At 34.7% G+C, this 125,029-nt stretch overlaps 7 protein-coding genes across 61 annotated transcripts; 3 read left to right on the top strand and 4 right to left on the bottom strand.

The window, feature by feature from the left end:
• The first annotated feature begins 8,783 nt into the window (after positions 1–8,783).
• Positions 8,784–9,626, top strand: LOC108198151 (uncharacterized). The gene has a single exon (XM_017365920.1). It carries the CDS (start codon positions 8,784–8,786, stop codon positions 9,624–9,626), a length of 843 nt encoding a protein of 280 aa, XP_017221409.1.
• Positions 9,627–25,202: 15,576 nt separating this feature from the next.
• LOC108200036 (uncharacterized) lies at positions 25,203–32,072 on the bottom strand. 4 transcript variants are annotated; one of them, XM_017368096.2, is made up of 11 exons: positions 31,793–32,072; positions 31,381–31,589; positions 31,220–31,280; positions 30,754–30,802; positions 29,673–29,727; positions 29,516–29,603; positions 28,847–28,965; positions 27,966–28,091; positions 27,323–27,404; positions 25,777–25,931; positions 25,203–25,555 (listed from the first exon to the last, which is right to left on the bottom strand). In XM_017368096.2, the coding sequence occupies exons 1-11, from the start codon at positions 31,935–31,937 to the stop codon at positions 25,496–25,498; spliced, it is 1,149 nt and encodes a 382-aa protein (XP_017223585.1). In that variant the 5' UTR covers positions 31,938–32,072; the 3' UTR covers positions 25,203–25,495. The 4 variants fall into 4 exon arrangements, with proteins under 4 accessions (XP_017223585.1, XP_063939246.1, XP_017223584.1 ...); XM_064083176.1 differs by having other exon boundaries at positions 27,323–27,410; XM_017368095.2 differs by having other exon boundaries at positions 27,317–27,404; positions 31,793–32,071.
• Positions 32,073–33,142: 1,070 nt separating this feature from the next.
• On the top strand, positions 33,143–69,544 carry LOC108199907 (protein BREAST CANCER SUSCEPTIBILITY 2 homolog A-like). Of its 50 annotated transcripts, none has more exons than XM_064083255.1 (44): positions 33,143–34,338; positions 35,191–35,249; positions 35,336–35,527; positions 35,600–35,681; positions 35,760–36,330; positions 36,754–36,794; positions 37,265–37,360; positions 37,707–37,767; positions 37,889–37,932; positions 38,016–38,279; positions 38,386–38,451; positions 38,876–38,923; positions 39,120–39,293; positions 39,409–39,650; positions 40,688–40,854; positions 41,040–41,136; positions 41,257–41,398; positions 41,498–41,581; positions 41,923–42,090; positions 42,482–42,635; positions 43,164–43,610; positions 43,731–43,872; positions 43,972–44,055; positions 44,337–44,504; positions 44,690–44,792; positions 44,897–45,038; positions 45,138–45,353; positions 45,559–45,726; positions 45,912–46,011; positions 46,116–46,267; positions 46,395–46,521; positions 46,626–46,777; positions 47,331–47,475; positions 47,569–47,757; positions 47,878–48,019; positions 48,120–48,203; positions 48,550–48,716; positions 48,902–48,998; positions 49,119–49,260; positions 49,357–49,564; positions 56,133–56,203; positions 56,438–56,506; positions 56,636–56,720; positions 69,100–69,544. In XM_064083255.1, the coding sequence occupies exons 10-14, from the start codon at positions 38,152–38,154 to the stop codon at positions 39,458–39,460; spliced, it is 468 nt and encodes a 155-aa protein (XP_063939325.1). In that variant the 5' UTR covers positions 33,143–34,338; positions 35,191–35,249; positions 35,336–35,527; positions 35,600–35,681; positions 35,760–36,330; positions 36,754–36,794; positions 37,265–37,360; positions 37,707–37,767; positions 37,889–37,932; positions 38,016–38,151; the 3' UTR covers positions 39,461–39,650; positions 40,688–40,854; positions 41,040–41,136; positions 41,257–41,398; positions 41,498–41,581; positions 41,923–42,090; positions 42,482–42,635; positions 43,164–43,610; positions 43,731–43,872; positions 43,972–44,055; positions 44,337–44,504; positions 44,690–44,792; positions 44,897–45,038; positions 45,138–45,353; positions 45,559–45,726; positions 45,912–46,011; positions 46,116–46,267; positions 46,395–46,521; positions 46,626–46,777; positions 47,331–47,475; positions 47,569–47,757; positions 47,878–48,019; positions 48,120–48,203; positions 48,550–48,716; positions 48,902–48,998; positions 49,119–49,260; positions 49,357–49,564; positions 56,133–56,203; positions 56,438–56,506; positions 56,636–56,720; positions 69,100–69,544. The 50 variants fall into 50 exon arrangements, 48 of the variants coding, with proteins under 48 accessions (XP_063939325.1, XP_063939301.1, XP_063939328.1 ...); XM_064083231.1 differs by having other exon boundaries at positions 33,145–34,338; positions 36,754–36,914; XM_064083258.1 differs by lacking the exon at positions 37,707–37,767 and having other exon boundaries at positions 33,145–34,338; positions 35,760–35,829; positions 36,265–36,330.
• Positions 69,545–69,703: 159 nt separating this feature from the next.
• Positions 69,704–70,194, bottom strand: LOC108198152 (nuclear transcription factor Y subunit C-3). Its single transcript, XM_017365922.1, has 2 exons — positions 70,053–70,194; positions 69,704–69,966 (listed from the first exon to the last, which is right to left on the bottom strand). The coding sequence occupies exons 1-2, from the start codon at positions 70,192–70,194 to the stop codon at positions 69,704–69,706; spliced, it is 405 nt and encodes a 134-aa protein (XP_017221411.1).
• A 13,086-nt stretch (positions 70,195–83,280) lies between these two features.
• Positions 83,281–86,885, bottom strand: LOC108212686 (uncharacterized). Its single transcript, XM_017384408.2, has 4 exons — positions 84,340–86,885; positions 84,149–84,248; positions 83,888–84,050; positions 83,281–83,804 (listed from the first exon to the last, which is right to left on the bottom strand). Exons 1-4 carry the CDS (start codon positions 86,883–86,885, stop codon positions 83,281–83,283), a joined length of 3,333 nt encoding a protein of 1,110 aa, XP_017239897.2.
• Positions 86,886–88,239: 1,354 nt separating this feature from the next.
• On the top strand, positions 88,240–94,154 carry LOC108199049 (uncharacterized). The gene is made up of 7 exons (XM_064082396.1): positions 88,240–88,386; positions 88,569–89,458; positions 90,141–90,267; positions 90,349–90,672; positions 90,808–90,900; positions 91,795–92,259; positions 93,796–94,154. The coding sequence occupies exons 1-7, from the start codon at positions 88,357–88,359 to the stop codon at positions 93,967–93,969; spliced, it is 2,103 nt and encodes a 700-aa protein (XP_063938466.1). The 5' UTR covers positions 88,240–88,356; the 3' UTR covers positions 93,970–94,154.
• Positions 94,155–98,151: 3,997 nt separating this feature from the next.
• LOC108197627 (uncharacterized) lies at positions 98,152–101,660 on the bottom strand. Of its 3 annotated transcripts, none has more exons than XM_017365294.2 (10): positions 101,514–101,660; positions 101,007–101,117; positions 100,447–100,580; positions 100,160–100,362; positions 99,673–100,016; positions 99,545–99,581; positions 99,376–99,447; positions 99,126–99,276; positions 98,871–99,005; positions 98,152–98,773 (listed from the first exon to the last, which is right to left on the bottom strand). In XM_017365294.2, the coding sequence occupies exons 2-10, from the start codon at positions 101,107–101,109 to the stop codon at positions 98,345–98,347; spliced, it is 1,608 nt and encodes a 535-aa protein (XP_017220783.1). In that variant the 5' UTR covers positions 101,110–101,117; positions 101,514–101,660; the 3' UTR covers positions 98,152–98,344. The 3 variants fall into 3 exon arrangements, with proteins under 3 accessions (XP_017220783.1, XP_017220782.1, XP_017220784.1); XM_017365293.2 differs by lacking the exon at positions 101,514–101,660 and adding an exon at positions 101,315–101,506; XM_017365295.2 differs by lacking the exon at positions 101,514–101,660 and adding an exon at positions 101,256–101,296.
• Positions 101,661–125,029: the final 23,369 nt, after the last annotated feature.

Genomic DNA, 125,029 nt, shown 5'->3' on the forward strand with positions numbered 1-125,029 from the left:
CAACCGCCATTAAAGATGAGACCGTAGCGTTCTCCATGCCCTGCAACTCAGACGAAATATAAGGATTCTCCTTATCCTGCAACCAAGGTTGGTTTCTTATAGCAATTGTTTCTCCTGACCCCAGGTTCCACCTCACTCCATCTCTCACCACCCCTTTTGTCCCCCAGACACTTCTCCAAATAAAACTAGAGTTGTTACCCAACTCTGCATCCAGGAAGTGAACTTTCGAGAAGTAGCGAGCCTTATACACTCTGCTAACCAACGTCTTGGGTCGTGATATAAACCTCCATCCTTGCTTTCCCAATAACGCTAAGACCTCCCGTGTCGGAGATTTCATCGGTTTTCACCAGTGAAAACTTCTGAATCAATTAATTTCTCTTGATTTATTTTCGTTCTCTCAATAATACTGCCCATCGTACTTGTTCCAAGATCTTAGATCTATTATGATCTGGTGATAAATCAATTGGGATGAGTTAATGACGAGTTAAGCGACCACGATTCAATGTTAGCTGTATCATGTGTCTATATATATTTATATTCGGTAAGGTAAGGATAATGTGAATTGACCCCATGATAATGGTATGAGTTCGAAATCTTTCGTCTTAGTACTTTTAAATGTATTTGTCTTATATGTCCTTTGTTATTGGCTATATATTTCGTAATTCAATTTTGTGATCGTTTATAACTATATCTATAAGATTTTATATTGCAAATTGTGTTTTAGACTTGTTGTATCTTTGGTTTTAATTATTGTGTTCCTTTCGAGGGAGTGTCATAGTTGATGGTTTTTTGATCGTATATTGCGATGTTGTTTGTCGTTAATTAACGATTGTGTCATTTTAGATGACTTTGTTTCGTACCTGGCATAATCTTTCGTGCTTGATTCTCTCTTCCTTTCCGCGGATTTTTGTCTTTCATCTGAGTTTTCTTTTCAATCGTTAAAATTTTATGGACCAAATTTTCAGAGCCATCTCTGCATGACCTTTAGTTAGTCGGTAGACTTTTTTGAATAAAAGTTCTCCTCTCTTCTTAGTTCCGCTGATTTTGTTTTTCTTTCGAGTGTTTTTTTTCAGACATCATTTTTTTTAATCTAATTTCTTGTGGGATATTTCGACATGCCCTCTGATTAGATGAAAGTTTTTCATGAAAAGAACTTTGGCCCCAAGTGGGTTTCTTGGATCAAAAGTATTTTTGAGTCCTCTTCCATATCGGTATTGGTAAATGGGTCACCTTCTGGAGAGTTCAAGCCAACTCGTGGCTTAAGACAGGGAGATCTATTATCGTCTCTACTATTCAATATTGTGGGTGAAGGATTATCTCGAATACTTCAGATAGGTTCGGAGTAAAAAAAATTCATTGATGTTTCTTTTTCGAAGAATGAAGGAGTGATCACACATCTACAATTTGCGGACGATGTGATCCTTTTTCTTACAGATGATACTAGCTCGATTGTTGGGGCCAAGCCCTTCAGTATTCTTTATCTGCTAGGTTTGAAAAGGCAAAGGCAGGTTAAACGCGTGTGGTGCATAGTGGTATCTGCAGTGGTGTGGTCGATTTGGCTAGCAAGAAATGATTTTGTTTTTAATAAAGTGAAAATAAAGGAGCGTGATTTACAGAAATTAATTTCTATTCAAATCGCGAAATGGGGGGAGGCTTCTAAGATAATGACATATGGTATGGATCCATTGTGGAATATAAATCTGGTGGGTGCCATAAATGTCCATCACAACAAAGACATGGTTAGCTATTGGAAATTCAAGTATGAAGCATACAATACTTTATGTATGTTTGATGCTGCACGACATTGTTCGACAGAAGAGTGAATAAAAGGTGGCTATCAATGCATTTTCAGAGGGATTGGAATATTCATTCCCCTTATTAGTTCCTGACTATAACATTAAAGACCTCCTACTAAATGACGTATGTTTTAACTTTGTTCCCTTAATACTTAATGGTGAAGTAGATAAATTAGCAAAGGACGAAATTAATAGACATAATATCTGCTATCATTGGGCTGGTGTTGTGGAATAACAACTAAAGAATTTAAATTGTGTGGGGCCCATAGTTTCTCGGGCATGGAGGGTTTCTTTTCAAATTTGCAAGTTGTCGCTCTAAGTAAAATCTTTTAGGTCTGCTCTAGTATGGTACTGTCGATACTGCAAGTACTTCCTCTTTTCCAAGGGACGGCTGACTCATGGTTTTTCAATGTACTATTTTACATCATCAGTTCTACATCGGTGCAGTTTTTTTCCTTCTCCATGAGTCGTATCTCATGCACGCCCCTGTATTAAGCCTTCTACAACTCCCTATTTCTTCCCCTCTCTCCTTCTTCTCCATCTCTCTCTCTCCCTCTTTCTCTTTTGGTCTTTCTTCTTTTTTCAATTTCGCTTCTTTTCACTCTTTCTCTCATCTCTTTAAGGGGAATGGAGCACACGTGGGAGGTGCTAGAGCCCAGTTTCAAAAAGATCAATGTGCACTGTGTTGTTTCATGTGAACCCCTAACAAATGGTAACTTGAATGGCGTGGGGGTGGCTGTAAGGGATGAATGGGGCCCACTGATATGGGGAGGTTTCGGGCCAATGAACAGCCATAATGACCGGCATTCAGGCGGCCTGTGTTCAAGCTCAAATCTGAAAATGGGAGATGACTCACATAGAGACGGTGCACGGTGATGTGTATGAAACTATCAGGCTTCAGGAGCACATTTTAGTCCCGGAGAATCAGTTGGAGGTGTTCAGACTCTTTAACTCAATCCATGTCAATCACTTTGTTGATGGAAAGACTGAACACAGTATATTATATGTACCACCTCACATGAAATCTGTGGTTGCATACATGGATGAGTAAGGAATGAACAATCTCTCTGCTTTCTCTGAGGTTTCTGAACCTTTTGCTGAACTCCAGTTCAATCTGGATAGGGACATGGGTATGACTATTGCTTTTCCACTGTTGGAAATGAGGACTGACCTTGGCAATGGAGAGGTTGTTGATGCAGCCCATCCCCTCACTGGTAATCCGAAGAGGAAAAGGGAGGTCAAATATGGGGGTTTACTGATACGGAAGACCCTAACTTGGCCTTCTCTCCAGTGGCCTTGTGGGCTGATGTTGCTGTTAGGAAGTGGCCAGCTTCTGCCATCTCCCTAGAAATGGCTCCCTCTGGCAGTCTACCTAATATGCGCGGTAAGTCAAAGCTTTATGAGAAGTATGCCTTCTTTGAAAATGTCCCATTTTCTCGTAAAGCTCTAGACATCATCCAGTCTGGTGCTTTGGACGAGTTTGCTTCGACTCTTGCTGAGGAAGTGGTCAACCTGGAATCTCCAGTAGGCAACGACTTGTTCGCCAAAGATATTCTCCATCATGCGGTGTTGGGAACTCTCAACATAGTTTCCCCCTTCCTCCATCAAAACTCTGATATTCAGTCTCTTAGCCAGTTTACAAAGGAGAATGAATTCATGTTTGTGGATCAGGTACTCTCTTGCATGGGCTTCTTTAATGAAGATGGGTTTGTTGTTACCAAGAAAGCTCGCAGAGCAGCGAGCATTTGAAATCATCATCGGTTCCGGTCCTAATCTTTTGCTATGTTTCGATATGCTTCTTGTTAATTCCCTTGCATGGGAACCAGAGGTGTCAAAATATGGTTTTGGTTTGGTTTTGGTTCTTATAAAATGGATTTAGTTTGAAGAAATGAACCAAAACCATTTTTAAACCATATATTAATAAATGTGGTTATGGTTTTAGTTTGAATTATGGGTAACTAGTTTAGTAAGTAAAAATAAGTATTATATCATGAACAAAAATTAATACACTTAAAGTGACAATATAATGAATACTAAATATAACAATAGTGTGTGTGAGTGTGTGAGTTGATGTAGTGGTTCAAGCTCTTGGCTTCTCCAAGTAAGGTCATGAGTTCGAATCATGGGATGTGCATGTGTGGTAATTAGCAAAAAAAAAGAAAAAAAAGAAAAAGAACATAATAGTGGGTGTGAAGAGTTATATGAAATCTTAAAAGTGAGACCAAATGTGGTTGGATTCATATTTTGTGAGAAATGTGATACTAGAAACCAAACCAAATCCATCATTCTAAGGGGTTGTTTAACCTGTGCCCTCAGGGCACAGGTTAAGGTGTATTTAATACATGTCGGTGATTGTTGACAGCTCATACTAATAATGGGTTGTTTAAACTGTGCCCTCAGAGCACATGTTAAGGTGTATTTAATACACGCTAGTGGTTGTTAACAGCTCGAATGGATAACGCTTGCAGCTTTTCGCCTTTTTTCTATTTTTTCAACTTTTTTTTCTTTCTCACCTTTCAACACTTTCATTTTTACTTTTTTAACCACCACATTTAATTTTATTTATTTTTATAAAAATGCATGTTGAATAAAAGATTTATTTTAATATAATAATATACACCCAATCCTTATATTTTTTACAAACTAGAAGAATAGTATGTATGTGTATAAAAATTATAAATTATGATTTCATCCCACAAATAATAACGAGCCCCCCCCCCCCCCATCCACACTAATGTTCTAATTAGAATTAGTCTTCTAACTAAAATCAGTCAGTTTGATATTTAATAATAAATTTATTTTTTATTATTTTAATAATATTAAAAATATAATGATATAATTCTAATCATTTATATTTTCTAAATTCAATTTTTGGTTAGAAAATTAGTGTGCATGCAAGGGGGGCCTCATTATTATTTGTGGGACGAAATCAATTTATATTTTTATACACATACTTGTTACTTTTCTAGTTATAAAAAATGCAAGGATTGGGTATATATTATTATCTTAATATAAATCTTTTATTCAACATGCTTGTTATAAAAATAAATAAAATTAAATGTCGTGGTTAAAAAAATAAAAAATAGAAAAATAAACATGAAAGTGTTGAAAGGTGAGAAAGAAGAGAAAAATTAAAAAAACTGGAAAAAAGATGAAAGCAGTATGCGTTATTTATTAGTATGAGCTGTCAACAATCATCGACATGTATTAAATACACCTTAACATGTGCCCTCGGGGCAAATGTTAAACAACCCATTTTTTATAACTAGAAAAGTAACTAGTATGTGTATAAAAATATAAATTGATTTCGTCCCACAAATAATAACGAGGCCCCCTTGCATGCACACTAATTTTCTAACCAAAAATTGTATTTAGAAAATATAAATGATTAGAATTATATCATTATATTTTTAATATTATAAAAATAATAAAAAATAAATTTATTATTAGATATCAAACTGACTGATTTTAGTTAGAAGACTAATTCTAATTAGAAAATTAGTGTGGATGCAGGGGGGGCCTCGTTATTATTTGTGGAATGAAATCATAATTTATAATTTTTATACACATACATGCTATTCTTCTAGTTTGTAAAAAATATAAGGATTGGGTATACATTATTATATTAAAATCTTTTATTCAACATGCATTTTTATAAAAATAAATAAAATAAAATGTGGTGGTTAAAAAATAAATATTAAAAAAAAACATGAAAGTGTTGAAAGGTGAGAAAGAAAAAAAAGTTAAAAAAAATAGAAAAAAAAACGAAAAGCAGCAAGCGTTATCCATTCGAGCTGTCAACAACCACTAGCGTGTATTAAATACACCTTAACATGTGCCCTGAGGGCACAGGTTAAACAACCCATTATTCTAAATGTGATTTCAAATGAATCCAAATCCACAATTTTGGTTTGCTTTGGATTGGTTTAATGATTTTTCAACTATATTACCAACTCTAATGGGAATAATATTTTCTCGGGAGCTCTTAAAAATTTTCTCCTATCTATTAAGTTGTGGTTGTTTAGGGTTTAGCTGGGCTTAGGGTCTGTTTGAGATTGGTGTTGAACATTGCTGTTGTTGTGAGTAAAAGTGATGTTTACAAAAACTGAGACTGGTAAACTTGAGTTCAAATGTGCTGTTTGAGTAAAAGCTGAAAACAAACTGTTTGGTAAACTCTTTTATTAAACTGCTATTTAGAGTTATAATTAAAAATAAAATAATATTTTAGTCATTATTTCATAAACATATATTAAACAACAAATATAATACGAATTACAATGAAAAGAGTTTTATACGTCTGTAATGCATGCATGTTTTGGCGTTCTATTAATAATTGCAAAACTACAAAATACTGTTTTCTTTAAAATTTAATTGATTATTTTGTACGATGTATGAGGTTTAAAAAAATATGATATTAATATATATAATTTTAAGTAATGATATAAAAATCATATTTAGAATATAAAATCATATTGGAATAATCAATTAAATTTATGGTTTTCTATAAAAATTACGATATTCTATTTACAAAACTACATAATTTCTGTAAAATATTTCCAACAGTAACGCATCATTTATATTTTACACACAAATATAAAATAAAAATAATTCCTTATTATTAACATACAACATTTTTTTATGTGATTGAGGCTACTTCTATTTTATTTACAACACCAATACTAATTCTTATATTCATTTAGAAATTATATAAAAATCTATACCATTTACAAAATATACTACTTACGTTTATTTTATATATATAAATATATAATTTTCTTCTTCAGTTAATATATATTATTCAACAAATTTAATTTCTGCCTCTATATTATAATGAATTTTTTTAAACAAAATTTAATGAAACCAAAAATATATAACCCTAAAATTCATTTAAACAATATTTATTTCAAATGTTTTTATTTTAATATTTATTAAAAAAAATTCAGCAACCATCATGTGTAGCCAACAATAATTCAGAATATAATAAAACGTGTATTATATGTGTGTTTTGTTATTTTGTTTTAAGGGTAAACAACTACAGTATATTTTATAAAAAAATAGTTGCTTGTGTCAGGGTTTGATGCTGGGTTCTGTAAGAGCTGCGCGCAACAACGCTTTTATGAAAAAAAGGGTACACCAGCTTTCTGTAAAAGCTGCTTTTGGACAAAAAGTGTGGTTAGAAAAAGTGCTTTTAAATTTTACCAAACACATTTTTACAGCGATTTGAGAAAAAGCTGCTGTTGTGGTTTGGAACCACAACCCCAAACAGGCACTTGGAGCTTTTTTGTTGCTGGTCATAGTTATTCTTGCATGTAAGATCTTCCGAGAATATAATACTCCTATATCGTTTTGCTTGTCATAAAAAAGTCTTCATTCTCAGCAACACGATAATAACTAAAGTACAAAACTTCGTATTGCCGACTGACATATTTTAATATTACCTTCGAGGCTTCACCTAAAGAAAACTCTATAGATTCTTCGTATACATAAGAATGCATTTACTCAATCATTATATCTGAGTAATCAATTCAATGATCATGGAACAAGTGAATATATGTCACCGGTTCACGTGAAAATCAAAAGCTACATAATTACTTAAGCAAATAATTAGATATGTAAATAAATTTATTTATAAACAAACGACCCCACCACATAAAGAAGTATTTGTTTAGTCTATCATATTATTATTTTAAGATTTAATCTTTAAATTGAACATAGTACTTTTTTTTTGTCAGGAAACATAGTACTTTTGAAAAATAAATTTTGTACTTATTTTCATGACTTAATTTATGAAGATAAATATATTCTAAACAACTTATAATATTTTACAATATACTCTCACTGTCAAGAAAATATGTAAAGTAAGAGTCAAAAAGTAAAGGAAGTAAGGATAGTAGTGAGATCGGTTGATATTTAATGTATCAAGTAAATACAGTGAATGAAATTTCGTAAAGAATTGGATGTGACATTTTGATAAGGTACCACGCTACAGTGCGCGCCTCCGCTACAGGGCGTGGAGATCCCGAAATCAAATCTCATCATTACAAAGTACAAGACAAATAGGATAATAAGAATGCACAAATCCCAAAAGGACAAAAGAAAGGACAGTAGTTGCACCAGAGCAGACACCCATGCTGGGGAGTGTCTATAGACCCACACCCGCTACTATAGCAACAGTGGCGGTCAAGGGCCTATATAAGGAACTCCCCAGCCAAAATAGAAGGTAAGTGCAATTTCTCTCAAGAAACTCTCTCTCTCTCAAAAACACACCATACTTTAGAGTGAAAACTCTCTGATTTTCCTAACTTGTCAAGCATAATCCGATCACTGATTATCACGCCGGAGGCGCTTCATGGGACACACCCCCGTGCGGCGTTGTTTTGCAGGTTAGGCCTTGACCAAAGTTTCCCGGAACAGTGTATTGGAGCCTTAGATGAGAAAAGGAGTTATCATTTGGCGCGCCAGGAAGGGGAACTTCTCCCTAAGAGAAACCTAGTCGCACCCCTCAAAAGGCAGGCAAATTTATGCAAACTCGGTCAGGGCTAATAGTAAGTCAGACCGGCAATATGGCAAACTCATCCTAACATGCAAAACCCCAACGTTCAAAACCCTGACCCTACTAACCCTAACGCTCAAATAGTTGACGAGGACGGGAACTTACAGGATTTGACTCCATCCGGGAACTCCATCCCGGACGGAGGGCCAAACGCCAACACTCTACCTCCTCCAATCGCCCGAAGAGGACCCATTGACCTAACGCGGTTCACACAGCAACAAATTGACATTATGCTCAAAGTAGCATCTGCTTTCCCCCAACCCAGGGGAGAAGCCCACGGGAACCACGAACCCCAAGACGAAGAAGAGCGAAGTGAGGCCGACAGCCAACCACATCCACAAAAATCTACAGCATCCAACCTCGGGCCATCACAAAATACCAACCACAAGAACCACGGTGGGCAGCAGCATCGACCCGGAACATGGAAGTAAAACATGAAAATCCGGGATCTGAAGAAAGAACTCGAAGCCAAACAAGCAGAATACGAAAAGGCCCGGGCTCGCCTCGAAAGCCGCCGCACGGAGGCCCGCAATGACACAGGGAGCGTCAACCCCTCAAATGCGGACATGCACAATACGCTCATGGCCCTAAAAAAGCGTCTCGAGGACGGCACCAGCGGAGAAGTCGGGGAATCCCCTTTCACGAAAAGGCTAGAGGACGAGACAAAGCAAAGGCACATCAAGCATCTCAACCTGAACTCCTTCGACAGAATGGGGGATCCCGAGGAGCACCTTAGCTACTTTAATCAACTTGCCCTACACTACGAGTACCGCGACCTCACCAAATGTCGCTTCTTCGCCGCTACCCTGAGGGGAAGCGCGCAGCGATGGTTTAGCCGTGTTCCGGCCAGAAGCATAGACACATGGGTAAATTTTAAGATAGCTTTCCTAAACAAATTCCGGGCCAACCAGCCACAGGAGGTACACACCTCCTACTTACAAACGATCGGACAAAGAGAGGGGGAATCACTACAAAGCTACATCGACCGCTTCAAGGAAGCGGTCAACAAGATCATCTGCGTAAACAAAATCGAAGCCCTAGTCCATCTGAAAAGGGGTTTGGACCCGTATGAGTGTGAAAAATACGTTGTTAAACTAATGGAGGTGCAACCCACGACCCTGGCCAAGGCATATGACCTAGCATCCCAAGCAGTCACAGAGGCGGAGTCCCTCGCCGTGTTGAAACGGGCGCGGACCCCGCCCTCCAGCAATCAGAAACACTACCCTCGTGAGCGACACGCCCCGTACCAAAAGCCCGTGGAGCAGATACAGGTTTAAACCACGCATGGTCCCGCCACCAACAAAAATAACAACATGTCCGTAAAAGACCGGCTGGGCCCCGCAATGAGTCTTTGCCCCGAGAAGCGCCCCGAACCAAATTGGATTAAATTTAGCATGACGCGGTCGGCCCTAATAAGAGACATAAAAAACAAGCCCTTCTACCAAGCACCGCCAGCCATGTGGACCAACCTGGAAGATCGAAACAAGGAGCGCCACTGTGAATACCATGAAACCCATGGACATTCTACTGATAGCTGCCTCGCGCTCAAGCACTTCTTAGAACGACAAGCTAAGGCGGGGAACCTCAACCGATACCTGCCCCGTGACTTACCACCACCACCGCTTCAGGACCACCGAGACGGCCGCAACGTGGTCAATCCCGTGTTCGGGGGCACCATCACACCACCTCCCCCGGGGGGTCCGTCAGTATACGCGATCGCCCAGGAAGAAATACACAGCCCCATATACTTCACACACGCAGACTACGAAGGTATCAACCCTGATCATAACGAAGCCTTGGTCGTATCCCTAGTAATAGCGGAAAACGAAGTAAAAAGGATACTGGTAGACAACGGCTCCTCCGCGGACATCTGCTTCCAACATACTTGGGATCGTCTACGCCTAAACAATGCGGTCCCAAAGCCATGCCTCGAAGAGACACCTTTGTACGGCTTTGGACACAACGCTTTGCCAATAGCAGGGGTGGCCCATCAACCCGTCACCTTCGGTTCAGCCCCTCACCAGATCACTAAAACGATAAAGTTCTACATAATCAACGCAGTCTCCTCCAGGGCCATCCCCTCGACATCACACCTGAAAATGAAGTTCCCAACCCCTACAGGAATAGGAGAAATTAAAGGACCTCTACAGGAATGGTCGCGACGCAACCATGACTTTAGCTTCTTCTGCACGCTTTCGCAGCTCGGCAAAGGTACGCTCCGCGGCGTCCTCCTTGCCCTCCCAAAACAACCTTTGAGTTTCCAACTTCTTATCCACTTGACCTCTTCGGTCCGCAAGCACCTGCCAATCAGCCTTGAGAGTCTCCATTTATTGGGAAAGTTGTTTCTTTTGGTCCTCGACCGCATGGCAGTTTTCCACCAAGGTCTTCTTTTGACCTTCAAGCTCAGCAACTTGTTTCCGCAACGCTATATTGTCTTGGCGGAACAACTCCCCTCGGGTGCTTAAGGCCAAATCATAACCTCGGGCCTGAAACAACCATCAAACAATCTATTACAACCAACATACATAGAATAAACACTAAGTACAAAATAACGATACAACGCATGCATACCTTTCTATGGTGAAGCTCAGAGCGGCGTAACAACTTTTTCCATCCCAGCCCATCCAACTTCTCAAAATCATCTTCAGTTAGGCCGACCTGCCCGGGTGGCCCAGCTCCGAACAGATTGCCCCGTCCAACGCGGAGGGCATCTTCGGGTCCCAACTCATCCTCAGTCCCGGACGCATCTCCAGCACTAACACCCGTCATCAAATCCACATTTCCACGACGCTTCACGTGATGCCCAATCTGAGCACTCAGAGTCAACTTCCTCCCACTTCCAGCACTGCGGACCCGCTTCTTTCGCCGTGAAGGCTCAGGGGTCTGTCCCTCTGTTGGTGGATTCTCAAGCCTCAACACGGTCGTAGAAGCACCAGCATCGCCACCTTCAATCTCTTCACCACCACGGGACATTCCCGCGTCCACAGTCTCTCCACCAGCATGCACACTTACCTCAGTTTCACCTTCTCCATCCTCCCAATCAAGTTCAACCACAGCATTACGGTCGCCACCTCCGCCTTCCTCACTGTCGGCAATTTCATGAATCACAGGACTTCTCCCGGGCTCTTCCTCATCTCCTTCAGCATCACCAAATACATCTTGGTTTTCAACTTCCTCACTTAACACATTTTCACCCTGCTCATTTGCAGGCTCCTCTTCATTCCTCAATTGTAGAACCCGGCCCCGAGATGCAGTTCCAGACGATGACGCTCCAATGGCCGCAGCCACAGCTCGCTCTGGGATAACCCTAGCCGTTCTGGACGCGGCACGGCCCGCCCGGCTCTGTGACTGCGCGCGTCGCCTTGTCTGCGACCGCGGCCTTCACCATCACCTCGAGCCACCCCCTATATCTCGGCGGGTTCCTTTTTAGCAAATCAGTCAGAAATGTTACTTCCGCCTCCTCGGTCATGCCCTCCAGGGTCGGCAACTCCGTTAATCGCGGATCCAAGACTGTGACAAGTAGACAACACACGACAATATAACAAATTTAGAAATCCACACAAACAAAAGCACTTACTCCAAATTTAGCAAACAGAGAACTTACGCAAATATAGTTGCAGCCTCCCATTCTCGAAGAAATCACTTTTGGTCCAAGTATGCTTCAGGGCCTTGGTGATACCAACCAATATTTCCACGTCTACCGCGGACAGATGCTCTCACGGTGCATGGTAACTTTTCTCTACCTTCAGCACCATGGTTGGCATCCACGCCAGTTCTCCTCCCAAAACCACCATAAACTCGTACTGCCAGTCCGTCATGCTGTTCGGGAAATCGAAAGCAGTATAGTCACCAAGTGCTTTCCCAATCACGCTACTCTTGTTCGCAAAAGGCAACTCCACCAACGGCTTGCCGGTGCTCGTTTTAGTATTAAACAAATGGAAAAATGCCTTCAGAGTTGGTTGTTTCCCCAAAGCAGTACAGCTTGCTATAAACCAATTGATTGCATTGGGCGTTATCTGCGAGATTGAGCACTTAAAGTGCACACAGACGACATTCCACATAAAGCGGTGCATCAGAAACCTCAGTCCCGCTTTCAGTTGCTCTAAGGTGACGCAAATAGACCCGCCACCACCACGGTGATGCAACCTCTCCTCATCACGGGCGGGTCGCCAGCTATATTCCTCCCCAAACCTAAACAGCTTAGCCATGTAAGGTCCATACTCGGTCGCATTGAAAGTACTCTTCCTCCGGACATGTTCACAGTTTACCAACTCTTGCTCCACATTGGCATTATTGATCTCAACCGGACGAATTTTACCAGCCCGGTACAAGCTGCTCTGATCTTCAAAGAAGCGATAGTGCAAATCCTTGGGCGGAAGCGGGATCGTAAATCACGGATAATCCCGCCATCTCCCAGAAAGATTGATCAACGGCCTGGCCTCCCGAGTAACGGGATCATAATAATCTTCACCAGCCATAGCGGTAACTTCTTCTTCGGTCCCGGGATGAATAGGTTCTAGACGAATCTCCCTGCTCGCACAAGTCATCAATCACCTGCAATACAGCCACATAAACATATGATCAGCACACAACTAGTCTACGTCCCGTGACCCTAATTGATACACACAAAAACACAAACACATTGCGAGGAAAAACCCTTTGTCACCCGCGACCCCCACACAAACAAATTATCAAACACCTACAGTACAAACACGTGCGCCGCTGCAAATCACAAACCTTAAACTTTAACCTAACCCTAACAGTGCACAACCCAAGACAACAATCCCGAGGTCACTAAACCGCCCTCAAAACGCAGACGCCACTGCAAGAACAACACCACGCCGGCGGAATCATCACGCACACCACCACAAATCAACACAACAAGCAATATACACACTCACACAGTCGGAAAAGCAAGAACACAAGCCACAACAACATATCTGACCACACTCCGGCGAGATAACACGACTGAGCAACTCAGACACAACATTACACAAATAAGCGCACAAGAGACAGTAAGAAAGAAAGCAACAATGACTAGAAAGCAAAACATACGAAGCACACGAGACACAGAAAAAGCGAAAATGAAGAAATAAAGCAGGCAACAACCAAACGGCACTCCGGCCGCACTTACTTGTTGTCGGAATAATAACTAGACGGCAAACTCCTTCTTCACCGATCGAACTCTCGCAAGTCGCAGATGAAAAAGCAGAGCTCTCACGAAAAATAAGCTTAAGACAGATATACTTGGAACCAGTTTTAAGACATACATATATACTCCCACAATTACCAAGAGATGCATTAACTGCATGGCCACGTGCGCACCCACGATTGGCTCAAAAAACGCACCTATACACCCACCTCTCCTCAAAAGGCGCAACAACCGTATTTCATCCCTAAAAAAACCCCAGCTTTGAAACTAGTGTCTTTTCGCTTGCCCACATTAACAAATACATATACGCCACTCTACTTATCAAATCTTACCCACAAAATTCTCGCATTCAATTTTATTCTTCATTTATTACCCCAATTTATTATCAGTAATGAATTGGTCGCAGACAAAAAGAATAAATGCGAGAAAGCGAAAAGCCAGCGGGAAGCAACATAGTCAATATATATATATATTAAAAACTTTTATTACAAGCGGGTGCAGACTTAGTCCGCGACAAAAGAGCCTATCTAAAGCTGAGCCCTCAAATCCGCAATGCGGTCCCGAACATCAGCCAAACGCTCCCGGAGCTCTTCCCTCTCCTCCCGGGCTGCCTCCAGCCGCTCCGCCACCGTAGCCTCCGGCGCAGGTTCTGACCGATCGATGGGCACATACCAACGCCCGTTGATCTGCACCGCTGCCCGTCCGCGTCCCGGGACGAGGAGCCGCTCATACACTTCCTCAAGAAGGTCATCGTACGGATGACCATCCTCCAGCATATCGGCCAACCTCCTAGCGAAAGGATCAGTTGGCAAATCATTGAACATGGTCAATAGCTCCACCCTCCTCATCCACCGCATCTGTGTCCCATAACTGCCACTAGACACAGAACTCCCATTACTCACAGAAGCAGAAGAGTTGTCCGACATGATCACTCAACTTACAGAGAAGAAACGATTATAAAGCTCGAAATAGGAAGAAAAATGAAAGCACGAGAAAGTAAGAATGAAATACAAAAATGAGCCTCCTCAGGCTTTATATAGCCCAAGCTATAACCCCTGCAATAAAAGCAAGCAGCCGTTCCCGAGACGGTCAAGTTTCCTTTGCACGTTTCCTAGGCCAAACACCGTTCACACGCGCCTGGAAAACCAGCAGTCAACAGTCTCCTCAGTGAATGTCCGTGCTTCGCATTTAATGCACACAGACATGCACACAGCCGGAGTTCCCCACAAACTTCATAGTCAAACTTTAAATTATTCAAAATCCCACCATTTTATTCAAACATTTTCATTTTTCTTCAAAATATTTCTATCCCTCATTATTGGCCGCTTCCAATACTTGGGGGGTACATTTTCATTGTTACTTCAAAATATTTCTATCCCTCATTATTGGCCGCGTCCAATACTTGGGGGGGCACATTTTCATTTTACATCAAAATATTTCTATCCCTCATTATTGGCCGCGTCCAATACTTGGGGGGCACATTTTCATTTTACATCAAAATATTTCTATCCCTCAAGATTGGTCGCGTACAATACTTGGGGGGCACATTTTCATTTTACATCAAAATATTTCTATCCCTCGTTATTGGCCGCGTCCAATACTTGGGGGGCACATTTTTATTTTACATCAAAATATTTCTATCCCTCATTATTGGCCGCGTCCAATACTTGGGGGGCACATTTTCATTTTACTTCAAAATATTTCTATCCCTCATTATTGGCCGCGTCCAATACTTGGGGGGCACATTTTCATTTTACATCAAAATATTTCTATCCCTCATTATTGGCCGCGTCCAATACTTGGGGGGCACATTTTCATTTTACTTCAAAATATCTCTCTCCCTCATTATTGGCCGCGTCCAATATTTGGGGGGCACATTTTCATTTTACTTCAAAATTCTTTATCTCCTTCATTTTTGGGCCGCGACCAATAATATTATATTTTAATAGAATTCAACTACCAATTTAGATATTATATAAACCTCAGATCAAGGTTAAGAAATTCTATAATTGTCTATTGTACAAAATAAAGACGAAAATTATAGAAAAATAAAAGGATAAATTTAATTTGAGAAGGATGTCGGAGTGAACAAGTCAATTGAAACTTTAATACTTAAAAAATAATGCATTATAGAGGACAATCATCGAAGATAAAGTTCTCCTCTCAAATGATATCTTTATCTTAAATTGTAGTGAGTTAAAGTTATTTAGATGCAGGTAGATAAAGTTTGAGATGGATCTTAGCCGAACAAGTCGATTGAAATTTTAATACCGAAAAATGATGCATTTCATCTTTAAATTAGACTTTATCTTATTAGGAAAGTTGAATTGTTTGAAGTCATTGATTCCAGATTGATATAAACATACATCACATTATTAAAATTAACATAATGCTAATAATCAAATCCAAACCTAACGTTAGTAAATAGAAAAAATCTGAACATAACATTAGTGAGTAAAAGAAAAAAAATTATAGTTGAGTGGTAGGCTTCTAAAGACACAATAAGTTAGGTAACGAAAAAACTAATTTCGCGTCTAATAATATAAGTTATATTATTATTAAAAAATTCACCAGAAAAAACATCTAAAAGAAGCATGTTTTTTAGTGTATTGTGAATATAAATTTAATAAGAATATAAGATATTTAGGTAAACGAAGTAGAGCTTGATTCAATAATTAACAATACCCAAGAGGATTAAAAGGATATAGCCCATGAAATATAATATCCCCTAAAGCTGTAATTCGAGTCAGGCGGCTCGCGAGCTCGCCCGGCTCGAACTCGTTTAAGTGGGCTCGACTCGACTCGTTAAACAAGCCGAGTTCGGGCAAAGGTTTCAGCTCGTTTAATTAAACGAGCCGGCTCGACTTGACTCGTGAAATTAAACGAGCCGAGTTCGAGTAGAGGTTTGGGCTCGATTAAGTGTAAAATTATACGAGGTGGCTCACTCGACTCGTTAAAACCAGCTCGTTTAGCTAAACGAGCCAGCTCGTTTAGCTAAACGAGCCAGCTCGACTCGTGAAATTAACCGAGTCGAGTTCGGGCAAAGATTTAGGCTCGATTAGTTAATCGAGCCGGTTCGGCTCGACTCGATTAAACTTGGCTCGAATTAGGTTTGGCTCAAAACTCGCCTGATTCGGCTCGAATTACAGCCCTACAGTATCCCCGTAATTTAGTAGATCTTTTAACTTGTTTTTATCTATAAATTAGTGTTCATGTTAAAATATAGGATACAGGGTATTATATTCTACTCAAATATGCTCAAATATATGATCATATTATTTTTAGCCCGTCAAAATCTGAGTCCCGGGATAATTTTATTTGGATATAAACCAATCCCGGGTATTTTAGATCTGGATCTGAACCGAATATGATCCAATATCATATTTTTTATTCTTTAACCGGGTAGTTTATGATCCACCGAATGAGCCAGATATTATCCGCTAACATTAAATATCATTATCATTTCAATGATTCAAATAATTATCATTTAGTATAAGTAAATATAATCTTATAAATATAATAATTTTAAATTAAAACTTATGATTATACGTAGGTATAAATAATTTATTATATATATATGAAAATAATAATCAAAATCACAATGAATAAATCATATCTTATGAAGATTTAAACTTAAATAGGATATTAAAATTTTATAAAACGATGACTATTTATTTACAAATATAATAGATTAAAAATATAATATGATAAGAGTTCGAATCGAATACGAACCATGTATCATATTCGAGTATTCAGGTAGAATCATATTACGTAAAATTACATGAGACCTAATCTAAGTGAGTATATGAATGCTCATATTCATGATCATATATTATTTAAATTTAATTTTTTCACTAGATTTGTATCGTTTTAAAAACAAATAAAAACTATGTATCATATTTTTGAGCGGTTATAAGTTGAGACACCGAATAGTCTGCATTGACAACATACTTTAATAAACATATGTAAAAGTTGTTAGCAAATGAGAAAATGGAGGTGTTGCAATGAATTGATCAAAAAACATATACCCGGATCTCCACTCAACAACTTGTATTATTCATAGACACGGCATGCGGATGGTTAAACTTGTGGACCAAGAATCATCCGTCTCACATAACAAAGGCCAATACCACTTTCATTAGGGCCGACAATTTCAGACACGATCCGATGACCTGACACGAATTCGACCTGTAAAATACGAATTCGGGTCAGGGTATTTCGGGTTCGGGTCGATTTCGAATCGATCCAAAATTGACCCGAAAAAATCGGGTCATTTTCGGGTCGAGTTCGGGTAACCCGAAATCAACCCGCTATATGAAAGTCTTTCATATAGCAACGTGAGAAAAGACAGTGAAACTTTCTTTATATCCCTTTTATGATGTGCCAATGAATTCAAAGCTATCTTCGACTCTTCGTACTCCAAGACCATATAAAATTCAAATAAAATTTATTAGATCTATAAAATATTGTGTGTTAATGATATTAATATTTTAGATTATTAATAAATAAAATATATCATTTTAAGGTAATAATAAATGATATTTAATATTCTTACAAATTTCTGACAAACCTGTACAATTTTGACAAATATAGCTAATATAGGGTTGGTTATATTTATTGACAAGAAAAATATTAAATTGAAATATATAATTCTTATCCAATGTCAATAAAAATTTGAAGAATACTTTAAAAAATATATATTAAGTCAAAAATATTAATCACAAAATTTTATATAAATTAGTCAATAAAATATTTGTGACACATATTTTTCATACAAGGATATTACCTTACCTAATTAGAGATGCAAAATTGATCAGCAAAATATTACGTTTTAAAATTTTATATTTAAAATATACATAGTTTATATAGTAATAAAGGTGATGCTCAAAGTTGTAGTAATTATCGTGGTATTAAGCTGCTTAGTCATATGATGAAACTTTGGGAACGAGTTATTGAGTGCAGGATTCGAAGAATTGTTATCATTTCAGTGAATCAATTTGGATTTATGCCTGGGAGGTCAACCATTGAGGTGAATTATCTCGATGTCTTATGGAGAAATATCGAGAGCGTCGTAAGGATCTTCATATGGTATTTATAGATCTTGAAAAGGCTTATGATAGTGTACTACGGGTCGTTCTTTGGAGATGTTTAGCAGCGCGAGGAGTTCCGGCGGTGTATATTCAGACCATACAGGATATGTATTCAGCAGTGGGGACGTGTGTTAGGACACCTGTTGGGGATATCCAGTATTTTCCAGTTGAGGTGGGTCTTCATCAAGGTTCGGTATTAAGCCCTTTGCTTTTTTTAATTGTTTTGGATGGGATTACCCGTGACATTCAAGCTCCGGTTCCTTGGTGTATGCTTTTTGCTGATGATATTGTGTTAATCGCCGAGTCTCGAAGTGAGGTTAATGTGAAATTTGAACAATGGCGTATAGCATTGGAGGGTTATGGATTGCGTCTAAGCCGTTCTAAGACTGAGTATCTCTGGGCCAATTTTAGTGAGGAGATTCATGAGACAGATGTTGCTGTATGTATTGCGGAGGCCCGTGTACCACAAACTAATACCTTTAAATACTTGGGTTCTATCATTCAGAGTAATGGCGATATTTCTGCGGATGTTACACATCGTATTTCGACAGGATGGCTTCGTTGGCGGGCTTCTACAGGTGTGTTGTGTGATAAGAGTGTACTTTTGAAGTTGAAGGGTAAATTCTATCGTGTAGCAATCAGACTGTCATTATTATATGGTTCTGAGTGTTGGCCATTGAGAAAGGCTCAGGAACGTAGGATGGAGACAGCGGAAATGCGTATGTTGCATTGGATCTGTGGTAACACCATGACAGATCATATACCGAATGATACTTTTCGACGTCTTTTAGGTGTTGAGTCTATCTCTAAGAAAATAAGGGAGGGACGTTTACGTTGGTATGGACATGTTCGGCGTAAATGTAACTCAGCATCGGTTCGGAGTATTGAGATGTATTAGTAAATGACTGAATAGTAAAATGTGTGCATGTGCTGTAAAACTGTGTGTGAGCTGTACTGCTGCTTAGTATATAAGCAGTTGACTGTAACAAACTCTATTCACTTCTCTGTTATGTAAATATTCTGTTTTCTTCCTCCATCACTTTCTCTCTCTCTCTCTCCTCTTTCTCTCTCTACTGTAACTCCATAGCTGATATGTAGACTCCATAGCTAGAAGCTTCCTAAACACTAGTAGATCACAATCTATTAACTCGATACGGAGAGTAGAACACATATCGGTTCGGGGCAAGAGAAAGCGGGATCGGCCTCGTCGGACATGGGCTGATCAATTAAGTTTGGACATGGGAGCCTTAAATCTCACGGGTGATATGACATTAGATAAGAATGATTGGAGACGGCGTATTAGAGTAGTTGAGACTAGGTCTCGTGGCTCACAGAGATTATGAGGGTTATGGTGTTATGTTTTAAGGGATGAGTTCAGCTCAGTCATTACCAGATGCATTCGTGCCAATCAAAACTGTTTGGGTAAGTCCCATGTGAAGAAGGCCATGGGCTAAGGTATTATATTCTTATTATAGCACACACTGTTTTATTTGTTGTGCACTAAGCCGGGGGTCTTCACGGAAACAACCTCTCTACTTTAAGGGTAGGGGTATGGTTGCGTACATCTTATCCTCCTCAGACCCTGCTCTAAGCGGGATATACTGAGTATGTTTGGTTTGGTTTGGTTTATAGTATATATAGGAATTATAAACATACTTGTATATATGTCGTTCACATTTTACAGAATTTATATTCATGCTTGTTGAATCAGAATTTTATAGAGTCGGATTACTATTAATCAAAATTATCTTTGAATAAATTGGTATCTAGTTATAAACTTCCGGACAAGATATCTGATCTGTTGGCAATCTAATAAAATAGATTACACAGTATATATTGTATTTATTTTAAACAAAATACTTGTGATGTTAATTATATTACACATTTAATTAGATGTATATTAGTTAGACATCAATCAATATATCAATATCAATATACTTATATAAAGAAGAGGCGAGGGGCGTGTAGGTGGCGCCTCTCACATTGCTCCGTTTTATTTTTCTAATTTTTTGGAATTTTTGGATGAAAAATATCAAAAATTAGAACTACCTTTTTTAGTTTCGGGTATATTAGAAGCAAGTTTCAGAATCTAATTTTGTTTCAAATTATTTATGGAATACAGTAGCTTGAAAGTTTTAATCTGATTTTGTTTCAGAAGCGAGGGGCGTGTGGCGCCTCTCACATCGCTCCATTTGATTTTTCTAATTTTCTAAAATATTTGGATGAAAATATCAAAAATTAGAACTACCTTTTTTAGTTTCGGGTATATTAGAAGCAAGTTTCAGAATCTAATTTTGTTTCAAATTATTTATGGAATACAGTAGCTTGAAAGTTTTAATCTAATTTTGTTTCAGATTATTTAATTATGGAAAAAAGTAGCACACAAGTCTCTCTGCACCTATAAATATACTTATAGATTGTAGGGTTTTGGATCATCTAAACACAACCTCATCTCTTTCAATACCACAACCCAACCTCTCTATTAGAGCTGTAATTCGAGTCGGGCGGCTCGCGAGCTCGCCCAGCTCGAACTCGTTTAAATGGGCTCGGCTCGGCTCGACTCGTTAAACGAGCCGAGTTCGGGTAAAGGTTTCGGCTCGTTTAATTAAACGAGCCGGCTCGACTCGAATCGTGAAATTAAACGAGCCGAGTTCGGGTAGAGGTTTGGGCTCGATTAAGTGTAAAATTATACGAGCTGGCTCGCTCGGCTCGTTAAAACCGGCTCGTTTAGCTAAACGAGCCGGCTCGTTTAGCTAAACGAGCCGGCTCGACTCGACTCGTGAAATTAACCGAGTCGAGTTCGGGCAAAGATTTAGGCTCGATTAGTTAATCGAGCCGGCTCGGCTCGGCTCGATTAAAGTTGGCTCGAATTAGGCTCGGCTCGAAACTCGCCCAGCTCGGCTCGAATTACAGCCCTACTCTCTATGGTGATATTCTCTTGCTCGATTGGTGCCGTTCTTCTGCAACGATAAGTGAAGGCTGTTTATACAGTATTAAAAAAATAAAAGTTGTTGCAAGCAAATGTAGTTATAGACCGCTACGTGGGAGTCAACAAATCCAAACACGGGAAAAGAATATAGTCTTGACATGATATTGATGGATGATATCAATAAATTAACTATTAGTGATGTATGTTTGTTGGTTATTCTTTTATAATATTTGTTTTGTTCATCGGACATGTTTGTTGTTTGTTAATTTTTATATGATTTACTTTGTATACAGGAAAAAATTAATCATGCATAATCTGTTTGCTCCGTTCAAGCAACTAAGTGAAGGCTGTTTATACAGTATTAAAAAATAAAAGTTGTTACAAGCAAGGGTAGTTATTGACCACTATCTCACGGATTTAAGTTAAATGTTTTTGTGCACAATCAATCCAAAAAGAAATCGGAGGAAGGTGACAATGTAAGAACATGATTACTTTTAAAAAAACACACAAATAAAATTAAGATTCGTCGTGCTTTAAATTGTTGATTACGTGTATAAATTTATTTTCATTTTTTCACCATGAATTATAGTCCAATTTTGCAAAGTTATATATTAGTATTGGTATTACATCAAGATTTTTATAATATAATATTTATTTTTTCCAACAAATATTAATTTAGAAACATTAATATACATTTTATAGACAGCCACAAAATTATTTTATTATACAAATATTAATATTGAATCATTAATATAATTTTTATAAATCGCCGCAACGCGTGGCTTCTCAACTAGTTAATATTTAAAGGAGGAGACAATCAAATATTGATATTTATTGGAGGAGACCTGATAATTTCAAATTGAAATATTTGATATGAAATAGAAGAATATTCGAATTTATTGACTATATACGTCTGTGTTGAGTTATTGTTTGGGTCGTATTTGTAAATTGGATTTGTGACTTAATAACTCACACAAAGATTTTTGTTTTTCTATCAGTTTAGGTGGGTCCAACTAACAAAAGTCAATTGAAACAACCCATGGACGCAGGAGCAACTTAAACATGAATGTTAGCTTTTCGAAATTTATTCAATTTTCAAAATCACTTGTATATATCGTATTAGTAGTAAAAATACTTTGATATTAGATTTGTTTAGAGGAGAGGACATTAGATAGGACGTTCGATACATATTATTGAGAAGAGATATTATAAGAAAAAATTAAGAGCAAGAGATGAACAAACTTGTATTGAAGATTGCAGTATCAACAACATAAATTTTTTTACTACATCTATGTATTTAGTATTGTGTTCTAGGAACAAAGTTCCCTATGACCAGTTGACCACATTTTAATTTATTGTAAACTAACATTTTAGTCCTTCTTTGTTTTAAATCCAATGGTCAATGTTAATCTTATTTCATTACTTTTTAAAATATATTTAGAGTCTGCATATTAGATATACAGTAGTATATGCGTTGGTTGCATTTTGTTGGAGCAGTTAGAAGCAGCAAGCACAATCAAAGGCATCAATTAAGTTTTGTGTTTCATGTATATCTATTTGTTGTTTGCAATTGTCCTGTACATGTTTGTTATTTATCACCAGATATCATTCTTCTTTTTTTTCTCCATTTTGAAGTTATCAAACTCTATCGTGATGCGCCTCCATTGCTCTAGTTATCTATATTGCATAAAAATAACTCATAATCTGATACAACATATTATTAAAAAAGTGAAAATATTAAAAACTGATGAAAATAAAAATAATATATTCTGCAACTAACTTCTAAACATGGCTGGAGTTCATGATAATAAGCGCGTCGAAACTTCAATTTACACGCTAATTGTCCCGCAATACTGTGCTCTTTGAAGTGATAGGCTTGGTAGGTAACTATATTTTGAAGAGACATGGGAAATAATGCTGCAGAGTTATGGGAAATTGCTTGCTGATATGCGCTCCTAAAATAATATATAAGGGATTATATTGAATTAAAAAAATTAAAATTATCTTATTCCTTAATTAATATTAGCCATTCATTATTTTTCTAATCCAATGATAAATTTTTTGGTCTACAAGGACTAAAAAAAGTGATTCTACGTTGGGCCTAACTCTTGTGTTCTAATCGTGAATCTTATTTGTTTTATTAATATTACTAGTTTCAAATTTGTGTGAAGTACGGGCAATAGTATCATTCTAAATTTATTATTTTTAATTTAAATTTTAACATCATTTGATTATTATTTTAATATTGATGAGTTGAAATTTTATTAAATTATATTAACCGATTAATTATATTTTTCTTGAAAATTTAGTTTTTTAAAATTTTTTATATTATAAATCATTAGTATAAATAATAAATATTATTATTATCTTTCTATGAATGTTTTTCTAATATTAATTTGTGATAATGTATTTTTTGATTTATTTTAAATCATGTTTCGTATTTCATTTATATATAAAAAAAGTTTGTCTTAGAGGGTTATATTTGTTTCACATATATGTAGATTTAAGAATAAACACATTTTGTCAAAAAAAAAGAGAGACATTGATATTTATATATGTTTTAGGAAAGATATTCGAAATTTATAATTTTATTTTTTACGTCATTATATTCTTTCTAATATTGAAAATTATACGATAATATATTGAATTTTGATAAAATATTATCGACAAATTTAATATATATTCTTTTAAAGATTAAGTTTTCACAATATTTATTTATATATGATAAGTGAATAATCTGTTTATAAGTACTTTTTTAGTATTAGTATGTGTTATTGATTGTAGTTTTACTTTTCCTAACTAATTATAAATTATAAATTATAAATTTTTTAATTTTTTGTTTATATGAAAATAATATTATTTATCTTACATCAGTTACTCCCTTCGTCCCCTTGAGCGATATACATTGGATGACGGGAACGTGGCATGCACTTTAATTCTCATGTAAAGTGTTCTCAAACTTATTTATAAGTTTTTTTTTCTAAATAAAATTTTAACATCTAAATTTTTATTTTAAAAAAGAAAATCTTAAAAATAATTTAGAAAACTATACTTTATAAGATTTTTTTTATTGAAACGATACTTTATAAGAGTGTTGAAATGATGGTCTAGTAGTGAAACATATGTATAAAATTAAATGGGAGAAAAAAGTACATAAAGAGTACATGATAATTCCAAAATTTTAGACCAGAAAACATTGGAGTTAAGAAAATTTAAGCATCCACACACACTAAGAGGCTATGTTGACTTAGATGGATGGAAGGAAAAATGGAATGAAATTTGTATTATAAATTGTGAGTGATTATTGAAATTGTTTATAATTTTCATTTCTTCAATCATTTCATTCTAACTAAAAATCTAACCTAACATGTTTTCAAAAGAATGTTCATTTCATTTGTTATCTTTTCCTATCATCTTTTTCATGAAAAGTTTTACTCATTCATATTTAATCATTATTGACCCATGGTTTCTTCCAATTTCTCCATAAAACTTGTCGATATATTTTCATTCCGTTCTCCCCTATTCCATACAATCTAACTGAACACAACCTAATACTCGTGACAATTGCATATGCCTGATCACTGTTGGAATTTAATTAATTTCTACTAGTATTTATATGAATAATCTTTTGTGATGCCAATTTATTGTTAAACTGGTCGAAATTAAATGGTTAAAATAGTACTGCCAACAATTAATTATGCTATATTGCTACCCAACATCTATATTACAACCAAAAGGTTCGAGTTCACTAGAAGAAACTCAGGTTAGAATGTCAACTGACGAACATCATAACAGTAACTTCACATATTCTTGGTTAGTTCTGGGAAGTGCACAGCTATATTAGAAAATCGCCAAGGAGAAGGTTTTTTTTTTTTTTTTTTTTTTTTTTTTTTTTTTTTGGCGATGATCAGGCACTTCTTGATGATTCTCGAAAGTCCTTTTTGAGAAAGCATGCCTTATAAATGTTATATTGATTTAGTGCTTCCAACCCTTTGAGTGTCCGTTCTCCATGTACGGCTCAAGAAATCCAATAAACTGCAAAGAATTTAATAAGCATTATAGGTTGCAACAAAAACTCTTCATTTGTTCCATATATGGATCTTCATAAATCAAACTGTTATCCAAGAACTTGCAAATTTCGATTGCTTGCTGAAAGGGATTGTCAAGACACAGAGTACATAATGTTTACAATTTATCGTCTCCACAAGTCTACAGATCTACACAGTCTTTGAAATTATTTTTAATTTCATTTATACCTTGGTTCCATCTTCTGACCACCTTGCACCATAACCATCAGCAACCCGGATCTCGAATACAACGCCATGTGGCGGAACAATATGAAGATTTAACCAGCAACAGTTAGCTAGTAGCTTCCTAATGACATCAAGAGCAAGCAAATTCTTCGCTGAATCTGTTACAGTAGAAAACTCAGAAGAAGAAATGGTGAATGGTAACACTGTACCGGATTAAGTTGAGGAACTTAAAATCTTAAAATGGGTTAAGGAAGTCCAGGAGGAAGGTTACAGGACCTATATGGTTAAAGGATTACTATAAGGGCAAATCAGGGAAAAGACATTAGAAAAGGAGTATAGTTGTATGGCTGAGATAACTTTTAGGGGTCGTTTGGTTGGGTCCTTTCTGGTATCAGGTATGGGTTTGGTTCATTCCAACCCCATACCTGATGTTTGGTTGAAATTTTTTTAATCTGATACCCATACCTGAAACCCACCAGGAATGAGTTTCTCATACCCTAGGGGGGAGGTGGGTATGAGAAGGGGGTATGGGTATCAGTTTTAGTTTAATTATTTTTTAATATAAAGTATTATAAAACTTTACAAAAATATTTTAAATTAAAATTGGTAAATCTCACCTGAATAATAAATATTTTTATTTAACAATAATTAGTTTTATTTAATTATTTTATAAAAATATTTCAAATAACATAAATTCATTCCGGCACTGAACCAAACAAATGCTATCAGGAATGATACCTCAAACCCATACCAGCTCAAACCGATTCCTGATTCCAAACCGATACCGTCTCGCGAACCAAACGACCCCTTAGTTGTTTTATTATGTTTACTATATATATTGAGAGTAATTGTTGACAGGAGGTTATGAAATGAAATTGATAATTTAGCTTGCTTTACTTTTCTTTTCTCTCAAGTCATGCTGAGACTAAAAACCAGCTTCAGAATCTGGACACAAACATTAAGTTATCGGTGCCAATAAAAGAGAAGTCATTTGATAATGATAAGACAACACCAAGTAATATAAACTAGCTTTGTTCCAATTACCAAAAACAGTACTTGGTAAAGTTCCAACTCATTAACTCCCGACTACAATATAATTATCAAAGTGCCCATTGTTTATACATGTTCTGAAGTACCCGAGTTCCATGTATCCATGTAGATCTTTGGTGAGTGAAAATTTACAAAGATAAATGGTGCTTATAACTCAAGTCAATATCTTATTATATCTTTCCTATTTAAGTTTGCAAAAGGCATCACAGGTTATCAACATTGGGTTTAAATTAATGCAAGTCAAACAAGGTATGACAAGAACTATGCATTTTTATTTTCACATATAAATTGGCTAACTTTAAACAAATGGCCACATATTAACAGCCTTTCAAATTCCAATACTGGGTAATTTAAAATATATATATATATATATATATATATATATTATATCAAAGATGCATACAGAAATTGCGTATAGTGAAACATGTGTTGCTAAAAGAAACTTGTGGTAGAAATCAAATAGGAGTCTTAAAGAAAAAGAGCAAAAACTAACCATTACCACAAAAATTACCCCAAAATCTGAGACTGCTCCTGTGAACATGCTTAGCCAATGACCTGGCTCCAACAGTCAATGTAGAACTCTTAACCTCAAGCCAAGGAATAAAAACTTAATAACAACATAGATAAATATTGTAACAAATACTTCGAGAAAAAGAATGACGTAATGACAGGTACTTGTTTTAAAACTCTTAAAAAGTTAATTAACAAAGTATATGAACAGTGAAGAGACATAATAATCGACAAATATTACAAGATCAGCGTGCCACTTGATATATTTAAATATTTAAATAAAATGATGTTGTTTCATAAACCTGTTGTCATGAAGTTTCTCTTGGATTTAAACCATACTGCATTTTGTGGATGAGAGGATTTCCAAGCATAATGATTTTTACATTCACCAATTAAAAGTCAAATTAACAATAAGAACTCAGTAAAAGACATCAGGTGGTTGTTGCTGTAATGGCATCTTGTATTTTACTGCCATGTATCAAAGTGTACTGAACACACCCCATTTCACATGTATTTTTTTCAATTATAATTTCAGTAATGGTGGCGACATATGACATAAACGGAGGGTAGCATTAGACATTTTCAGTAGGCTCTTAGTGAATAGCCAAAAAGGAGGCATCACAAGTTCATACATTTGCATTATGAGGAGACAGGAATGATGACAATATTGATGATCGTGGTGGAGGTAGCGCCATTAGACTTGTTCCTTCGGTGTGAACTATACCCAGAAGTTGCTGCACACCTTTATAACTCAACCCCTGCATAGATTCAAGATTTTGCTTAATTAAATTATGTACGCTTGATTGCAATTATCCCGCTAATGGTGCACCATGGAATGAACATGTGAAGCAGAATAACAGTCAGCATGATCATCACTCATTCCAGTCCAATTAGCAATATTGTATTCACAAGTAACATGTCATAAGCACACAAAAACTCCAGAGAAACTATCATATCTAAGATAATGACAAGCAAACTAGATAAATTACAGTAGTATTCAACACTGCCCAAGTAACAATTATTGCTTATAAGTGAAGGTACTTGACGCGAGTGATGAGCTTTTCCGAAGAACATCATGTTTAACAATGAATATTAGTGGTGATCATTTGTTACATTTCTGAAATTTCTATGATGTTCGAAATAGTCACGAGGAAGAACAATATAGCAGTCGACAATACGTAAAACAGTTTGTGAAGCAGTTTCAGGAACAATATCAACTTTGCATCCGGTAACTTACAGTGTTCCAGAAATCTTATTTTTTACCAGACTGTGTTCTAGAAGCTTTATTTTGAAAGAAAAGAAACAAGCAGATTTTAATTCTCAACTTGTTCCTGAATGTTTTTATAGAAGGAACGAAATGGATTTCTATGGATATGGGAAGCAATTATTAAGTATTTGTTTCTAAGATTTTCTTCCCACTTTTGGAAAGTTATGGGAAAGAAAAAAAATAATCCATTCTCTATTATTCTTTTTTCTACCTTGATTCAGGAACACAGCATCAAGTATATCTCACCCTGATAATGGAAGCCATTGCATCAGAAAGCTGAAAGGTTGGTTTTGTAACGCGTATTGAGAGAACACCATTCAACCTTTCCATCTCTTCAGGGTAAAAATTTCGATAAATTTGCACTCCTGTAAAGTTTCAGCTCAATTATACCAAGTAAAAGTAAAAATATATTATGAGGAGCATAATTCAAAATGGAAAAAAAAAAAAACTTTCATAGTCATCAACATCAACTTATTGCCGGGTTATATTTGACAAAGCAAAAAGGAAGTATTACTGTATTAAGATGAAAAAAAGCTTAATAGAATCAAAAGGTAAGTGCTGGCAATTTCTAATCTTCAATACAAAATCAACAATAGATTTTCCCCCGCTCTTAAGTAGCAACAACTAACAAGAATGGCCAATCGAAGATACGGCTATAATCTCTTGCCATTAGATTAGGTTATGCAGAATATGATCACAGTGTAAGACTCTGATCACACTTAATTCAAGAGCCTTAAGACATAATTAAAAAATCCAATGCAGCTTCAAGCTCCAAATGATATATCTAAAGTTTATTTGTCATTGAAATGATTTATGTCATTGTCCCGCATCCACTCAACAAATTAGTTCATAATTGCTAGAATGACCAAAACAGAAAATACCAAAAAAGATTACTCTCCATATACAATCTGTTACCTTCTTTAATAGTCTTTACTCCAGGAAGTACTTTCTCAATACTTTCTGCCTCTAACATTTCAGAAAAGGAAGCATACTTTTGGACATCCTGCAGTAAAGTAAGTTATATCTTGCCCAACATCAGAGGAAGAAATTAAGTGCATGAGTCTACTATTACCTGAACCTGAAGCACCAAACATTTGTTAAAAAGAATTAATGCCCCCGGGCTTATTCTGATACACATGTAAGAAATATTAGAATACTGCACATAGACACAACAGATAATTGAGCAAAACCATGCTTTTTACCCACTTAGTAGAATCCAGACAAAGTCACTCCATATATTAAAGGGTTTATATCAAAGTGGTCATCATTCTTGTTAAATTACCTCACCTGGCTACCCGATCTCCACATGTACTCATTTTAATCACTCAAATCACTATATATCACTAGGTTGAATCTAGAAAATGCATTGACTAGATACTTAACCAAATTATATTCAAAGGATAAAGTGTACTCATATAATAACAATAAATCAAAACTATACATGCAGAGACACGTTTAACGACATATATGCACATATATAGTAGGGTTTTTTTTTAATCTTCTCTTAACACCAACAACCTTAATATGCTTTTGTACTTCATATTCAGAGCTCAAACCAAAAAACCCAAATTGCCTATGTCTATAAAAAAATATATTAAAAAAACAAATCCTCAATTCTGTTAATCTTTTTTTTTCAAAATTTAACAGTGTGTGTGTGTGTGTGTGTGTGTGTGTGTGTGTAGTACTTTAAATGAGTCCGCATGGAGATCGGGTAGCTAGCTGATATATATGACGAGAACGGTGGCCCCTTTGATATAAGACATATATTAAATGCCAACTAATCACAGAAAAAAAAATGAGTGGAGGTTTACTACAACATAATTCTGCAATTACTTGACCTATGAAATTGGGAATTTAGTAAAAGTATGGATCATAGATCATTGCTTCGGGAGTACGTCTTCAAATCAATAGGGTTGCAGTGGCCAATGGCCATCGACTCAGATATAGATATTGTATGAGAACTGCAGAAGTCAAAAACTTCTAGTAATTACATCACAGAGACATGCAATACATTCTGCCACTCCACAAGAACGAACCATTTTTAATTCGTTTATTAAAATTAACAAGCCAACTTGTTACGACTGCCGAGTGAGGTTCTGAATATATTCGATGTGACTCAGCCCTCTGCTAAAGCCTAAAGTTTAAGTAAATACCTTTTGTAGTCACCAACAGCGCACCTCCCTTCAACTGTTTTCAGTCCATCTGCAGAATAGTAGCATAACAAGATAAGATTTGGATGTTGGACCTCATTTAAAGATAAGACTTGTAAAGAGAAAGGCTAAGAGAAAAGACTTCTATTATGAGCAAATGTTAGTTTATATTATAAACAGTAAAAGATATTGCGATGGTGAGGTGGTGGTAAGTGGCACTAATACTGGTTTTCACGACTGCCTCTAGAAGTTTTAAGTAGATCTGAAAATCATAATTTTGTGAAATATTATGAAATAAGAGAAAACAGATTCTTGAGTTTAAAACTCCACCAACTCTAATATAAAATCAACTACTCATTTTAACGAGCAATCTTTGTGACTACCCGACAGCTTTCTTACATAGCAGGACAATGACTCGAGGACTATAAGTATTGTATGATTAAAATTCTAAAATCGACGCATGTAGCACCTTTGAGCTGGGAAAAGAAAGGCTCCTGGACATGTAAATCAAAATTCAACATCTTCAATACCTGCTATGAGAAAGAGTACATGAACGATGATACTAGATTGTACAGTCAATAGTCATAAAAAACAAAAATTCTAACATGATGAACGAATCATTTTACTCACTTGTACGAGATCAAATCCTTTCTCCTTGATCAATTTGCTCCATTCTTCTTCTTCTTGTTGTTTATGATATAGAGATTCTTCCGTGTCGATCAATGTCGTTTTCTCAGGACCACAAAAGGCTCCACAAGATATGGACTTGCACAAAGCTGATGCAAGGCTCTTGTATAAAGGATACGCCGGCACGCCTTGAGTAAAATCCGAGGCCGTATCTAATTACTCACACATTAGCTCCTTAACAAAAATACTAATTTTGCTTTACAAATGTAATTGCAATCTAGTATAGCAGTTGCGTTTAAAAAACATAAGCACTTGTATTAAGATGCTGTTTGTTGATTAGAATGATGAATTGAGATGCAAGCAAGTAGAGATAGTTAATACAAATGAATTGAGTGGATAAATGGAGATGAATTACCATGAGCGTGATCGATGAGATGATCTGGTTCAAGGAGATGGGAACAGAAACTTGGAGATAAAGCCAAGTCCACAGCACCGAGAGTTGCGTCCGTGAGTGTTAACTTCACCACTTGCTCTATTACCTCCTCTGCTTTTCCCTCCATCCCCTTCCGATCGGATTCAGTATGCTCCGTGTCTCGTCTGTGTTTTTCTCTGTGTTTGCCCCGGCTGAAATTCCGGAGAAAAGGCCCCCAATGTCAAGATTTAGAGTTGAAATGCCTCAAATGGCACAACTCCAACAAAAGGCCCTAGCCTGTCACTTGACGTCACTTCGTGTGACGTTGTTAAACAACCATCAAAACGCAAGTTCAACTTGCGTTGGACTAACTTTTGAATTTTTTTTCCCTTTTTAAAAAAAAAAATAATTTTAATGATTTATGTTAAAGTTGCGTTTTACACCCAAAACACAACTTAAAGTTGCGTTTTGAATTATAAAATTAACAACAATTAACATTTAGGGTTTAGGTTTGGGTTGCAGAATGATTAATTGGTACTGTAAATTAATTGGGCGACCTTACACCCTCAATCCTAAACCCTAATTAATGCGAGGCTGAAGGGCCGAAGGCCTGAAGCCGAGACGCCGATGGAATAAATAAATTTACAATCGTTAACATTTAGGGTTTAGGTTTGGGTTGCAGAATGATTAATTTGTACTGTAAATTAATTGGCCGAACGTTAGGGTTTAGGATTGAGGGTGTAGGGCCGGTAGGCCCTACTCCCTCGAGCCTAAACCCTAATTAATGCGAGGCTGAAAGGCCGAAAGCCCTGAAGCCAAGACGCCGGCGGAATAAATAAATTTACAATCGTTAACATTTAGGGTTTAGGTTTGGTTTGCAGAATGATTAATTCGTATTGTATATTAAATTAAAAAGATTAATCTTAAAAATATAGATTAATAGTTTTTAATATTTTAGGGTTCATATTTGGGTTTTCGAATGATTTATTTATGATTGAAATTAAACCAAATCAAAAAAAAAAATCACACTCTCAACGTGGGATGAACTCACGTTTTGAGTAAAACTAACGTGGCTTTAACTCACGTTTCAGAGATGAAACATTATCTTCATTCACGTTTTAAAGGCCCATCCCAATTAAACGCCAACCGAAATGACGTTTTGCTGAAAACATCAGTTGAAGTGCCGTTTTGAAGTGCCAGTCAGGACCATTATTTTGAATCGTGACTTTCAGGGCCATTTCACTAAAAATAGTCACTCCCAGGGCCGTCACCCGTAAAAAGAAAGCAAAAAAAAAAAAAACGGAATAAATCTAAGATCATTATTTAGCCGCAGGATTAAAATAGATCGAACGGCTAGAATTTGAAATTAGTGGTCTCTCGGTGCTATAAATAGAACCGGCTCGTTAAAGAAACGTTACTCTGTTCATAAAGAGAGAGAGTTAGGGGGAGAGAAAGAGTTGCGGAGAGTGTCAGAGTTAGAGAAAGAGTTTGAGGCATAGAGTTGGAGAGAGTCAGAGGGAGAGTTGGAGGAAGAGAGATGCAGAGTTGGAGAGAGAGGCAAAGTTAGAGAGAGAAAGAGGCTGAGGAAGAGAGAGAGTCCGAGAGAGATTGAATTAGAGAGAGAGAGAGAGAGAGAGAGTGATTTAGATGCACAGAGCTACAGAGAGATGCAATTATTATATCATTACTCAATTTCTTGATTTCTTGTTGTATGTTTGTGGTTTTGTTAATTGTTAATGAGTTTGGGATTTGAAGAAAACGGGGTTCAAAGATTTGTGTTTGTGTATGAATCATGTTGGATTTTCTTTAAGTTGTTGCATCTTTAACAGGCTCTGTTATATATAATTTTTTTTTGGGCTTGATGTTTTTGATCGATAGACTCGTAGTGGATAAAGATAATCTTTAGCGGGGTTTATGTATGGGTATTATTTGTCTCTGAGTGTGTTTTATATGGGTATTTGAATGTGTTTTGCTTTAATTTTAATCGAAACAGATAAATTGTAGAGGGCTTCTTTCATGTGTGTATTAGTGAGTATGGGGTTTCTGGTGTGTGAATATTATATGTTTGATATCTGTTTTCTTGCTTCCGGCCAAATCACAGGAGATTATTACTGGCTAAGCCTGTTCACATAATTTCTTGATTTTAGTCGGGTCAGGTTGGGTTGCCTTCATTAGGTAATTTTATGTGCGTGTGTGTGTTGAGTTCTCTCTTCTGGATTAGTTTGATTCGAATCGAGAATTGTGTTTGTAATTATGTTTTTGACCTTTGTTGATGATAAAGTACTTCTAATCTGAGTTTGATTTAGATTTTTTCTTGTAGAAAATAATATATACATTAATATATTGTTAGTAAATTTATTTCACGTGGTTGTTTGGGAATTTCAGAGTTAATACTTTGATTTCTGTATTGACAGTTGGTGGACAAGAATCCATATAAGGCAATTTATATTTTGAGGACTGTGATAAATGTTGGTGATCGAGTTGATAGATCTTTAAAAGACATGGCAATTGTGATGAAACAGTTGGACGGACCCGATGAGGCGATTCAGGTAATTAAGTCTTTCAGACATCCTTTGTTCTTCTGAATCATGACAATCTCTTGACAACGTACTCCTTAAATCTGGGATTTTCTTTTGTTTTTAAGGCAGTATCATCTTACTTTCCCTTGTGTTTGTGACTAACTATGCTACTGGAAATTACTGTTGGGATGTTCAATATAGATGGGAGCATTTTTCATGTCTTGCATTATGCTTAAGGATATTAATCTTGAGTATATACATGGCTGATTGAAGTTTGGATGACTGTTTACTGTAATATGTTCTGGCACTCAAGGCATAAAACATGATTTTATAAATACCATATGTGTCAAATTCCTTCTAAACAATTGGTTGTTCCAGGATATATTTCTCAGATGTAGATGTAGATTATACCAGGATAGCGGAGGTAATTGCTATTATATTCATGTAGTTGTCGATGTGTTGAAATATTAATAAAATTTAAACAGTCTTTGCGGGAAATTGTTTTGTTGTCTCAAGCAATCTAAATATGTAATTTTGAACTAGATAATTTCAAGATGCTTCTTGAAAATTTAACAATGATTTGGTATTGCTAATGCACTAGTTATGAATGTACAAGTCATGTAGAAGTATGTAACTTAGAATGAGGCTATGATGCATTCATCAGTAAATATATATTTGAAGAGTGCTTACTTAATTTTAAGCTGATTTCTGGCTGTTTGATTCATCTGTGACAGTGATGGATGGTTTTTAATACTATCCCTGGCCTTCTAGGTTCTTTTAATTTTTTTTGTACGTGAATTTTCGTAAAGTTTGCTTATTCATTTATTGCAACTTACTCTGCATAGTTGGGTTACAAATAACTATAAGTGGATTGTCTTGAAGCTTGCATATAATGAAAGATATCTGACCTTTTGTAATGTGATGGAAGAATTAAAATACAGGTATACACAGTTCTTTTATAATTTTTTTTATATAATAATTCCTTCTATTTTATAAAAGAAATTTGATTATTTTTGCCCTTGCTTAGATACGAGAGAGAAGTAAATCATGGACATCGATCAGCGACTAAAACAATCTTAGAAGGAGATCTACCACCATCTTCTGTACTGGTACTTTGCATATCGTCCGTCCAGACAAATACCGAGGCAATGACCGAAAATATCTCTAACTCACATGGAGTTGATAAAAGTACAGTTGCAAATGTGGAATTAACAGATAGGTGGTAAATGTTCTACACTTCATTTAATTTTTACTCACCTAACTATAAAGCTCAGAGTTATTTACTTCATAGGTCTGCAGTGAATGCGGTACTGGATGCACCATTGTCTAAGAAGCTGGCCTCTGGGATACTGTTTGTCAGACAAAAACATAAGGTGTTTCAGTTATTTTTTTTATCCATGTATTTTTGCAGTTTAGTATTAAATTCATTTTTTCTAAATTCCCATCATTAGTGCTTATGCTGTCTGAAGATCCTCTGGAACAGGACTATGTGGCTGGGCTAGCCCAGTTTCACATCTCGAGGTAGTCCCTAAATGTTCATTTTAAAATATAAGAATCGAGTTTATTCTTTATGGTTTCCCAAATCCTCCTTTCTTTATAATTAGGCGCCAAGCATAGTCAGCTTAGTTTTGCACATTAATGGAACTTACCGAAGTCATTGGGCTCCTATAAACATGATCAGAGTTATACTTGTAGCATTTTTTCTCAAAGTTCACACATTGAACAAAGTATGTATAATCAGGTAAGAGTTGATGTGCTTCGCTCGCATTTTACTGTATCAAGAGGGTTGGAGTAGTTCCCATCACATTTGTCGGAATATAAAGAATATAACTTGTTCTATATTGGGAAAGGTTTATTTTACTGCACAGTACTTTGGTCGAAGTCCCATTCGAGTAATAGTATATAAATTATCTGTTAAAAGGTAAGAGCTTTGCTATCTATTAATTGCACTTTAAGTGACAGGGAATACACTAAAAGATCTGAGAGGATGGAAGCTAATATGCAGCAGCTACATAACTAAAGGTGAGTTTTATTTAAATCATCTTGTGAACAGGGAATCAGCTAAGCTAGTTACTTTATTAACATATACAGACCAATTTGTATAGTAATCTTAATTAGTTTAAACTGAGTCATTTTTTCATAATTGAATTTTAGAACTGTTTGAATTTTTAATTTAGTTTTTATTAGAGTAAAAATATGTTGAGAATTTAGACTTAATTGGTCAGTTAACTTGTTGCTAGTATTATGTTGATTTTTCTTGTTCCTGTCATTCTTAACTTTCATGGTCATAAATTTGAACTTTGAAGCTATGTGACAGCCATCTGGGAGTGAGCTATTAGATTATTGCTGTAAATAGTAACTATGTTCTTGACATAAAACTGTTCCCAGAGACTCTACGTTGATATTTTTTATCTATGTGTTTACTTAACCTCTAGATTAATGCAGGCGCGGATGTTGCAGAAGGAGTTATGTCTGAGTTACAGAAGGTAGATACAGTTATACTTATAAACCACAGCCGTAAAAAAGTGGCAGAAATCTTGAGATTCTCTAAGCATCCGCTGAACCAGAAATTCTGATGAATGGGATGAGTTACCATGAAATTAGAGGTGTGATTTTATATGTTCGTTACATGGTAATGTAAATGTAAAACAGTTAATTGAATATGATTGGTACGATTAAGAAACAAGGCAGTCAAACACGTATCAATCTACTAAAGAAGCCTTTGAAAATCTGGTCTAAGTGGGAACTGGGAGGGATGTCACCCCAATTATGAGATTCGTTGTAGTTTGGTTAACCACTAAAATTGGTCAGGAGAAGTGTTGCCCACGAAAAGGCTTAATTACGTTTTGGAACCCGACTGAGCAACACTATTCTCGGTCTTCTAGGTTCCTTTTATTTTTTATGTGTGAATTTTCGTAAACTTTCTTATATATTTATTCCAACTTACTCTGTGTAGTTGGGTTACAAATCACTATAATTGGATTGTCTAGAAGCTTGCATGCAATGAGAAATATCTGACCATTTGAAAAGTGATGGAAGAACTGAAATACAGGTATACACAGTTCTTCTATAATTTCTTTTACATACTTCTTTTTATTTTATGATAGAAGTTTTGGAATATTTTCGCCTTTGCTTACGAGAGAGATGTAAATAATGCACATCAATCAGCAATAAAAACAATCTTAGAAGGAGATCCACCACCGTCTTTTGTACTGGTACTTTGCATATCGTCGTCCAGACAAATACCGAGGCAATGACAGAAAGTATTTATAACTCACATAGATTAGATAAAATTACAGTGGCCAACATGGAATTAACAGATTGGTTGTAAATGCCTTCTACATTTCATTTGATTTTCAATTACCTAACCATAAAGCTCAGAGTTACTTACTTCACAGGTATGCAGTGAATGCTGTACTGGCACCATTGTGTAAAAAGCTAGCCTTTAGGAAACTGTTGGTCAGACAAAAACTTAAGTTGTTTCAGTTATTTTTTTTATCCATAATTTCTTGTAGTTAAGTTTTAAATTCAGTTTTTCCGAACTGCCATCCTTACTGTTTATCTGGTCTGAGGATCTCAGGAGTAGGACTATCTGGCTGGACTGGCCCAGTTTCACCTGTTGAGGTAGTCCCCAAAAGTTCATTATATATAAGAAGAATCGAGTTTATTCTGTATGGTTTCCTAAATCCTCCTTTCTTTATAATTAGGTGCCGAGCACAGTCAACATGGTTTTGCGCATTAATGGAACTTGCAGAAGTCCCTGGGCTGCTGATCGTTTGGGTTTTTATAAGCATTATCTGGGTTATACTTGTAACTTTTTTTCTCAAAGTTCTAACGCATTAAATGAACTATGTAAAATCAGGTAAGAGTGGTTGTGCCTCCCTAGCGTTTGACTGTATAGAGAGTGGTGGAGTAGTTCCCTGCACATTTGTCGGAATAAAAAGAATATACCTTGTTCTATATTGGAAAAGGTTTATTTTACTGCACAGTACTTTGGTTGAAGTCCCAATCGAGTAATAGTATATCAAATATCTGCTAAAAGGTAAGAGCTTTGCTATCCATTATTTGCATGTTAAGTGACAGGGAATGCGCTGAAAGATCTGAGAGGATGGAAGCTAATAAGCAGCAGTTACATAACCAAAGGTGAATTTTATGTAATGTATCTTGTGAACAGGAAATCCTCTAAGCTAGTTAATTTATTAACATATACAGTCAAGTTTGTATAGTAATCTTAATTACTTTAAACTGAGACATTTTGGCATAATTGAATCTTAGAACCGTTTGAATCTTTAATTTAGTTTTATTAGAGTAAAAACATCTTGAGAATTAAAAATTGAAAGGTCAGTTGACTTGTAGCTGGTATTATGTTGATTTTTCTTGTTCCTGTTGGTTCCTGTCGTGCTTAAGTTTCTTGGTCATGAATTTGAAGCTATGTGACAATCATCTGGGAGTGAGCTTTATCTTATTGCTGTAAAATGTAACTGTGTTCTTGACATAAAATTGTTTTCAGAGACTTAATGTTGATATTTTTTAAATATGTATTTACATTACTTGTAGCTTAATGCAGGCGCGGATGTTGCAGGAGTTATGTCTTAGTTACAGAGGGCGGATGCAGGTATACTTGTAAAAAGTGACGAAAGTGAAAAAGCGCAAAAAATCTTAAGATTCTCTAAGCATCGACTGAACCAGAAAATCTGATGGCTGGATGAGTTCAAAGCAACTAAAATCTTTGTCTGTTTATCAAACTAGAGCTTCTTTGTAATGTTAATGTAGAAAAGTTAAATTTATATTTGGTATGATTTGGAAACAAGGAACTCAAACATGCATCAATCTACTAAAGAAGCTTTTAAAAATTCTGGTCTAAATGGGAGGGATGTCACCCCATTTACGAGATTGATTGTAGTCTGGTTAACCACTAAATTGGTCAGGAGAAGTGTTACCCGCGAAAAAGCTTGCTTCCGATTTCAAACTCGACTGAGCAACAGGTGATTACAAGTGCACCCTGCAGTATATATTACTACGTCAATTTATCCCATAGATTTTCTCTTTTCTGCCGTTTATTTCTTTTTTCAGATTCTTTTGAGTTTCACTAATTCTCAGGTGGATTTACTCTGTGACATGCATACGCTGTTTCAGGGATTGTAGCATTTAGTTATGGTTCAGGTACCACCAAAAGGCGGTAGTTATTTTCCTCGGCCATTGAACAGTATCAGTAAGTCCCATTTTCTTTTGACCTGCCTCTAGATCCTTTATCTAGTAGGTCACAACTGTCCTGGGCAGGCCTGTTTCAAACCGCGGAAACCTGTATTGTTGTACATTTTCGATGAAGTTCCTCTCTCCAGGTAACATTTCTCCCTATCAATGCACAACATTTAATTTTACAAAGGGACTATATTTGCTATCTCACATGTTCCATGGGATTCTTCAGCGAATTTGATATTGCTGGACTTGTCGTTTTAATGGCCAGGGGTGTAGGCAACTGCTAATAAAAAAAAGCAATGGGTTTTCGCGACCATTTACTCAGTGCATAAATCACATTCCAAAAGACCATCAAATGAATTGTTTGTAATTAGCTTGTGCACACCAACTAGTGGCCATGATTTATATCTAACAATCAGCTATAACTTTGTGGGATCAATTGTGACTTTGTGAGCTAACGATAGCACTCTACTTATACACATTATTTCCTTGCAAGCAATGGAGGCTGTTGTATTATATGTGTTTATAACGTAATATTTCTTATCATACATTTTGCAAATTAATTTAATGTTACAAGAAGTAGTAGGTACTATATGTCATCAGATGGATAAGAGAAACCCATTCCTCTAATTAAATAAGTAAACTCATATGGAGAATTATGTATAATCAATTATTTAACTGTATGCTAATTGCGTCCATAGTCCTACTTAAGCTATAAAGTGCTTAATATAGGGTTTAATTAATTACAAGATAAAGTTAAAAAGATTGGTATCACTTAATATGACGATATCAATATGACTCATTACCAAGTTTGAACCGCTTAGTATGACAATGTGACTCATTTTCTCAGGACTGATGGAGCTTTATTTTTCATCCAACTGTACATATAACATGATTGGTGCCACTTTATAGTTGATATGACAATATGACTCATTGACTGAGGAGTGATAAAGCATTCTGTCAAGTTATATGTACATTATACAACATGATTATTCAATGTCTATTATTCACCTCGTCGTCGTCTGTATGTTTTGAATTGTTTTAATATACGTATTCTATAAAATGAGATTTTACAAGCATATGGATCTATTTAAATAATAAGTTCTCATTTCTCATTTGTTCTGGTCGAGTGTATGTAATAGGAATTCCTTTAAAACTAATCATGTAAATGAATTTGCAGGTTGGTTTTTGTAATATCATTAGGAGAGGAAATGACCGAATGAATCATATCTGGGTGGCGGCAATCACAAAAATTTGGACTACTGCTTAGGTTATGAACATAGACATTACATTCGCCGAGAAGGTGCTGCGGTTGCTTATCCAAAGCAAGCTGAAGTTTCAAGATTGGTATGCATAGTGTTATCCTGTTACAGTATGTGTGCTTCTGGTTTTCTCTTCACTCATTTTAATACCCATTTGAATCTTGTTGTGGTTCTTAGAAACTGTTGAGAAACTCAAACAAAAGATTTTTATCTATTCTTTTGATTGGAAAAATAATTATTCTCTCAATGTTATTCTAATTGTTCTTCTAGATGCTAGCTATGGCATATAGCAAAAAGTTACAACTAATGGAGCTCCTCAGCTCGACTTTTTCTGTTTGCTGCATACCATTTTGTGGCATCTTGTGTAGTAAGTATACGTACTTTGAACGTCAACCATATCTATATTCTTTAAACTCTATATATATAACTCTCTCCTTCTCATGCGTCTAATACTAATATAAAACTTTCTCCAATTAATAATTTGCAGGATGAGGAACAAACAAGGCTTTACTTGTCCTGCATTTGGCTCACGAAATGCTTCACAGCGCAAAGAAACTTATCCTGCAACATGTATGGAGAAGATCTAGATCTGCTCAAATCTTTGGACAGAACGGTCATGTAATTGTGAGGTAATTTAAACTAGGGGGCTTTGATCTATTTGCATTTCTGGCACTATCAGTAACTTCACATATCTATCCTTTTATTTGTATTATATATTCATCCAGCAGGCAGTGTTATTATTGAAGTCCAGTACCAGGGGAATGTGATGCATATTTGGCAAAAGAAGCTACGAAGTTGTTAACCGTAAACAAGTTAGTTCTCATAGAAATTGTGTGCACCAGATCATCCCACGATCTCATTAAGATAAGTAGGGGTGGCAATATCAACCCCGACCCTACACGAATTCGACCCGCAAAGTATGAATTCGGGTTGGAGTTTTTTGGTTTTGGGTCGAATTCGCGTTGACCCATAATCAACCCGGAAAAATGGGTCAGTTTTGGGTTGAATTCGGGTTCCCCGATAATGACCCGAAGTTATGTATATTATAATACAAAAATATGAGTTATTTATAGAAGTACATATTAATAGGAGTTCTGGTCGAGTGTATGTAACAGGAGTTCCTTTAAAACTAATTACGTAACTGAATTTGCAGGCTGGTTTTTGTAATATCATTAGGAGAGGAAATGACCGAATGAATCATATCTGGGTGGCAGCAATCACGAAAAATTTGGACTACTCCTTAGGTTATGAACATAGACATTACATTCGCCAAGAAGTTTCTGCTGTTGCTCCTCAAAAGAGGGCTGAAGTTTCAATTTTGGTATGCATTGTGTTATCCTGTTACAGTATGTGTGCTTCTGGTTTTCTTTTCACTCACTCTAATACCGATTTGAATCTTGTTGTGGTTCTTGTAGACTGTTGAGAAACTCAAACAAAAGAATTTTATCTATTCTTTTGATTGGAAAAATAATTATCCTCTCAATGTTATTCTAATTGTACTTCTAGATGCTAGCTATTTGGCATATAGCAAAAAGTTACAATTAATGAGCTCGACAGCTCGACATTTTCTGCTTGCTGCATACAACTTTGTGGCATCTTGTGTAGAAAGTATACGTACTATGAACGTCAACCATATCTATATTCTTTAAACTGTTTATATATAGCTCTCTCCTCATGCATCTAATACTAATATAAAGCTTTCAACTATGCAGGCAGAGGAACGAACGAGGCAGAGGAACGAACGAGGCTTTACTTATCCTGCATTTGTCTCACGAAATGCTTCACAGCGCAAATAAACTTATCCTGCAACATGTATGGAGAAGATATAGATCTGCTCAAATCTTTGGACGTTCATGTAATTTTGAGGTAATTTAAACTAGGGGGCTTTGATCCATTTGCATTTCTGGCACTATCAGTAACTTCACATATCCATCCTTTTATTGTATTATATATTCAACCAGCGGGCAGTGTTATTATTGAAGTCCTTTACCAGAGGAATATGATGCATATTTGGCAAAAGAAGCTACGAAGGTGTTAACCGTAAACAAGTTAGTTCTCATAGAAATTGCTTGCACCAGATCATCCCATGATCTCGTTATGATAAGTAGGGGTGGCAATACTAAACCCGACCCAACACGAATTCAACCCGCAAAGTATGAATTCGGGTTGGAGTTTATCAGGTTTGGGTCGAATTCACGTTTACCCAAAAACAACCCGGAAAAACAGGTCATTTTCGGGTTGCATTCGGGTTACCCGATATTGACCCGAAATTATGTATATTATATTATAATATAAAAATCTTACTTACAAGAAGTACATATATTTAATAGGAGTTCTGGTCGAGTGAATGTAATAGGAGTTCCTTTAAAACTAATTACGTAACTGAATTTGCAGGTTGGTTTTTGTAATATCATTAGGAGAGGAAGTGACCGAATGAATATTATCTGTTTGGCAGCAATCACGAAAATATGGACAACTCCTTAGGTTATGAACATACATCACATTCCCCGAGATGGTGCTGCTGTTGCTTCTCAAAAGTGGGCTGAAGTTTCAAGAATTGTATGCATAGTGTTATCCTGTTACTGTATGTGTGCTTCTGGTTTTCTGTTCACTCACTTTAATACTGAGTTGAATTTTGCGTGGTTCTTGGAGACTGTTGAGAAACGCAAACAAAAGATTTTTATCTGTTCTTTTGATTGGAAAAATAATTATCCTCTCAATGTATTCTAATTGTACTTCTAGATGCTTGCTATTTGGAATATAGCAATATGCTACAACTAATGGAGCTCCCCAGCTCGACATTTTCTGCTTGTTGCATATAATTTTGTGGCATCTTTTGTTGTAAGTATACGTACTATGAAGGTCAACCATATCTATATTCTTTAAACTCTTTATATATAGCTCTCTCCTTGTCATGTGTCCACTACTAATATAAAGCTTTCTACAATTAATCATTTGCAGGATGAGGAACGAACAAGGCTTTACTTATCCTGCATTTGTCCCACGAAATGCTTCACAGCGCAAAGAAACTTATTCTGCATCATGTATGGAGAAGATCTAGATCTGCTCAAATCTTTGGACAGGACGGTCATGTAATTGTGAGGTAATTTAAACTAGGGGGCTTTGATCTATTTGCATTTCTGGCACTATCAGTAACTTCACATATCCATCCTTTTATTTGTATTATATATTCATCCAGCAGGCCGTGTTATTATTGAAGTCCAGTACCAGAGGAATGTGATGCATATTTGGCAAAAGAAGCTACGAAGATGTTAACCGTAAACAAGTTAGTTCTCATAGAAATTGTGTGCACCAGATCATCCCACGATCTCATTAAGATAAGTAGGGGTGGCAATATCAACCCCGACCCTACACGAATTCGACCCGCAAAGTATGAATTCGGGTTGGAGTTTTTTGGGTTTGGGTCGAATTCGCGTTGACCCAAAATCAACCCGGAAAAATGGGTCATTTTTGGGTTGAATTCGGGTTCCCCGATAATGACCCGAAGTTATGTATATTATAATACAAAATTATGACTTAAAACTAATTACGTAACTGAATTTGCAGGTTGGTTTTTGTAATATCATTAGGAGAGGAAATGACCGAATGAATCATATCTGGGTGGCAGCAATCACGAAAAATTTGGACTACTCCTTAGGTTATGAACATAGACATTACATTCGCCAAAAAGTTGCTGCTGTTGCTCCTCAAAAGAGGGCTGAAGTTTCAATTTTGGTATGCATAGTGTTATCCTGTTACAGTATGTGTGCTTCTGGTTTTCTTTTCACTCACTCTAATACCCATTTGAATTTTGTTGTGGTTCTTGTAGACTGTTGAGAAACCTAAACAAAAGATTTTTATCTGTTCTTTTGATTGGAAAAATAATTATCCTCTCAATGTTATTCTAATTGTACTTCCAGATGCTAGCTATTTGGCATATAGCAAAAAGTTACAAGTAATGGAGCTCGACAGCTCGACATTTTCTGCTTGCTGCATACAACTTTGTGGCATCTTGTGTAGAAAGTATACGTACTATGAACGTCAACCATATCTATATTCTTTAAACTGTTTATATATTGCTCTCTCCTCATGCGTCTAATACCAATATAAAGATTTCAACAATGCAGGATGAGGAACGAACGAGGCTTTACTTATCCTGCATTTGTCTCACGAAATGCTTCACAGCGCAAACAAACTTATCCTGCAACATGTATGGAGAAGATCTAGATCTGCTCAAATCTTTGGACAGAACTGTCATGTAATTTTGAGGTAATTTAAACTAGGGGGCTTTGATCTATTTGCATTTCTGGCACTATCAGTAACTTCACATATCCATCCTTTTATTAGTATTATATATTCATCCAGCAGGCAGTGTTATTATTGAAATCCTTTACCAGAGGAATATGATGCATATTTGGCAAAAGAAGCTACGAAGATGTTGACCGTAAACAAGTTCGTTCTCATAGAAATTGCTTGCACCAGATCATCCCATGATCTCGTTATGATAAGTAGGGGTGGCAATACTAAACCCGACCCAACACGAATTAGACCCGCAAAGTATGAATTCGGGTTGGAGTTTATCAGGTTTGGGTCGAATTCACATTGACCCAAAATCAACCCGGAAAAACGGGTCATTTTCGGGTTGAATTCGGGTTACCGAAATTATATATATTATATTATAATATAAAAATCTGACTTATTTATAGAAGTACATATATTTAATAGGAGTTCTGGTCGAGTGTATGTAACAGGAGTTCCTTTAAAACTAATTACGTAACTGAATTTGCAGGTTGGTTTTTGTATTATCATTAGGAGAGGAAATGACCGAATAAATCATATCTGGGTGGCAGCAATCACGAAAAATTTGGACTACTCCTTAGGTTATGAACATAGACATTACATTCTCCAAGAAGTTGATGTTGTTGCTCCTCAAAAGAGGGCTGAAGTTTCAATTTTGGTATGCATAGTGTTATCCTGTTACAGTATGTGTGCTTCTGGTTTTCTTTTCACTCACTCTAATACCGATTTGAATCTTGTTGTGGTTCTTGTAGACTGTTGAGAAACTCAAACAAAAGATTTTTATCTATTCTTTTGATTAGAAAAATAATTATCCTCTCAATGTTATTCTAATTGTACTTCTAGATGCTAGCTATTCGGCATATAGCAAAAAGTTACAAGTAATGGAGCTCGACAGCTCGACATTTTCTGCTAGCATACAACTTTGTGGCATCTTGTGTAGTAGGTATACGTACTATGAACGTCAACCATATCTATATTGTTTAAACTGTTTATATATAGCTCTCTCCTCATGCGTCTAATACTAATATAAAGCTTTCAACAATGCAGGATGAGGAACGAATGAGGCTTTACTTATCCTGCATTTGTCTCAAGAAATGATTCACAGCGCAAAGCGCCGCAAACAAACTTATCCTGCAACATGTATGGAGAAGATCTAGATCTGCTCAAATCTTTGGACAGAACTGTCATGTAATTTTGAGGTAATTTAAACTAGGGGGCTTTGATCTATTTGCATTTCTGGCACTACCAGTAACTTCACATATCCATCCTTTTATTGTATTATATATTCAACCAGCGGGCGGTGTTATTAATGAAGTCCTTTACCAGGGGTATATGATGCATATTTGGCAAAAGAAGCTACGAAGATGTTAACCGTAAAGTAAACAAGTTAGTTCTCATAGAAATTGCTTGCACCAGATCATCCCATGATCTCGTTATGATAAGTACATAGTAGGTATACATACTATGAACGTCAACCATATCTATATTCTTTAAACTGTTTATATATAGCTCTCTCCTCATGCGTCTAATACTAATATAAAGCTTCCAACAATGCAGGATGAGGAACGAATGAGGCTTTACTTATCTTGCATTTGTCTCACGAAATGATTCACAGTGCAAAGCGCCGCAAACAAACTTATCCTGCAACATGTATGGAGAAGATCTAGATCTGCTCAAATCTTTGGACAGAACTGTCATGTAAGTTTGAGGTAATTTAAACTAGGGGGCTTTGATCTATTTGCATTTCTGGCACTATCAGTAACTTCACATATCCATCCTTTTATTGTATTGTATTATATATTCAACCAGCGGGCGGTGTTATTATTGAAGTCCTTTACCAGAGGTATATGATGCATATTTGGCAAAAGAAGCTACGAAGATGTTAACCGTAAAGTAAACAAGTTAGTTCTCATAGAAATTGCTTGCACCAGATCATCCCATGATCTCGTTATGATAAGTATGGGTGGCAATACTAAACCCGACCCAACACGAATTCGACCCGCAAAGTATGAATTCGGGTTGGAGTTTATCAGGTTTGGGTCGAATTCACGTTGACCCAAAATCAACCCGGAAAAATGGGTCATTTTCGGGTTGAATTCGGGTTACCCGAAATTATGTATATTATATTATAATATAAAAATCTGACTTATTTATAGAAGTACATATATTTAATAGGAGTTCTGGTCGAGTGTATGTAACAGGAGTTCCTTTAAAACTAATTACGTAACTTAATTTGCTGGTTGGTTTTTGTAATATCATTAGGAGAGGAAATGACCGAATGAATCATATCTGGGTGGCAGCAATCACGAGAAATTTGGACTACTCCTTAGGTTATGAACATAGACATTACATTCGCTAAGAAGTTGACGCTGTTGCTCCTCAAAAGAGGGCTGAAGTTTCAATTTTGGTATGCATAGTGTTATCCTGTTACAGTATGTGTGCTTCTGGTTTTCTTTTCACTCACTCTAATACTGAGTTGAATCTTGCGTGGTTCTTGCAGATTGTTGAGAAACTCAAACAAAAGATTTTTATCTGTTCTTTTGATTGGAAAAATAATTATCCTCTCAATGTATTCTAATTGTACTTCTAGATGCTTGCTATTTGGAATATAGCAATATGCTACAACTAATGGAGCTCCCCAGCTCGACATTTTCTGCTTGTTGCATATAATTTTGTGGCATCTTTTGTAGTAAGTATACGTACTATGAACGTCAACCATTTATATATTCTTTAAACTCTTTATATTTAGCTCTCTCCTTGTCATGCGTCTACTACTAATATAAAGCTTTCTACAATTAATCATTTGCAGGATGAGGAACGAACAAGGCTTTACTTATCCTGCATTTGTCCCACGAAATGCTTCACAGCGCAAAGAAACTTATCCTGCAACATGTATGGAGAAGATCTAGATCTGCTCAAATCTTTGGACAGAACGGTCATGTAATTGTGAGGTGATTTAAACTAGGGGGCTTTGATCTATTTTGCATTTCTGGCACTATCAGTAACTTCACATATCCATCCTTCTATAAGTATTATATATTCATCCAGCAGGCAGTGTTATTATTGAAGTCCAGTACCAGAGGAATGTGATGCATATTTGGCAAAAGAAGCTACGAAGATGTTAACCGTAAACAAGTTAGTTCTCATAGAAATTGCTTGCACCAGATCATCCCATGATCTCGTTATGATAAGTAGGGGTGGCAATACTAAACCCGACCCAACACGAATTCGACCCACAAAGTATGAATTCGGGTTGGAGTTTATCAGGTTTGGGTCGAATTCACGTTGACCCAAAATCAGCCCGGAAAAACGGTTCATTTTCGGGTTGAATTCGGGTTACCCGATATTGACCCGAAATTATGTATACTATATTATAATATAAAAATCTTACTTATAAGAAGTACATATATTTAATAGGAGTTCTGGTCGAGTGTATGTAATAGGAGTTCCTTTAAAACTAATTACTTAACTGAATTTGCAGGTTGGTTTATGTAATATCATTAGGAGAGGAAGTGACCGAATGAATCTTATCTGTGTGGAAGCAATCACGAAAATATGGACTACTCCTTATGTTATGAACATAGACATTACATTCGCCGAGAAGGTGCCGCTGTTGCTTCTCAAAAGTGGGCCTAATTTTCAAGATTGGTATGCATAGTGTTATCCTGTTACAGTATGTGTGCTTCTGGTTTTCTTTTCACACACTCTAATACCGATTTGAATCTTGTTGTGGTTCTTGGAGACTGCTGAGAAACTCAAACAAAAGATTTTTATCTATTCTTTTGATTGGAATAATAATTAAACTCTCAATGTTATTTTAATTGTATTTCTAGATGCTACCTACGGCAAATAGCAAAAAGTTACATTTAATGGAGCTCCCCAGCTCGACTTTTTCTACTTGCTGCATTCAATTTTGTGGCCTCTTGTGTAGTAAGTATACGTACTATGAACGTCAACCATATATATATTCTTTAAACTCTTTATATATAGCTCTCTCCTTCACATGCGTGTAATACTAATATAAAGCTTTCTCCCATTAATCATTTGCAGGATGCGGAACAAACAAGGCTTTATTTATCCTGTATTTGGCTCACGAAATGCTTCACAGCGCAAAGGAACTTATCCTGCAGCATGTATGGAGAAGATCTAGATCTGCTCAAACCTTTGGACAGAACTGCCATGTAATTTTGAGGTAATTTAAACTAGGGGGCTTTGATCTATTTGCATTTCTGACACTATCAATAACGTCACATATCCATTCTTTTATTCGTATTCTATATTCGACCAGCGGGCAGTGTTATTATTGAAGTCCAGGACCAGAGGAATGTGATGCTTAATTGGCAAAAGAAGCTACGAAGATGTTAACCGTAAACAATTTAGTTCTCATAAAAATTGCTTGCACCAGATCATCCCATGATTTCTTTATGTTAGGCAAGTAGGGGTGGCAATATCAAGCCCGACCCAACATGAATTCAACCAGAGAAGTACGAATTCAGGTTAGAGTTTTTTGGGTTTGGGTTACCTGATATTGATCCGAAATTATTTATATTATAATATAAAAATGTTACTTATTTATAAAAAGTACATAACAGGAATTCTGGTCGAGTGTATGTAAGAGGAGTTCCTTTAAAACTAATTACGCAACTGAATTTGGAGGTTGTTTTTGTAATATCATTAGTAGAGGAAATGACCGAATGAATCATATCAAACCCAACCCAACACGAATTCGACACGCAAAGTATGAATTCGGGTTGCAGTTTTTGGGTTTGGGTCGAATTCGCGTTGACCCAAAATCAACCCAGGAAAACGGGTCATTTTCGGGTTGAATTCGGGTTGCCCGATATTGACCCGAAATTATGTATATTATAATATAATATAAAAATCTTACTTATTTATAAAAACATATTCTATTTTGATTTAATAAATATTAGTTTATTTGGATGAAAAGGACATTTATTTATCACTTAAAAAAATGTATTAATAAATTATTATGGGTCGGGTTGGGTCGGCTTATCCGTGAGTAGTGCTGGTCGAGTTCGGGTTGGATATTCTGACCCATTAAAATTTCGGGACGGGTTTGAGTTAGGTCAAATTTTTGTCCTGTGTTTGTTAACCCTACCCAAATACGACCCGATACTCGAAAGTGCCAGCCTTAATGGTTATGCAAGCTTATTATGCTCGCTAAGAAGTATTTGGAACAAGACATCGTGCATCACAGCGGCGATGACTTCGGTAAGGTATAATTATAATCTATTGTATTGGTACTTAGACGACAACTACTTATAATTATAGTAACAGGTGAAGTCGAGGCACAAGAGCTGTATTAATCGATGCCCATGATTAAAGTCTAGGTAAAATAGATGGGAAGGCAACATCGTCGTGGTCATAACAGCCATCAAGGGTTAACCTTCAGATCTAATATATATTGTAAAAAACATAAATTAATTGTGTATTTTTTTGACAAATTTATATATTACTTATTACTCCCTCCATCCCAATTTAAATGAGCCTTTTGCTCATTTCACACATATTAAGAAGTATTAAATGGTTGTTTCTTTTTCCTTCTTTGCCCATATTTATTGTGTTGACTTGTTACTAGTATTAGCTAGCGGTACATTGGAATAATAAATATGAAAGGGTAAAGATGGAAGATGATTGATAAATATGCATTGAAAAGGAGAAGCTCAACTATTTTGGGATAAAAATTTTTCTCAAAAGACTCATCTAATTTGGGATGGAGGGAGTATATGACTAATACGTTAAGAACTACGTGGATTTGATCCTCATATCGAAGGATACGTAGGCACCTTGAGTAAGTATTTGATACTAGTTGATGATACTAACTAAAGCTCAATCCAAAAGAATATATACTTTTTGTTATCTTATGAATTTTTACACTATACTTATAGTAGTCATATGATAGTACGAATGCTTGTTTGACAGATTAAAAGCATATCACAGAAAATGATAATAGCCTTTTGTATCGCAAGGGTAAGAAAGGTTGATTATTTGTATATGTTATACCCAAAAATCGCTCTGGGCTATTTGGCATGTGCTGGATTGACATGAAGGCTGAAGATGTGTTTCTGGGCGTGATCTGAGCCGAGCATGGTTGAAGTGAAAAAGGACGCCCTTCCATGATGGGCTTGCCCACTGATGAAGAAATGAACTGTATGCAGGCTTCAAAGGCGAGGGAGAACATTCTGTGCTTGGGGGACTCCCTTGAGTATTGATGGGATCTATTGTTGATAAATGAAGATCGTAATTCGCACTCTGATGAGCCACCCTTGTTAGGAGGTTGGAGATGAAGACCAGAGAGGACATTGCTCTGTATTCTAGAGGATCATCCTTGTTGGGGAGCTTGTAGGATCTTCTCGAAAATATCACTCGGAAGGCTCTAACTTTGTACTCTGGTGGGTTATCCTCATTTGGGACGCGCCTTTGCATTTGGGGTAAGCCATAGAGCGGCGGTTACGTCGAGTTGGGAGAATCCGAATCCGAGTGAGATTCGAAGAGCCCTGAGCCAACCAACATGCTTCGAGACCCATGGCTAGGCCTTATCGTATTGGGCCCCTGCCAGGAAAGTGGCAGAAGGGGAAACTGAATTCTAGTAGGTTTCTTAGACGACTAGAACTACATATGACTTGATCCCTGAGAGGCACGTAGGCACATTGTAGGCATTAACATTTCTTGAGAGCGAGACTTGTGGAGAAAACCTTAATTTTCTTTGTAATCACGAACCCTAGCCTACAATCTCAGCCTCCACTAATCACATTACCACCCCCGATTTCGACGAGAAGCCATTGCCACAGATCTTGATATAACAACCTCAATCTTTTTAACTCCTAGATTTCTCCATTTTGATATAACAACCTCAATCTTTTTAACTCCTAGATTTCTCCATTAACAGTATATAACATTTTTTTGTTTGTAAAAGTTTATATATTTTCTTATTTGGATGTTATGCAATTACGACCAAAAAAGTCTTCGTCTCTGGGCATGGGTTTGGCTTAGGATCCCCTCCAAATCATAAAAACATTAGATTTTTGGTTTTCCATAGTTATAACAATAAATTATACTTTGATGTAAAATTTTATTTTGTTGTGTTAGGCTATTGGAAGATTAAGGCATAATAAGATTATGGCCTTTTTCTAAGGCAAGCGGTTTTAAATCTCTCCAAAATTGTAAAAAAAAGGATTTTTGATCTGTTAGGTTGTTGGAAGATTAAAACATAAAACCTTACCGGTCTTTTCTAGCGCAATGGTGGACTTTATATTTTTTCCAACTTAAATTTTTTTTAAAGATATTTAGTATCTTTATCTTTTGGTAATAAAGAACTAATATATTAATATTGTTAGGTTTGATGGAGATAAGAGTATAAATAAACAATGAGTTAAATGGGAAGGAAACATCTACTAACCATTTTTTTTTTCATATCTTAATTTTCATCATATTATAATCATCATCAATGCATATCATTATATCATCGTCATCATCTTTGCATAATCATCTTTATCGTTTATCAAGCCACAATCAAGGGTTAACCATTAGATCTATTATATATCATAAGAAACATAAATTAATTGTAGAAATATCTTTTTTTGAGAAAATATATATTCTTATTTATAAGTAATCAGTCAAGAACTACTCTGACTAAAAAAATTCATTCAAGAATTACATGGATATGAATAGTAGGGTATGTAGGCACCTTCATTAAGTATCTGATACTAGTTAATGATACTAACTCAAGTTCAATCCAAAAGAATAATTGTATTTGTTATTTTATGAATATTTACACTATACTTAATATTTATACGATAGTTAGAATACTTTTTTACATAGTTTAAAAGGGTATGACGGAAAATGATAAAGGCCTATTCTATCGCAAGGGTTGCAATTTCGATTTCCAAATGGTAAGTTATATTCTTTGTATATTTATTTTTTGTTATAAAGGCCTATTCAATGGAAAGGGGGTTTAAATTCTCTTCCAAATCGTAGCAAGGTAGATTTTATGTATATTTTTATTGTTGTAACAAAATTTTTAAATATAGTATTATTTGTTGTGTTAGGCAAATAAAGCTTACGGTCTCTTTTCGTCGCAATAGTTGGGTTTTAGTTTTCCTAATATTAAGAAATGTAAATTCTCTATATCTTGATTTTTTTTTTTCTATATAATTTTGTTTGCATTTGTTCTGCAGTTGGAAAGATACCACTAAAAAATACGTCGGCCTTTTCAAGCACAATGGTTGGATTTCAGATTACTGTAAAACCTCAATAAATAAATATTTAATAAATTAATGATCTTGATCAACTAAAAATTTCTTCCGATCCCAACTTGGGTCGTTGTGATAAATTATTAATATTAATATCGCTAAATGCATAAGATAATTCTCCCTCAGTCCCCCTCAATTGTTTACATCAGGAGACGGGTGTTCGACACGCATTATAATGTTTTTATAAAATATAGTTTGATAAATTATTTTGAACTTTTTTCTTCTGAATAAATATTTACCAGCTAAATTTTCATGAAAAAAAGAGACAAATTTCAAAAAAAGGTTATGAAGTTATGTTTTGTACGCGCCTTAAAATGCGTGTCGGTAATGCAAAAAAAGTGTGAATAAATGAGAGGGACAGAGGGAGTAGTTTTTAGAAAAGTTCTTAAATGCCCGATAAAAATATAAAATAAAATTTCATTTAGCTGTGATATAAATATGTATTATTTAATTGCTTTTTAGACAACTTTGTTAAAATTGCCAACTACATAGCTGAGATTTTTTTAACAAAATCGAATATAATTTCATCTCAAAGAAATGAATAAATGTTAAAATATTTAATAAGTGTATACTTGTTATAATTTGAAATCATTAACTTTATTTCGGTGTATTACCCGATTATTAACTATATTTGGTAGATGAACTTATTAATTTTGGTACTTGTATGAATATATATTTAATTTGTAATGTTGGTCTAAATATTGCATTTTGCATAAATAACTGTCTCTTACATGAATTATTATGTTAATAATAAATTATAATTCACTAGATAAATTAATACAATATTCAATAATCAATGAACAATAACCTCACTACAATAAGAAACATTTTTTGTCACAATGATAATAATTTGTAGAGGGTTTATTGTATCCCTATATCGTGATAAAGGTTGGTTCTTTGTAAGTTATATAAATAAAACATTTATGAGTAATTTTTTGTTGATGTGTTAGGGTTAGACAAGTTACAAATGAAAATTTCCTCTACTTTTGGTAGGTGTTTGGCTTAAGATCCCCTTCATATCGTAAAAATGTTAACTTTTTCGTGCTCTTTCATTTTTATCAATTAATTATACTTGCATGTAAAATTCTATTTTGATGTGTTAGGTTGTTAGAAGTTCACGACATAAATAAGATTTGGGCCATTTTCCAAAGTTAAGTGGTTTTATATCTCCCCCAAATTGTAGAAAAGGTAGATTTTCTATACCTCTGTTCTTGTAACAAAGGTTTTATATACAAATTTTTAGATCTGTTCGGTCGTTGGAAGATTAAAACATTAAAGCTTATGAGTCTTTTCTAGCATAATGGTTGGACTTTAGATTTTCTCCATCTTCTAAGAAAGTTATTGATATGGATGAAATGCGAATGGTGACTGTCAAGAGGCTGCTCTCATGTATCGGAAGCATCAAACTTTAATGGCAGCTCTTGTGTAGCGGAACTAAGACGGTCCTTACCAGATGCCTGCGTCCTCTCAGGCTAGTAAACCAAAAACGTCCTTTTAGTTGTGAGTGATAGAGCCTTTTATATAGTGATTTCTAACTCTTTGAGATAGACTTGGTTTAGGTTTTGTAGATGGCCCATATGAGTTTGTGATTATCCAGAACTTTAAGAGATTAGTTCTGGATCCTTCTTGAGGTCTTTTGGTGGTTTTATACTACCTTGGATGGGTTGTCGTCAATGTCAGTCCTTAGGAATTGGTAATCTACAATAATGGATCATGAATGTTGACAATCCACCGGGCTCAATACAAGAGATCTTAACAAGCCCTTTATATTAATTACAAATTTAATTAATAATTCCTTGATAAGGCCTTATTTAATGGGCTTACTTCTTTTTTGGGCCATAAACTAACTATTAATTTTCGGAACTATTATTCTAGCCCATATCATTTGCCCCTTAACTTAGGGAAGTTTTTTTAGACACTTTCAGGAAGTCAAGAGTTTAAACTATACTTTACTAAATTCCATCTTCTTCATATGTATACCCTTGTGAAGCCCCCAGGCATTTTCTTTACTTTTTCTTGGCTTACACTTTATTTTTTGGAATTTTTCTTGAATTAATTCCAAATTTGTTGAATTTTTTGAGCCTTAAGAAATACTCAACTCTCAAAATTATTTTAAAAATTTTCTAATGTTATTACATTTTTTCTAGATTTATAATTTTCTTGAATTGAATCAAATTTCCAACTCATTTTCGACCAAGTTTGAGGTCGAAGTATAGCTTAAAGTTCTGTCTAGGTCGAAAGTGTTTCGACTTCGACCTGGATTTCTTCTCGACTTGGATTGAGGTCGAACAAAGTGAAGATGGAATGTCCAAGTCGAAATGACTTCGACCTCAACCTAGATGACTATTTCAACCTAGATTGAGGTCAAATAAACTTCAAAATCTCCGTCTAGGTCGAAACAACTATGACTTAACCCGGAGTGATTATTTTGATCTTGATTGAGATCGAGATTGTCCATCTTGATTATATATATATATATATATATATATATATATTCCTTTTTTGGTTTTGACCTGAATTGAGGTCGAATAAAACTCAAAAGTTGTGCTAGGACGAAATGATTTTGACTTCTATTTGGACTACTATTTCGACTTGAATTGAGGTCGATTGAGTCCACCTAGGATTTTTATTTTATTAATTAATTTTCACTCATAATATTTTAGTATCATATTTAAACCCATACCAACAATAACTCAAACTCAATCCAATAAAATACATGTTTTTGTTATGTTATAAATTATTACACTATACTTATATTAGTCTTACGATAGAATGAATACTTGTTTGACAGTTTAAAAGCGTATCATGGAAATTGGTAAAGGCCTTTTCTATCGCAAGGGTTGCAATTTCGATCTCCAAATGGTAAGAAAGTTAGAATCATTGTATATCTATATTTTGTTATAAAAGCTATATATATTTTCTAAAATAGATGTGCTATAGAGTTGGAAGATGTCATAGAACTCCATGGGCCTATCCAATGGAAAGGCCGAAAGGGGGCTTCTAATCTCTTCCAAGTCATATCAAGCAAGGAAGATTTTATATATATCATTATTGTTGTAACAAAAAATTTATATATAATATTGTTGGTTGTGTTAGACAATGGAAGCTCATGGTCTCTTTTTATCGTAAAGGATGGGTTCAGTTCTCTTCCAAATTTTAGGAAAGGTAAATACCCTATATCTTCATTTTTTTTCTTTTAAATTTTTTGTATAATTTTGTTTGCATGTGTTATGCAATTGTAAACATACCATTGATATTCCAGAGTAGTGGGGTAATTTTGTTTTGATGTCTTAGGCAATTGGACAGGTTATGATTGATACAACCATCGTTTTTGGGCAAGGGTTTGTTTGGCTTAAGTTCTCCTCCAAATCATAAAAAGGTTAGATTTTTCGAGTTTCTTCATTTTTATAGCAGTTAATTATACTTTTATGTAAGAATCTATTTTGATGTGTTAGGCTGTTGGAAGTTTATGATAAAATAATATTTTGGCCTTTTTCCGGTGGCAAGTGATTATATTCCCCCGCATTGTAAAAAGGCAGATTTTCTATACCTCTATTTTTGTAACAAAAGTTTTATATACAAGTTTTTCTAGATATTGTTTGCAACTTTGCAACTAAAATCAACTAAAATCATAACAAATGTAACTTTAAAATTTTAGTAATTGAATTCACCTTAAATTAATAATTGCAACCTTTAACGCAAAGAAAATTACTTCAACTATTTTCTAGAAAAAAATATAAAAAGAATTAGATTCGATTGCATGTGAATGTCACATGTATTCCCTGCAAAAGATTAAATTATATGAGAATGGAATTAGAGTGAATGAGTTTAATGAAAAGATAATTATGTGAGAATATTTAAAATAATAATACACAAGCTTAATTAAAACTAAACTTGTAATAAAAATTAGAATAGTTGTTGACTAAAAATAGGAACATTTGGCTTTTGCGTTTTGAACGAGACATAAAAGTTCAGCTGAGAAAAGAAAAAGAAAATAGCACCATTGTTATTAATGCAAAACGATGGCAGAACATAAAACTTCAGAAATACAGAGTATTTCCACATTTTGAGTAATCAAAGGTCTTCATCATCAACTTCCTGCATTGGCTCCGGCTCCGGCTTCGGCTTCATAGGCACAGATGACTCCTGGTGCTCATTCTGCTGAGGCTTTGGTGCCGAGGTAGAAAGCCCGCCTCCTGGCTTCTGCTGCAGGTTGTGAAAAAGCTCAGCATGGCGGGGTGTTTGAGGATTAAGTATTTTGGGCACATATATAGGAGGTCTGAGACTGTGAGTCACCAACACGGGCATGGCCGCGTAACCAAAGACAGGTGGAGCTGGTATCTTAGTCGAACCATCATCGCTTTGTTGATTCTGGTTTGAAATTTTTTGAGGGCGCTCCATTATAACCTGTCATGCATGTTACGGTTCATATAAAAGTTCAATACAAAATATATGCGTGCGCACACATCAATTCATTAAACAACCAACTGAACAAGTTAATTACAAACTCATCGTCAAGATGATGTCGAGTAAAAGAAAAAGAAAAGAAAAATAAAGCCAGGCCATTATGATTAACCAAAGCCCGAATATTACTTAATGAGGCTAGCAACGGGAGAACTATGTGTGGAACCTTGTTTTAAAATTATTACTGGTACTGTGAGCTTTCAGGTAGGTGCTGTGTCGCATGCTTGACATACATAGCTCAGGGAAGGTCATGTTTTATTTAAGAGAAGGGTTGTTCAAGTATCAAATTCATGTGTTGCATCGAGTTTTCCAAGGAATATATTATCTATAGGTTCAAAAATGCATTGCCTTCGTATTGGTATGATATTTCGACAATTTTGGACCAAATTCATATGTTTTTTTTTCCAGAATCTCTCAAAAAGTACTAAGAGCATCTCCAAAAATTTTCAACTCATTTTTGAAAATAATAAATTTATGGCTCTCACTAAGTAATATTCGAATAACATGACGATTCCGACACTACTCTTTATACTTGCACTTTATTTATATTTTATCTTTATTTGAGGGAAAATTGGGGATAGAATTGGAGGTAATTGAATATTATATTCATAAATAAGTTAAGAGCTTCTAGATGTTTTTTAGAAGTGAGGAGAGAGAAGTGACTCTTAAATTTTTAAAGAGCCTCTTGGAGCCTATACTAATTAATTTTGGTTATCTTCTTTATATTTAAAGTTAAGTGTCATATTTAAAGTGAAGTGTCTGTTTAAAAAGTTTATTAGACATGTTGTCATGAACTTATTAATTTATGCGCTCTTTTATATATGATAATTATTTTTTAAACTTTTGGATAAAAAACTTATCTTTTACACTCTCGATCTTGTAGCGAAAACACTAATAAATACCAACTAAAGCAGCATATTATTGTTATATATAAAATAGACTTCATAAAAAGGTTAGAAAAGATATTTTGTTCTTACATGCGAGTTTAAGAAGTATAGCCTATCCTTACAAGAATAACGAAGGAGTATAGCCTACAGTTCACCTATTTATTTGTGGTTTGGGGAATACAATGTAAGTGTTATAGTAGGAACCTTCAAATAATAACTTTAAAGAACATGTGATACACAATAAAAAAAGAATACATAATTGATTGAAAGAGAATGTGACAAGTGTAGGTCATAAAATGATACATAAAACATATCATATATCGACTTATAAATTTAAGTGAGATTATATTATTATCTGCAAGAAAGTAATATATAAGGTTGTACCTAATCACTATTTGCTTTGATACTAAGTGATGGGTATTGACCTATCATGTATTAGACATATTAGTATATTACGTACCAGGATTAAATACCAAATAGTTTGACTAAATATTAGTTTGACTAAATAGTAATACATCAATGCAATCATTTATTAAAGCAAATACTATCACCTATCAGACTCGAAGATCACATATAATTGTGAGTTACTCATCACATTCTTTAATTAAGATATAGGAGTAAACTCATTATTCATGTTAGTCCCCATACTTTGTGGTGGCGAGTAGATTTTAGTTATATTATCAAGAATCTTACTACAAATATATTAGTGATACATAAAAATACTTAACACATGTAGAAGGCTTGTCCCTCAAAAAAGGGATACACTACAACTCTATCAGTTAAAGTTTTTCAAAACTAAAGAACTCTGTCGACTTGATCCTTATAAAATGTAAGTAACCATGTAGTGAAATGATTACAAAATTTAAAGCTAGTTAGCTACATTGCTCTCTCAAGAAAAGTCTAGAATACCATAAAAAATTATACAAGTCACATATATGATATATTATTCATATCTCTATGCAAAACCCGTCACTATATACCAATGATGGTATCACATCTCTGAAGGAATTATATCCAATATTTGGCATCCTCTGTGACACTTGTAGTTAAATTAAGATTTTTCTGAAAAAGTGGTTTACAATGTTTCAACAAGCCTAATCCCACATATTGTTAATTGGGGACAAACATTTTTCTTGCTTCATAGTTAAAGATCCATCACAATAGGAATAAAATCGTGTTCATTTGGTCATCAGTACTTCCTTTGGTGAAGATCAATGTAGGGCTCTAGACGAAAGTGTCAACCATGATAAACAACATTGCCAACACAATGTATCATCCGTTCTGACGCAAAAGATATCTTGTTGGTCATATGTGTTAGGAGGTGTCCCACATCATTTCTGGGAGGCGTGGATAGTTAGAATATTAGTAGCCAGATAACTCCAATTGTATGAGACCTTTTGGGAGATGCCCCACATCAATTGTGGGAGGCATTGATAGCTAGAATATAAACATCAAATAACTCCAATAGTACGAGGCCTTTTGGGAGATGCCCAAAAACTATATGTGTGGTCTTCGCCCAGAGTAGACAATATCATACTATTGGGAGATGCCCAAAAACAATATGTGCGGTCTTCGTCCAAAGTGGACAATATCATACTATTGTGGAGTTATGTTTCGCTTAGCAGGCCCAACAGGTGGTATCATTCCATTATAATGGTAGCATGAGCTTGGGTAATTCAAAACATATATGGATAATAATCAATTATTATTATTATAAAAGGTATACCCAAAAATTAAGGAGAAAATTGTTCGATATCAACCCAATATGAAATCGATTTTGATTTAGCTAAGTGTGAGATGACTATATATATACATAGTCATATTATGTTTGTTATGTATGCTCAAGATGTAGACTTATGTATCGCTTGGAGGGCGGATGCTTGAGTATTTCAAGCTTGAGTATCATAGTTTGTTTGATTTTATTTTTGATAATGATTTTAATTAATAATACAAGTGGGGACGTGGGATTTCTGCGTTATATATATATATTTGTGTTTGTGCTTTGTATTAGAAGGTAAATCTTGTATTGTTTCCCTATCAAGTGATATCAGAGTCAGGATAAAATGGTCCATAACAATCTCAAGTGGGCTCCAGATCGGGCTTAGGAAGAGGTTGATGGGCTACCCCAGGATGGGCTTAAGGGGAGGAAAATGGCCCTTCCAGTATAGGTGTAGAGGGAGCAGTTATCTAGATAAACTTCTAGTATCGGCCTAGGGGCCAAATTTCACACCAGGTGGCAAAATTCGGTATGTGTCGAGCCCGATGTATGAAGGAGGAGTTTGTCAGGAGTTGTCTCACATCAGTTGTGGAAGGTGCAAATAACTAGAATATAAGCAGCCAGAAAACTCGAATAATAAAGGCCTTTTGAGAAAAGCCCAAAAACAAATCCGCGCGGGCTCGTCTCGAAGCGGATAATATCATACTATTGTGGAGGTATATCTCGCTTAGCAGGCCCAACAATATGAGGTAGGAAGATTATACGCCTAATACAAGAAGAAACTTGAAAAGTCATTTAAATTTATATCACATGTTTGTTAATATAGAGGAAATGGAGTCACGCTCAATTAGGAGTGAGACACGAAGCTTTGGAGTGAAGATGTTTTGGAAAATATAGGGCTTTTGAAGGAGCCAAAAAGAGAGTTCATGACAGAGCGTCTCTAGATTTACCAACACCTAGCTAATAGAGGAAGTTCACCCCTAATAAAGAACTCCTTCATGTGATTGATCACCATCGCCTCATAGAAGTCAATCTCGATATAGAGATACAGATGAATGTAAAAGGCACGTGTTCAAATCAAATCAAATCAGAAGATGATCTCAATATAGAGATATGAATGAATGTGAAAAGACACCTGTTTAAAATAGGTCAAGGTCACATGGTGGTCGAAGGGACATGGACGACTAGGGATAAACATCGGGGGTAGGTAGAATCACAAAGAAGATTATTACCATACTGATGATTATGACTAAGGTCGTAGGAATGATATAACTTTTCTATGTGACCAGTTGAAGAAGATTGGAAGAGCCATGATTGGCAAGGCTGCAGACCACTTTGGCAACATGATCCCGAAGATGATATTTTGCAGTGACAAATATGATCCATATGAGCATGACTCAATATGAAGAACATATGACTCAATATTAAGAACATATGAGATCAAATAGTGATGATGAAATCATGTGCATGAGAGGTCTACTTGAAGATTATATCAGTAGGATGAAATCTGAATCTTTTGTTTAATTCAGTTAACTCATGTGATCGGTCATATGCTAAGTTCTCCAAGCACATTGATTATAATCGAAGGAATGGATAAATCACTACTATTTACAAACGTGAGACGGCAATTAGATGAACCAACACCTATCTCTAATGGTAAATTATTATTCTGTGTTAATCACATATCAATTATCCCTCGAGAATTCAGAAACAAAATCATTAATAAAGTAATTTATATAAACATTCATTTTTATTTTTAAGAACATATTTTTCTTGACTTAAGAGAGTGTTTGAGTATATAAAAGAAAAAAAGAGATTTAATATCATAAAGGTCTAAACAATCTCAGATTAATTAATGTGAGATGTTGAAGGTTTCTACCAAAATTTTTAGATTTAATTAATTTATATTACTATATATATATAAGTAATATTTTCTTTTATATAGGTAACGATTTTAGTAAGGGTGTTATTTATTTTAATTTCTAGTGAAGATTTATAAAAGCGTTAAAACTAACAGCCCCAATTTCTAGTTCACATGACATGTCCAAAAACTTAGTAAAATCATACTCGACACATTACACACTAGTAGTAAAAATTATAAGATTCATATCATTATTATCATGCTAGAAATAACAAGAATTATAAGCAAATTGTTAATGGCAAGTTTAATCTAATAAATATCACCATGATATTACATTCAATAAAATCAATCATCCAATTAAATTCAATTAAATTTCATAAAATTAATTAGATTAATATTTCAAATTAAAAAAAATATCAATTTGATTGTTATAACACCAAATACGCATCATCAGCTTGTCAACTATAACAAGATATCAAAACACACTACTTTAAAATCAATTATTGTAATTCAATATCTTTACTGTCCACTATTATAGCCAATGTATTATTCAAATGATCTAAACAGCATATACACAAATTGATATGAGATAGAAAATCAAGTTAATATATTTAAATGATAATCAAAATATTGTGAGACATGTAATTTATCTATAAACGAAATTTAACAAATATGATATTTGATTGTCGCATGTTTCAATTCTCATTTCATTCTTGACCATAAATTTTGTACGCACATTATCTTGAACAATATAGACCAACTTACCTTTGATAGCAATAAGAGCCTTGGATTTTGATTTTGGATAGATATCTTAGTGAGATGAGCCTTGGATGTGCTTGCGAAAATGATATGCGAGTGGAAGGTCTCTTTAATTTCTTTCCTTTTATCTTTGAGCGATGATATCTGCCCGTAGAGAAAAGATATACGTTTCTTAAAGAAATAAATTCATGACCCACAAGATATATACCATCAAAATATCCCATTTATGTGGATTTAATATTCTTTTTAAAAATACGATCTTGTTTATAATACTTCTATTAACTTTATTACGTTTATTAATCTATGCAATATAAGGATAATTCAACGTCTCAACCACTATTATACATCAAAACCGTTATTAATAATACAATTAATCAGATGAGGATACTCAAGCCTAATAATACTCAAGCATCCGCTCTCAAGCGATACTTAAGTCTACATCTTAAGCATACATAACAAACATAATATTGCTTTGTTTATAGAGCCATCTCAAACTTAATCAAGTCAGACTTTAATTCTAAAATACTTAACTTCAATTAGAGTTCAATTCTGAAATTACTAACTTCAATCAAAATTCAATTCATATTGGGTTGATACACAACAATGCTCGCGTTATTTTATGACCAAGTCATGTCTTTTATAATAATTGTCTAAACATACAATTATCATCCATATATATATATCGTGGATCAGTCAAGCCCTTGCTGCCATTATAAAGAGTTGAAACCTATTAATCTTCCCCTTCAGTCCAATACAATTCCATAACGAATCAACGGTCACCATTGAGACACAGACGTCCATCCGCCTATGCCTCCCCTCAAACAAGAATCTAGCCTTCTTATTCTTACAAACTTTGAGTGTCGCTCTAAACTACTGTTCTCATTATAACGACATATTCATCAACAAAATCATGTGCATCAACCACGAGTGTCCTTCCATATAATGAGTCACTCTATCCTTGCTTTCTGAACCCCTCGATCTCCAGATGAACATCACTGGTATCATCCAAATAAATCACCTGGTTAATTAAGCCATTGAAACAATTGCAATGATTCATTCCATCTTCCTCTATTTCGAGTCCGAATTTTTTTCTTGAGAACCAACTTTTCAAGAGCATCATGATTGATCTATGGCGCAAGACACAACTATCATACCAGATGTAAGTTTATCTCTTCCCACTTTTGTAAGCTTCTCGCCAGCAAATCTTTCATAGTATACTCTGCCATACCAATTGAATTTCGAACTTTTTCTCAATCCTATCCATTACGAACCTCGGCTCTAGTATCACTTGTTAGGAATATAAATATAAAAGAGAAGATTCAACTTCTAATGCAAAGCACTCACACAAAAATATATAACATGGAAAACCCACATCCCAACATGTATTATTAATCGAAATCCTAATTAATAATACAATTAATACAAATAGGACACTCAAGCCTACAATACTCAGCCTATACCTAAGTCTACATATTTAACACACAAAGAAAATATGACTATGTATGTATAGCCATCTCAAACTTAGCCAAATCAGACTCAAATTCTGAAATACCCAACTTCAATTAGATTCTAATTCTGAAATTTCCCCCAACAGTCCTCTCCTTACTTTGTGAGTAATACATACTTTTTATAATAATTGTCTAAATATAGATTATTACTCATATATATATTGGATCACCCAAGCCCATGCTACCATTTGTAATGGAGCGACACCTAATAACTTCGATGTTTTTAGCAGTGTTGTAAAAAACGCTTCGATTTTGTAATTAGGGGCTGATTAAGTATTTTTGAAAATTAAGCGGACTGTTAAGAGGTCGTTAAGCAGATTAAGCGGTCAAAATGATGTTGACTTGCTAATTTTTTAATTTTAAAGTATTAATTTTTTTTATAATATAACTATAATTATATTAAGAAAATTAAAAATATATATTTTATTAAAAATTTATATTCTTACCACAACATAATATTATTTTAAAATATATTAATATTATAACTAAATATTTAATTATATTTTATTAATCCGCTTATTGATCCGTTTAAAATCCCGCTTAAGCACTAGAAGGTCCTTCCACCGCTTGGAACCGATTTGTGCTCTTCACAACACTAGTTTTTAGTATCCTCACAAAGTCTCTCACATCATCCTGTTATTTTTGTTTTATGTGACAAACTCTGAAGTATTTATTATGACATTATTCTGAATTTAGGGTGGTATGTTAACAAATATTTTTATTCATATTTGAGATTTTTGGAAATAATAGCATTTTAGTATTTTTAGTTTACTATATTCTACTATATGAATAACAGGATACTTAATTCAGACTTAAAATTAATTAGAATAAAAATATGTTTCTCCTTTTATATATGAAATTTACAGTTGCAAACGGACATATACCGTACCTACTCATTGACAACTATTTCTATGTCATTTTTATGCATTTTAACGTGTTTCGAAAAAAATTGAGTTCGGTATTAGTAGTTATTATTTTATGTTATTAAAATTGAAATATTAAAAGTTTAATTGGTATCTGTGCATAATTTAAAATTTTGATCGAACATCATATAATAATATATATATATATATTTTAATATCTACACTATTATCAATCATTTATTGTCTGGATCCTATCAACAACAATTTTTCATATTCATCAATTTAATTATCATATTATTAAACAATGGAAGGTGTCGAACAAGTAAAGAGCCTATCATTAGAATAACTTTTTTAAGATGCAAGTTGCTTCTTAGGGTGACAGTTGGAAAGATACATCAACAACCATTGCTTGCATCTATCACAATACTGAAGGTGCACTTACTCTAGTACAGGGCCTTTTACCTTTACACCACAAACATATTACTGTCTTATTTTTGTTTGAGTTAATCCATAATGAAGTAATATTGCCTTCTTAAAATATGCTTCCTAAAAACATGAAAAACAGAATTGCAACCTTAAAATATTGTTATGATATATATATATATATATATATATATATATATATATATATATATATATATATATAGGCTCATGATCAAATAGAACCACTTTTAAAATAAAAACGAGAAACCAATACAAGTTAGTGATATTATCAATACAATTTAGTGACATCCTCTTTATAATTTAGTGATATGTGTTGCAAAAATTAGTGAAAAACTCCATGAGTCAGCGAAAACTCCAGATCTGGGCTTAGATTTGTGCTTGATATCGATTCTAGGAGTAATAACGACGGTGGAGATAGCGGAGGAGGTGGACATAGAATGGCGGGAGCATAGAAGGGATGGGGCGAGGCAAAAACAAGGCGGCAGAGGAGGCGGGGCAGCAAAAGAGGCAGTTGAGATGGCAGAGGAGGTAGAGAACGGGATGAAGCTGTGGTTTCAGGCGGCGTAGCTTCGCCGGAGCCGTGAAAGACAGCTGGGGTTGCAATTAAAAGGCGGCAAAGGTGGTGAAAGAGGCGGAGGAAAGGAGGCGGCAACGATGAAGGTGAAGGAGGCAGTGGAGGAGGAGGCAACGGCGGAGGTGGAGGTGAAGATGGAGATGGCAGGGAAGATGGTGAAGAATGTGTATGTATTAGTGATATGTGCTTTAGAATTCAATGATATTTGAGATGGGTTTTTAGTTTTTAGGATAAGGAGGTTTCTATGGAGACTGAATTTTGTGGAGGATGGAGAGACTTAATCACAGCCATCCATTTCTTACACATCCAAGGGCTCATGTTATTTGTCGTGCACATTCATTTTCTCTCCCTATCAATGTCTTGCACTTCTAAATCGGTGAACAACAAACAGTACCTCTAAATCTTGCATAACATAAAAAAATAATTCTATAATATTGGTGTTCAATCACCGATCTAACAAATAAAAATAATAATTGCATACAAAACAAAGATTTAGTTGGACATTGCTATGATTAGCACTGAACTCATTGTCATTGTTCTGCAACGAATTGAATTTGTTGCAAGACAAAATAACACTTAGATATATCACAAATATGCGAGACAAATTATTAATATTACATTACTAGAAATGCTGGACAAGAATAATATAAATTATAAAAATAGTTTTGAATTAAAACTAAAACAAGAAATGCAGGACAAGAATATTAATCATACATTACTAGAAATGCAAGACAAGAATAGTGTAAATTATTAATATTACATTACTAAAAATGCAGGACAAAAAATATTTAATCATGTCCATTAATTGCCAGATTACTTTAACGGTAGATCTTATAGTCTCTTAGGACTCCAAAGTTTTTGGTCTCCATTGAAACCAACTCTCTCTCTCTCTCTCTCTATATATATATATATATAGGCAATTGCTCAAATAGAACCCACTAAAATAAAAACTAAAATGGAAACCAAGAGAAACTATACCTAAATGACCTCACCCACCCCCTATATGTTATCACCCACCCCCTATGCGTCATCACCTACCTAGGGCCCATCCTCACCCACACTCAATCCACCCTGGGCCCGCTAGGGCCTCACCAAGGCTCCTCACAGGCCCCTGATAGGCTCCAGACAGTCTTAAAGAGCCAAACCTTGACCCCACCATGGTCCCACTAAGCCCCGACCCGACCCTATTAGGCCTCACTTAGACCCCGTCTAGGCTCATCTCGGGGTCCATCCCCGGTCCCAAAACCCGCATCATTCTACTTAATCGCATTGGTTTCCATTTAGTTTCTATTCTAGTAGTTTCTATCGGAGTAGGACCATATATATGTGTGTGTGTGTGTGTGTGTCTATGTATATATATGGGTAGCACTCCATAGCATACCCTCTTTATGGAGTTACGTAGCACGTACACCATTATTAATATATACATAATATATCTATCTATTATATTTTTTATGGAATATAATTACAAATTTTGATTATTAAATTGAAAATGAAGGTATATAATTTTTTTATTCCAAAAATCATCTAAAATTATGCAATATCTCAACATGATTCTATAACAGAATAATAATCATCCAAAATTATTTCTTCAAATTTTAAGTGTTAAATTACTTGAAATAGATATATGTTATAGTATTCTATATGAGAATCACATTTTATATGTTTCTATAAATAGAATTTTTAATAAAATTAATGATTTACAACGGTGTACTATGTAACTCCATATAAGAAGAACTCATGTAATTTTGACGGAAAATTTCTGTCGAAATTAGCTAATTTCGACAGACCTATCGAAATTAGCGATGTTCGACGGAATCTTTGGCGTCAAAATTAAGGACGTCGAAATTAGTCAATCTATCGAAAATATGTATTTTCGACAGTTTATTTTCAAGAGTTTAGTTTCAACAGTATTCTGTCGAAATTAAACTTCTAGAATTTTTGACTTGAAAATTCAAATTTGGACAAAAATTCAAACTGGCTGCCCTTAATGAGTATTCTAGCAGTTCTTGGACAAAAATTTCCTAGTAGTGCTTGGATTGCTCATTATCAGATTTGATTAGTATTTTTTTGTTCCAATTTCAATTGAAGTACATTATCTCAGTTCTCATGTGCTAATTTTGTAGTCTTGAAGGTACTATTCACAATGTTTTCTTGGCAGGATGCTTATTCACAAATATGTTTGAGTCCGTTTCTTGAATTTGTGTTATGGTTTGTTGATGAAGAGCCACCTCAAAAATCATTCTGTTAGATTAGGTTACATGTGTGGAAAGACTTTGTTCACGTCCCATCTCAGAATATTATCATCCAGTAGAGAATTGTTAGCCCTTTTGGTTTTGTCTGGTATTTATTTTTGTTCAGTTAGAAGAATTGTTCTTGTATGCCTATGCATTTGATTTTGTATCTGACTCTGTGGCTAAGAGGCAAGATGCCCTTGGATCATTTTAGAACCTTTTTTTCTGGTGTAAGTGTGTAACAACAATATTGGTTATTTGTCGATGGCCATAACTACATGTTTAGGTTTGTGTGGGTGTATCTCCCTGATATCCAGTCAGAGAGTTTATATTGTTAAGCATGATGGATGTAGCCCACATACTGTTATTGCTCTGTGTTCTATTCTTCTTGATTCGTGTGAATAGTTTTGATCTCTGAAATCGTGCATGGTAATGTTTTTTTCTCAGCAAAGGCTTCTGTTCTCTGCAACCTCTCAGAAGAAGCACCATGTGAAGTGAGCAGAATTTACATTGCTTATGAAGCAAAATTCTGTACAATATACTTCCTGGATGGATTTCCATAAAGACACAATCTAAAAGCAGCACGCCTTTATGCCGTCCTTATTGCTGATTCTGGCCTTTGCAGATTTTCTGCGGTAAACACAAAGATATCTAAATATCTATTCCTTATTCCATTTTGGATATGCAATTTAACAGATTATAATAAACAAATGAAAAGGACATTGCAAATATTTATACTCCAAGTTACTCTGTTGCCATTGGATGTTAAAAGCTTGTCTATTCCATTATAGTCAAAACTGATTGTATCTTATTTCGCTATACTCTGGTATCATAGTTATTACAATGGACGTTTTGCATGAAATAATATGTGGTGCACCCTGGTTATGTACTCCATAGCTATAAATATACCAGTTCTTGTACTTGTTCCCCTATAAATATATAGCGTTATCTCCTTACAAGGAAGAACTTTTTGAAAACAATAGTCATACCACTTCAGATTACCTCAAGGGTAATTTTAGCTGAGTGTGCCATGAGAGAATAGAAGCCAGCATCAGGGAGCACATGAGACAGCACGAAGACAGTCATAAGTATTCTGCTGTGGCTGTGGTGCCCAAGGAACAAAGCCTGCCTCTTGGTTCTGTGGTGCAAACTGCTGACGCCAGTCCCTGAATGGCCTAACCGTTGTTTTAAGCTGAAGCAACTGCATATATACCTCTGACTGCTGATCACCAGCTTCCATTGTTGGCATGGAAGGATTGACTTCATAATGCTGATCACGGACATACTCATATGTCATTGAAGATAACCCCGTCTCTGGAATCAAAGCAATTGTGGGTTTTGACAAGAGTTTGGGTACAATCTGTCAAAAAATCAAAGACAGCTGTTTCTGCTCTTATCACTCGATCGGAGTATTCTCCTCTTATCCTCCTTCGTGTGATTCCAGCTGCGCAGAGTCATGTCCATAGCAAACATTCCAATAGCTTTGGTAAAGAGAACAGGCGTCTCTCCTGCTATCATTCTCACATCCTTGTCAGCTCTCATTATTTTCTTGATTCGAGCAAGCAGAAAAGGATTTTTCATATTATTGGTTGTCTGTTCGGCTTCCTTCTTTTGTCCATCCTAGAACAATTTAAGCTTCTGCTGCTGATTGTGGAAAAGTTCAACTTGGTGGGGTGAACGAGAACTAGATGTAACAGGAGGAACTCCGAGACTGTGATTAACCAATACAGGTATGGCTACATAACCAAAGACAGGTACAACTGTATCTGATTTGAATCATCATCGCTTTGTTAATTCTGGTTTGAAATTTGTTGAGGGCGCTCCGTTATAACCTGTCATGCATGTTATGGGTTCATATAAAATTTCAATTGAAGATACGCACACACGTCAGTTCGATAAACAACCAACTGAACAAGCTGATTACAAACTCATCGTCAAGATGTAGAGGAAAATAAAAAGTATAAAATAAAGGCAGGCCATTATGATTGACCATAGCCCCAATTTTACTTAACGAGACTCACAACGAGAAAAATATGTGTCAAAATTATTAATGATTTTTTGAGGTTTCAGGTTGCTGTTATGTCGCACTTTAAAAGCGCCGTTAAACCCCATGGAAAAAAGGGCCTAAATAACACAATTTTGGGGTTTAATGCCCTGAATAACCAATTTTGTAAAAATACTCTGAAATAACATATAGAGACGCTTGTAAAGTAGGGTTGTAATTTGAAAGAGGAACGCTAAACGCATCAGCGTTTACCACTTTTAAGGGCCAAGCCCAATGCCACATTCTTTTGTTTCTTTTTTAAAAATAATTTCTATAACTCCTAATAAATAATAATTGGAACGTAAATTAACCGTCGTTAATATTTTAGGGTTTATATTTGAGTTTTAGAATGATTAATTCGTACTGTATATTAAATTGGTCGACGGTTAGGGTTTAGGATTAAGGGTGTAGGGCCGGTAGGCCCTACTGCCTCGAGCCTAAACCCTAATTAATGCGAGGCTGCAGGGCCGAAGGCCCTAAAACCGAGAAACCGGCTGAATAAATTAATATACAATCGTTAACATTTAGGGTTTAGGTTTGGGTTGCAGAATGATTAATTCGTACTGTATATTAAATTGGCCGACGGTTAGAGTTTAGGATTGAGGGTGGGATTGAGGGTATATTAAATGAGCGTTTTTTATTTTAAATTAAAAATTTAAACGTTACACGCTAATTGCAGTTGCGTTTTCTATAACGCTACACGATGTTGCGTTTTGGTTAAAAAACCTAAAACGCTGCACCAAGTGCGTCACTAGTGGTCAGTGAGAGCCAATTATCAGGTATTTCGATATTTAAGGCATTAGCACCCCAAAATTGGTTATTTGGGGCCGAAACCCGAAATTCCGAGTTTTAAGTTTTTTCGCAAAAAACGGTTTAAAGTCAGAAATAAGTCAAAAATTGACTTAAAGCCTAAAATTAATTTAGAATATTTTTTCGGTGACTTGATTTTTTTTGACTTCGAATCGAAAAATTTCTGCTTGTGTAATAAGTAATAAACTAGTTGAGAAACCGCGCGTTGCAGCGGCCTATAAAAAGTATATTAATGATTCAAAATTAATATTCGTAAAATAAAATCAATTTACGGCGACTTATAAAAATTATATTAATGATTCAAAATTAATATCTGTAGAATAAAATAAATTTTATATTATAAACATCTCGATGCAATACCAATATTAATATTATAAATTGTTAAATTGGACTATAATTCATGAGTGAAAAAATGATAATAAATTTCTACATTTAATTAACGATTTAAAGCACGACGAATCTTAATTTTGATTGTGTTTTTTGTTTTTGCAAAGTAATCATGTTCGTGACTAACATTGTCATTAACTTTTCCAAGCACTACTTCTTAGACATGTACACCACTCCGTGCATATAAAAAGCATACGGCTTTTTAACAGAACTGATTGATGACATCTAGCCATATACATCGATCGCCCAATAAAACAGACAGTAAGCTTACAAACAACAACAAATACGTCTGATGAACAAAACAAATATTATAAAAGAATAACCAGCAAACATATATCAGTGTGGTATTGAGAGATAATGTAGGTTGTGTTTAGATGATCCAAAACCCTACCACCTGAGTATTTATAAGTGTAGAAAGACCTGTGTGTTACTATTTTCATAATTAAATAATATGAAACAGAATCAGATTAAAAAACTTGCAAGCAACTATATTCCATAAATAATTGGAAACAGAATCAGATTAATACTTGCAAGCTATTATATTCTATAAATAATCTGAAATAGAATCAGATTAATTTATGTCAAGATATATACCATATCAATTAATCTGAAACAAAAAAAGGTAGTTTTTATTTTTGATATCTTTCATCCAAAAATTCCTGAAAATCAGAAAAATAGAATGAAGTTATCTTATCTGAGGGGCGCCACCTACACGCCCCTCGTTTCTCCTTTATATAAGTATATTGATTTGGTTATAAGTCAGAAATAACATATTATTATTCTTTATTATAAAAATATTAATATATTTGGATTATTATTGGAGGGAAATAAGAAGGAGAGATGAGAGAGATGAAGAGCCCGTTAGTCTCAGCTTTAAACCAGGGCTTAAAGCTGTTTCCAACTTTAAGCTGCAAAAATGTCTGTTTGTGTAACAAGTCAAAAGCCGACTTAAAGTCAGAAATAATCTAGAAACTTACTTTTTTTTTTGAAGAAACTTACTTACTTAAAACCAGAAGTTAGTTTGAGGTATTTTTTTCAGTGAATTAATGTTTTTTTAAACTTTTTTTTGATAAAAAAACTCAAAAGATATAAATTACTTATAAATCACTTTTATTTTTATTGTTATATTTTAAATAACTCACAAGTCATTAATAAGTCAACACAAACAGATATTTTAAGTTCTCAGCTTGTCACATAAGTCACCTAAGTCATAAGCCACGTTTAGTCATAAGCCATAAGCTCAGCCAAATGAGTTAGAAAGGAAACTAGTTTTTTATTGATTAAAATGTTTAGGACATGCATAGTGGTGCCTCATAAATAAGGTACTTAATAGATGGTCTAGTATTTTAAGGTACCACTAGGACATTGTTGGAGTAGTCATTTGCTTCAAATGTCTTAAATTTTGATTTAGGACATCAATTTAAGGTACTGTTGGACTTGCTCTAACGGCCAGAAACTAATATGTTGGTTAAGGACTCCCTGACATAATGTCAGGGACCAGGAGCTTACTATAATAAGACAACATAGGTTGAATTTATTATACAAAATTTTGGTTATGTTTTTTTTTGGTTTGTTCATGTTTTTTTGCTCATCCCTAAATCATCCTTATCTTAAGAAAAATAAAATTAAAAAACTCTCCATTTATAACTACAAGTCCATAACATATGGAGGTCTCTTACTCTTATGATATCAAAACTTTTCAAACAATATTAAAAACCAAAATAATTATGATGTACTATAACCCAAAAACTTGATCATTATCCTTTTAAATATAATATAATTCATAATTCATAATTAGTTAAAAACTAAAAACAAAAAAGTAAAACTACTAACAATAAAATATATTTTCTCTTTGATTATCCACTCAACTTTATAAATATGCAAGAAAATATCTGCCTGCAAGACTAAAACATAATTATCTTTATGAGCTTTCAAGGAGGCATCATTACCCAAATATTTTCGTACACGGTTTCCATTTATAGTTAACATCCCGCTCTAAATGCAATGTCGTTGCCCTATATTTAACAATAAATTACATCATATATGAATCAAAGCATGTGCATTGAATACAAGTGCCAATGATCAATATGTACGAATTATGAATTCGAGCAATAACAATATTATAAAATCTTAGTTTTTATTTGTTATAATAGAGATTTTTTTTTTTATTTTGATATCGTTCAATACACACAAAGTATGAAAGTATTATTTAATAGTCGAGATGGACTATTTTCGGTCGTTTATATGGTTTGCCTAACATCACTTATACCGTGAACCTTTATTATATTTTATAATTAGTTAACAATCTAATCTTTTGTATCTCATTTGATACTATATTGTTCACAATATATAACATCAAACAACATGTGAATATTTGAATGATTCATAATCAAAAAGGTCGAAAATAAATAAGTATACTTTAAACATATAGTATACCCTAACAATCTCCCACTTATACTCAAGCTATTAATTGAGTATATCAGTGTTTATTACAAACAATCCAATATCATCTAAACACATACTATGTGACCAAATATCTGACTCATATTACTTCCATGTGCTCCCTGAAAGTTTTAGTTGGTAAGCTCTTCGTCAAAGGATCCGACCGTTTGTCCTTTGATGCTATATTAGTAACAACAATATCTCCTCGTTTGACAAACTATCGTATAAGGTGATACTTACGCTCGATATATTTTGTTACTTTATGAGCCCATGGTTTCTTGGTATTCGTTATAACATCAAATAACGATGTTGAATATAGTCAAATAAGACATTTTCATTCAAAAGATACTAACAGACCGATATCATCAAAAGGAACACATATCAGCTAACATGAAAATGCCTGATGTTAAACTATATAATAGATATCAGAGTATAAAAAAACTAATGTAAAACAAAAACGAAGGCACCCATTTCTTAATAAAAGAAGGGTACCACATCACTTCTAATAAAAGCGTGATGTAAAAGATTATAATATACATCTGTTTCACAAGTGTTTGGATGTTAAAGTATCATTTTATTATATATGTGATAAGTTTAAAATGATAGAGATGGCATACGAATGAGGAACTAAAATTATAGTGAAGGTATCTATTTAACAAAAATATATCAGACTGTTATATAACACGATGTGTAAACTGATTATAGACATCGGCTAAAAAGCGATGTGTAATGCACCTACTTTTCTCATCGCACGCGAAGACATCGCTTGGATTTTTAATAGACATCGCTTTTTAGCCGATGTTTATTGACAAATTTCTAGTAGTGCTTATCACAATAAATTGTGATTTGCCGTGAAAGATTAGGAACTACATCCACATCCAGCAGGAAGTTATGAAACCATACAACCTCCTGAGATGCATCCGAGGCTGCCACATGTTCGACTTCCATGGTTGAGTCTATGATACATTTATGCTTCACACTCCTCCATATCACGGCTCCACCTCCCAAAGTAAAAGACATCCCGGGTGGACTTCCTTTTATCCTTATCAGTTTGGAAATCTTAATCAGTATAGCCCACAGGCAACAAATATGACGCCTTTTATATTAACATATACTCCTTAGTCTTATTTGAGTATTGTTTTTACAGCACGTCACTGTTTCTTTTTGAGGTTCGAATGGTATCTACTAATCATGTCCACGACAAAGCAGATATCAAGTCTCGTACATAACTAGGGATGGACATTCGCCCCGCTCGATCTCGATCCGATCCCCGTCCCGTTCAGGTTGGGAATTCGGGGAATTTTTCGGGGACGGAGCGGGGATCGGGGTAAGTTTTATAAAAAGTTCGGGGATCGGGTCAGAGTCGGGTAGATAACCTTTATAATATAATTAAAATTAAAAAATAATTTTTATTTTTATTGATTGATTATAAAGTGATTATCGCTTTGCACCCCTTATGTTTAGGCGTTTTTTCAATTTGGTCTCAAACAATTTTTTTTGGCAGTATGCACCCTAAAGTTTGAAAAGCGCTTCACTTTGCACCCCCTTTGACCACTCTCCGTTTAATTGACCGTTAAAGTTAACAGATTTAAGGTTTTCACTTTGCACCCAATAATTTTAATTTTTTTCATGAGTATTTTGAATTTTTTTTTTCATGAATGTGCAGCCTAATTGAGCTCTAATTTTCCGTTGAGATCTTTCGAAATATACCTACACATATAAATTATAATATTTTTATAATTTATATAAAAATATTATCTATCAATTTGAGCTCTAATTTATGTTGAGATCTTTCGAAATATACACATATAAATATAATTTAATCAGATCGCCAAAATTATAAGAATGGCAAGAATGGAAAGCCTGATAGGGCTGGTTAGTAAAATTCAAAGAGCTTGCACTGTATTGGGTGATCACGGTGGAGAAGGAATGTCTCTCTGGGAAGCTCTTTCTTCTGTTGCTGTTGGTGGTGGCCTGGTCCATCTTTTGTAATGTCTGTAATATTGTGTTTATTAAAATTATCATGCAAATGTATAATTTATGCATGTTTGTTTTCGATTTTTTTACAGAGTTCTGGAAAATTCTATGTGTTGGAAAGCGGGGTTGGGAGGGATTTTCTGCCTCGGGGATCAGGTAGTTCACCTTTTCGGAATATTCATGATGAGGTGGTTTTATGTATTGAAATCATGATCAAATGACTTGGTTCGCTTAAATAGCTGTTAGAACATGATATGATCCTTGTAAGCCCTCCTCTGAACACCTTGAGATTTTAGGAGAATTGGTCATTTAACATGGTATCAGAGCTCAGGCTCCCGCCATCTTGAGGTTTTGAGAGCAAGGTATCAGAATTTCAGCCTTTAACTTCTTGGCCTGCTTTTGCAAATCTTGAATATATAAGGCATCATCCCCAACTATAGAGGCTTTATCCATCTGCATACATCATTTTCCACATTAATTTTCGGATGATTTGGACTAATAATATTCTAGCAGACGAAAATGATAAACAATTTTCTAAGTCATGAAAAAAATATTTCAAAATGCTCATGAAAAAAAATAAAATTGTGCCTGAAATCTGTTAACTTTAACGGTCAACTAACGGATAGTGGTCAAAGGGGTGCAAAGTGAAGCACTTTCAAACTTTAGGGTGCATATTGCCAAAAAAAATTGTTTGAGACCAAATCAAAAAAGCGCCTAAACATAAGGGGCGCAAAGTGTCAATCACTCTTGATTATAAATATATTGTAATATAATATATTTTATAATTTTAAGTTGTCGTTTATTTATATTATAAATCAATTTTAATATGATTTTATGTTGAAAATATAAGATAATATTATTTTATTATTATATTAGGAGTTAGTAGTTTGTTCTTTAATTAAAAAGTACATTATATATTATAAAGTTATTATGTTTTTATTAAAAAATAAAATTCTCCAAAACCCCGCGGGGATCCCTGTTCCCTGTTCGGGGCGGGGATCGGGGAGGAAAATAATCCTCGTTTAGGGTTCGGGCGGGGTCGGGGAGGGGTATTGAATTCGGGGATCGGGGATAGCACTCCCCGCCCCCAAGTGCCCCCGTGCCCATCACTATATATAACACTACGTACATTAAGCTTCCACACGCTGAAGAATAGGGAACTGCTTTCATGTTCTCTATATCCTTAATTGTCGTAGGACACTGCTTCTTTGATGGAGCAACTCCGTGTTTGAAAGGTAAGTAACCTCATTCTTGGATTCTTACATGTTAAAACGAGCTAATACCTCATCAATGTAGGTTTCTTGAGATAAAGTCAACATCCTGTTCTTGTGATTTCTTATTACTTTGATCCAAAAGATGTATCATGTTTCACCTAAGTCCTTAATTTCAAATTGTTTGAACAACCATGCCTTGACTCATAGCCGGCTAAAAGGGTGTGCAAGTGGAGCATCTGAACATGATCTCAAATTAAAAGGGCCCCCAAAATTTTTCAACCTATTATAGTGGATATATATTTTAGACCTCATAAACTCTTTTAAAAACCGAAATACACTCTTTTCAAAGCCCAAAACAAAATCCAAAACACATATCTTTTATATCTATCTAATCTAATAAAGACTTTGTAATATCAATTATGAAATAACAATTTTCCCATTCTTGCCCATAAAACCCTAACCCTCCCTAGGTTTATGGGCATAATTTTTAGTTATTGAACAGCGCATTAAAACATTACTAGCCGGCTTTGCCTTGATTGATGACATCATTTCAATAACATTACCGAGTAAAATGTCATCAACAAATAGCACTTGAAAAGTCACTACACTGCCTGCACTCTTCCTATACACGCACAATTCCCTTGGATTTTGACAAATCCATGTAAAATCCTAAGAATTGCAATTGCTTCTACATCAGCAATCATTCCAATCATCTCTGAAATCCTTCCTACTACATCATCTTTATTTGCAGCCATTCCACCTCTATTTACAACATCATCAAAGTTGTCCCTAGCCAAACTTAACAGAAAAGGAGAATTGGATTCTACTTCTACAATCCACTTAATTTGTACATATAATAGCATTTTAATACCGACTTGATCAACAATAACTATATATTTTAAGACAAATCACTCAAATTGCTCACAGAAGTGAGAAAAAATGGATTAATTTATTATTAAGAAAAAGAATGAAGTACAAAAACGAAAGTGAGCAGACAAGAATGATTTAAATTTAATGTTATAATATTATTTTGATCTTATAATAGAATATAAAGCTATAAGATTAATATAGTGTTAACGGGAGAAACTGGTTAACAACAGATGTGGGCACTTGCGTGATTGAAGGAAGAATGTCACGAAGAACACGGGACGGAAAGTGATGGATGGTGTAGCTGATCTTGTGTTTGATCCTCGAGAGAAAGTGTTCTCAATCGTTTCTCAGCAAGAATCAGGTTATGAGCCACAAGAGACCTATGTACCCTATTTATAAGGGTTCAAGCTACCACGAAGTTCTTTCGGGCCAAACTTCTTAGCGCGGGTTAAGTGTTAGTCCGGTCCATCAGGGCCCAAGTTCGTAGGACCGTTAAAACCGCCGTCAAGAGAGGCACATACTCGAATGGCCTAGGCCCATATGGCAAGAGACTGTCATGGAGCGGGTCGAAGAGTATATAATGATCCAATGAGTGGAGGTAGAGACCTCGAGATGTATACTCATGGGCCCCAACCTGGACCTGTCATGAGCCTTCATGTCTTCATCGTCCTCATATGGGGCAAGGGTACCCAATCATCATCTATGAGGCGAGGGAGCCCGATCATCCTCTATGGGGCGAGGGAGCCCGATCATCCTCTTGTGGGATGAGGGAACTCGAAGTAGAGGGCGTGGCCCTAGCGAGAGCCCAAAAGATTTGGTAAAATAAGGCGGGTGACCCCTCAGATGAGACCAACTTGTAGTGGAGATGATGAGCCCTGGGGACCTAGCTGTAGAATGACCTTTAAGGTGATGACCCCTAGGCTAGTAGTCTTCATCAATGATGACCCATAAGAATAATGAGGCCATAGATAGTGAGGCCCTAGGCTCACGGTTCATCTTTGTAGTGATCCCTAGTATGATGACCCCGAGGGACGATGACCCCCAGGGATAATGACCCCTAGGTGGTTCTCCATAAGTCTTCATGAATCTTCTAAGTAATGGAGGCTCACTAATGAGGTGGTATAACAGAATGATGAGTCCAGGATACTCAGTCCAGAATAATCATAAACCCGATGTGTTTGGACCAATCCTCGTACCGGGGTGGAGAGCAGATAATTTTCATAAATAGAGGTGGATGGGCCCACCTTGGTAATCCATATCTGAATATAAGACTGTCGACGCCTATGTCGATTTTGGGCATAACATATGGTATTCGATTTTTCTAATATTATATAATCTTATAAGCACAAGATGTATGTATATATATATATATATATATATATATATATATATATATATATATATATGAAACTTATGTAGTTTATTATGACAAAATATTACATTGTTTGTATATTTTAATAAATTAATATAGTTTATTATTTAAGAGCATATTCAATATTTTTAATAAATTAATATATAAATTGTATAAGAATATTATAATTTATAAAAAATGAATAATTTTTTTTTAGTTTTTAAAAGTATTTTATACGTTAATCTATGTTTTTAACGGTTTAAGATATAAACGAAATGAAAATGAAATTCACATTTTTGAATGAAATGGTTACAGGAGGTCGGGAAATGAATTATGACATGTATCGGATATCAATAAATCTAAGAATCTAAGAGCAATCTCCAACCATAACGAGCTCTTAGCTAAAAGTCTAGGTGGCTTACTAAATTTGAAAATTATAGCCAATGACCGCAAAAAATAGCACTACAATCATAGCAAGCCCTTATCTATATTTATAGCCATCCTTTTATGGTTGACTATATTTGTCAAACCACTACAAATCTGTAGTGAATTTCACGTCATCTCCCGCAATTTATTTTCCTCCTTCCCGCTGATTATATATTATTTATTACCATGTTAAACTGATATATTCTATTTATAACAATCTAAATATTAATAACATATTATTTTTAAATTATAGCCAACCAATATAGTCAATACTATTGAAGTACAATGTCTTACAGGTTCAGCAAATTTTACATGATCTTACAGATCCAATTTAGGCAACGATTATAACTAACACCATTGGAGATGTTCTAAGAATCATCAAAGGGTTAGATAAATTTTGCAAAATGAATATCAGAAAGTACAATGAGCAACTTTTTTTCTTTTATCTTTGTCCAATATCTCAAACACCTTTAATCGGTGTTGTAAGAAGTGATAATTAAATTTAATTGGTGGAACTGCCGTCTATTGATTAATCAGATAATCAGAGATTAAAATCGAAATGATTGATTATGATATTAATCTAATATATTAAAATAATAAAATATATTTTAATTAAAATGTGATATGATTAATTAGATTTAAAATTCGGCGATTTTTATAGTTATGGGCTTTACAGATAAACAGATGAACGAAGTTAATCTTTTTATAATTTCAAGAGTAAAATGTAATGTGTGTACGTAAAGTATGGCTCTTGTGCAAGGTATGTACCTAAAGTTTCGATTGAGCAATATGTGTACCTAAACTATACGTAATGGTGTAACGTGTGTGCTGCTGTGAAGTGTGGCTAACAGACGTTGAGTCTGTGTTCTTTCCCCTCCGTGAAGCACATACTTGCTCCCTCTTTCCTAGCTGCGGTCTTCATTTTTGCTTGGATGGAAATGTAATGTCCATCTGGATTCATGCATGGCTGTGCAGAAGAGTTTATAAATTAATATTAGAACAGATACTTATTTCTAAGATTATAAATCATATTTGTAAAAAACAATTATATTAATTAACGTAAACAATCACATATACAATGTAATATTACTTATTTGTAAAAAAACTAAAAATAGATTATTCAATTTATCATTGTTTTTATTATTTTTATATAATTATAATAACATTACTTTTATATAATTTATTATTTATTTATTATAATTTATAAGTAAAAAAACTAAAAATAGATTATTCAATATATCATTGTTTTTATTATTTTTATATAATTATAATAACATTACTTTTATATAATTTATTATTTATTTATTATAATAATATAAATTTATATGGAAAATACAATTTTTATATTTTCCGGAGGCTCATTTTTATTTTGAACAGGCATCCCACAGTGATTAGCAGGCCTGTCGAAAAAGATCTTAAAATTAAAAACATTCCTATTTCCTATTAGTCCACCGTACCAAGAATTTAAAAGAACTACAAGTTCACAGTGTTCAGATCTCTTGCATTCTAGGCAAATTTACTTGATCAAGAGCTTTCATTAACAAAACTTACACATCATGAGTTTTCCCTTCAAAATAACCATCATCAACATTCTGATCACACTATCTTCTTCCGCTCATGGCCAAATGAATACGCGGCCTTTTGGAAAAATATATGCATTTGGAGACTCCCTCTGCGACATAAAAGCTACATCACAGAAGTGCAAGGTAGTGTTTGATGAGGCCTTGATATGGGTTGGTGAAGTTGGAGCTAATGACTATGCATGTATTGTGTTTGAGAGTGCAAGTATGTGCTTTATGGAGAGAGAAAATGGAGGGAAGAGAACAACAGACTTAACGTCTGTTAGCCACACTTCACGGCAGCACACACATTGCACCATTAGGTATAGTTTAGGTACACATTTTGCTTAATCGAAACTTTAGGTGCACCCCTTGCACAAGAGGCATACTTTAAGTACACATTGCATTTAACTCTAATATCAAACAAATTCTTCTTAACCTTTTTTACGATTCTAGAAATCTAGAAACGAAATGATTAACTACACCGGTCCGGAATTTAGAGAAAGGGTGATGTGTCATCGACCCCTCGCTGTGATCAAACTTCTGCATTATCCTAAATATATATACAAATAACTCTCTAGCTTATTGTTTATGCACTTATGAAACAAATACAACACATGCAAAATATTTTTTTGATATTATTCATGTCGAAGTTGTATAGTTGGCAATACAGCAAGTAAGGCATTTATCATCAGTTTAACGACAATGAGATTATTATCTTCTTCTTATAAAATCACATAGATGTGCATAGAATCAGGGGTCAGAGCCACAGTTTCAAATTGTGGGGTTCAAGATAAGAAATCTCACACAACTTTTATATCATATCACTACTAGAAAATATGATTAAATGTGACCGGATAAAAGTGACCGTCACTAAATATTACCGAGCGCGGTCATTTGTAAGTCAACTTACTAAACCGTAATACCAAAATCATATTTGACTGAACGTGGTCGCAAATGTCTTGACATATACGACCAAATATAGTCACTTTGCAAAGTAACTGAAATCTGTCACATTTACATACTACAGTTGAGACTAATCATGGTCACACTTAAAAAATGACCAAACATGGTCGCATTATCCTATTCGCACTCAGCGGGAAATTTCCCGCCATATGTAATTTCAAATATTAGAAAATAAGAACTGCCAGAACCAGTCACATTTACTAACGCGACTGAAGTAAGTCGTACTAGTATCCTCATCCTTGGGCAGGAAATATTGAAAACATTTTATGAAATATATAACCAATTTCGGTCACATCTATTGGAAATGCGACTGATCCTGGTCACATATATTTCCACTGTATACGGTCGCTTTTAGTAGACAGTATGGCCAACAGCATAAGGTACCAGAGATGCTCCCTGTATTTGAATAAATTTCTATAAATTTATACATTTATGATTTTAGAAAAAATAAAATACATACAATAATTGCATACATAAATTTCCAAATTAAACAATGAACTTGATCCATCAAATCTTGAATTAAACAATAATCTTAAATTCGAATACACACTAATTGTGTAGAAAATTTGCAACATAATATCATCACTCATCACTATCACTTCTCTCGTCAACACTCATATGGTCATCATCATTTAGATCGTCATTATTGTGCTCCGTGAAGTTAACATTTTCATAACTTCGTAAGTCAATGAAGAAATTAGAAGGATCATGAATAACTACGGTATTCACATGTGATGATGAAGCATTTGACGTGTCATTTTGAAAAGCGGCATCATTGGATGTAGTATTATCATTGTAGGTCACATCTTCATCTACTTGTCGACTCTTTGTTGTAAGCACCGTATACCATGATGAATTCGCCTTTGTTATACTTGGTACATAACATACTTGATGTGCTTGGCTAGCCAATATAAAAACATCTTCAGCATTTAGTTTTGATCTTACATCCACGGTAGTTATTCGATTTCGATCGACTCTGACGTGTGTTGTATGATCAAACCAATGGCATTTGAATAAGATAACATCATGACCATTGTGATAGTGAAGTTTTAAAACTTCGAGCAATCTTCCATAGTTGTTTCCATAGTTTTCTTTGTAAGATGATCCTACATTAGATATTAGCAAATCTTAAATACAAATAAGCTATAACTAATGCATTCTAGAATTTAGAATTTATCATATTCATTACCTATCACAAGCACACCAGAGTTTTGTGAAGTGCGTTCGTTGAGATTTCCGCAATCAAATTTGTAGCCATTTGAAAGACACCCTCTATAAGTTTCTACATCGGTCATGGGACCTCTTAGTAAATCCTCGAACTTTGGATTTATGACTCCTTTGTTATCAGTAACCTAATCAAGTAATGATGGACAACTTCATATATATAATATATATGAATGCATGAAAAAAAAAAGAATGATATATAAGTGTGCTCATATAATATATGTACCCTTCTTTGCATCCAATTTGTGAATTTTTCTTTTTGATATTTCTCTTTTTCTGCATCATTGAATTCTGGATGATGTTTGCATACCAACTTGTGGAATTCCCTAAAATTAAGACAAAACTACCAAAAATTAAATACAAGCAAAGATATTTGAGCTAAGCAAATACAATAGATAATGGTTTTAAAGATCATACCGTAAATATTTAGCAACCTCCGGTGAATTAATGAGTACATAGTATTTAGCAAGCCTCTCTTCTTCACGACTCAAGAGTCTATGTCCACTACGTAATTGAGGCTTTGTTGGATACCTGTACACTTCTAACAAGTTGGGATCACAAGACTTTTTTGGTGCCTCATTACGACGCAATTGGTTATGCACTGTTTCAAACTTGGATTCAAAATACAATGAGCAAAAGTGTACACTTTCTTCCTCAATATAGCGTTCTGCCATTGAACCCTCTGGTCGAGCTTTGTTTTTAACTTTCATTTTTAGACCATGCAAGTACCTTTCAACAAAATACATCCATCGAAAATGAGATGGGCCACCCAACTTACATTCAGTAGCCAAATGCAATGGCAAATGTTCCATTGGATTAAAGAAACCCGGAGGATAAATAGTTTCAAGTTTTGATATTATCCTCACTATGTCCTTCTCCATCTTATCCAAATCAGAGGATTTCAAGTTTACAGCACATAAGTCTTGAAAGAAATTGGACAGCTCAATCAAAACATCGCCCACATGCTTCGGTAAAAAATCACGACATACAATAGGCAACAATTTTTGCATAAAAATGTGACAATCGTGTGATTTCATTCCTTGAACTGTGTTTTTCTCAAAATTCACACACCTTGATATATTGGAGACAAACCCATCTGGAAGTTTCAGTTCTTCAATCCACTTTAACAACTTACGAACTTGCTCTCTCGTAAGCGTATATGGTGCACTTGGCATCATCCCATCATCTTGTATCCACAAATCACGATGTATGTCTAATTCTTTACAATCCTTTCTTGATTTTTCATTGTCTTTGGTCTTATTCTTATCATTTAACATCGTGTAGAATATGTTATCAAAAACATTCTTTTCAGTATGCATGACATCAATACTATGACGAAGATTAAGCGTCTCCCAATACGGGAGCTCAAAAAAAGGAGAGTAATGAGTCCAATTATGTGTAACACCATACCCTCTTGGCTTTCGCCAACTCGTCTTTCCGGGAGGAGGAAATTGTATATGCTCACAAAAATTCTTTGCCAATAATCCTGAATGTCGAGCAGTTACTGAACGTGACTCCCTTCTTCCAAACTTGGTACTTTTTCTCAATGGATCATTTGGTTCCAAGAAATACCTGGCAGTTCCGTAAAAACTAGGTTTACCACCATGCTTAAGTTGTTTACCTTTCACTTCTCCACTACATACATGACATGCCAACTTTCCCTTAGTCGACCATCCACTAAGCATGCCAAGTGCGGGAAAATCACTTATTGTCCACATCAATGCCGCCTTCATCATAAAATTTGTGCAAGATAACTTATCATATGTTTCCACTCCTGTACTCCACAATATTTTCAATTCATCAATTAGAGGCCGGAGATAGACATGAAGATCTTTTGTAGGATCATTCGGCCCTGGAATGAGGAGAGGCATAAACATATATGGAGCTTTTGTGCACATAGACGGTGGTAGGTTGTAAACAACAACTATCACAGGCCACACAGTGTAGCCTTGTGCATGTGGATCACGAAATGGGTCAAATCCATCACTAGAGAGGCCAAGTCTGACATTTCGCATATCCTTTGCGAAATTGGGAAACCTACGATCAAACTGCTTCCATTCATCTCCATCGGCTGGGTGCGACAATTCACCTTCAACTATAACTCTGTCGTGGTGCCATCTCATACATTCAGCGGTCTTCTTAGCCATAAACAGACGTTGTAATCTTGCTGTAAGAGGAAAGTATCGTAATATCTTTCGTGAGATCTTTTTCTTCTTTGGGTCTTTCTGTGGCTTGTATCGGCTCGTCTTGCATATGTCACAATATATCTTATTACTGTTCTCCTTGTAAAACAACATGCAATCATTCTCACAAGCATCAATCTTTTCATATCCCATATTCAGTGCACTTGTCATCTTTTTCACATCGTAGTATGTCGCGGGCAATTTATGGTCCATAGGCAACACCGACCCAATGATTCCCAACAATTCATCAAACCCCTTATTACTACAACCATGCCTGCTCTTGAAATGCAACAACTTGTTTATGAATGATAATGTTGTAATCTTGGCATTATTTGGATAAAGTGGCTCGGAAGCATTCTCAACCATCTCATAAAATTTTTTTGCTGCGGCATTCGGTTCCTCTTCATTATTCTCAAAATGTCCATGTGCCTCCCCAAAATCTCTTAGCATTTCATGTGCATCATACATATCATCATCATCTCTGTAACCGACATTAGTAGAATCTGTACCGACTTGACCCCGTAACCTATTTGCTTCCTCATGTAAATCCCATGTTGTATATGACTCCATGATACCGTATCGATACAAGTGATAAGTCACTCTTTCGGGTTGATGAAAAAACAAATTTCCACAATCAATACATGGACATCTTATATTTCCTTGTGAATCTTTTCCCTTGAGTGCAAAATCGATAAATTTTCGCACACCGTCTTTGTATTCATCTGATATATTATTTCTTGCATCAAGCCTACGGTGCATCCAATTTTGATCCGATTCCATCTACAATACAAGAAATAGTTCAATAATCATCCCTAAATTTATAACATGAGATGACTAAATTAATCAAGATATAATTAATACAAGATACAAAGGAGATATTACCTTGTTGGATGCTAAAGAACTGTAGCTTGAACAGAAAAAAAGAAGAGAGAATTTTAAAACAGGGGGCTAATAAAGAAAGAGTGGAAAAGGGGCGTAGGGTTTTTAGGACAATATATTATACTGTATTCCGTAATGACCAGCAATGGTCACAACTAATATTACAATGTGACTGACTCTGGTCGCAATTACATAACCAAGTGCAGTTGTTGTCACCGCATGCGGTTGTACTAATGCCCCGAAATGACTGATTATAGGTTTCAGTCGCATTTGTTTTAGTTGTGACTATAACCCGTTGCAATGAGAATTAATATAATTATTAAAAAAAATTATTTTATAAATGAAATTATTTTATCCTAAAATAAATATAATTATAATAATAAAATATCACGGATCAAAATTTTTAATATGTGATATTTTAAATCTTCTAATAATTGATTAGTTGAATAACTCATATTTTGTAAATGTTTAAACTTGTAAAAGGTCTTTAGAAATTATATTCGGGTTTGAACTGAATACGAATCATGGAGCCTAGAAGGATTCTATTACTAAAAATAATAATATCATATGTAAATGTATGCGTGCATGTAAGTGTTCATATCCGGGTAGGATCATTTACAAAATATATATCATATTTTATATGAACAAGTTCGTGTGCGCCCAGGCTCATAATGTATAATAATCATTCGTTACATTTTAACTGCTTTTGACTTTCTTACACGTATTTTAAAGTGTTAAAAAAATAACATCAACAATAATATCTATACTTCAAAATTTTTTAATCTAAAATTTTATTTGATATAAAAATTAAATTTTTTTTTAAGTATAGATATTATTTTTTTATACCTTAAAATGTGTGTTAAAAAATCAAACATCAGTCCCATTTTTAAAATGGGATTGAGGGAGTATGTAATTTTAAATTATATATATGGAATTTTGTTTTCATTTAAATCTTTTATAATATATTTGATTTTAATATATAATTTAAAAAATTTACACAAGAGTTTTTCTTTATTTTGTGATATTTACAAAAAAGTTTTTTTAATTTAAAAATGAAAATATAATTTATTTGAAACTTTTGAGTAATAAACTAATTATAAAAAAATTCCCAAAACTTATGTAACATTAAATAATAATTTCTCATAAAATATTAAACAAATAATATTACTTTTTTTCAAAAGTAAATCAATATCTTATATGTAAAATTATCAATATCCCGCTATTATTCATATCCCGCCTTACTTTTTTTATCATATCCCGCCTAACACTTTCCATCAGGCGCATAACTTGCAAATAACCTAATATTCATCTCATAGTATCAGTGTATCACAGAAAGAGGCGAAAATTTTAGGGCTTGTTCTTGGAAGCTTGGATGGCTACGTTTCACCGTCCTTTCAAAAAGGTACCTTCCTTCTCCGGTTTTATTTAGGATTGTGTGAGTTTGTATTTTAATTGAATTAGCATGTGGTTGTGGTTTTTGTGATCTGGGTTTTGTGTGTGCTGGGGTTATGTGTTGGGGTTTTGTGTGTTAAATTATATTCGGGTTTTGTATATGATTTGGGTTTATGTTTCATTTTGTTTCAGACTGTGGTGCCTGCTGCATTTGCGCACCTTAACAGCAAAGGAAATCGAGGCAAAGGAGATGGTAAGGGAAAAGCAGTAGAAGAAAATGTTAAGAGAAGAGTGGTAGGAGAAGAAAATAGTAAGAGAAAAGTAGTAGGACAAGTTGTGGATAAAGGTAAGAGAAAGGCAACAGGGGATGGTTCTAGGGAGAGAGAAGCTGCTAAAAAAATGAAGGCAGCAGGGAAAGATTCTAGGGAAAGAGAAGCTGCTAAAAAAATGAAGTCAACAGGGGAGGGTTCTAGGGGAAGCAAGGTTGTGAAAAAAGGTAAGGCAACATGGGAGGGTTCTAGGGGAGGCGGGGTTGTGAAAAAAAGTAAGGCAACGGGGGAGGGTTCGAGGGGAAGCGAGGTTGTGAAGAAAAGTATGGCAGCAGGAAAGGGTTCTAGGGGAAGCGAGGTTGTGAAAAAAAGTAATGTAGGAGGAGAAGGATTTAGAGGAAGAGAAGTTGGGAACAAAGGGAAGGAAATAGGAAAAGGATTTAGGGGAAACAAAATGGGCAGAGGTAATGGGGGAAGGGGTAGCGTAGAAGAGGATGATGACAGTGATAGCGATTTTGAGTATGAGAGTGAGAATGAAGAACTTGATGAGAGTGATGAGGAGATTGACACCGGAGACGAGAGTTGGGATGATGATGATATGGAGGGTTCGGATGATGATGACATGGAGAGTGGGGATGACGATTCGATAGAGGGTGGGGATGATGATGATAACATGGAAGGTGAGGATGAGATGGGGAATGATGAGGCTACTAAGGGGAGAGCTGCACGAAGCGTGTGTTATGGACATTATAAAAAACCACCAAAGAAAGGACAACCCAAGCTTGGCGTGGTGGAGTTTATTGATGAAAAAACGTAACACTCTTTACTTTCCTGTTATTGCATTTTTTTTTGTTCACATTCAATTTTGGATTCTTGTATTAGGAACCTGTTATCTATAGATTACAAGGTCTGATTTAAATGAATTAAATGTAATTATTGGTCGTAATAATATCTCTTTCAAGAATCTGGTTGTGTGGGGCAATTGGGTTTTCATTAGCTGTTTATTTCTGGAACAAAGCTTATAATTGGTGTTTACTGCATTGTCTGTCGAGTTTAGATTGATTCAAGGGGTCAAACAACTATTGCATTGGTACAAATTGTTTTAATGAAATATATTTTATCTCTGTAACTCTTAATTTCTTATCAATACAACTATTTTCTGTTTAGTTCTTTGTCCCTGGCCGTGATAGCTGTTTGATTTACTTTATGGTCTGATGAGGTTGTTGAGATGTTAATTTGATTGTATTTAGTTAAGTCTCAGTACTTTGTGATGATACATGGCATCTCTACCTAGTACTTAGCTAATATGTTTGTCTTAATTCTGATGGTTCCAGTAGTAGAAAATATACAACTAACCAGAGTTAAATACAAGTAGTGCTTGGAAAATGTGATAACAATGTAGTCTGTTTATGAGCTAATGTTAATATACTAATCAGAGATATTCAGTATGTTCAGTTTTGGTAGTATGATTAACCTTCTTATTTCATTTTTGCAGTATAAAACAGCCCAAATACAAAAGGACCTTGAAAGCAATAATGAGAGCTGAATGGAAATATGAGACAGCCTTTGAAAGAGGACGAAAACGAAATGCCTTTCTAGATAAATGTGTTAAAAAGTTTAGGGTATGTACAATACATTTAAAATTGATTACTTGTCAGCTTATGTAATTTGTGTCTTTATAAATATTTGTTTTATTTGCGCAGAGATACTACTATTATCCTGAAGACTACACAGTGGAAGAAGGAAATGCAGTGGTTAAAGAGCATTTAAAAAGAAACTTGAAGCAGAATATGTTCATTTGGAAGAGGGATGCTAATGAACAGGTTAAGGAAGCTCTTGAAAATGGAAAGGAGGCAGACCGACTTATGTTCAAGCCCCATTATCTTGAAGAAGATGCATGGAGGGGTTGTTGCGACTACTGGGATTCAACAGGGCATAAGAAAATGTCAGAGACCAACAAGGAGAATCGGACAAAATTGAAGTTCCCGCATGCTAGTGGGGCGAAGCCATTTGAAGAACGACGCCTTGTAAGTCCTGTAAACTCATAAACATGTCACACCTGAAAATTACACTTTCACATTTAAATCTTATCTAAATTCTATGGTCTGTGATTTATTTTCTATATGAATTGTATTCTCTCAACTTGGTATCTTATTTGATAGGCCAAGGAGTTAGAAACGGGCGAGGTTATGTCTGAATTGGAGCTGTTTAATATTGTTTACACAAAGAAGCATGCAGAACTGATGAAAATAAAGGTTTGTTCCGGAGCCCTCCTGCATATTTTAAGTTAAAAAAATATATTCATAGTCACAGTTGTATTTTGATTGATGGTGGAGTGTATAAAGACACCTACATATGACTGAGTTCTGTATGTGTTTTTGTACTTTTCTGTATATACTGATGCAAACTTAAGCAGAAACAACAGAATAGCAGAGAGATAAAGGAGAATTAGAGGCAGAAATAGAGAATCATAACGTAAAGAAATAGAGAAATAATATAGATGTTGTAAAATGTAAATAGAATATAGCATCACTGTTTATGCTGCTTTGGATATTAATTTTACCAACTGTTCTGTTATTGTATTGTATTTTCTGCGAGTCAGGTTATCATTTGTGTACTTCTGTTGCATTTCTTCTTTCTGTAAAATCATCACGAATAATGGAATAAGTTTACTGTAACCGAAGCCGGACAGTGCTAATTTAGCTGCTAGACTCAACAAAAGTGATCAATCTTAAAATGTAGGTAATTCAAATCAATTCAGTGAGTAAATTACAGGAGGTTAGAAGCTTGTATGATTCAAACTACAATGGCATGTTTATACAGAATCATGTTTTAATTTTATATTAATGTCTGCCAACCGCTTAATTGAGTGCCAAAGAAAATTATGGTATTCGTGATTTGAACTTTAATAAAATTCAATATGAATGTTTGATTAGCTATACTCTCACGTAGTCACATGTATCTCTGCTTTAATTTACTCAGGAATTAGTAGGGCAGAGGCTCAGAGCTGCTACTACATGAACATAAATTAAAGAATCCTTGCTTACTTGCTAAATGCTAACACTTCCCTCGACTCTAACTAGTAATAATACTGTACTGCAACACTACTGTTCCTAGGTCATGAATAGAATTATCTTTATAACTTGCAGGAGGCAATGGAGCGTGCTGCGGAGGAATTTGCTTCTCAAACTGATCCAGATGAGCCACCTCCATCTCCTGCCACCTGCAGAAAGAGAAATATATTAATTTCTCTACGAGCTCGTAAGTTGAACAAAGGAAAGATATTTATGAACCCAAACAAGACTGTTCAAGATGTTCTAGGGCCTGAGGAGGCAGCCAAATGGACCACCTTGTCTACTCCGGCCCGTATACCAAACCATGCATATGATATGATGGGTAGAGCACTAAATGAGGTGACTGATATGGTCCAGGCCATGGATGGGATGAATGAGATCCCACGATCCCGCCTCGATGATGAGTTAAAAAAATTAGCTGATGGTGCATATCCAAGCAAGGATGATCCTGTGCAGAGGCTATTATGGGACCAATATATAAAGGTTGCAGCAAGTTTGGCTTGTTCTCAATTCGAGAGATTCAAAAAGGTCATCATTGAGGTAATTAAAGACCCATTAAATAACATATATATATTCAGTCTAGCGGCTCCAGGCTCTGGCTCATGTACACTTTAACTTAATATCAGTATTCTTCTTACTCTTAGGAAGTATATGACCAAAGTTCTTAGCCTCTCACGTTGATCTATACCGAGGCTTAAAGTTAATAATGAATATTCAGTATGATTCTCCTGACTTGTTTAAATATATAAAAGGATCCACAAGTTTATATATATGACTATCCACGAGAAGTTTCTGGGTATACAAATTTGCTTTCATGTTCATGTGTGTAGCTAGAGCTTCTCATTACTTACAAGTTACAATCACTTCTTTTTAGGATTAGTTTTGAGTGAAATTGTTATCTCATATCTGATATCATCTGCAGTTTACTGTCTGCTCACTTGTAACTTTGCTGCATGGATTTAGGAATTTATCTGTAATTTCAGTATGAAAACACTTGTGTTCTGATATATTCACTGCTCTGTAGCTTGCAACCAGTAGCTTGTTATAAGGTTACTATAAAGACAGTTATTTGCTTAATGATTTGTATCCAGTATATTTATGTGTGATATATATTATTTCAACATGGTACAGTTTCAACAGGTTTAAAGCCTTGGTTGCAAAGAGCTAAAGAAGAGATATTATTTTGCTGTCGTGTCCTTGTCTATCAAGAGTTTTTATCATAATTTTAATAAGTCTGAAACTAGTGTGCCAATGTCTGAAACTTGTTATATATAGTCTCAATCTTGTTATGATTTTGTAATCCAAGTTTTGATTGTTTGAGCTACCAGGCATGATACTTTGTGGTCTGTTTATAATCTTAAATTACAGAAACTAGAAGGAAATAGGTGTAGCTGTGTAGGCCTGTAGCAGGCTTTGTTCTGAATTGTTGTTAATAATTCTTGTGGTCTGTTTAGTAGATGTGCATGATCTTGTTTAGTCTGTCAAATATGGAAACTGTGTTGCACCAGAGTGAAACTCTTTTTGGTGTATAACTGAAAAAAGCATCTTTAGAACTACGTTTTTGGATATTGAATTTGGGCTTTTGTAGCAGTTGACACACCCCAGTGCCTATAAATTACTGTCATGATCAGATGGCATACAAATTGTCACGTTAGCTAATATGTTTGTCTTAATTCTGATGGTTCCAGTAGTAGAAAATATACAACTAACCAGAGTTAGTTATATTATATTTGGGTCTTAGGAAAAAAAATGAGAAATATTGAAAAAATAGTTGTATAGCGTTCCTGAATTGTACTTGACTTCTATAATCTTTTATTGGACCAAAGACTACTATCTTGTGATTGTACTGATTTGAGCTTTCATATTTATATGTGATATATATTATTTCAATATGGTACAGTTTCAACTGTTTAAAGCCTTGGTTGTAAAGAGCTAAGGAAGAGATATTATTTACCGAGTGACTAATAGTTCTACTATGTTTTTACAAATTTTTGCACAAGTTTTTTATTTTTGTTGATTATTATTTTTGCTCATTTATCTCGAATAAAATGACCTTTAATTTTGATTCATATATAGGATACCCAGGAGGATGGAACTGAAAATGGACATGATATGGAAGATGATGAAGGAAATGAGAATGGGCAGAACATGGATGATGAAGCAGGAAATATGGATGATGATGGAGGAAGCATGGATGGACATTATAGTGATGAAGATGGCAGCTTCAACAACACTCAACTCAGCCCTTAGTTTATGTGAACTTTCTAGTAGTCTATCCCTACGTGGAATTAGAAGTTATGCTTTTGTGAAGTCTAGTAATCCTTATGTGAATTTTACCAAGTACTCTAGTCTCTTTATGTATTAGAAGAATATTCTGGCTTAATGTTGAACTACTTTTGCTTTTGGTATTCAAATATCTCTGTTACTATAAATTATTTCTGTTGTTATTAAATTATTGCAATTCTATACAAATAATTTAAGTTCCGTGAAGGAGATGTAGAATAATATTTTGACCAGTTTTGGTCATTTCAGAGTGAATATATGTGACCAAAATCAGTCAGACAGTCATTTACAAATTTGATTGGACGTAGTTCATTGTGACCAGAATTTGTTGATATGCATTTGGAAGTGACTGCCAGTACGACTGATTTTGGTCTTATATAGTGTCTTAATTTGACTGTATAGGGTCACAACATTTGTGACTGGAGCTCGTCAGATTGTTAATTTCCAGAAACGACTAACTTTAGTCTCATCTAAATACCCCCTTGTGACTGGCAGCAGTTATACCTGCATCTGATAGAATTGACCACAAATGGTCACAAAAGTTGTGACCAGAGATGGTCATTTTCTTGTGACCGGAGATGGTCATTTTAGATTAGTTTTGATTGTTTTTTTGTTAGCTTATAGTGACTCTTATTGGTCACGTTTAGTTCTATTTGTGACCGTTTTACTATTTTCGACGGCCTTAAAAACGACTGAAGATTTCCGGTCACTTTTATCCTTCGAATGACCGTGGACGGTCATTTTTAGCATTAAAGCGACTGCAACACTACGGTCACATTTAGTCGAATTTCTTGTAGTGTATGTTACATTCTTAATGCTCATAATTAAATACAGAATAAAAGGTTTTAAAAATGATTAACTACACAGGGATTTAGAATGATCCTGAAAACAAATATTATTTTGTTTTAAAATTATTTAAAAGACATATATTTAAATTATAAATTATTTAAAATTAATTTATACCATGCACGACTTAGATTAGCAGAAGGTCGACTAGCCGTAACTTTATAAACAGACATTTGAAAATATGTTGATGCTAGAAGCAAAATAATTAACTACACAGGAATTTAGAATGATCCTGAAAACAAATGTTATTTTGTTTTAAAATTATTTAAAAAACATATATTTAAATTAAAAATTATTTAAAATTAATTTATAATATGCACAACTTATATTAGTAGAAGGACGACTAACCGTAACTTTATAAATAGACATCTGAAAATATGTTGATTTTAGAAGCAAAATGATTAACTACACGGAAATTTGATATGATCCCGAAAACAAATGCTATTCTGTTTTAAAATTATTTAAAAAACATATATTTAAATTATATATAATTAATTTATACTTTGTACTACTTATATTAGTAGAAGGTCGACTAGTATAAAGACGTCTGAAAATATTTTGATTCTTTTATCGGTGGAACTAGTGATTATCGAAGTAGATCTCTACCTTATAAATTATTTTATAAGTATATTCTTCTTTTTAGTTTCTTCTTTCTTTTCTTATTTGACTTGCTCTATTTTACATGCTTTGTTGTTTAATAGTGTATTGTATCGTGTTCCGGTACTCGTATCTAAAAATAGTATCCTGTTTTTATGTTTTTATTTTTCAAAATTCGCAAATTCGATTTTCGGATATGTTATGTCCGACACTCTAACCAGGAGTTTAGGAGTTTAAAGTACAGACTAGGTTCTTCTAATCTGACTAGACCAGTGTTACAAAATGTGGGGACTTGTCTGAAAATTTAATAATGCAGTAGAGGTGTAAAATACCAAACACATATTTAGAAATGGAAGTGACGCATTTATCACGTGTTTAACGACAAGAGAATTGTTCCGGTAAAGTTAGATAGATATGCATAGAATCAGCCAGGCGCCAGAGCCACAATAAAGCAAGTTGATGTGCCCTTTAGACTTTTAGTGGGTGATCAACTCATTACGCATTAATTATCACAATATTTTGTTTATATGCGAATAAAATAAGAACATGTTTATATATTAAGTGATCCCAAAATCTCATGTAGGTTGCTCATTAGTTGATGTTATGCCCAAATATCGACTCCTTCATGGCTGGAATCTCGCCTTATAAATAAGAAAGATCCATTTTAAGGGGTCAACCTCGCCTCCAGCTGAGTCCTCACCCTCAGCCTGGTCCTAGACATGAGGCCCAGTGTCAGGTAGACTCGACCTTTAGCTGAGTCCCTGCCCAATACGTCATCCTCGCCCTTTGGTTTGGGTCAAGTCCCGCGGCCAAGTATAGAGCAGCTCAGGTCTCCACGAGGTTCATCGCCCTCAGTGATTGGATCCTCGCCCAGTAGGCTTCTTCCTCGCTCGAAGTGGAAAGGGTTGATTAGACCTGGTCCTTTGGTCTTGTTATTAATATTATTATCTTGGGCTCAGGCCCACCATCAGCCTCGCCCTAAGAGAGGACGGAGGGCTATCCCATGCAGCAGAGTCTGAGGAGGTCCACGTGGGTTAGAGCTGGTCAGCCCACTTAGTACCATGCTCCTTGGAGGAGGCTGGGCTCTAGAAGCCATATCCGACTGATCTAAGGCGACGGACCATCGCTGGAACCAAGGAATGAGAAACCTATTCTGATTAGGTTACTTGTTCCCTAAGAACTAGAACTACGTTTGGCCTGATCCCAATAAATAGGGTACGTAGGCACATCGTTTGGGGATAAGTCACAACCCTTACAAGAACGAATACTCCTTCAATCTTGTGAGAAACCCTGATTCCCCGAACGATCTCAGCCAACCTAAAACCACCATCCATACTCCATCGTCCACCGTTATCAACCACCACTAATTCCAGCAACCCTCCCCGAATCTTGTTATCACCAGATTCCTTCGTTAACAGTTTATATAGATGAATCCTGCATTTAGGCTGGAACAGAAATTCTGAATTAGAACAATAATAACCATAAAATTTTTAGTTAAAATATGAATTGACATATTTAAAAAATAAAAATTATAATTAATGTCTTAAAAGTATCACACTCCAACCATATTCATACATTATCTATCACTTTAGTCAAACTCATGTTGAATTGGAATTAAGATCAAAATACCAACTTCAAGTCTTTTGACTGGGTTTAAAAGCCTCACTTCTGATTTTATAAATTAGAAAAACTTATTCGTATTGTTTGTGTAAGAAAAACAAAAAGTACTTATAAATAATTGTGGGTACTAACTTTTGTTTCACACCTTCAGAGATGGCAACGTATCGGCTCGAGTGTTTTTGAGTTTCGGTTCGGGTTCAGGTTTAATTCGAATACTTAATAAAATAAAATAAGATTTAAAATTATATACCTATAAAAAATATGATGATTGTTTTTATTTTTTTAAATTTAGGAATATTAAAATGAGCTTCACATGTTTTATCTAGTACAACAAACACGTGAAACATGCTAATTTAATTGTTTAAAATCATTCAAGTTAACGTTTATATTTTTATTATATTATGATTATTTAATGCTAAATAATTAAGAAAAACACAATATTGGTGAAATGAATGTAAATTCTGTATAGTGCATATAAAATTAAGTAAAATGTTAATATACATTACTAATAATTCATAATATTTCAATATATATACTATACATTCATTAATTATATATATAGGCTAATAATATATATATATATATATATATATATATATATAATATTTTATATCGGGTTTCAGGTTTGGATCGGGTTTTGAGTATCGGGTCAGGATATCTAACATCCGGATAAAAAAATCGGGTTCAAGTAGATCCAATCAAGTTGGAACGAGAAACTGCCACCCCACATGCCTTCTACTTTTTTCTTAAATAATTTTATTACTTATCTTAACTTACTTCACTTTTCTGCTTTACAACAAACACTTATTTTATACTCATCCAAATTTAATTACTTATCTTAACTTCCTTCACTTTTGTGCTTTACAACAAACACTTATTTTATACTCATCCGAACATGAAACACCCTCAATTCTGGACCAACTTCTTCGACTAATAGTTTTCGTCGAGATTCATGTGATATATGTCGAATTTATGTTTCAACAACAAGCCCAGCTAATTTTGGTTGAATCAAACACCAGAATGAAAGATCTAACCCCTCATTTACAAGTCTTTCCCAATTTTTGGTATTCTACAAAATCATAACAATTTATAAAAGAGAGAAGAGTTTGTATGACTATATAATTTTGAACTGCAACTCTTCTAAACAAGTTGTTGCATGATGAATCTGAATATCCTTGATTCAGAAATATACCTATAAATATCTACAAAATTGAATCTAAATCCTTTTCCAAATATTCAAAATGTGGGCTGTTGTGACAACTGATGAATCCTTTGACAGTTACACTACTGAACTAGGATCATCAGACTGTTTGTTCACCGCCTCGACTGTTTCAAATTCATTAACATATGCTGCAAAATGGGGTTTCACAGAACTATCCGAATAGTGGTCTTTCCGCCATCGGCTTGCTTGATATGTCCATAACAGAACTAATATTACCATTACGGACGATAAATAGGCCATGGATGCCCAGACCATGTGTGTGTCTCTCTTTAGTGGCTTGCAGTGTTTCTCAAGGATTTCCGCAAAAGCATTTTTCACTGTTTGGCATTCAACTAAACTGTCCATACCAGGATAAGCATTGAGTAGATTCTGGATGGAAGTTGTGTAAGCCTCCAGCCTCCGAAATTCAGTGTTGGATATGTATATTCCACCAACACAAGTTTGATTTTTGTCATCGGAATCAGTACATGCAATCTGCTTCACGGCCTTCATAAAAAAATAAAATAACAATCAGAAACTGTACTAATATGATTGATATACGTTATGCTGTGATAATTAAGTTCCAACATATACTATATCTTACTGCGGGAATGTCTCCAATGCGAATAGAAGAAGTTGGACAATTCTCTGGCTGGTAATTGTACTCTGGTGGTGCCGAAAAAGGATTGCAAATCTGAACAAATGAATCTGCTTCTTGAGCTGATAAATTTGCATTAACCTGCATCAATTGTGAAGGACAATTGAGAAAATCAGCAAAACATTAAAATTAAAAAGGATTTGGACTATGACATTTGGACTCTTGTGCTTACAAGTTACACCATAGTTTTTTAATTATCACCTGATTCACAAGGTTGTAAACACCAGCACTGACATCCTTTAGGTCTGACTGAGTCGAAACCAACTCATCACATGGAAGGATTGAGCTTAATGTGTTGTTATAAGGATCTCGTTGGAAGCTTTCAAGGGCTGTGCAAGTATCTTGTGCAAAACTGAAATTGCAGGTTAATTTTGATTCAGGATCCAGCTAACATATATATAGGTGTAGATTTCTCGAATGTAGAAACAAATAGGAGAATAAATGGACTTACTTTTCCAGGAAGAAGTACAAGCCAAAGAACAGCCAGCAAAAGACAGCAAGTAGCCAGCATATTACGACGAACCTGAATGTTTAGACCAACACATTAGTAAGCATTTGCCCCTCCTTGCTTCAAAGCAAAAAGATTATCATATTTGGAAAATCAATTAAATTTAACTTACAGGTAAAGGGCTCGACGTCGTTTCAGGATTCCAAACACTGGTAAAGAAAGAAATGTAATACTAATTTAGTAAGAAGCATGAATATGTAGACAAATTAAGTGAATATCAAGCACAGCAGAAAAACACACCTAACAAAGCAATGGAAGCAGCTAAGGTCAAGGAAATAATGGACATTGTAACTATATACACAATCTTGAGTCCAAGGTCAATTAAGTGCCTGTTCTTCTTCGCTTCTCTTTCGATATCTGAAGCTGTCGAGTCAAGCCTTACTGAAGTAGAATTGAGGAAGCTTGCAGCCTCGGCAGTCCCCCCATATGCTGAATCCAAGTTGCTTCTCATTAGTCTCATAGCATCTGTTGTGTTAAATATGGTTGTTGATGCCTCTTCCGCGGTATCAATAATTATATCCACCACAGTTTTTGCTCGGGAATGAAATTTTGCATCCCCTCCGAGAACAATCCCACATCCAATTCTACGAAGGTTAACAAGAGAAGCTCATTAAAGATGGAAACTTTGCTTATTAAAAAAAACTATGTATTAAGAAACATATATATACGCACACAGCCTCTTCTCGAGATACATAGATACTTTCTACAAGAGGATCGCTTGACTTACATAGCTAAAATTGTGAAAATGACTGCTAGAAGAACAGGCCAGATGTAATATTGGCTTGTATATAAAGACCTCTTCCGCAGTCTTCTTTTGTCATAACACTTGAAGCAGAATTTGGTTACAAGAAGATATAAACCATATGATATTCCACAAAGAAGCCATAAAACTCCCAAGGCATAGCCAGGTACCCCTGTATATACAGTTGACTGCACAAGATGATTACAGAAAATAAAAATCACAATTCGAGGCACGGACACACACACACAATCGAAGGAGAAATTTAATCTTACACTCCAATAATGCAGGTCTCTAATTTCATATCCTCCTCTGTATTTTCTTAGATGATTCAAAGGATCCACCCTTACTGTATCATCTTTCTGTTTAACAGGTTGGGTGCCATTTTGGGTATCTACCGAATGATTATCTGATAAAAGGCAACCAAGAAGATATTGTAAATTGATAAAACTAATAACTCAGTTACTATCAAGACCCATGCATATATCATAAAATAATACTCTATTTAGAACAGCTTAATTTAGCAATTACTTAATCCTAAATTTCATGTCTCACGAGCGGTGTTGTAAAAAGCGGGAATCGGACTTAATCAGTGAAGTCACAGAACAAGGATTAATCGGGGATTAATTGGATTGATCGGGGAATAATTGGATGATTAATGGAATAATCGGATATTTAATCAGTTCGATGAGCTATGGAACAGTTAATCACCAACTTTTAGAACAGTGCTCACGAGTCAATCCAAGAAATGAAGATGAATCATTACCAATCTAGCTAGGCCAAATGCAAACAGATACACAAACATAAATGAATCAGCAACCAAGCACAGACTAACCTGCTACAGCTCCAGAAGAGAGTGGCTGTGCTGTACTGCTGGAGAAGCTCAAGAATAAAATGACCACAACTGAGAGAGAAACAACCATTTTTGTCAATCCCATCTTCAGACCTGTGAATGAAGTTCAGAGTGTTAATATTTCTTCTCGTAATTGTACATAATAAACCACAGAATCCCAAAAAGCAAAGTGGTTTTCAATGTGAAAACATAACCCTTGCTTTGTAAGTAAAGACCAGTTTTTGCCTTTACTTTTTAAAAACCACAAAGTGGAATCCTTTATTTACAAGCCCAAAAATCTCACAACTAACATATTAAAGACACTTTCAACAAGACCCTTTTCTCCTCAAACTTAAACTCCATGGATTCAAGAGGCCATTCATTTTTCTAAAAGAGTTGCACTCTATAACAAAATCATGCACCAAATCTAGAAATAAAAAACCCATGAAAAAGGTGAAATGTGTGCCAGAAACTAAGAAGCTAATTTAAATATATGCATCATGCTGGTACCTTGTGCTGTGTGTATGGAGGAGGAGAGATGGTTTTGTATAATTGTATGGGAAAGGGTGATGAGAAATGTCAAGTAAAGCTCTAGAATTCTACTTTTTCATGCTTATATAAACATAAAATATGAGTAAACTAATCTAGACCTTCAAACACAAAATCCTTGTTGGCTGCTAAGCATTATACACCAAAACGTCAAGATTTCAACCAAATATTCAAAGTCCAATATTTTATTTTGGACCCACCTGCTATCTACAGTTATAAATACCAATATTTGCAGGGGAGTTTTCGTTACAGTATTAATTGTGGGCCCTGGACGTACTTTTACTAAATCGTCAGTTTTGTAAAATAGATTAGCCCAGTCCATACGTTCACACGCGTTCGGAATCCTGGATAAATTATTAATCAGTACTCCCTCCGTCCCCTGAGTAGTATACATTGGGGGACGGGGACGCGGCACGGACTTTAATGCTCCTGCAAAGTGTAGTTGTGTAATCTATTTTTAAAATTTTTCTTTTCTGAATTAAAGTTTGGATGTTATACTTTTATACAGAAAAAGAAAATCTCAAAAATAAGTTACGGAACTATATTTTATAAGAGCATTGAAATGCGTGTCAAACAGTTAAAAAGAAACGTATATAATTAAATGGGACGGAGGGAGTAACTATTTATAACTTGTGTGTACATCAGATCCGGCAAAATTTCACACGACACGAAAACGATACGAAAATTAGTGTTTGTGTTTGTATTTTGAGTACACGACACGAAAAGGTACACGACACGAAGTACACGACTGAGATGTCGTGTCGGTTTTGTGTTTATCCTTCGGGTACACAACGCGACACGAGGTACACGAAATAAATATAATTTAATAGTTAAATATTAATATTTAATTATAAATATGTATATTTATAATAAATATATGTATATTTTCTTTTAAAATAATACATAGTTTATAATATTGTAAGTGTAAATGATTTAAATATATATATTTCATACTATTTTGTACATTTTTTGCCTAGAAATCTAATATTTACATTAATTTATATATTGTTTTATATTTATATTTAAATTCGATTTTACACGAAACACGATACGAGAAAAATACACGAACGCTAAACGGGTCGGTTATGTGTTTGGCTTTTGAGTACACGACACGAAAAGGTACACGACACGAAAGTACACGATCTGCACGATCTGTCAGGTCTAGTGTACATACTCTAAACATGTGTTGTTTCGAATTTTGGTATATTTTAGGAATTTAATGCAACAAAAAATATCTATCAAAATGTATCAAAAAAGATCACCACAAACCAATTGCTTGAGATTGATGTCTTCAAAGGAAAATTAGCGAGGAACTAATGATATTATGAACTATATTGCGAAATAAGCTTATCGACAACTAAACTCCAGCTACACTTAATCAAAACAGCATAATCTTAATCTTTAATTGGCTTAATTTTTTTAATAAATATCATAACTACATTAAATCAATTCTTTACTAATCATTACATATAACTCGAGTCGCCTTTAACTACGGTATATTGGTTCATTTTTGGTTTAGGTGGATGAATTCCTCACATAGAAAATTGTATATTAGATATGTAGTTATTCATAATTAATAATGTATAATGATTGATAAAATGAATTAATGATAAACGAAAGCATGTAATAATTAGTAATAATTAGTCATTGTATGATAAATGATAGGGATATGAGTATTTTACAAATATTTTAAGGACATATTCATTAAAAAGTATTATTTTACAATAATGAATTATTAATTATTATTAATAATAAATATTATTTATGCAGTTATTTGGAATTATCAATGTATAATGATTAATGAAATGATCGAATGATAAATTAATTAATTATTAGTATTTGCTATGTATATGAAGGCATATAATTAGACATAATAAGTAACCGATATTAAATATGTAATTATTAATAATTAATAATGTATGATGATTGATGGAATGAATTAATGATAAATGACTAATTATTAGTGAATTATTATATGGTCTAATATAAATGAATTAATCATTAGTATTTGGGAAATATTAATGTGAGCATAATAATTGATAACATATATTAAATATGTATTTATTAGTAATTAATAATATGTAATGACTGATGAAATGAAATTAATTATTAGTGTAGATACTAAGAGAATATTTATGATTAAATTGGCTCACTAAAACCAGTATTTGCGAAATATTAATGTGAGCATAATAATTAATAACAAATATTAAATATGTAGTTATTAGTAATTAATAATGTGTCATGACTGATGAAATGAAATTAATTATTAGTGTAGATATTAAGAGAATATTTATGATTGAATTGGCTCACTAAAACCCAAGTTGTGATATTATATATATAATAATAATAGATAAATTTTGAAGAAAAGATCTAAAATTAATCTATTTAACATGTAGTTTAAGAAATTTTTATTATGTTATTATGTAAGATATAATATAAGGTAGATTGTAATAGTGATAATGAAGGGGGTGTTTGACCGGGTTTAAAAGCTCAATTCATGGGTTTATAAGTTTGAAGTTCTTATTTCTACCGTTTGTGTAAAAAGTAAAGAAATACTTATAAGAAGGAGGGAATACTTAGTTTTTGTTTCATTGTTTCTGCTTGTTTCCCTAACACTTTAATCATTTATAAGTTTTAACTTGCTCCTGACTTTTACACCACTTCTTTACTTTAAGTAAGAAACACTTATTTTAAATTTACCCAAACAGCCCCAATATACTAACAAGACACGAAATAATATATAAGCATGTACAAAAATTGATTGAAGAACCGTTATATACAGTTTCAGATGATCACACAATCAAGTGAACCGAAGCAATTACAAAGTCACCGAATGAAATTCGTTAATATATTCAAGCCTTAATGAAGAATATGTTTAAGAGATTAGAAGTTGTCTACCAATTCAGTATCAATTGTAAGTGGATTCTAGTATCGTCTTGTTGATTATTCATAATCAGTATCTGAAGTATTTTTAACCTAATATGCGCTGATCAAGGATATTTTCGAAGGCGGTATAAAGTTTAATTTCAATGTTAGTCGTTTGTGAACTAGACTAGTGCAATAAACGTCAACATGTACGAAGTTTCATATTTATCGAACGAAAAATTGATAAGGTCAAGATGTCATTTGGTCCAAGTTAAGACTTCCATATGTTCAAGGAATTGGTAGCTGCTATTTAAAAGATAAACTAAAAAACGGCATCAAAAATACAGTAATAAATTATATATAAGTATTTATATGCATTAATAAGTGGAACCAAGTAATTGCTACTTAAAATTATTCTAAGTGTAATCATTAGCACCACAATTGTATTTTAATATGAATAAGAGGCGCTAGGTGAAAGCTATGGGAATTTATGTAAGTGAAGGAAGACATGGCACATCCCTCTATATTACTTGTGACGCCAGGTGGTATGAAGTGGTAAATGACTAAGGTATAGAACCTGGCGCCCATACTGTATAGTTGTATGCATGGGTGGTGGCAAGTATATTGAACCAGAATTTTGCTTAGTGACGAAGACTTGGCGTCTCTACAGGAGAATGGCTGCAGCGTCAAGTACGTCAACACTCAAAGATTTTCTAAGTTAGAGGACCTAGCGTCCTAATACTTACAGTGGAGAACCATCTAGTTCCAAGTGCTCATATACACACATATAAAGTGTAAGATGATCACTCAAGAATGTTTTTAAGGCAATATGGTGCTAGGTGAAGTCTTATACTGATACATACAGGGGAACATCAAGAACCTAGGTGACAAGTAATACTACGCCATATATGACCTATCTGTAAGTCTAAATGTAAAGACAACCCTATCTGTTACATAGGGATGATAACTCAACAATAGAACAGGACAAGTAAATAACACTACGCCTGCACCAGAATTGGAAGATACGAAGACAAAGGTTGAAGAAGCCATCTACAGTCTTGAAGGAATAAGTTCACTGGGAGAAGTTCATTAATATGTTCATGCCTCAGTGAAGAATAAAGATTGAAGTATTCAAGATTGTGGAAGCAATGAAGATGTTGTCCAAGTACTCGAAAGATTTCAGTGCAACCCCTGAAGCAAGATATTTCTATATATCTTGGTTGGTTATTTATAATCAACAAACTGAAGCATAAACTAACCCGGAACCGACTGATCAATGTTTGCTGACAAAGACGGTACAATGTTTGACTTCAGTGTTAGTCGCTTGTGAACCAGACCAGTGCACTAAGCGTCATCACGTATGAAGTTATGCAGAGTATTTATCAATCGAAGAAATTGATCAAGTTATCAAGTCATCTATTTCAAGTCAAGCCTTCAGAATATCTCCAGAGTCAGCTGATATAGTTCCATGCAACTACTGCTCAACCGTCATATCGGGAAGTGGCCTAATTTATATATGTGTGCACTTATATATTTGTATATGTACAAATATATTTATATATATATGTATATACGTATATTTAATTAAATATAATATATATAATATATATGTATATATGTTTTTTAAACATATGTATATGTATATTTATATGTATATATATTTAAATAAATATATGTATGTATATAGTATATGTATTTATATTTTACATAAACATATATATATTTAAGTGTATATATATATATTATATTATGTGCATAAATGATGATGTCACGTGTCTACTTGGAAGCTAGCTATGCAAATCCCAAGTTGCGCCTAGTAATCTCCAGTGGCGCCCTTGCTGAGTACATGAACATCCTTGCTCAGAAACTAAGGCTGGAAGTTGCGCCTTATAGTGCCCTGGAAGCGCCTTAGTTGCGCCTTGTAGATGCGCCTGAAGTTGCGCCTTAGAGTGCTCGAGTTGCGCTCGAGTTGCGCTCGAAGTTGCGCCCTCGAAGTTGCGCCTTACAGTGCTCGAGTTGCGCTCGAGTTGCGCTCGAAGTTGCGCCCTCGAAGTTGCGCCTTACAGTGCTCGAGTTGCGCTCGAGTTGCGCTCGAAGTTGCGCCCTCGAAGTTGCGCCTTACAGTGCTCGAGTTGCGCTCGAGTTGCGCTCGAAATTGCGCCCTCGAAGTTGCGCCTTACAGTGCTCGAGTTGCGCCTGAGGTTGCGCCCCTCGAGTTTGCGCCTTAGAGCGCCTGGGAAGCGCCTTGAACTTGCGCCTGGAAGTTGCGCCTTAGAGCGCCTGGGAAGCGCCTTGAAGTTGCGCCTGGAAGTTGCGCCTTAGAGCGCCTGGGAAGCGCCTTGAAGTTGCGCCTGGAAGTTGCGCCTTAGAGCGCCTGGGAAGCGCCTTGAAGTTGCGCCTGGAAGTTGCGCCTTAGAGCGCCTGGGAAGCGCCCTTGTTGCGCCTTGAAGTTGCGCCCCTTGAGGTTGCGCCTGTTAGCGCCCAAGTTGCGCCTTGTGTGCGCCCTAGTGATGCCCTGTGAGGGTGTTAGCGCCACTAGCGCCCAAGTTGCGCCCCATTGGTGCCCTATGGATGCTTAAAGCTTGAAAATATTCTAAGGCATGGGATTTCTACATACATACACATTGGAAGCACTTGGGACGAACTCAATTCGTCCAGGACGAACTCAAGTCGTCCAGGACGAACTCGTTAACCATGGTTAGTTTATGAAAAGCCTATAAATACCCATGGATTTTGTTCTCATTTGTAACACTCTCCACCACCTTTATGGTGGAATGGCTTTGTGCCTTGCACACTACTACACACAAATAAATCATAGCTTAGTTTTGTAATATATATATATTTAGAAGCTAGGGTTTGTGAGTGTACGTAGTAGTAGCCATTGTAGCCAACCTTCGGGTTTGGATTTATAGCACCCTTCGAGGTATTTATCAATATACAGATATACCTTGGAAAATATTGTGTGTTGGTTTAATATTTTCATATCCTCAGAAACCGACCCAATAAATATCCGGAACACGAAACCCATTACAGGACTGCAATTTATTTATCCGCAAGATTCGAAAGAATTTTAAATTGTAGTGAGTATCGTATTCAACCCCCCCTTCTACGATACTTTGGACCTAACAATTGGTATCAGAGCCAGGTTGATTGATATACAAATCAGGATCCTTATCGTACGGAAAATCAAGAACCTAGCTTTTGATATTTGATTAGGGGAAATGTTCTTCCGGTTTGTGTTGCTGAATTTGTCCGTAGGCCTAAGCAAGGATTATCTGTCGGATACTGAACTTTGGACCGGGACTTATAAATTTATACTTTAAATTTTAATAAGTTTATTTTATAAATTTAACTTAATTTATTTTAAACTTATTAATTGAGTTTATTATGAATTAATTAAATTTATCTTATAAACTTAATTAAATTTACTTTATAAACTTTGCTAAATTCATTTATTAAATTTGCTTAAATTTATTTTAGACTTGTAAAGTTTACTCTTAGACTTTATCAAGGTTATCATAAATTTTTATAAATTTATTATTTAAATTTGTATAGTTTATGATTTAAATTTAAGTTAAAATATTAAATATAAATTTAAGAGGATTTAACTGATTATGGATATAAGTTCAAGTTCAAGGGTTCAATTTCATTTGTTCTGGAAGCTATGATTTAATTGGAGACGAGACACTTGAATATTTTCAAAAATTAAATTTATTTAATAAATTTTAATATATTTACTAAATGAATTTGAAATAAATTTGTTCTAAACTTATTCAGTTTATTATGAATTTATTTGAATTTATTTTTTAAATATAATTAAATTTACTTTATAGATTTAACTTAGTTTATTTTATACTTTATTTTCTTTCATCTTTTAAAACTTATTTTTAAATTTATTTTCTTTATAATTTAAACTTAGTTTAAATAATCAAGTGTCCCGTAACCTTTTGAATTATTCTACTCCAAGACAAATCAGATTGACATTTAGTTGAGACAGATCAGGCTGACAGATTACAAGACAAACATCGGGCTTTCAAATACCAGATTCTCAGAACCGATAATGGAAGTACATTGATGACCCAATCCAATTGATTACTTAAAGGATTATTAGAAGCAGTTTTCTATGTTCGACAAAGATGATTGTGATTCGAAGAAGATTCCATTGAAGACTGATTGGACACTACTGACAGTGAATTTTGAAGAAGGTACTTCAGGCCTTGTTCTGAGTAATTACTCCTATTTGATTATCAGATCACCAGATCAGGATGGGAATTTGCTACATCTGCAGTGAAGCATCTTTCCAGGGCTCGAAATGTCAACTTTGAATGGCACCACTGGTAGTAGGAAAAGAAAAGTTTTTACGGACGAATCTTCAAGGGATTTCAATCTAACTCAGTGATTCGGGGATATACAATTACACAGTGAATTGTAGAAATGCTAAATCCATCCAGAATCAACTGAATCAAAGACAGAGAACTGTGGAGGTTTAAGGATATAATTATCGAGTTACTACCGCACCAAATCAGTTTCGTGCATTTATGTCAGAACCTTAGAATTGAACAGAAGAGTTTGTAACTGCTGAATTTGAGGAAGCTCAAGTCGACGAAAGTTAACACTTTTGAAGAATGTGAGGAAAGAACTTCAAGGATTAGCATAACACTGTCTGAGAAGTTTAGTCATGTCAGATTCAGACGGAATCCATTGGTTTCAAGTGGAGACTCTTCAGGGTTCAGTTCGACAGGTTGTTTGAAAACTGAGTTGGTCAGTACACACAATATTGATTGGTATCTTTAGCAAAGAAAGGTTGTTATATATATTGAAGCCTCGACAAACAAGGATGATAGGGCTTGTCTGAAATTCAAGTGGATGTTTTGAAAGAAGCATTACAACAAGTTCTTATGCTATTTTAGGAAAGGTGTGAGATGGATCAGTTGTTGATGAGAAGGATGATTATGGTTATCTGGCTATCCAAGCATTCTTTGAAGATGATTCACTTTGCACATCTCTGGTATGAATTCTTTCTAACTCTGCAATACTTATTTCATTATATTCAAAGCATGTTATAAATCTCTGAGTAGAATTGTTTAACACACAAGCACAAGCATGATAGCATCACAGTAGATAATGTTGAACTAGTATGCTAGATCACTTCCCTAGTAACTAGGTTTGATGATAATCCTGTGCATGTGTCTTTAGCAGATTCTTAACATGTGTATGAATATTTAGGATTTGATTATTTGCAATGGTGAGATTAGAAGCTTTCCTTTGGAACACGACTCTTAGTTTTAGGGGTTATGATCCTAGCATATATAACTTTGTTAAAACACTTACTTTCAGATTCCCTAGTACAATTAGATTTGCTTATCAAATCTGAATTGTTTGTTAAGGATTTTATTTTGTTCTATGATGGAATGTCTACCCTGGGTCAGTAGAACTTTTAGAACTTCATGTTAGATCTAAAACTGACTTAAATAATAGAGATAATGTAATGCCATATAACAATAGAGTGGGATTAGTATGAATTGATAATGTGATTATTAATTTGTCTATGATCATTATGCTTTTAGGAGATTATTGAATATATGTAATTCTACTTGCTACCTGTTACACTTGTGTTAATTGGTTTAAGTAGAGAGTACTAAATCTTCTGAATTGCATAACTGCCTACCTTGCTCTTGTCTTATCTTTGATTATTTGCCATGTGTATTCAACATCATGTCTGCTTATTTTCTTGTCATGAATGCATGTCCGTGTACTTGCATTGATTTTAGAAAAGCATGTTTGAGAATCACATTAGGGCAATGTCTAAATAAGAATTAGCATGTTAAGGTTGATTCTGTTGTTACCACTGTTAAAGAAAAATCTCTAATCCATCCGGACCCAGTTATGATTGGGGACCATAGAACACTTTCCATTTGTGATTGCAGGTTACATATGTTCCATATGATTGTTGGTGCACTCTGTTTGCTGAGTAGCTGAAATCATATATTTACCAAAAGTACCCTGTCAGCAAATGTGATCGTGTGAGCAGTTCCGTCAATAATCTTTGAAAGATGACAACAAAGATTCTCTTACGGGACATGCCTGTTTTCCTGGAATGTCATCATGGAAGCATATCTTTCTTGGAAGAGTCAAAGCACACATTCCTAGTATCAGACGGTTCTCTGACAAAGGACATTATGTCAGTTCATGGAATAGTGCTTTATCTCAAATCAGGAAAGATGTGAATCTGCTCGTAGCTAATATGGAACTACAACTGAAGATGGAGTGAGCTGTTTTGATAGTGAAGCCTCATCAGATGAGTATTAGCTATGGCACTTGAAGCTCTCGCACTTGTATGTCAAAACAAGGAGCTCTTTCGATTCGTAAGAAGAGAATTGGTGAGAGGACTACCTCATCTGGAATTCAATATGGATGAAGCTCATGAGGTATGTCAATAGGGAAGTCGAAGGAGCATTGCACAGAAGCAAAGATATGACTAACATTACTGAGCCGCTTCAGATGATACGTATGGATTTCTACGGATCAGCTAATGTCATGTCTGCAAACAAAGCTAGATATCTTTTTGCGATGATCATTAACTGCTCTAGATTCTTTCGTGTTGTTCGTATGTGTTCGAAGGACGAGACGTCACAAATGAAGGTTGATCAAGATGAACCCTGATCATTGATAAATCCAGAAAGACATCATTTTTGCCAGTGGCCAATCAGAAGCAAACACTATCTTTTGGTATGTGTTTAGAGGAAAATGCATCTTTGCAAGTCTTGCATCTAAAGCTCAAAGAATATTTTCCTCGGCTACTCAATGGAGTCTACAGTCTATAGGGTGATTATGATTAATTAACAGAAGGTGATTGTAAGTCTGGACAGGACATTGAACGACACTTTGCTCCAAGCTGTTAAAGGTGATATTAGTGGTATAATAATAATTAAGATCCAAGCGGAATCTCTTTGCAAGGATAAGGATTATTAATGAAATCTCAGCAACAGCTTAGGGGGAGCATTTGGTAGATCCACTAGTCAAACTCAACACCACACAAGATGAACAGGACATATCAAGAACGTATCTGCTTAGACAAAGGGTTTGGAGTCAATATCATTCCCGGGTTCTAGTTCTTAAATGTTCCTAACGGTGAAGTGAAGACTGGGAGAGCTATTGTGAAAGGATGTTATTTCTTTGAGTTTCAATCTAAAGTGAAACTTGAGGAAGATTCAGAAGCTCTTAAATGGATCCAGATTGAGTGATTGCACAGCAATATGATCTCAATCAAGTTGGAAAGCAGATTGTGTGGATTCTGATACCCTGACCTAAAGACAATTCAGTACCTAGTACTTGTCGGGTATTCAGATTCCAACTGGATAATTTTGGCTCTGTTACGAGGGACAAGCCAAATCTGGTTGCTTAGAGTTACTTCAAAGGAGAAGGTCATGAAGATGATGGAAACAGAATCTTCAAGTTTAGGACTCTACATCTTAGGGGACTCAACGACCTTCATGATTGAACTAAAGCACCATTGACGAGACTCTGGTTGAGGATATTACAGTGAGCTAGAAGATGAAGCTTCATGCAATATTTCAAGGACTTTGCAGTTGCAGATCCAACGGAATTTGTATATCTCTTTCTTCACCAGCTCTCTATGAGTTACTCTCCAACACCTGATGATCGTCACGGACATGGTATGACTTCTGACTAGCATATTATTTTAATATCTGTTTGCTAGAGTCATATTTGGTATCCAAATTATTACCTCTCATGATACAAGGCACACACAATACAACTATCTGTGCTGTGATACCATGATTATATTATATGTGGACTAATGTCACTTGTGCAAGATAATTGCTAAGTGAATGCAGATTAGTGATATGATGAGTTTGTTGGAAAGTTGCAATTCTTCATGGTCTACTAGTTAGCCTAAAGAATGATGGCAATAAAAGGAAGTCAAGGATCTTTTGAATATGTGCATTTTGGAAGATTCTAGACCTGCCAAGACTTATGCCAACAACCACTGGACTTGATCAGTACAAGAAAGGTACATCAACTAAAATGTCAAGTCTCAGAGGTATTCAACTTATCACTTTACTTAACTGCAAATAGATCACATACTATATTTTCTATAAGCTGTTACTTCTTTCATGAGCATGTCTATCGTATTTCTTGAATGAATTCATAAGTATTAAATTGTCTATACATAGGACTTGTGAATTTATTTAAAATCCAGTATCTCGTGCTTTGTGCTACTATATATGATTGCCATGATGATATGTTATATGCTTAGATGGTAATAATGTGTTTTAGCATGAGTGTTTGTTATTTCAATTATTTAAATTATGGTGCATGACAATTAAGTAACTTATTTGTTCATGATTTAAATGATTAGAGATGACATGATGCATGACTTAATTATGTTATTTTTCTTGATCTATACCTCTTCAACAATTGGTATCTAGTAGAGAACTTTGTCATAATTTGGTCGTGATATATCTGTATTTGTGAACATACTTAGGATTATTTTCTAGGTTGAATTCATTTTTATAGGTATAAAATCTGAAGCATGACTTATTTGTTTCTAGACTTGTGACTTGTATCAGTAATCGGTATGTGGTTAGAATCTAGTTAGAATTTAGTCATGATATACTAGTATGTGTGGAGTTACTTAGATACTCTCTAGGCTGAATCCATTTATATTAGTGTATATACTTGAAGCATAACTATTTGTGTTGGATAATTGATGATTTATTAATTGATATTTTATTTCATGTCTAACTGAATATAGTTGTGATACTTTTAGTGTTAGTGCTATTATTGCATGCTTATATGTAGATCACTAATATTAATTGTTAATATTTTTCTGCGAGGAGTTGTGTGAGTCCACGTGTGTTTAATGATTATTTGTATAAGACTCGTGAACTTTTCTTCAACTTTCCCTCGGGCTTGCGAATATCTTTGTATGATTGTCATGATTTTAGTTGTTATTTGCTTATCTGATAATTATATAATATTTCGTAAGTAATTTTTATTTCATCTTAGTTAAATTGTGATCCATGACAATTATATGCTTATTTGTTTCATGATTGACTTTGATAGAATAATAGAAGCATGATTAATTCATTTTTGAAATATTTAATTGGTATCTATTTCTGATGCTTTATTGATGTTTTATTTGTGAATTGATTGTGATGTATTGGCACTGGTGAAATATTGTTGCATATTTCTTAAAACCACTGGTGCTAATATATTTTAGGTGTTTAATATTCTGAGTACAAGGGAGACAACAAAATCTTTATTCTGTCTCATATTTATCTTCTGGAGTGGTGAGTTTCTTCAAAGAAATTTTCTTATCAATTGATTTCAACAATTGGTATCCACTACTCTATTTCATAAATATTTCTTAGAATATTTTGCATCTATACATGAAGCGTCATAGGACGAGACATCGATTATCTTGTATTTGTGTACTTGGTGATCTTTGTTACTTGCAACGTCTGTTTTGACGATGTGCTAGTATGAGGCCTTTTCACTAATTATTGTGGTGAGTGCTTTATACACTGTAGCGCATAAATTTTCTTTTTCCCTTTTTAAATTGTAGTGAGAAACAGGAGTCTGTGTCTTTTTCAAAGACAAGTTCATTTAAACCTTTTATGCATAGATTCAGACTCTCATACTCAAACCAGTTTTTAATGGAAAACTTTGATTCTTTCATCGGTTGTGATGTTCATTTTTTTATGAAAATCATTTTACAGTCACAACTGATTCATTTTTTCTCAAAAGATTAAATGCAATTGCTTTCATTCAAAATCATAGATTTTCTAAAATGCAGTTATATCTCTTTCTGTTCTTCGGAACTTAATCAGCCTCTTGGCTTTCCTAGATAGTCATAAGGTTGAAAACCAACAATCTTTATCCCAGACTATAAAACCAAATTCAGAACACATCCCAACTTTCCCCCTGGAGTGATAAGGAACTTATTAGACTAGAGGTCAATGAGGGAGAAACTGTACTCGTTACAGCAAATAAGGATGTGAGGGATAGTGTACCCACAGCTCTACCTCTCAAGGAGAAAAGGTGTTTTCAAACTTGAGGTAACTGTTGCTCATCTGTATTCTCCCAAAAGAATATAGAGCTGAAAAGGCAATAAAACAGTCTCTGGAATCATTCTCTCAACAGGATGAGTCCATTGAAATTCGCTCGTCAGCCAGAGCATCTTGTATTGAGTCAAGCACATCATCAGTAATCACTCTGATGAAGAGCCTAAACAAAAAATCTTATGGACACAATACAAGAGAGTGCACAGTGAGGTTAAAGGTTTTATTCTAGAAGCAACTTCTTCATTTACCATTTTACGGTAAATAAGATGGTTGATGCCTTTACCGGTGTAAGGAGGAAACGAGGATCTCAATTGCCAAATCTTCAGGATTCTCGTCTCCCTCCCCAGATAAGAACAGATCTGGATCCAATCGGAATGGATTTCCTATTTATAGGAGATCGGCAACTCTCTGACTATGAGTCAATTTATTGATGAGTCAGTTGAGGATCGGGGATTTACGAAACCCCATTGCACCGCCAGTGACCTCTCTTGAAGGGGCTATGGTGATCTTCTCATGCAGGTACAGAAGACCATACTTTGAGTGCTGAGAGAAACATTGTGAGCCAAACACTGAGAGTTAAACACTTGGTGAGATTCCGAGAAGAACCAGTGAGATATCAGAATGAGAAATATGTGAGCATGAGTGAGCGCAAACACATAAGAAATTGAGAAGAGTGAAACACTTGTGAGGTACATATTATAATATTTAGTATCGAAAACTCACATGTTGTTGAAATAATTGACGGAAGCAACTACGGTTCATTCCATTTCACGGTGTGAACTTTTGGTTGATGATTCTCTTGAATCAAGTGTCTTCACAGACATTGAGGAGGACTTAGGCCTTTGCCATAATTAAGCCTTTGTCTAACCTCCCAAAGCAAACAACTCTGGATCCTTAACTGGATAAGCCACTTAGTGGTTGGCAACTTGTGGACCATGATTCAGATTTATCTGATGAGTCTGCAGGGACTGGGAATTACGAACTCCCATTGCACCACCGGTGACCCCCTACAAGGGCGGCTAAGGTGATTTTCTTGCAGGTACTCAGCATTTTGGAAGCTCAGTATTTGTGTGGAGGGATACACTTATAGAACTCGTGAGTGACACCCTTACCCAAAAACCGAGAGAAATTTGAGTGTTGAGTGATACACCTGCAGAACATTTTAGTGAGACACCCACTAATTACCAAATTTATACCTAAAGACAAAGTGGATGTTGTTACTGGAATGTCAGTTCTTATTCATTACTTTTCCGTTTGGAACCTATTCTTTCAGCATAGGGACCAACCCAATCAAAGTACACCCTTCTTCTGAACTCTTTCTTCGATCCCAGCTTTAGCGTTGTTTAGTTCTCTACGGGGATATTATCTTTTGGTACAGGATGTATTGGACACGTTCCTTGACCATATTTGATACCACATATCCTCGGAGGATTCCACAACTAAGGGGGAGAATATATTTAGGGGGAGAATATATGAAAGGGGGAAGAAAAAGTAAGTTAGCTTTCTTCTGCTGTCTACAACTAAGGGGGATTAGCTTTCTTCTGCTGTCTACAACTAAGGGGGATTAAACTACTCTTTAGCTGTGTACTACTGAGGGGGAGATTCTTCTTTCAACTAAGGAGGAGGATTGATCTTTCATCTAAGGGGAGACAACTACTTATCACTAAGGGGAACCTGATCAAGGTAACGGGAGGAGAAGTATAAGGTGATACATTTGTTATTCAGTAAGTGGTAGACATGAACTCATTCATTACCACTGAAAAATTCAATGAAGCTGCTGATTGTTCTTTGCATAATGGAATGTTTTGAATTCTCTTCAAGACAGACTATGAGGATTATCTGGCAGGTAAGCAAGAACCAGAGAAATAAAGGTGATATGCACATTTGTTATTTCTATTCATGAAATCTGGAAATGTATTATATGATCCAGAAACTTTGTAGCATTATTTACTAGTCCAGGATTTTACTTTTTCTAGTGTTAGTTGAGTTATCCTCCAGAGGATTTGCTTGTTATGATTAACAAACAAATAGGGGGAGATTGTAAGTCTAAATGTAAAGACAACCCTATCTGTTACATAGGGATGATAACTCAACAATAGAACAGGACAAGTAAATAACACTACGCCTGCACCAGAATTGGAAGATACGAAGACAAAGGTTGAAGAAGCCATCTACAGTCTTGAAGGAATAAGTTCACTGGGAGAAGTTCATTAATATGTTCATGCCTCAGTGAAGAATAAAGATTGAAGTATTCAAGATTGTGGAAGCAATGAAGATGTTGTCCAAGTACTCGAAAGATTTCAGTGCAACCCCTGAAGCAAGATATTTCTATATATCTTGGTTGGTTATTTATAATCAACAAACTGAAGCATAAACTAACCCGGAACCGACTGATCAATGTTTGCTGACAAAGACGGTACAATGTTTGACTTCAGTGTTAGTCGCTTGTGAACCAGACCAGTGCACTAAGCGTCATCACGTATGAAGTTATGCAGAGTATTTATCAATCGAAGAAATTGATCAAGTTATCAAGTCATCTATTTCAAGTCAAGCCTTCAGAATATCTCCAGAGTCAGCTGATATAGTTCCATGCAACTACTGCTCAACCGTCATATCGGGAAGTGGCCTAATTTATATATGTGTGCACTTATATATTTGTATATGTACAAATATATTTATATATATATGTATATACGTATATTTAATTAAATATAATATATATAATATATATGTATATATGTTTTTTAAACATATGTATATGTATATTTATATGTATATATATTTAAATAAATATATGTATGTATATAGTATATGTATTTATATTTTACATAAACATATATATATTTAAGTGTATATATATATATTATATTATGTGCATAAATGATGATGTCACGTGTCTACTTGGAAGCTAGCTATGCAAATCCCAAGTTGCGCCTAGTAATCTCCAGTGGCGCCCTTGCTGAGTACATGAACATCCTTGCTCAGAAACTAAGGCTGGAAGTTGCGCCTTATAGTGCCCTGGAAGCGCCTTAGTTGCGCCTTGTAGATGCGCCTGAAGTTGCGCCTTAGAGTGCTCGAGTTGCGCTCGAGTTGCGCTCGAAGTTGCGCCCTCGAAGTTGCGCCTTACAGTGCTCGAGTTGCGCTCGAGTTGCGCTCGAAGTTGCGCCCTCGAAGTTGCGCCTTACAGTGCTCGAGTTGCGCTCGAGTTGCGCTCGAAGTTGCGCCCTCGAAGTTGCGCCTTACAGTGCTCGAGTTGCGCTCGAGTTGCGCTCGAAATTGCGCCCTCGAAGTTGCGCCTTACAGTGCTCGAGTTGCGCCTGAGGTTGCGCCCCTCGAGTTTGCGCCTTAGAGCGCCTGGGAAGCGCCTTGAACTTGCGCCTGGAAGTTGCGCCTTAGAGCGCCTGGGAAGCGCCTTGAAGTTGCGCCTGGAAGTTGCGCCTTAGAGCGCCTGGGAAGCGCCTTGAAGTTGCGCCTGGAAGTTGCGCCTTAGAGCGCCTGGGAAGCGCCTTGAAGTTGCGCCTGGAAGTTGCGCCTTAGAGCGCCTGGGAAGCGCCCTTGTTGCGCCTTGAAGTTGCGCCCCTTGAGGTTGCGCCTGTTAGCGCCCAAGTTGCGCCTTGTGTGCGCCCTAGTGATGCCCTGTGAGGGTGTTAGCGCCACTAGCGCCCAAGTTGCGCCCCATTGGTGCCCTATGGATGCTTAAAGCTTGAAAATATTCTAAGGCATGGGATTTCTACATACATACACATTGGAAGCACTTGGGACGAACTCAATTCGTCCAGGACGAACTCAAGTCGTCCAGGACGAACTCGTTAACCATGGTTAGTTTATGAAAAGCCTATAAATACCCATGGATTTTGTTCTCATTTGTAACACTCTCCACCACCTTTATGGTGGAATGGCTTTGTGCCTTGCACACTACTACACACAAATAAATCATAGCTTAGTTTTGTAATATATATATATTTAGAAGCTAGGGTTTGTGAGTGTACGTAGTAGTAGCCATTGTAGCCAACCTTCGGGTTTGGATTTATAGCACCCTTCGAGGTATTTATCAATATACAGATATACCTTGGAAAATATTGTGTGTTGGTTTAATATTTTCATATCCTCAGAAACCGACCCAATAAATATCCGGAACACGAAACCCATTACAGGACTGCAATTTATTTATCCGCAAGATTCGAAAGAATTTTAAATTGTAGTGAGTATCGTATTCAACCCCCCCTTCTACGATACTTTGGACCTAACACTATCGCAATGGTTTAAATGTAAGTGTTGCAAAATTATGTTGCATTAGAGGCACTGATCCATACCTACCGCAACGATAACCATTTATGTCAATTATATATTGCAATAGCAACATTACGTGTTACGTAAAGTATTAGTAAAATAATTAATTGTAATATGATAATAAAATTTACTTTGAAATAAAACTAGAATACTCTTAAATGATTGATTAATAAAATATAATATACTAAACATGGAAAGAATAAATTTGGAATAAAATATTAATTTTTATATTAGGTCCTTAAAATAATTAATTATAAGAAAAAAAATGAAATTAATTAATTATGTATAAAATAATAATACTGCAATTGAATTTTATTTTCTTAAAAAAATCACATAAATATAGTTAAGTAGATTCATTATATTGTATTGTGCATGCTACCACTTAAATACTCTGCAAAGATTAGTCGAGATAGATTGCTAGAATTGTCGAGAGAATTCGTGGTTGGTGTGTTATTGTCTTGACGCTATCCTTCATGTTAGAATTTATAACATCAAGATACATCTGCAAAATAAAGAAAACAAAACCCAACCTTTTGGCATCCAAATTGGTTAGCGTCTAGTTTGGATAGAAGCAAGAACATATACAGCATTCAAATCAGATTTCTTGATCCATTTTTGGATCATTGTAAGATATTTTTGTTAAGTTCTATAGCTTCTGTTTGGACCATTCTGGCAAGCCGTTTTCTTGTTCCAGGTAGGCTGTTTTTTCATGTCTTTTCTGAAGTAATGTCTTTGCGGTCGTGTTCTGCAATTCTGAGCTAGATGTTCTTTTCCTACATATTTATCCCAATCCTTCCAAGGCATAGCATATTTGTATAATTTACCATGCCTTCCATTATACTTGAGAGCATTTGCCTTCTTGTTGAAGTTTAGTTCAACTCCTTCTTTGTTCAATGGAACTTCGATGCTCTTCATCATGAATTTTAGACCTTCCTCTCCTTTTAAGTGAAGACTATTTATTCAGAATTAAAAAAATAAAAATTGTTGCAAGTAAAGTTAGTTATAGACCGCTATCTCATGTATTTAAATTTATGTTTCTGCGGACAACCAATCCAAAGAAACTAAAGGAAGGAGTCACTAATATACCCCAGCATAGGGCTGTTAACGAAACGAATATTTAATGAAATATTCGGTATTCGAATTCGTTTAACATTATTCGTATTCGTTTGTTAACAAATACAAATACAAATTCAAATCTTAAAAAATATTCGGTTTGTTAACGAATACAAATTCGAATAGATAAATATTCGTATTCGCTATTCGCTTAATTATTCAGAAATTAAATTATATATATATATATATATTATTTTATATTATACAGAAAAATATTATATTTTTATTTAATAAGATTAAGTAATATGGATTATTTTTGGGGATCATATAGTAAATTAAAATAGCCCAGCCCACGTACTAAAAGGTTAAGCCCAGTAAAAAAACCCTATTCCTCTAATCGTTTCTCTCGTCAAGTCGCCTCCTGGCACCTCTCACTCTTTAGTCTGTTCTCTCTTCTCTGTATCTCAACTCTAGCCCAGTAAAAAAAAACCTAATCCTCTAATCGTTTCTATCGTTTCTTCGTTTGACTTGGATAATGTTATTGAGTTAGAAGGTGAAGAATTTAATGAAGACATACGAAATAAAGATGTAGCAGAAGAAGTTGTGAATCAAAATCCAAAAGATGTAGCAGAAGAATTGGTGAAGTATGAGAGTTTATAACTTTTATCACGTGTCAGCAGTTTAGTTTTTTATTTTATTTTCTTTTAAATGAGTGCCTTAAACGAATATGAATAGTTCGTGAACTTAACCGAATACGAATACGAATACAAATAACTATTCGGATAATAAACGAATACAAATCCGAATATATATATTTAAACCGAATACAAATATAAAAACTATAGTATTCGTTTCGAATTCGTTTCGTTAAAACCCTACCCCAGCATATATGTTCATGCGTCCGACGTGATTAATGCTTGTATTAATGACAAGGATGTACTTTTTGGTATTTTTCTTCATAACAAAATATTATTAATATATATATATATATACATACATACATGTATGCGTGTGTGTGTATATTTACAAGATTTCAAACTCCATGTTTTATATATAATATTATTTTATTTTAATTTATATAGATGTCGTTGGCTGCTTGACATGTTGGTGGCATCAAAACTGTGAGTGGAAAATATATTTATTCTACAAATATTAACTTTAAATTAATAATATAATTTTATAGGCCGCCGCAACGCGTGACTTCTCAACTAGTACTTATATAAAGAAAAAGCGATGGGCGTGAAGGTGACGCCTCTCAGATAGCTCTGTTCTATTTTTCTATTTTTCTGAAATTTTTGGATGAAAAATATCAAAAATCAAAAATAAAAATTATCTTTTTTAGTTTCGGATATATTGGAGGAAAGTTTCAAAACTACCTTTTACAATATATCAAAAATAAAAACTACCTACCTTAATAAATATCAAATTAGAATTTGAAACTTCTTTCAAATTATTTTGATATCAAAAAAAGACTTACTTCTCTTCCAAGACTTTGACCATATTTTTGGAAAAGATGTATTTCAAAAACATAAAATATTTTTTATAAGCCGGTTTTTCTCAAATTAACCCCTATAAATTGAGGTCAAACATCATAAAATTTAACATAAACAATTTTTTGTGCTTATTTATCTTCTCTATCTAATACAATAATGAGTTACACTACTTTGAATAGCGAAAGAGATGATTTGCTGATGAGAGTAAGAGTTTGTCGGATGTGAGAGTCGACAAATCCAAACACGGGAGAAGAATATAGTCTTGACATGATATTGATGGCAAAAAAGGTCAATACATTAACTTTTAGTGATATATGTTTGTTAATTATTCTTTTAGAATATTTGTTTTGTTTATCAGACATGTTTGCTGTTGTTAGTTTTTATATGGTTTACTTTGTATACATGAAAATATTATTCATGCAACGCTTTCACAATATATGTTTGCTCGGTTCAAGTACCTTTTAAATGGAGACTGTTTATACAGTATTAAAAAAATAAAGATTGTTGGAAGTAAGGGTAGTTATAGAACTCAATCTCATAAATTTAAGTTGATGTTTTTGTACACAACCAATCCAAAAAAATGTAGGAAGGTGACAATGTCAGTGAAGAACATGATTACTTTTCAAAAAATAATAATAATTAAGATTCGTCGTATTTTAAATTATTCATTACGTGTAAATAATTATTTTCATTTTTTCAATGCAATTTTATATATTAGTTTTGGTATTGCATCGAGATTTTTATAATCTAAATTTATTTTATTTTATAAATATTAATTTTGAATTATTAATATAATTTTTATAGGCCACCACAAATTTGTTTTATTTCTAAAAATATTAATATTAAATAATTAATATAATTTTTATATTAATTAATATAATTTTTATTAATAATTTTTATATCCCACCGCAACGCGGCTTCTCAACTAGTTATACATAGATACTAAGAACACGAATTAAAACATGACTCATCGTATATTCGACAACCTTCGAGGTCCAAGCATTGCTTATGGACCAGTCAATGTATTTATAAAGACCGAAGACATTTTTTTTTGTAAATTTGGAAACCCGCCCTGCTTTCCGTAAGTGGGAAGAACACTAATAGAACAAGTATTAAATCAGAGATTTTATTCAATAATTTATGTAAGTACGTAACTATTTTTATATTATGGCACGGCTTTTACAGATTTTGTTGTCAGGCAACTAGAACCCTATCCACTTTGTCAACAACATACAACTACGCAAAATATGGGATCGGGCCTTCTCATTTTTGCTAGTTATGTATAAGCAAATTTAAATAGTTAAAGTTGTACAGGTAAAATAGCTCATATAGTTTAAAATTTATTATTTATAATTTAAATTGTAATACAATTTTCTTAATATTTCATTGTTGGGTTTGATTAAATGATATTAATCTACCAATTTATTCTTTTTAAAAATTTAATTTTTATATTAAAAATCGATAATATAAACAATAAAAAAATTATTATATAACTGTAAATAATATGTGATAATGTGTTTATTAATTAGTTTTGAACCATAATTTTAACATTTCATATATCATCATTTGTAAGAAAAAAGATATTATTTATCATTTCCTATTATCTTGTAATAGATAATGTTAGAACTAAAAAGTGTTATGGTCGGTGTTTATATTAAAGCAAAAACGCGTTAGAGTTAAGAAAATGATGATACGTCTGTATTTTCAAGTGCACGTAATAATTAAGAAGATACAAGTTGGTTTGTCTCTCATTATTTATGAAAATATTTTTAATTATATTTTTAAACGATATCCAAAAGTTTATATTTAAACTTTTATTTTAATATTATATTCTTCTTTATATGAAAAATTATATTATAATGTATTAAAATTTAACTTTTATAATGCACGCGCGCATATATATGCGCCAATGTTCAAATACAAGCTTGATCTTAAATACAAATTAAAAACCTCTTGTTTTACAATAACTACTATTTCTATCTTTCATCTCTCTGAATAACCTCATTTTCATCTCTCATCTTCTCCAAGCTCACCACCACTACCACCGACGATCTGCCATCATCACTATCCATCCATCTCTGACTTTGATTTCCTCATCATTATTCCGAGCTCCGCCCTTCCTCTCCCTTGTCATTACATTATCGTCTCCTTTCCCCGTCATACCACCTCCGTCTTTTCTCCGCCTCTGTCTTTCCCCTTCTCCAATCTTTTTTCGACCACTTCTCTCTCAATCTCTTAAATGACCAGGACTCTGTCGTAGATTTTAATGTTGTTAAAGCTTTGATATAGTTATAGAAGTCTATGTTTTTTGTTTTACAAATTAGTGGCATTCACTTTATAACTTAGTGATAATCGTTTTACAAATGAGTGATGTTTGCTTTATAAATTAATGATATTCGTGAACTCAGGAGCACAAACTTACATTTGTTGTGCTTCAAAACAGAAATCATCTATAAACGAGAATATCAGACTTCAAAACAGATACATTTTGCTCAAAATAACACGACCGCGCTGTAATCGCATCTTGAGATTGAAGAAGATGAAAAATGGAGAGAAAAAATGTTTGTGTTAATATGTAAGAGTTTGTATATATAGTGCGTTTATATTTCAAGTTTTATATCAATTTTAAAAATAATGTGCTGAGTTGATAAATGTGAGGGTTGGCTACATTTTCTAGATTAAGATGGTCTTCCAAATCATAAAATTATCGAAATCCGAAATTAATTGAATTTATTAACGAATTTTTATAAGATCTCCAATTTTCGTAATTTATTAAACAATTATAAAAAAATTCAATAATTTTGAATTTTATTTTTTTAAAAGGATCTTTTCGTTCTCCGCAACTTTCGTTCTTTAAGATTTTTCAAAAAATATCGTTTAGAAGATCAAAAAAATTAAATAAAATTTGGTTAAAATTAATTTTTTAAATTTTTTATTTTTTTTACGTAGGAACCCGAAGTCGCTACTTTTCGGGGAATGAGTACAAAGTGACACGCCAAACGAATCAACATGGTGCAAAGTGGAATTATATAAAGTATTGGCCTAATTAAAGTGCTTTTTCGGAAATCCAGTGGATTGCGTTTTGCAATTAACTCTAGAATTAAAAACTCTCCCTCCCTCCGTCCCTCCCTCCCATAAATGAATCATATCTGATAGATAAAATAAGCGATTACGGGTTTGCAGAAACTTATCTAAACTCTAAGAGCAAATGATAAACAAAATAAAGCTAAAGTCATCCGTTGTCAACTAATATGCAAAACAATTCAAGATGGTTAAATGAAATAACGTGATATGACTATATGGGATGCTTTCTTAATCCCTAGACTACATTTGAGTAGACCAAATGAAATAAGGTATAACATTATTAAGTTCCAAAGCTTGGGATTGAGGTATTCCGATGAAGAAGCAATAGCATGAAACAGAAGAAACTAGTCGACCAAATGTGATCTTGCTCTCATCACAAAGCTTGGAGACAAAACCAAACATTACCATCATGTCTTAAGCACGAGCAAAAAGAGTTAAGAATTCAAGTTATTTAAGGATTTCAAATAATACCAGAGAGCCTAGCCTGCTACTAGATTTTTTCATTTACAACTTGAATGTTTTCCATTGTAACCACATACTATAAATTCAGAAGTAATACACTACAAAGTGCTCCACCATGGACTAGTACTCAAGGTCGTAGCCT

Source organism: Daucus carota, chromosome 8 (genome assembly GCF_001625215.2).
Source record: "Daucus carota subsp. sativus chromosome 8, DH1 v3.0, whole genome shotgun sequence".
NCBI lineage: Eukaryota > Viridiplantae > Streptophyta > Magnoliopsida > Apiales > Apiaceae > Daucus > Daucus carota.

What these genes read in the sequence shown, in the direction of transcription:
- LOC108198151 (XM_017365920.1), top strand. Translation starts at nt 8,784, where the DNA reads ATGAAAATCCGGGATCTGAAGAAAGAACTCGAAGCCAAACAAGCAGAA.
- LOC108200036 (XM_064083175.1), bottom strand. Translation starts at nt 31,937, where the DNA reads ATGGAGGGAAAAGCAGAGGAGGTAATAGAGCAAGTGGTGAAGTTAACA. An exon ending in TCTCATCGATCACGCTCATG is followed by an intron (nt 31,590 to 31,792) that starts GTAATTCATCTC and finishes GTGAGTAATTAG; the next exon opens with ATACGGCCTCGGATTTTACT. An exon ending in CAATGGCTTCCATTATCAGG is followed by an intron (nt 28,092 to 28,846) that starts GTGAGATATACT and finishes GAATCTATGCAG; the next exon opens with GGGTTGAGTTATAAAGGTGT.
- LOC108199907 (XM_064083255.1), top strand. Translation starts at nt 38,152, where the DNA reads ATGAACTATGTAAAATCAGGTAAGAGTGGTTGTGCCTCCCTAGCGTTT. An exon ending in CTTGTTCTATATTGGAAAAG is followed by an intron (nt 38,280 to 38,385) that starts GTTTATTTTACT and finishes TTGCATGTTAAG; the next exon opens with TGACAGGGAATGCGCTGAAA. An exon ending in CAGCAGTTACATAACCAAAG is followed by an intron (nt 38,452 to 38,875) that starts GTGAATTTTATG and finishes AGCTTAATGCAG; the next exon opens with GCGCGGATGTTGCAGGAGTT.
- LOC108198152 (XM_017365922.1), bottom strand. Translation starts at nt 70,194, where the DNA reads ATGAGAGCTGACAAGGATGTGAGAATGATAGCAGGAGAGACGCCTGTT. An exon ending in GAGGAGAATACTCCGATCGA is followed by an intron (nt 69,967 to 70,052) that starts GTGATAAGAGCA and finishes CTTTGATTCCAG; the next exon opens with AGACGGGGTTATCTTCAATG.
- LOC108212686 (XM_017384408.2), bottom strand. Translation starts at nt 86,885, where the DNA reads ATGGAATCGGATCAAAATTGGATGCACCGTAGGCTTGATGCAAGAAAT. An exon ending in GAGGTTGCTAAATATTTACG is followed by an intron (nt 84,249 to 84,339) that starts GTATGATCTTTA and finishes TCTTAATTTTAG; the next exon opens with GGAATTCCACAAGTTGGTAT. An exon ending in CTCTGGTGTGCTTGTGATAG is followed by an intron (nt 83,805 to 83,887) that starts GTAATGAATATG and finishes TATCTAATGTAG; the next exon opens with GATCATCTTACAAAGAAAAC.
- LOC108199049 (XM_064082396.1), top strand. Translation starts at nt 88,357, where the DNA reads ATGGCTACGTTTCACCGTCCTTTCAAAAAG. An exon ending in CAGAACTGATGAAAATAAAG is followed by an intron (nt 90,901 to 91,794) that starts GTTTGTTCCGGA and finishes TATAACTTGCAG; the next exon opens with GAGGCAATGGAGCGTGCTGC. An exon ending in TCAAAAAGGTCATCATTGAG is followed by an intron (nt 92,260 to 93,795) that starts GTAATTAAAGAC and finishes ATTCATATATAG; the next exon opens with GATACCCAGGAGGATGGAAC.
- LOC108197627 (XM_017365293.2), bottom strand. Translation starts at nt 101,366, where the DNA reads ATGGAGTTTAAGTTTGAGGAGAAAAGGGTCTTGTTGAAAGTGTCTTTA. An exon ending in GTTGAAAGTGTCTTTAATAT is followed by an intron (nt 101,118 to 101,314) that starts GTTAGTTGTGAG and finishes CTTCATTCACAG; the next exon opens with GTCTGAAGATGGGATTGACA. An exon ending in CTCTTCTGGAGCTGTAGCAG is followed by an intron (nt 100,581 to 101,006) that starts GTTAGTCTGTGC and finishes GCCTTTTATCAG; the next exon opens with ATAATCATTCGGTAGATACC.